General features: G+C 40.4%; 1 protein-coding gene and 1 pseudogene across 3 annotated transcripts; one reads left to right on the top strand and one right to left on the bottom strand.

The window, feature by feature from the left end:
• Positions 1-26,666: 26,666 nt before the first annotated feature.
• PCDH19 (protocadherin 19) lies at positions 26,667-136,316 on the bottom strand. Of its 3 annotated transcripts, XM_040999775.1 has the most exons (6): positions 132,997-136,316; positions 130,076-130,216; positions 129,038-129,365; positions 71,311-71,369; positions 62,671-62,843; positions 26,667-27,701 (listed from the first exon to the last, which is right to left on the bottom strand). In XM_040999775.1, the coding sequence occupies exons 1-6, from the start codon at positions 135,141-135,143 to the stop codon at positions 27,103-27,105; spliced, it is 3,447 nt and encodes a 1,148-aa protein (XP_040855709.1). In that variant the 5' UTR covers positions 135,144-136,316; the 3' UTR covers positions 26,667-27,102. The 3 variants fall into 3 exon arrangements, with proteins under 3 accessions (XP_040855709.1, XP_040855711.1, XP_040855712.1); XM_040999777.1 differs by lacking the exon at positions 130,076-130,216 and having other exon boundaries at positions 132,997-135,143; XM_040999778.1 differs by lacking the exon at positions 130,076-130,216 and having other exon boundaries at positions 62,671-62,840; positions 132,997-135,143.
• LOC121169560 lies at positions 52,144-52,243 on the top strand (annotated as a pseudogene).
• Positions 136,317-144,179: the final 7,863 nt, after the last annotated feature.

Raw genomic sequence — 144,179 nt, 5'->3', positions numbered from 1 at the left:
AAAATTCATGAGAAACATGATAAATACTCTTCATACATTTAGATTGTTTTGCACCAAAATAATGTTTCAATTACAATTTCCATGAACTTTCTGACATACTCTGCTTATTTTATCTAAATCATAGGATAATGGTGGTAACTAAATGAGAAAACTCATGTAAAGTAATCAAAGCAAGGGCTGCTCATAAGAGGCACTGGTAATGTTAACTGCTGTTTGTTTTTTTTTTTTTCTTTCAATGAACACCCTCATTCTCAACCTCTAACAAGAAAGTCAGGAGTTATCCTTCCACAAGATGTTCTTACTACACAGAGTTTTTTCCCATTCTGTGGATTAAGTCCTAAATACTTGCAAAAATAAATAAATAAACCTCTGTAGAAAAGAGTAAAGAGCCCAGGGCCAATTACAAAGTAGACCCAATACAAGGAAGGTTAGATCTATTTGTTCTGCTTAGGTTCAGGCATGTCAAAAATGAATGAAAAGAACCCTTTGAGGAAATCTGATGCTTTCTTCTTGAAAATGTTCATTGCATACACATGGGCATGCACAATGCCAAAATGCTTCAATATTCCACATTTTATGTCTAAATATTTTTGACCATCAACATATTATTGAAATGTCATATACAAGCTGGAAGGGAAAAAGAATTCGTCATCCAAATGATCAGAGTATTAGGATACATGATGACAAACACCTGACAAGCAAACCAAACACCATGGCATTCTTTCTTATAAAATTATCCTAATTATTAGGCTTATGTAAACTCACAGACATTATATTTCCAACCTATTCTAGGTTCTTAGCCCTATTCAATGAGGCGGGTTCATGATATTTATGCACCATTGATTGCATTGTTCTTTAGACTGAAATCTTCTCACTTTTAAGCAATCTCAGTAGTTTGCCTTGGCATTGTAAATTACCACATGTTGGTGAGTGTTCAAAAACATTAAGTGAGAGGAGGGGGTAATGCTGGTTAAGATGTCCTTAACCCATGTTAGAGCACGTGGATTCAACTCCCAACACTGCTCTCAATTGCAGCTTCCTGCTAACGTATGACCTGAGAGGCAACTGGTGCTGGCTTAAGTTGATGAGTCCCTACCACATACACGGGGGACCTGAACTGAGTCTCCAGCAACCTGGTGTTTTTGCAGCTGTATAAGAGCACTCATGCACAGTCCATCTCAAATAAATGAATTTATATACAAGCACATATATATATGAATGTGTGTACATTCTCTCATTTCACATGTGGAAAAGATGATCTGTTTTTATATATACTTCCCATGAAAACTAACATTCTTTACACAGAATCTGTGGACAATTTCAGTTTTGTGACTGTTGGATAACATGAAAAGTGTTTTGTACCCTCAGAAGAGTTTACACTTCCTTGGGGTACATCACATTATTGCCAGTGTCTTTAATTTTTATTGCTTAAAAGTAAGAGAAGCCTAAAAACCTCTTTTCCCCATATATACAAAAAGGAAAATGATAAAAAGTCTTTACTTACAGTAATGTTTTGATCTCTTCTGGTTATTGCTTATTTTTTCCACCACTTGTCTTCATCTTTTTTTATTGATGCTCAACCACAAGTCATAGCTCTCTGTTTATTATGGCTTATTCATAACTCTGAATGAAACATCATTTGATAAGCATGCATGAATCACTATCCTCTCTTATCTAAATCTGTCCCTTTACATATTTCTAGTGTCGATTAACCCATCAGTCATAGGTACTAAGCCAAACATATTAAATATATTGTCCTTTCCTGGTAGAGATAGGAATGATACTTCAGCACAAATTTTAAGAGCACATTTAGACTGTCATTTTCAAAATATGAGTATATTGTGTTAAGCTTAACCCTCTAAATGTGACTTCCTGTCTTTAAGATAGGCAAAGAAATAAGCTGTATTATTAAAAGGTTCTGCCTTTTCTACTTCTGGCCACAATAGCAAGTTAATTCAATGGAAAGTTAAGAACATACACTATTCCTTCAACACAATCCTGCTACAATGAGATTTTCTTTTAGATCTTTGAGCAATGTAACGCAATCTGGATTTCATTTTCTTAAGAGAATGACTGACAAAAAAAATGAGTAAAAGGAAGAAAGCAAGCTTACTAAAACCAGGAATCTAACGGCCTTTGTGAAAGAGAACCTTTAAAATGCTTTTCCTTTAAAATAAAATTGGACAAAGGCCAGACTGACTGTTGAGGGAACAATGCTGCCACAGTTAAAAGGCAGTAAGTTAATTGACCCAATTGGTTCTTTTCTAATTTGATAGCCATGACTTTCTCATTCAGTTCTTACTAATGTAGCTACAGACAAATGGACTGTGATCTTTCCATGTACACAGCAAAGTAAAACATGTAACTATCTAATCTGGGCCCTCTGAACAAAGACTGAAGTTGAAGTTGACACATGGGAAGGTCTTTTTATTCAGAAGACAATGTGTACTCACTTTGCACTTGCAGGTTCAAAACTATGAGAAAAGGAACTATCCAGGAAGCAATCTGGTGAGGTGACAAACTTCGGTCTCCAATGCTCTGTGAATTTCTAGTCCACGCCACTTCCATCTGCTCAAATTATAGCAGCCCCAGTTATGGCCCCCTCACTCAACATTGAGAACAGATGTTCTCTCTGGAAATAGGTTTCCCTTTAAAAAATGAAGCATCAGACTCCATTATCGTCTGCTCTCCTGTCATTTGCGTTGTTACATTTTTTGTGCCAACAGATTGTGAGGTACCAAACACTTTAAGTGAAGCTCTATAAAATTGTTAAACATCTAGTAATAAATATTAATGCTCAACTGTTACATGATAACCAAAGGTGTATATAAAGTTAGCTAACATTTGACAGTGAGTATCAAATAATGATACTCCAAAAAGATTTTTCTATTTATTTGAAAGGCAGAGTTACAAAGGAGGGAGACAGAGACACTGAGACAGACACAGAAATCTTTCATCTGCTAGTTTGCTCACCAAATGGCTACAGCAACCAAGGCTGAGTTAGGATTGAGTCAGGTAATGCATTCGGGACTCCTTTGTGGGCTTTAGTAATTGGGCCATCTTTCACTGCTTTTCCAAATGTGTTAGCATTAGAATTGCAGCAGCTGGGATTTGAATTGGTGCTCTATGGGATATCAACATCACAAGCGATGGCTTAACCTGCAGCACTACAACTCTGGCCCTTATTTGATATTCATTTTCACAAATGTGGTCAAGAGTGACTTCTTGGGGTCAGCCTTATGGTATAATGGGGACCACATATGAGACCCAGTTCCAGTCCTGGCCTATTTTCTATCCATATCCCTGCTAATTCACCTTGGAAAGCAGCTGAAGACAGCCCAAATCCTTGGATACATGCACTGATAAATCAGGAGACTCAGATGGGGCTCCTGGCTTCAGCCTGGCCCAGCCAAAAAGGTTACAGCCATTTTGGGTGTGAACTTGAGGATGGAGGATCCTTTTCTTCTTCCTCCATCTCTCCTTCAAATAAAATTTTAAACAAATGAGTAAATTCTTAATATTAAACATATCTATATAAAATACAGTTTTATGAGTAATTATATAGCACTTTCTAAAATAAAAATTCTAAAGTAAGAATGAATGTTATCAGGGATTTTAGAGTGTGTTATTTGGGCTGGTGATTGGGAACAGTGAAATTGAGTCAGTACTTTCACATCCATAGATACACACACACACACACACACACACACACACACACACACACGCACACAAGACACTGAAGAAGTAGTTTTCCTAATCCTTTTTCAATGTAGATTTTGTTACTCTTATTAGTCGCTAGAAAATTTTATTTTAATGATATGAACTCAAGTTATAAGCAGGTTAAGAAACTTGGTCAAATTCTCTCAAATGGAAACAAGGATAGAGTCAATTTGAACTACATTTTCATAAGTCTAAAATTTAGAAATAGGCACTTGGCAAAATAGTTAAGACACCAGTTTGGACACCTACAGCCGATACCAGAGTGCCTGAGCTCAAGTGCCTATTTTGTTCCCTGCTACTATCTCTTGCTGATACACTCCCTGGTAGGCAGCAGATGGTCATTCAAGTAGTTGAGTCCCTTCTAGCCATGTAGAAGACCTAGATTCTGCATTGGGTTCTCCATTCCTAACCGTGCCCTTGCCACAGATCAGGATGTTGCAAGCATTTGGGGAACAAATCAGCAGATGAGTAATCATGATCTCTCTCTCCCTCATACGAGAGAGAGAGAAAGAGACAGAATGAGAAAGAAAATATACTAAAGATGGCACATTTAGCCCTGTATATATGAAATCATATCATGAAAAATAAAAATAAGCACAGTACTTTCTAATCCAGGGACATAATAACATTTTTGAAATGTCTTCCAATGTAGCCTGTAGTACCAGCATGAAACTAATTGACTTTCTAGAGACATTAAACCAGAAGTACTTCAGAAAATAGGCAGGTAACTTCCAAATCACTCAGAGCAAATCATGTAATTCTTACAATATAAATATGCTACCAGAAATCAAGAATGATCAGTTTTAAGAGTAAGTGGAAAAGAGGGATGGCCAGAGGAAAGTTACAATATTGTTATTCTGTTAGAAGAGAATGTGTTCGCATATTTGGGTAAGGCATTTTGAACACTTGCTTGAAGAACAAACATCCACAAGCATTCGTTTCTTCATCCTGAGACTTGGGATGAAGGTAATAGTAACACATTAGAAAGATAAGTCACCCAGAACAAGTGGGGTTTATTCCAGGCATGCCAGAATGGCACAACGTCTGCAGATCAATAAAAATAACACATCACACTAACAAGTTGAATAATAAAACAATATGATTATCTCAATAGATGCAGAGAAAGGATTTGATAAAATACAACATCTTTTCATAATTAAAAAAAAAAAAACGTAAGCAGATTGTGCTGAGGAATGGTTCTTCTATACCCAATCAAGGCAGTATACAAAATGCCAATAGAAAGCATCATTTTGAATGAAGAAAACTTGGACCATTTTTACTAAGATATGGAACCAGACAAGGATTCCAACTTTCACCATTGCTATTCATATAGTTACAGAATTTTTATCCAGAGACATTAGACCAAAAAAGAAAGAAAGAACCAAAGAGATACAAACTGAAAAGGAGGAAATCAAACTATCCCTTTTTGCAGGTGATACGAGTTTATATATAAGAAAATCAAGATTCCACTAGAAGACTAATACAATTCATGTGGATGTTTGGTAATGTTCCAGGATACAAAATTGCCACATGAAAATAAATATTTTATATATACAGACAATGCCATGACTGAGAAAAAATTTATAATATCAGTCCCATCACTAGCTTCAAAAAGTTTTATATAACTTGGAATAAAATTAACGAAGGATGTGTGAGATCTCTACAATGAAAATTATAAAACATTAAGGAAAGAGATAGACACAAAAACAAGGAAAAATTTCTTCTCTGCAGTCGTGGATTGGTAGAATTAATGTCATCAAAATGTCCATACTACTGAAAGCCACTTAAAGATTCCATGAGAGGCAATCAAAATATCCAACACATCCTCATATAAAACAATGCTAAAATGCACATGGAAACATGAGACCCTGAATAGCTAAAGCAATCTTTTTTTTAAAAAAGACTTATTTATTTTTGTTGGAATGGCAGATTTACAGAGCGGAAAAATAGAGTAAGATTTTCTGCCCATTGGTTCATGCCTTAAGTGGCCACAACAGCCTGAACTGAGCAGTTTCAAAGCCAAGAGCCCGAGGCTTCTTCTGGGTCTCCCAGGTGGATGCAGAGTCCAAGGCTTTGGGCCATCTTCTGCTGCTTTTGCAGGTCACAAGCAGGGAGCTAGCTGCATAGGAAGTGGAGCAGCTGGGACACCAACTCGTGCTTGTAAGGGATCCCGGCATGTGCAAGGAGAGGATTAACCAATAGAGCTGTTGCACTAGGTTGCTAAAGCAATGCTAAAAAAAAAAAAACAAAACAAAACAAAAAAAAAACAAGAAAAACAAAGCTGGAAGCACCACAATGTAAGAGTTAAAGATGTGCTACAGAGAAATTGTCATCAAACCATCCTGGTATAGGTACAAAACAGAAATATAGATTGACGGAACAGAACAGAAATCCCAGAAACTAATCCATACATCTGCAGCCTACTAATTTTTGACAAGTGACCTAAAAACAATCCAGGGAGAAAGCACTGTCTCTTCAACAAATGGTTCTGGGAAAACAGGAACTACATGAGAAGATATACATACCAACATTCCTACCTTACATGTTATGCAAAAAATCAACTCACATTAAATCAAGAATCTAAATATCCAACATGATGCCATCACTTAACTAGAAGAAACATCAGGGAAACTGCAAAATATAGGTATACCCAAAGACTTCTTAAAATAGACCCCAGAATCACAGGCAATTAAAGCAAAAAATAGAAAAATAGGATTACATCAAACTAAGAGGCATCTGCACTGCAAAGGAAACCATCAACAAATTGAAGAGACAGCCAGCAGAAAGGAAACATATATTTGAAAATTATGTAATTGTTGAAGGATTAGTAACCATGCTTTATATATAAAGAGATCAATAAACTCAATGACAACAACAAAAATAATCTAGTCAAGAAATGGGCAAAGGACATGAACATACTATTTCCAAAGCATGAAATACAAATTGTCATCCTATGCATGAAAAATATGTTCTGATTCATTAGGCATCAATGATATTTCACTCCAACCCAATAAGAATGGTATCACCAAAAATAAAAAATAAAATAAATACTGATAAAGATGTAGGGGAAAGGTATCCCAAATCTCTATTAGTGGAAATGTAAACTAGTAAAACCATTTTGAAAGACAACATGGAAATTCCTCAGGGATCTGAAAATAGAGTTATCATATGATCCAGCCATCCCACTCATGGGAATTTATCCAAACAAAATAGAACATGCATATTAGAGATTCATTTGTACCCCCATATTGGTTGTAGTTCAGTTGACAAATGCTAAGATATGGAATCAATTCAGATGTCCATCAGCTGATTTCTGAATTTTGAAAATGGTATAAACCTACTATGGAATACTATTCAGCACCAAAAAAGAAAGCAAGCTTATATTTTGCAACAACATGGATACAACTGCAAAACATGCTTAGGACAATAAACCAGTCCCAAATAGATAAATATTACAAGATTTCTCTGATTTAGCAGCTAACATAGAATACACAAACGCATAAGAATAAAGTAACCACTTTGGGATGTGATTGTTGTTTGAGTCCATGTTTATACTCCAGTGAAAATGTGGTCTTGTGCTCCTTTTCTTCAAGGAATATTACAATTAATAACACATTAAGCCTATGAATATACAGCGAATTAAAATTATGCCTGTGCAAATACTGTCGAAGAGAGGGAAGGAAGGGAGGACTTTTTTGATGGAGGAACATAATGAAAAGGGAAATGTAATTATCTTCTTGGACCTGCACCTACAGAATGCATGAAATTTTCTTTAGACTAGTAAATAGATAACACATTTTTAAAAATTTAAAAATAGGGCCCGGCGCGGTGGCGCAGTGGTTAAGGTCCTCACCTTGCACACCCAGGATCCCATATGGGCACCGGTTCTAATCCCGGTGACCCCGCTTCCCATCCAGCTCCCTGCCTGTGGCCTGGGAAAGCAGTCGAGGACGGCCCAAAGCTTTGGGACCCTGCACCCGCATGTGGGAGACCCGGAAGAGGCTCCTGGCTTTGGAACGGCATAGCATGGGCCGTTGCGCTCACTTGGGGAGTGAATCATCAGACAGAAGATCTTCCTCTCTGTCTCTCCTCTCTGTATATCTGCCTTTCCAATAAAAATAAATAAATCTTTAAAAAAATATTTAAAAACAGAAAACATCTCATCATCATATTACATGGACCAAGTAAAAATATGCACAGGTACTTCAGAGACATTCTTGGGAAAATAGGATTAAAAGATAAATTTATATTTGTGAAAATACTTTTGAAACACTGCACGATTTTTCATAATATACATTTTTCATGAACTTCATAGAGACTCCTGACTCATATACATTTACCATTGATCATGTCTGGCACATGCTAAATGTTCAACAAATTGTAACTAATGCTATTCAAACCCTGTTTATCTATGATGTACAATCTCTAAGTCACCAGGTTTCCAATGAAACCAGTCTTAAATGTAAAGGCCAAATACAGCCAAACTGACTAGCATATATATTTTACCAAAATTCCTTTGGATTTCATCTCCTTTAAACCAGGACTGAGTTGCAACATTAAAAAAAAAAACAATAATAAAAAGTGTTCTTAGCCCCCAAGTGCACAGTGAGGCTGACCTGGTAGCTCAGACCCAGGGGCATAGCCACATCAACATTGTAAAGCTGGCCAGGTTGCTCAGCCACAGAGGAGAGGAAGCCTGGTGGGTGCTTGAACCGCCCAGCCAACCTTGCAGCTCTGGTGAGCTAAGATGGGCATAGGTGCTCCACACCACCAGGCTCCCCCTCTCCCAGGGCTGAGCTTCCTGGCCAGTCTCACTACAGTAGATTGTTCTGGGGACTTTGAAGTTGGTGAGTGCGGGGCCCTGAGGTCTCACATCCAGGCGAGGAAAGACTACAGAGAGAATACCGTCAAAAAGGCCACCGTATTTCAGCTAAACAAGGGGGCTGAGACCCAGTAGTTTGGAGGAAGGAATGAGAGGACCTTTAAGGGTCAGACTGAAGCACCTGTACACATGACCTGAGCTGGGGCAGTTAGCACCAACCAGCATTAAACACCAAGCACTGACACACACTAAAGCTAGCACTGGGGCCATAATTGGCAGGACGAGATCACAGTACCCATCAGTGAGAGGCTCACCCCTGTAGAACTGCAATCTCCACTGGCATGGACAATGTCTGTGGCTGGGAACAGGTCTAGTTGGGGAGCAAAGGGGATGCCCCGACTAGGTTGGGTTCACACTGGTGAGTGTGAGGGCCAGAACGGAGACAGTAGCCTGGGCTGGACATTGCTGCAGTCTCCTTCAGCATGGGTGTGGACTGAGATTGGAGAACACTAGACTGGGCTAGACTCCAACACCCATTGGTACTCGTGAGAGCCAGGGTGGGTGTAGAACAAGCTGGGCTAGGTCTCAGCTCCTGCTGAAACACATGAGAGCTGTGTTGGTGTGGACTAGGTGCAGATGGACTGTAACAGCCAACAGTAAGAACTAGAATGGTTGTGGGCCAATTGGACAAGACATTGCTTCTGCCAGGACAAGATGTGGGTTAAGTCAACTATAGCCAAGGTATAGCCACTGGTACACTTGAGGTCAGCCACTAGGAGGGGACCTGACAGAGGAGCTTGGGGGACTCCTTTGTCAGGATACATTCCCTGCAGTTGAGCACAAGAACCAAGGCAAGGAGCAGCCCTGTTGTGGGCTAAGGAGTTGAATAGTGCTCGTTAGCCTGGGCAGGAACAGGAATCTAGGCTAATTGGACTCATCTGTATCCAATATCCTGCTAAATGAGGATGTGAGGGGAAGAGTATATAAGGAGAGGTGAAGGAGTAATAAAAGGAGACTTCACAGAGACTTCCACTATCACTGGTCTCCTGTCGGTGCTTCATCCCCAAACCCTCTCTGTGTCCATGTTACTGGCTCTGCTGGCCGGAGCAAATGGCTTCAACATGGGGCTTGGCATGAGGGACAATCTGAGGGACCCCTGGATCTACAAAGGTAAGCTTGAAATTAAAAAATTTTTTGCAGGAGCATAAGTAAAGTCATCCCCAGACCCTCTCCCTTTTCTGTGGCATGAGGGACAATCTGAGGGACCCCTGGGACTCCACAGGCAAGCTTAGAATTAGGTATTTTGCAGGGGCATAACTAAAAGGTATCATGGGGCAAGAACTTGCTAAAGTGCCGGTGATTAAAGGAATCAAAGATCTGCTCCAGTTACAAAGCACCGACACTAAGCCTAAGACTGTGCAGAAGTTCGTTGAAACGGACTGCGAAATATTCCCATGGTTTGCTCTCATTGTAGCCACCTCTTTTCTCTGGTGCTTGGTAGAAACTGCTTTGCCATCCCCTCAAGCAGTGGTGCAACCCTGCCTTGAAAAATTGTCTGTTAGAAGGGGGAGAGAGCCCCAAGCCAGGGTAAAAAAAGGAAAAGGAACCCCAAACCAGACAAACTCTGGAGAAACTGCACGAAGGTTTGTGGTCCTCTTCTGAGGAGGAGGAGGAAAGAGAAGAGGATAGAAGTGAGTCTTGCGAGGATCCTCCACCCGTAGAGCATGTGCCCATAGAGCGTGTGCTGAGCAAAAATCTCTTTTGGACAGACATGGAGCCCTCTGCACTGCCTGTGCCATCGGTGCCATTAAATCTGGGCGCAGCTGTGGTAGATTTACAGGAGCAACTTCAGCATGTCTCCCTTCAGTTGAGGCAACATTAGCTACAGCCCCAGACAAAATACAACTTTTTTCTCCATTTAATTATTTGGAGTTTCACCTTTTTCAGAATTGTATCAAACCCCCCAAAATTTCCATAGCCCAGATGTTTTTAGCCATCTTTACAAAGGCATCCAAGAATTCAAAAGTTTCAAATTCTAGGGCTTCTCTTGATATTCTTATGAGGCCTCAAGAATGCCAATGGATTTATCTCCCATTTTGTGGAGACAGTTAATCAGGTAGCTTGAATTATATTAAGATTATTTGCAAATGGATGTGACACATCCCAGAGTTTGAGACACTAAAATATGTGCATGTTATTGTTGATACTCGCTCTGGATTTATTCTAGCTACTCCTCAGACAGGGGAACAAGTCAGGCATGCTCTGGCCCATTGCTATGAATGTTTTTCCATATTAGGAACTCCCAAAGTTAATAAAACTGATCATGCCCCCTGCTATACCAACAGTAAGTTTTGTGATTTTACTGCCTCCCACCATATACAACTAATTACAGGCAATCCTTATAATCCTCAAGGACAAGGTATTGTGGAACATGCCAACCGTATTATTAAGGATTGCTTTATTTAAACAAAAAAGGGGGAGTATTACATTCCCAGAGATCATTTGAACCTTGTATTATTTATCTTAAATTTTCTAACATTGGATGCTGAAGGACGGTCTGCTGCAGATCATCATCGGAATCCATCTCAGAAGCAGAAGGGTTACGTGATGTGAAAGGATCCCTTGACTGGTCAGTGGCAAGGCCCAGATCCTGTCCTCATAAGGGGGCAAGGATCAGGTTGTGTTTTCCCAGAAAATGGAAATGGCCCACAATGGATTCCTGAGAGGCTTGTCCGGCAAGCTCCTGCTGCTGAGCCTTGTGAAAGTTTGGGTACTGGCCATAGTGATGGCATTTGAGTCGGAAGATCGATGGGACAAGCAAGCGTATTAGGTCTTTATATAATATATAAGTAAGTTAGTATATTGTTAAGCACCCCCCTTTTATCTTCCTCCTATGAGCACCGAGGTCCTGATCTTTCCCACCTTTTCTAAGTGGCAGCTTTGTGGGGTATGGGCATGCACTGCATGTACCCCGTCCCCCACTTTTCCCTTATTAAGGGAGACAATTATTACTATGGAAACTATTAGTTCTATCACTCCTCTGATTTGAGGACTTGCTCACTTGAGTGAACCTTAGCTCCTTGAATTTTAAGCCCATGTCTGCCTGTTTTGTCCCCCCGTTTTTCTCTCTTATATACAGAAAACATTTCTGAAGTGAATTGCACCGAGGTCAATTGCACCCTAACAACATGTTGGAATGGCAATGGTGATACTGCTGTTGTCATGCAGCTGCCTGGAATCCTGCCTGTGCCTGTCAGGGCTAACGGAGAGGCCTATGTTGGCCTGATAGGCATAAAGATTTTGGCATAACAGCAACCATCGTAGCTAGCATTGCCCTGACGTCGGCAGCCACCACCACCACAGCAGTGACCCTAGGACACCCTACAGCTACTGCTGAGACCATGAACAAGCTTGCAGAACTGACTGCCTGAGCTATCGAACAACAGAACTGTATTGATGAACACATGCGAGTGGGCATGTTTACGTTGTAACAGTGGGTTGATTTGTTGGCAGAGGAGCAGCAGATGCTGTGGGATATGGTCAGGGTCTCTTGTTCCCCATCATCATATGTCTTTATGTATGTAACACCTGTGCAAGTGCAAAATGTTTCCCAAGCCCGGGAACTAATGTCTGCTCATTGCTACCAAGCTAAAGATACTGCTAGCCACGGAACAGGGTTACCAGCCTCACCAAGTAGGTTTGTGCAGCTGAAGCAGGCAACACATTGAATGGCAGCCAATGACAGGTAAGATGGACCAGGCACTGACAAACCTGAGACAGGAGTTCCGTCATGCTATAGAGATTCCTGATGACGGGTAAGGTTGATAACCTGAGAGTCCACCACCTAAGACAGGTGCATTCACGTCTGCTTTAAAACAAAAAAAAGGGGGGCCGGTTGAGGGCTAAGGAGTTGAATAGTGCTCGTTAGCCTGGGCAGGAACAGGAACTGGGCTTGTGACTAAAAACATCTAGGCTAATTGGACTCATCTGTATCCAATATCCTGCTAAATGAGGATGTGAGGGGAAGAGTATATAAGGAGAGGGGAAGGAGCAATAAAAGACTTCACAGAGACTTCCACTATCACTGGTCTCCTGTCGGTGCTTCATCCCCAAACCCTCTCTGTGTCCATGTTACTGGCTCTGCTGGCCAGAGCACAGCCCAGATGAGGCCAGGTCACAGTACCTGCCAATACACATGTAGTCTGGGGGCAGGCTAGGCTGAGCCAGTTCATAAGGTCCACTGGCAGATGTGAGAACCAGGATGAGTTGCAGTGTGGGACTGGTTGGGCCACAACATCATCCAGTTCACATTACAGATGCCAAAATGAGGTGAGTCATGCAAGTCTGATTACAGTGTGTGCCAGATCTGTGAGCCCTAGGGATTGGAGTCCAGCACAGCCTGGGTTGTCTGACCTGGGTACCTGGGTTCACCTCTGTGGTAGTTGCTGTGTCTGTGAGCCCTGGGGACAGAGGGTCTGGCAGGGCCCAGGTCATCTGGCCTAGGTCTAGGTGAATGCCCGATCCATGAGCTCCAGAAGCAGGGGGTCTGTGGGGACTGGGTCATGTGACTTTGGTCCTTGGACCCATCTGTAAGGTGGGTGTCAGGCCAATGAGCCCCGCAGATGGGGTTCCTGTAGGGCCCGAGTTACATGCCTGGGTCCTTGGGCCCGCCAGCATGTTGGGTGCCAGGTCCTTGAGCGCTGGTAGTGAGGCATCCAACAGAGCATTTAGCAGAGCTTCCAGAAGGGCCTGGGTAGCTTAGCCCAGGTCCTTGGCCTACCTGCACAGTGGATGCCAGGACCGTGTGTCCAGGGGCGGGATCCCGTTGGGGCCCCTTTGGGTGTCCTGGGGCAACAATGACACCAGGGTAGGTTGACTGGCTACCCAGGGGCATGCTTGTGGAGACTTGTTTTGTTGGTTTGCAGTGGTCTAGCAATGGCACAGATGAAGGCATGAAGTGTCCTTGGATCTCAGGTCCAGGATTAGTGGTCTCACTGTTGAGTTCATGTGTCAGAGCTGAGCCCCCTCAGTAGAAAAGATGGAGTAGTGGACAGCTGGGCCAGATGATATGGCAGGCTGCAGATGATATCTTATACCATAGCCAAGGGAGGATGACAAAACAAATTGGACAACTACCACAGCCAAATGATGACAGGAAATGTCTAGGTGAATGGAGACTCAAGTTCAACTGTGTCAACCAAAGAACATTGGAAGGGTTTCCTCAGTCTTGGATGGGCGAGACCAGCAGAGAAGAGGAATAGCACCCACCAAAACCAAAGGCAAATGTGAAGAACATCCCAGTAAATTAGCAACAGAAGACTAAATCAATGAATAACCCATTGCTAAAATGACAGGACCAAATTATCACCCATTCATATTAACCCTGAATGTAAATGGCTTTGACTCAACAATCAAATGTCATAGATTGGTAGATTGGATTGAAAAAAACAAAACCCATCTATTTGTTGCCTACAGAAGACATATCTCACCAACAAAGATCAGCAGAAATTATATCTCATGGATTTTGATTTTTTATTTTAATTTAGCCTCATATTTTCAAAACACTTTTTTAAATTAAATTCTTCACTGACTCATAGATCATACAGTAGCATCATTTTCTTCAAGAAGGTTCTTGATTTTCTTTTCATTTCTTCAATGACACATTAGTCAGTAGCATGTTATTTAGCTTCATGGCATTTTAATTTGTTTTTTTCTTCCTGTTGTTGATTTTGTATTGTAGCTTTTCATTTAACGGGATGTATAGTAACCGTGTAATTGAGACTATCATATCCAGATATGAGGATACAATGCAATATACATCTCTACTTACAGATCAAAGATGAACTCTCAATGAAACCGTTAACTCTATCTTGACAATAGAATGCTAGACTCATTACCATTGTCCATGCCTGCAATGATGGACATATGATTGCTTATGAAGAATTATGCTGTAGTAATAATATAGGGGAACTCAGTGGGGTTGGGGAGGGAACCTCAGGAAGGGTTAAGGGAAATCCCAGGACTTACGAAACTGTACCATAAAATAATAATTTAAAAAAAAACAGAAAAGTAACCATTATCAAAGTAGATGACTTTCCTCACAGATTTCAATGATGAAATATCACATGGCATTAGTGCTTTATCAAAAGAAAAGAGGGGGAAAGTTCATAGTTGTGGGAATACACTGAGCTGAATATTTGAGAAAACTTTGACTTTCCTCACAATTATCCATCATAAGGCAACCCTGTAACTTGTGTTGCAGGGAGGAGTCTTCCGCCAGCAGCTCAGGTTTTCCTGGAGAGAATTTTCCCAAATCTAAGATTCATTGTCTTCCAGCTCACATGAATGCAAGATGTTCTTCCATCTGCAAAAATGATTCATGGAGGTTGGTTTGGTTTGGTTTGGTTTGGTTTGGTTTGATTTTTACTACAGGGAGATAAAAATGCCCAAACTTCATGGGGATGGGTTGTGGCACAAATAAAGCCACGGCTTGCTACGATGGCAGTACCTCACAAGAGCACTAGTTTCAGGCCCAGCTGCTCCACTTCTCAGCCAGCTCCCTGCTAATGCACCTAGGAAAGCTATGGGATATGGCCCAATTACTTGGGGCTGCTGCCAACCACCTGGGAAATCTGGGAGATCTTCCAGCTCCAGGCTTCATCCTGTCTCAACCTCAGCCATTGCAACTATTTGTGGAGTGAAACCGCTGAAGAAAGATCTCTAACTCTTGCTTTTCAAATAGATAAATAGATATTTTTGTAAGGGAGAGAGATATCTGAATTTTAAAAGACAGCCTACTTCAAGGATGGCACTTCCTCTCTATGAAATATAGGGCCCAGGCATGTTGCTAAATATTAAAGCTGTGCAATGAGGATGCTACATTCTTTATACTAGGCTCTCAAATACTATGTAGGTTTGAAATTTTTCAGAATAAAGTTTAAAATCATGAGACCCAAAAATCTTTCTGATTCTACTTACTACTTTGCTTCCAATCCTCTATCATCAGGACAGAATTTTAAGTTGTCAGCTACCACCAGACAGTCTTGAACCCCTAAGGTACACAACACACAATTGATGATTAAAAAGCAGACAAGAGGATTTTGCCTACAATCCGCTCATGCAGGAAGTACTACTCCTGAAATGGATGGATCTGCTCTGATTCATTAATTACTTTTCTCAGGGCCAATTAGAATTTTCTTTTGCATCATTTAACTTAGAAAGGAACAAGTATCTCCTTAATACATACATATAAACAAGAACAAGTTCATTATTTCAAAATGGTACAAATTGAGTTATCTTTTAGGGAGATAAAGTGAAAGGTATAGTGTTGGTCCAAAATCTATGTAATCAGAAGCACCTGATGCCGAAAACACATTTTGATTTGCTGCCTTGCTCTCCCACATAGCTCTATTTTCACTTCTCACAGTTCTTCCTCCATTGCCTATTCTGTCTTACCCACCAGGACTTGGAACATCCCCAGCATGGCACAGCTGTTCTTCCTAGGACCCAGTCTTTATTTTCTGTGTATATTAGCATCAGTGTTTGTGGCTGCAATGAAACAGTCAAGGATGAACACAGACTAGATCAGTTTTCATCCACTTCACTGTCACCAGCCACATTCAAGTCACTATATCCTAAGCTTGTTGTACTAGCCAGCTTCTCTGCTAGTTCCTTCAGTCTGATACCACCAAAACAACAACCAAAAAACAAAGCAAACAAACAAAAAATCACCTGAGTCTCAGTCTCTTTTCTCTCTACCAAAACCTGAATTTCGAATTCAGTTACCTTAGGTCCTTACTCAAAATCTACCATTTTGATGAGTTATTCCTTGGCAACACTAATGTTAGTTTCAGTACCCCTTCAAATTTGTAATAGTTCCATTTCCTGTTTCATTGTTCTTCTATCCTTAGCATTTGTAACCCTCTGATGTAATATACATTGTATTCTATGTGTTCTACTCCTTTAGCTCACATACTGTTTCTCTCACTGAAATGTAAACTCCATGAAAGCAAAAATCATATCAGTTTTGTGCATTAGTATATCCTTAATCTCTCTTAGAATTCCTATCATATAGTTTCAATTAATACTCGTTGAATCTGCCAGCGATTAAGAAACTACAATTAGTTAGATACATTTATTTCCATGCATGTATATTTGTTATTGGTTGGTGGTACTATAGGTGTGGAGGATAGGATAGCAAATAGCACCATTTGGACATATTCCTGTAATTGGATTTCTATAAAATCTCTCATTTACCATGTTTTTCTCTCGTTCTTGCCCTTCACCTTCAATTGTTTAACAAGATCTGTTAAGTGTCCTTTTAAGAACCACTGCCATTAACATGAAGTTGATACTTCATGCTTAGTTTGTAACAGTAGTTATCCACTTCTCCCCTGTGTGTGATCCACAACACAATCCTCTCTGTAGAAAAGCCAGCACTCAACAAGCACTCAAAAATTATGCTTTCCTAAAGTGTCTATGGGCTACGGAGGGCTATGGAGGTAGAATTTTGACACATGAGACTCAGAGGGAGGGAAGGTAGACACAGCTAGCTGTGAGGGCTAGATACTAGAAGACAAAGTTGAGCTAAAGAGGCAAATAATTGAATCTCCTCAGGTATGATGCTAATCATCAAAATGAGAAGAGTCAGCAGGGGTAGGGGAAGAATGTAGAAAAAACTACACAGAAAGATTTAAGCTGCAATAGTCTCCATCGAAAATTTTCAACGTGCAATACTACATGAAAATGACAGACTAATTTGCTGCCATGAAACAAGGGGATCTCTGAGTTGTGTTGTCTGAAAAGATTTTTGGTAAAGTGGGCATAGATATTTAATTTAGCATAAATTCTGTTTTACTTGCTATATAGGTTTATATTTACTTATTTATATATACATACATGAGCACTATATATAACAGAGTACTTCAAAAACATGGAGGTATGGGTATTGTAGTGAAACACTTGAGGCAGCCTCTTGGGACATCTGCTTGCCATATCAATTGCCTTGTATCCGTGTACTGTCTCTGTGATTTAACAGGTCTGATATTTTAGCAAGATCCTCAGAACGTGATAAAGGGAGGCAAGGTGAAAGAAATTAGGAAATTATTTCAGTCATCCAGGCGAGGAATGCTGAGGCCTAGGCCGCTGTGTTGGTATTGGGAATGAAATGAGTTACGAAGATCTTTTGGAAAATTCTTGAGTATTGGTTTGACAATATAAAATAACTGTCTTGGTTGTAAACAGTATCCATATAATTTTCTGTGGAAGTAAAAGTGACAAAATGCTAGCACAGTGTTGGTAAAGCATCCGTGTGCTTGCCTTTGCCTGTAACCCAGATCAAACATCCATAACCCTAAGAGCTACATCCTCGGCTGAGAGAGTGTCAGGCCACTGAGGCAAAATGTGCAAGAACAATTCAACAACAGGCATTTTAAAACTTTGGCTGTTTTTATACTCTTTATATGGAGACCTTCTTTTTGGGAACTAGGCATTATCACTGAGTGTGTGTGTGTGTGTGTGTGTGTCTGGGACCACTCCTCTTCTTCCTTTAAAGTTTGCCTTACCTGACCTCAACTTCCTAGTTTAACTTCATGTCACTGTCCTTGCTGACTTAGTAAAGGATCTTTGGGGCCTAGACACTTCAGCTCCTCAAATCTACTTAAATCATGGGGCAAAAATGAAAACCAATTCCCCAGGCTCTAGTGACCCAGTACTCACTAGTTCATATTTTTCCACTCCCCATTATCTTTCCTTGTAGTTTTCTTGAGGCATGCCTCCCCGTCTACCACTACCACCCTGCTGTAGCTCTCAGAGTCCTTCATCCTCAAGCAAATTTCTGCATCTAATGAGGAACCTGGGACTGTTGTGAACATATATCTGTATTGACTCCAGCTGTGCTGACCTGTAACACACATGAATACATCCTTGACAGATTGCTTGAAATCCAGAGGGACAGATGAATATAGGGTTACCAGACCTTCATTTCAAGGGCTGTTGGCTGGCCAGAGTGCACAGACTCTAAAAAGAGCCACCGTGAGCCCATGCATGACTAATGCAACTTGAAAGGCAGGCACAGGGAATCGGAAGATGCCTAGGAGGCTGATCAAAAGCACCCTCGCTTGAAAATCCCAGAACGATAGCATTTCTTCAGGTCATGACATTGGGGTCTCAAAGATCACAGTTACAATGTCGATATGTTCTCCAAAACGGATAAATGCTTTAAGACATTAGCACGGACCTCTTAATATTCTAGATAAGAAGAATTTACACAATCAATAGCTAGTTCATCAACAACGCTTTTAAAGTAATAATTTCTAAGTATGCCATTAGGGGTTCGAAACCCAGCTCTACCACATAGTTGTGTGACCTGGGAAAATTCTCATAAGGTCTGTAAGCATCAGTTTTGGTGCATATACAAGGGAGATGTTATCACCTGCTACTCAAGGTTGCTGTAAGAATAAAATGGATTAAGTGTCTGATACATAGTAAATGCTTGAAGAATGTTTAGTCCATTAAATGCTAATAGGGGAAAAACCAGGAAGGGGAGGAATATGGTTAAACTTCACAAATAATTCAAAGTGGAAAAGGGCATGAGGGAGACCCAAGATAGGGGGACAGCCCTTGATGGGGCATGGCCATACTTGTATAATAAAGGAAAACTAAGATTTTGGAACCCAGACAAGTAGAGACATAAACATAAGGTGGAGGAGGGAAATACAGAGATTTGTTGGGACTACCAGCAAAGTTCCCTTGTTCCTTACCTCCAGGCAGAAATACAGGGCTTCCCAACAGTGCCAAGAAACCCCTGTGGTGCATCAATCACTGACAGGGTGATATATGGTTACAACCAATAAGCCACCAATTGCAAGTAACTGGGAGAGGATTGTCAGACCATTTTCCACCTGTTGTTTTAAAGGATTTGATTCCCTAGCCCATGTAAGTGTTCACACTCCAAAATCTTATATTAATGGTACTAAGAGGTTTGATTATGGTTTTTAGGAGGTGGGCCTAGTGGGAGGTCCTTAGATCACTGGGGCCAGGCCCTAGGCAGGTGGGGGTATATCCCTCAAAAGGTTTGATAATAACAATCTGAATTTGATCCAGCCATTCTTTCCTTGGTTTCTGATTTACCTTGTGATCCTTCCCCTGCCTGTAATTCACCACTGCCATCCAGCACTTTCATGAGAGGTCAAATCAGTGACTCTGCCTGATCTTTAAAAATAAATCTCCAAGAGTGTGAGCTACAATAAATTTCTTTCCTTCGTAAGTAGCTCCTTTTGATATTTTATTATGGGATTGAAAAGCTGACTAACACACCATGCAGCCATTAACTCCACATCAAAAGTGGAACAGGAATAAAGATGTTAGGCACAGACAAGTGAGTCATCCGGCAGCATTTGGGAATGTTAACACCTAAAACAATCTATTCCTATCCTAGAGAATTTTGTTTTGGGAGATAATGCCCCAACGTCTCTGTAAGACATATCCAAACCTCCAAACCCAAATAATGAAAGTGATCTGGAATGCTTCCAAGAGCAACTGTCATGTCCTATCTGAGAGTACCCTTAAGTATTCATTTACAGCATGGTTTCTTGACCCTAAATACAACATTGCATTGACACAAATGGTATATGTCAAAACCTGTTGTTACAAAAAAAAAAAAATAAAGAAGTGGATCATTTTAAGTTTGCTTCTGTTTTGTAGATATGAATAGATTCGAGGATATATCTTACAACTCTCTCACACTTAAGATTATTGTTTTGTCAATGACCTTGGATATGCCTGTGTTGAATATATGAATGCCCTTCATAGTGTCTGAATTGGTTTTTCTCTTGTTCATTGCTTGGAAGATTTTCTGTTTTTTAGAAAACATTTATTTATTTGAAAATTAGATACATATGCAGAGAGTGAGAGAGAGAGAATCTTTCATCACTGATTTGCTCGGCAAATGTCCGCAACTACAAGGGCTTTCCCAGGCCAAACCCAGGAGCCAGGAAATCCCTCATGGTCTTTCACATGGATGCCAGGAAGCCAAGTACTTGACCATCATCTGCTGTATCCCAAGTGCAATAAGCAGGAATCTGAATCAAAAGTTGAGAGAGGACTCAATCCCAGGTGCTCTAGTATGGGATGTGGGCATCCTTAAACTGATGTGCCAAAACACCCATCCCCATGGGAGGATCTTATTTTAAGGATATTTATTTTAAAGAGGAAATGTCATTCCCTTTTGAACCACTCACCAGAAAACAAATACTGATGGAAGGAGATCAAAGAAACTCCATCTCTTTGTGTTTTTCGTGTGGGATAACCCAGAAACACTCATGTGGTCTCCTTTGACCTGCTGGCCTACAGTTCACCTAGAAACATCTTTAAGTCTGTATGAACATCTGTACACACATCAGTGCATGTGACTTGGTGTGTCCCAGCATGCCTGTGCTTGCATTCTAATGCGGTCCCTGATAAACTACAGTACCAAACCACTGGCTTTCGCTGTGGCTTTAAGGCCAATTCTGGGTGATAAGATGCAATCTCAATTTAATTCAGGTGAGCACAGATAATAGGAAAGTGGAGATCTAAGGAGAGAGTGGATTTCCTTGAGATCATTTTTAATTGTCTGAAGAGAACAGGTCACACTGAAGCAATTTAGCCTTTAACACTATAGGTACTATTTGGAAACGATCTGCCATGCCCCGGGTTTTTCCTGGGCTCTGATTTTTCCCCTGTCAGTTACCGCTAGAATGAATACATACAGCCCAACTGCTAAGTACCAGAGAATAATGGCCTGGATAAAGAAAGCTTGTCAGAGCTTTCTCCACAGCTTTGTTATGTGCAAAGTCAGCCCCTCCTGTTGTTTCCCTTTCAAACCTAAAGGCATCAAAGGGGCAGCCAGGTCATCTTTGTTTTAAACTCTCTTTTCCCCTGCTGTCAGCCTCTACTATTTCTCACTTTAAAAAATTAATTCTTCAGGGATGTCCCACTGTGAAGTTGCCCCTGAAATGATTTATTTTAAAAGAATGGTTTCAGTATTCTTGTTTAAAGAACCACCTAGGAATGTCTTCACCATTCTTGATGTGAATGGGTCTCCCTCCTTAGGAAAAGATATTGACTGGGGTGGGAAGCAAGGGAGGCTGTCAGGAAATTACTGGAACCTGGCTGGAGGGAAAGGCTCCTTTCAGGAAGATGGGAATCCTGTAAAACATAAAAGGCAAAAGGAACCCTTATGGTCTGGACATCAGTGCCCATATCAAGGTCTGGCTACATCCGAGGTCTAAGAGTTCCTCCCGCTCTAGCCCCTGCCCATGCTCCCGAGGCAATCAACACTTGAAACAAATTTCACCAAACAATTGATAATTTTTCCATAATAGCCTTTAATACTAAAATGCATTAAATTTTTGAAGCAGAGAAAACACATTTAAGGGGGAAACAGAGAGCCACCAGGTAAAAGGAAACAATGTGGCAGGTAACACCATTTAAAACATAACTGTAATAATTTAATAAAGCTGCTTTATCATCTTCATAAAATAGACAGTGGTGATTCTTTTTTGTCTTTTTTCTTTTTACAATGATTCAATCACTGTGAAAATGTACATAACATACAGATCAGCATATACAACAATTTCATCTTCATAAAATCAGCAACAGAGACTGCTTAGTGAGACATACTGTACTTGCATCCCTCTAAATTTCCACCCTGGTTTGACAGGTAAACAGTAATAGTGTCATCAGGCTCATTCCCCTCACTAGAGGAGCGAAGGCGTAAGCCTTTTGCAACTAAATACCTTAGCATTCAAATAGCACAAGGAGGTATTTGCTGCGAAATTTCTAGCATGAGCTAGTCTGGCTCTTGGTCATTAAAGTCTGTATCCTAGCCTTCCTCAGCTGAACGCCAGCCAGTGCCATGAAATTATGCTTAACCAGTACCACGATGGTGTTAGCTGGTTTCTTTGCCAAAGTTGACAGCAACTTTCAGTTAGTAACAAGGTCATCTTTAATTGCCAACACAGCTGGAGCAACAGTCAGTATCATCAGTTTTCCCTAATGACCTACAATGCTTTCCAATCAAGATCAGGTGTTTGTGGGTTGTCCTTTACCAAGAGCATTTTACAATATATACGAATATATATATATATATACACACACACATATACATATATATATATATTCTCCAGACAAGGTGGTCGGTTTTCTTTGTTTTACAAAAGCAACATGATTCCTATTTGAACTTAATTCACTTTTGCACAACAAGTGACCCACAGGCCAATTACAGCCTCACAAGAAAACAAAGAGAGCTGCAACAACTTCATTAGGACAATGTGTTTTGCTCTGGAATATTTCATTATCAATATAAAGCCACCCAGTCCCGGCCCCACCCCCACGCATCCCCTTTGAATATTACTTTGTTACATACTTAAACTAAAGAACAACATCTCAATACACTTCAGTGTCAGCAGATACAATTTGACTCATGAAATGACAACCTTAAATGTAATTTTACCAGGAAGGCAAACACTAGGACTGTATACAATGGACTTCTTATGCTCATTTATGCCAGTTTTTCAAAGTCAGTAAAGGTCTTTTTACCCTGGGTAAAGAGTCAAGTGGACCAGGGTCAGAATGCCTTGGGGAGCATTCAACATCAAATGATCCCTGCAAAGTGGAATTCCAGCCAGAACTGCTATTATGTACAATAAGAATCCTTTTCCACCTTGGATGCTCAATTGAGCTATCATCTTCACCACTGCCTCTCCCCAAACTGTCTTGTGTCTTTGCTGCTTCCAGTGGACCACTTCTGTTTTGTTTTTTGGTGATGACAGCACTAGAGAAAAAGTCAACTGGATTCCCTTCAATCAGTCAAATGCTGAAGCAACATCATGGGGAAGATATACGGGGTGGTTTCACTTTTCAAAATTCTAAGTTGTATTCCCTTTAGCATTTTTAATCCGTGACCAATGATGTTACCATGTCAAGGAATTTTTTAAATGAGAACTTTGGATACAATTAGTTCTATCTAGGCAGTTTTACTCTGGAGCAGTTCTACTCAAAGTGTGGACCCAGAATCAGTTATATCAGTATCACTGAGGAAGTTTTCAATATGCAAAGATGCAGGCCCCAGCCCAGACCAACAGAATCAGAAATTCTAGGGGGCGGGGGGAGGGTGCAGATACAAAGCTGTGTTTTCACAACTGTAGGCATCTGAGGCAAACAGATTGCTAGGCCCTGTCCCAGGAGTTTCTGAGCCCCTTGGTCTTGGTGAGTACAGAGAATTAGCATCTCTGACTGGTTTCCAACTGATGTTGTTACTGTTGATACAGAGACAAACTTTGAGAACTACTGCTCTGGAGGAAATACAGGATCCCTTAGCCCATCTCCTATGTCAGCAATGAGATTGGCTATAAATTAGCCTGCTGGCTTCAAGAGGATCACAAAGATGATACATTTCATTCTGAACAGGTTCAAAAATTAGTCTGAATAGGGAAGAGGAAAAATTGGTTTCCATACAGCACAATTCTCTTCTTTCTATTCTTTGTTACATAGTATTCCAATATTGGAAAAAATACACATTCAACAGAAGCTGAACCTCTTATAACGCACGAAGAAGTCCACCTGCCCAGGGAATTGCTAAAGGAAGTTGTTGGTAAAGAGTGTCACCTTTCAACAGCAATTCCTCCTCAAAAGGGATATCGAAATAAAGGTAATGGAATTCCCTATGATGGGGGGCAGGAAACTGATCTCTCATATTTAAATGTGCAACTTAAGTAGGGAGGGAAAAGGGAGGATCTTAGGACCTCTGACTCTTGTAGCTTTTCATAAGACTTGTTACAAACAGAGGGGCAGAAACAAGAGCCAAAAGAAAATTTCGGGTCTTTGCACGGAACTTCTACTTCCAGGCACACTCTGCCTATAAAACCAGTTTACAAAGCCTTCCTCAGATACGCTTGTGCTTCTTGGAGGGCACATATGTCAAACAATTGAAGAAAAAGATTTTCTTAATGAGAAAACGTATCTGTACTTTCTCAGTAAAGAGTTTGGAAGCAAAAAAAAAAAAAAAAAAATTCCTGACTGCCCACTGAGATCAAAGCATTAGACAAGAGGAAAAAATGGATCTCGAGAGTCAAACTCAATTTCGAAAAAAGTAACTGAAGGAAATAAAGCCCAAGAGGGAAGCCAAATCAATGTCATTACTACTGTAACCATTTTAAACTTGGCTGGTAAGAGACATGGCAGCCAGTGGCCTCTCTGACTCAACAGCTGCCTAACATTTAAAGTTCCCACTTTCCACAATCTTTTCAGCTCCTTGTCTCCACTGAGCATAGTAAGAAGTACACCTGTAGAAAACTGTCAAATCTGACTTGAATGACCTTCAGTTGGTAGCTAACAACATACTATCAGGATGGATCAAGGTGAGGAACAGTTTAAAATCTAAAGGCAGCCATCATAAAGGGAAAGATTTTTAAGCTTTAATATGTTAAACACATAGTCACTTGCAGATAGAAATAAATACCTAATTCAAAGTCTTCTACCAAAACTAAATGGATTAGAGAAGTAAAAAAACATATGAGAATGAAATCAAGCAAAAATGAAGATTTCTAATTGTGTCAGTTGCAGAGGGCAAGTTCCAGCCACAACAATGCTTTTGCATGAGGTAGTATTCAGCACAGAATAAGAAATAAGGATGGATTTGTAGCTTTACTATAGGTTCTTTTTCAGAAATATTCTCCCCTAACTAACCCCATCCCTCCTGTCTCTCCCACCCACCCACCCCCACTCAAAACCTTTCCCCTTCCCATAAAAGAAAATTTTCCTAGTAATGTATAAAGCTAGGAACTCAATAAAAATAACCAAAAACCTTCAGAAGAACTAACTATTGACCTAAACATAAGAAAATAAATCCTCTTTCACATTCTGGTGCTCTAATTCCTAGGTCATGTTTTCTGGATATTGTTGAATTTCAAAAACTGAAACAACTGAGAACAGAACCACAAAACTTTGTTAGAAACAACTTGTTTATGACCAAGGCAGAGCAAAGGTAACATATTTGCTTAGTTTATTTTAAATACGAACTCTTAGGCTGGAAGAATACTATGTTGGCTAGTAAATATTAATAGACAAACAAATGGGGAAGTTAGAGGGATGTTAAAACAAATCAAAAAGAACGTGCAGTTTAATTAAAAAATGTTATAGTCCTAGCCTACAGCAAAGAGTTAGCTAAAACTAAAGAGTTTTTTTTTTTATTTTAAGAGTTTCCTGTTCACATTTTTAATCAAAAAAGTACTAGTCATAAAAAGACGAGTTCAAGTGTCTGAGTGTCTCCATTTAGAAGGCACAGGAATTGAATTTGTGATGCCGTTGCTCGTTATCTGTTACCTGTCTTTTCCTAAATGTACACTTTGTACTGCTTACTCTGTTGGTTATTTCTAAGACTGAGATACAGAGCAACCTGGAGTTCTCTCAATTCCAGCCCATGACGTGCTTTATGGTAAAATTCCAATCATGATTGGGAAACACTGAATCAGGAAGTATGTGTCTGAAGAGATGCTAATGTAGATCTCAAAATAGATCCAGTCATTTTGAGTTTTAGATGACTGGAGACAGGGAATTTCTATGCCCGGAAAATGATAGCTTCAGGAACAACTTTCCTGTTCAGGGGCTGAACATTACAAAAAAATGGATCTCATAAAAGTTTCACCACAGTATTTCTGACAACTGCAAATTAGATAGCAGCATATCCAAAAATGACTTTCTGCAATGATCTATCACGGACCTGGGCAAAAGACTGAAAGGCAGGAAAAATACTTTGCAAGGTGGTGAGCAATCACTCCATGGGTTAAAAAACATGAGTATTCTCCAAGTACTCAATCTATATGTGTGGTATTGCTCATTCATTTGCTGTCTCAGTTGCTTGCACTTAAATTTTTGTTTGAAGTTTTTTTTTTTTTTTAAGAAAAAACACCAACCTTTAAACGCCTTTTGCCATCACCACACACGTAGCAATTTGCAATATCAAATACAACAATAGCACAGCTAGCAAAAAGGTTCTTAAAGCAGGGGTGTCCACAGCAAAGTAGCGGCATTGGAAAGTACTGGAGCTTCAGAGACAACCTTTTAGGGGCTCAATTTCACATCACTGAATCAATGAATAGTACACAATAAATGACTGTTAACTTTTCTACACTACAAAAAAACAGTGGTGAGCTTACTAAAGTTGTCCAGAACTTTTATTTATTTTTTTTTCACTTTTTGTTTCTTTTAATGTGATCCTCCACAAACAATGGTAATTTATATTATAATTTTGACATAGAAAAATATATCAATTCAAACACTTAATACATAATACTTCTCACAATTTGTCTGTTTCCCCAACATCAAGGCCCCATGATCATTTGCTCCAATTGAACACCCCTACTGCCTGTTGAAACAAGAGGGATTGTCACAGAAAGTCTTTTATAAACAATTCATTTAGAGAATGCTCCGAATTACAGCCATTCAAGAACCAACCATTGCTGAGCAATTAACAAGAGCAGCTCCTGCTCTACTAGCCAGTCTTCTTGCCCAAGACTGATTTACAGAACGATATCCTTCAGACGCTTCACACCAGGTGACTCTTTATCACGACCCTCCTTCAGAATGGGGTTGACCTCATGTATGACTTTCTCACTGTCAGCTCCACGGGGCTCAGCTTCAGAGGGACGAGAGGGGCCATTGTTGGCATTGTTGACATACTGCTCCAGATCACGGGCCTGGGGAGCCAGAGCAATGGTGTAAGACACAGAAGGCTTAGTAGGCAGAGGGCTTTTGAGGTGGAGAGGGGAGGTGATGGGGCTAATTGCCTCACAACCATTGCCCGCCTCCCGGATAGCGCCGTTGACCTTGGGGCTGCAGATGGTCACATCAACAGTCCTCTTGCCTTTCACGGTGGGCCTCTCCTCAGTCGGGTGATCACTGACATCTTTCCCAAAGGTTGCAAAAGTCCGTTTGGTGGGGCCGCAGTCGTCATAAGCCTCAACGTCAGCAGCGGTAGCCTCGATGGACAGCGCGATGATGTTCCTCACATGCTCAGGGGACTTGGAGCGGGTTGGCATGGGGTTCCGGGGCATCCAGCACCGGTCAGAGTGGCCAAGAATTCGACATTCTTCTCTGCAATGAAATCCTTCATTCTGATCTGTTTAGAGAAAAAGAAAATGTCAATTCCATCAGCTTTTCCACAGGCCCTACTGGGAAATGGCACTTTCAGAGGGCCTTTTACTGCCATTTGGGACAAGATTTTTTTTAAAGCAGTAGCTATTCCCCTCTATACTCCTTTTCTTTAAAAAAAAAAAAAAGTTTCTGTTGCTGTTTTACCAAAATGAAAAATCTAAAGGGAAACAAGATATGATGAAATGAAGTGTATTTTTAAAAAGTTTATCTTGAGTATCAAGATGCTGAGCATCAGCATTTTTGTCAACAACTTCTGCTAAAAATCACCTGTGTTTGAAACGAGTCAGCAAAAGAGTGTAGGCAAGACAGGGAATACAATCATCAGTATATCTAAGACTTTTTTTTTAGCAACCACACTGTCAATCTCCCTTCCGCCCTACTTATTATTCATAAACAATGTTTAATTGAAGTTTACAATAGTATAATATTCTCTTTGAGAATCCAATCAAATAACTTCAATCATCACTCCCACCAGCCAATCTCACTGTGCCATTTGCATGACTTGATTTCCTATCAGAAAGCGTGCACTGAGGTATCATCCTTTCAACTGCTCCACAAGCTTCAACAGAATCCTTTGAACATATCACTTGCTTGTTGGACATTGCTGCATAGGACCCAATTAGCCAACCTTCCCTATTTTTTTTTTTATCTGCAGTTTTAATAGGGCCCTACTTTTTAAAATAAACAGTTCATGGGTTACATTAATGGTATCATAAATGGTCTCAGAAATTATAATTCACAATTATTGGATAGTACTTCTATTTCTAGGCCAGGTTCATTAAGAGTTACAGTTTTGATCTGGCTTGCATAGGACCTTTCCACACATCTTGAACCCAGAATTAAACTCCGAGTAACTTTCGCTTGTCCACTGGAAAATTGCTCATTTCAATGCTGGTTTATAGCTCTAGTTTTCTAGATTCATTTCTATTTATGTTATATTTTTGCATGTAGATGACTTAATGAGAATTTATTTAAAAAAAAAAAACCTAAGGGCAGGATTAGAGGAGTTAGGAGAACTAAGCACGATTGCAAATACAAAAAGGTGTGTGTGCGCATGTGTGTGTATGAGAGAGAGAGACAGACAGTTGGAAATACATTCTATTACTGCTTTTCTGCAGGAAAAGCTGTCCACAATTTAGGTTCTTGTCTGATACCAGGCTATAATATGTATAATACACCATCCTTGTATCATTGGTTTTGTTTAATTATCATAGTAGGATTTGTTTGCTTACTTCTTCATTGTTTTTAAACAGTAAATGGCATATCAAAGTAACATACCACTCTTGCTTCAATTACCAAAGATTTCTCTAGTAAAGGGATAGGTGGAGATGGGTCAGAAATAACAGTTGAATTGGTGATATACTTCTGCATTTGTAAAGGAGGCATTGGAATCTGCTAAATCTCAAGAACCTAATCCAAGCTAAGTCAGGATTTCAGCACAACTTTGGGCATAGTCCTTGACCTCATTTAACCCACTTGTAAAAGCCAACTAAAGATAAGATTCTTTCTGTGCACCTAGACACAATTCACAAATTTATCTTTAATATGGTCGTTTGCAGCCCCCTTTTGGTACTGAGGAATGGAGCACTCAGAGTTTTGCAAAGATGGAAACAAATAGCAACGGAATACCTTCACAAGAGTGCCTTCCTTAAAGACAGGACAATGTTGGGCCTAGCAGCATGGTCTAGCAGCTGAAGTCCTCGCCTTGAACGCGCCAGGATCCCATATGGGCGCTGGTTCTAATCCCGGCAGCTCCACTTCCCATCCAGCTCCCTGCTTGTGGCCTGGGAAAGCAGTCTAGGATGGCCCAAAGCCTTGGGACCCTGCACCCATGTGGGAGACCTGGCTTTGGATAGGCACAGCACCGGCCGTTGAGCTCATCAGACGGAAGATCTTCCTCTCTGTCTCTTCTCCTCTCTGTATATCTAACTTTGCAATAAAAGAAATAAATCTTAAAAAAAAAAGATAGGACAATGTTTCTGCAAATTCCAGCACACTTTTACATCAGGGGTCACCTCTACAAACTGAAGGGTTTGCCAAAGTCCTTTCTCTGCAAATTCTTATTGCTGCCAACTGATAGGAAATCATCATCCAACATGCATATGCTCCTGGGAGGTAGAAAACATTCACGTACAGAAAATGTTTGTATTAACTTGAGAAACACCCCATGTGGACTCAAACATTATCAGCAAAAGAGCTGATCCACCCTGAATCAGTTTCATTCCAACCTGGAAATTTCCCCAGAAGGACCCAAGATCCCCTTAGTATGACAGAATTCATAGTAAGATGTTTCTGCCTCACCATATCTTCCAGGGCCCATTTCATGGCTTTCCAAGTAATAGCACCAGATAATTATTTAAGACATATAGATTAGCGAGCTACTTAAGCAATTCATTTTTATGAATCAGAGTAAGAAATCAGCAAAAACTATTCTGAAGGCTGTGGTAATCCTTTCCTTTTTAAAATTTTTAACTTAAGGCATTTGGGCATAGAAGCCTTAGCCCTTCAACCTGGGACTATAGACATGCAACAAGCTCTGAAGCAAAAACCCTAGCCAATCTTTGAATCAACATTATGGGGCATTTGCTCATGATTCTAAAACAAGACAGTGGTGAACTATATTCAAGTATAATGTTGCCAGGGTGCTAAGCATAAAGTCCTTATTTCTTTCAGATTTTAGTATGATATGTTTTCTTGAGATTTTTGAGATGCAGCTTTTTCAGCAGAATTCAGTGACAGACTGCCATCCATGTGTCACTTTGAAGCCAAGTACAGGGTGCCTCAAAATGAACAACATGAAATCTGGATCCCCGGCAGACATGAAAGGAGACAGAGACTCCATGAAAAGGGACCTCTAGGATCTTATGAATCTAGGAAGAACGGAGCAAGGAAGTCTGTCTTCCCAGAAGCTTCCCTGAAATGACAGTAATCACCTTTTGATTTCCCATTGACTAAATAGAAAAAAATCATATATCACTGGGAAGAAGGGAACTCACTCAGTAGTTCTAGCCTAAGCCTAGTTCCTATCTGATGCTACCCTAGACCTCTATAACTAGGTTAATAAGAATTTTTCAGATTAATTATGTGAACTCATCATATCCATTCACTGTTCTTTATGCCAGTAAATACTGAAATCAAAGGTACTCATTTACTCAGAATGCCTCACCCCTAGCTTAGATATGGTACTTGTATTTCCTTAAATCCTCAAGTTGCAATTTATCATTGCTGGTTTCAAACAACATTTCATGTTATTTTTGTTGCTTAAGAGAATCTAACCTAGCTTTAAAGTACTTGTAGCCCTTTTCCATGTGGAATAAAGTACGATTAAAATAAGCATGGAGGAAGAACATCTCTGCCCAATTCACAGTAACCTCAAAGTTGTGGAGCAGATGAATTACACTTCAAAAATTGAAGCTTCACCTAAGTAAAAGAATGTATTACAAGTGAGAAAATTACAACACAAACACCCTTAATTCTAGCAATGAACACAGACCAGATTTTTTTTTAATCAATAAAAATTATAAAGGTCTGAGAAGGCTTCCGTGGATGCCATCAGCTAGTATAGCAGCAAGGATTAGAAGCAAGAAAGCAGAGAGGAACCATCTTGCAATTTACAGATGAACCTTTAAGAAGCTGGCTCCAGCTTAATCAGAGGTAGGCTAACAAGTAATTTTCTGCTAAGATCCCACTTATGAGATTCTTTGCGATTTGATGCTTTGCTTCATCTTTATCTAAAATTGTTCGCTTGAATTTAGGTGAAGGAAAATTGAATATTCTAAAAATCCACTCATAGTAGTAGAAACTCAAACACATTACTATCTAAAAATCAATCACGGCAGGCATCTTTAATTCAAACATATATATAATGGAGTTGAATAATACATTTGCCAGTTAGCCTTTCATCCTTCTAAAGTTCTCCCTAGAATTTACCAAACAAAAACACAACTGATAGAATGTATCAATTCAGAAGAAGGACACCAATCTCAATACCAGGGAATTCCTTAGTTAAAACACATCTTATTATTTTAGATTTTAAAATATACAGAAAAAAACTTATTTAATCTAGATAATAATAAGTATTTTCTCATCACAATTTGCCATTAGGGACTTTGGTGAGAGAATTCTGAAACCTTTGGCAAAAATAATGAAAATCCTAAATAAAAGCATTAGTCTTGTAAGGACAATGGAGGCATAAGTAGCAGCAATGACTAAGTCATGATGGATAAGAAAGTAATTCAAGTAGAAAAAGATCAGAATATATTATTTTGTGCAGATAACAGTAAACTTTGTGCAGTGTTTTCCACCCTCTTTGTAACTGAATGTCTGTGTTTTCAGATGTGGGGGGAAAAAAGACAATTTGTTCACACTAGAAAACGTTTATCCCCAGTCCCGACCAAAGTAACACAAGAAAATGACAGGACCCAGTGTGGTAGCCTAGCGGCTAAAGTCCTTGCCTTGCATCCTCTAGGATCCCATACAGATGCCAGTTTGTGTCCTGGATGCTTCACTTCCCATGCAGCTCCCTACTTGTGGCCTGGGAAAGCAGTCAAGGATGGCGTAAAGCCTTGGGACCCTGCACCTGTGTGGGAGACCCAGAAGAAGCTCCTGACTCTTGGCTTTGGGTTGGTTCAGCTCTGGCCATTGGGGTCACTTAAGTGGACAGAAAATCTTTCTCTCTGTCTCTCCTTCTCTCTGTAAATCTGACTTTTCAATATAAATAAACAAATAATCTTTAAAAAGAAAATGACAAAAACACCATCTCAGCCTTTGCTGAAACTTTCTACATCCTGGTGGAATAATGGAGCAAAAATGTTCTGTCAGGCTTGTATAGATATCCAGTCACAATGGATGTGTTTAATGATGCTGACAGTTATTTACTATAATTCAAAGTTTGGATGTATTGACTCAAAGGTCCAATTGACCACAGATAAAAATCCAACCACAAAAGAGTTCAAGGCTACAGTTACAAGAGCAATGCATTACCTCTTCAGAAATTGTTTGTAATCAATGAAGTACAAAGCAGAACTAAAAGTAAGTTGCAGCTCCTGAAAACTGAAGTAGTTGACTAGTTCTAAGTAGCCACAGTAACACAGCAGTAACACAGCCTACAAACTAGTGATGTGTATACAAAATAAGCTTCATGGATTGTGCTCTTATACATCTACTAACCTAAATCTGCCTCAATCCATGGACAGGATAACATATGACCAAAGCAGGACCAACTTTCATAAGCTTAATGGAAGGCATTGTGGCAAAAATCATTACAAAATTAAGTGCTATTACAATTGGTCACATGTACCTAATTAAGAAACCATGATTCATTTGTGCCCTCCTTTAAATTACCTAGCTCCTATTCATCTGAACTAGGAATAATTAATTACCTATCAAATCTCCTTTATCTATTTTTGCTAATTAAAAACAGAGCCCCACTTTTGCTAGTGATAGAAATGTGCTCAGCTAAATCTCCATTTCTTAGCTTCCACTGAGGACGAAAATTGCAATCTAAGATTGGGTCAGTGGCATAAAGGCAAGATGTCAAGAAAGCTCTATAGAAATGAAGAGCTGACTTAGCTAGGAGACCATTTTGTCATTCCTCCCTGCTGTAGCCCGTCTGCATAGACATATGACTGAAGCTGCATCATCTATTTTAATACTGTGAAGTAACCCTGAGGATGGAAACCATGTGTCCATGAGTAGCAGAATAGAAAAATATGAGGACTTTGGGATGTTGAAGATACAAAGCCATCTTATCAGATCTGAATTTCATGTATATAAGAAGGAAATTGAACCTCCCTCTTGTTTAGGCTATTAATTTAATTGGGGGGGGGATGGATGATCTGTTTTACCATCAGATGAACACAGCTCATGGCTGATACATCATTATCCCTGAAGTCTCAACTTATATTTCACTTCATTTCTCTGATCCCTTAGACTAAGATAGGTCTCATAGCCCCTACTTTTTATAGCAGCCACCACATTTGCAACTATTTGTTTACTGGCTTTCAAGCTTTAAATAAGAGACTGTATCTATCTTGCTTCATCACTTTCCCAACATACTAGCAAAATCAAGGGGCAAGCATTGTTGCATAGTGGGTTGAACTATTGTGTCTGACACTAACATCTCATGGGTGCCAGTTCAAGTCCCAGTTCCTCCACTTCCAATCCAGCTGCTTGCTAATTCACCTGAGAAAAACACTAGAAGATGGTTCAAATTATTTTGGCCCAAATACCCATATGGGAAGCATCTTAGAAGAAGCTCCTGGCTCTTGGCTTCAATCTGGCCCAGCTCTAGCCACTGTGGCCGTCTTGAGAGTGAGTCGGCAGAATGTCTTTGTCTCTTCTTCTCTCTTTGTAACCCTTATGAATAAATAAACAATCTTAAAAAAATAATACCAAGCAAAGCCAGCATGGGTCAGGTAGTCAATAACAGTTTAGTTTAATTGAATGAGAAAGGAACAGAAAGAATAAAGAATCTTGGTTGACATTCCAAATACTGTATCTCTAACACAACTCCTAAAAGTGGAAATGCTTATACTTTCCAGTGGAAACAATACACAAACCTACAGAGTAAATTAAGTAGCTTTACCACAGGCAATAAAGAAAATGCAGAATTTGAGAAAGAACTAAAGTCATAGCATCTTAGCCTCTGAGTGGTTTCCTGCACATTAGATACAAATATTAAAGAGATCCAGTATGCTTTGATGTCCAGTTGGAAATACATTTGCCGTGTACTTGGGAGTTTTCTATGCTAACACTATTTAACAGGGCCCATATTGGGACAAATTAGCACAGTAAGAAGAGTCTGTGAACTGAATGTGTTATTCAAATATTGAGCTTTGTTTCATGACATCAAATAAATTTAATTCATATAAAATATAAGCCAAACTTGTGACCTATGCTGAGACTTTGAGATCTACTGCAGATGCTGCCTTTTTCCAGAAAAAAAAAAACTAATTAAAATACACGCGACAAAACTAATGCTTTATTTAGTCTAATATGCTAGGGAATTACCAAAGGAAAGAATTATCCAAAAGAGACCTCTTAAAAGCATTTTAAGGCCTGTAATCAGGAGGAAGAAAATACATTCTGTTTGTATAGTTTCACAAGACGAGTAGCAAAGAGCTCAATGGAAAAGGAAGGGAGAAAGGTAGCTCTAAAAAACTACAGAAAGAGGGCCCAGCACAATAGCTTAGTGGCTAAATCCTTTGCCTTGCATCCAATAGGATCCCATTTGGGCACCAGTTCATGTCCTGGATGCTCCACTCTCAGCTTGTAACCTGGGAAAAAAGTTAAGGATAGCCCAAAGCTTTGGGGCCCTGCACCTGCATGGGAGACCAGGAAAAAGCTTCTAGCTTCCAGCTTTGGATTGGCTTAGCTCTGGCCATTGAGGCGACTTGGAGAATGAACCAGAGAATGGAAGATCTTTCTCTCTTGTATCTTTGCCTTTCCAATAAAATAAATAAAATAAGTCTTAAAAAAAAGAATGACAGAAAGAGAAGAACAGGAAGCACCATCTAAGTTTTACACATTCCATCTTGGTTTTGATCTGACTGACACTTTAAGAACAAGGCTTCTTTCTAGGGTGTTTTGGTACCATTCCAAAATTATCTGTAGGGCAACTAGCAAAAATTAAATAAAGGTTTAGTGATAACTTCCTGGATCCCTCTGAGGTTATAATGCTTGAGGGAATCTACACCTGCTTCCTCAAGTCAAATACTAGTAAAGGAAGATGGAGGTATATCTGTGCAATGTACAAGGGAACACCAGTAAGCCTGACAGATTTTTTAAATAAGATTTATTTTTATTTTTTATTGGAAAGTCAAATACACAAAGAGGAAGAGAGATAGAGAGGAAGATCTTCCATCTGATGGTTCACTCCCCAAGTGTCCAAAATGGCCAGAGCTGAGGCAATCTGAAGCCAAGAGCCAGGAGCCTTTTCTGGGTCTCCCACACAGGTACAAGGTCCCAAAGCTTTGGACTGTCCTCAATTGCTTTCCCAGGCTACAAGCAGGGAGCTGGCTGGGAAGTGGAGCTGCCGGGATTAGAACCGGTGCCTGTATGGGATCAAGGTGCATGCATTGCAAGGACTTAAGCCTCTAACTTATCACACCAGGGCCAGATTGATACATTTTTAGAGATTTGTGAACCAGTGACATCAAGCTGTTCTAATGTAATGAGAGACACATCACAAATCACATTACAAAGAACTATTTGTCTCTTCCTCAATCTCATCTTAACTTTCTTTTAGCATATCCCTTCAGTTTGGTTCCTCTCTAACACTGACTTTTTATTCTCCTATCTGCTAGCTTCCTGCTTGTAAGCAACCTTCCTACAGCATAAATGACCAACAGACAGTGGAAACAAAGGTAACATATCAGAATCGTAACTGGCATGTGAAATACCTATTGTTTGACGAATTCCCAAAAATGTTGTCCCTTATAACATTGAAGAAAAGTTAAGAAACGTTCTTTTTTTTTTTTCATTATAGCCGATAATAAATGCCTGATACAATTGAGACCATCAGGTTTTCTTCAGCTATACAGCCAATCCCTGGTAAAGGGGACAAGGACAGGATATTTTTGATGGGATAAGAAAGACTATAATGATCTGGAGGTATAGATGCCTCACAGCATAGAATAGCAATGCTAAGGATGTGATACAAGCTCAAAGTTCCTGAGGTTGGCAAAAGAATGCTGCCCAAAGAGAGAAGACATGCAGAGAAAAAAAACCAACTCTGATTAGCACAGCGTGATATTTTCAAGATGGTAGAACAAACAACAGAATTCTGTAAAGTTTAGTTCCAGCCAGAGAGAATGACAATGACTGAAAAGACTGATGAATCCCAACCTTGCACTAAGCTATTTGAAAGATCAGCATTAGTTAGCAAGTGTCACTCAATATTAAGCTTCTGTGATGCCAAATGGCACAGAGACCTCTCTTCTCATTCGCAGTCTGTGCACCTGCATTTCACTTACTCTCAGTATAACAAGAAAATAGATTAAAAAGATGCCCCTTTCAGAATTCAAAGCAATCGAATTATCTTCAATGGAATCTTTAGTGCTGAGCTGGTCGAAGAGACAAAGTTAAGACATATTGAAGTGTAAGTGCTTGAGAATTTAATATTTATGATAGATGATAGTGTGGCATGTACAGTCATACAATCTAAGTTGCAATTTGGACAATCACAATAGTTCCTGGAGTTTTCATTTTTATACTAGGGCTCAACTCAATTCAATCCATAAAGAAGAGATTTCAAGATGTGTAAGTATAAATCGTTTGTGCTGATGCATGGGGAGCAAGGAAATGAAGTAGAAGGCTGCCTGAAAAATTGAGACTAAAAAATAAGAGGTGCTGACAGTGAGTGAGATAAGCAGAGATTGACTAGACTGAAATCTTTGTATTTTGACTTCTACTTTGGAAAAAATTATCTGCCAAAGTGCTGGACTTCACCTAGGTGTTTAGGAGACATTTGAAAAAGTGTGTTTATAAGGAAAACAGGAAGTGACAGAGTCAATGGACTCGCCCCCACAAGGAGAAAAACTGGGGATACTGCAACTCTGAATTTAGAAGGTACAGTTTTTAAAAGTTGCACTCCGTGATACTCAGAATGAAGTTCCTTAGCCCATAAAGGGCATCTATAACACCTAGTCACTTCTCTGAAGAGTTCGAGTCAATTATTTGACTTTGTGTAGATTGAAAATAGTGAGAGCATTTCACACATTCTACAGATAGCTACACTGCTGGAAGATGGAGCCCTTAGATCACACAAGTAGTTCTGAACCTAAAGCTACTTCCAACTAGGCTTCATCCTTCCTTGAAAAATAAGGAAATTTGTTGCACATCACAAGCTATGAGAAAGCCATTTTTACCAAGGTAGAGGATTACTCAGTGTCTGATGGTACAAATAAGCAAGCTTGTTGGCCAAAGCAACAAGCCTCCCCTTTTAAAAATGAAAATTTAATGCCAGCGCGGTTAAAAAAAAAACATCACCTGGCAGCTGGCATTCCACTTAACTTTCTTCAGTCAAGTCCCAGGACATTCAGTTTCCTTCCTTCCTCCCCTCCTTCCTTCCTTCTTTTCTCTCTCCCTCCCTCCCTCCCTGCCTTCTTTCCTTCCTTCCTTTCAGTACAAGCAGTGCTGTGCATGAGTCAGTAAACAATGTTTCCATTGTAATTTGTAGATCTTTGAAACTTCTTCCTGCCAAAATGTTCATGGGACTGGGTGGGGAAGCTAAAGAAACAGCATTAGTAACTCTCCAATCACTTTTTCCACAGATGAAAACTAAAATATTCAGTAAAGCAATCACTATTGCAATGATTCAAAACAATAATGTTAATCAGCTGGGTCAGTCATCACTAGAAATGGCCATGAACCAAATATGAGTGTTAGGAGATTAATACCTATTAGCTACCTAGGATAGACTATTTGCTACCAATAGTAGCCTCACAGAAGTATCTAGCATTAGCTTGATGTTTCAGTGTAACTTCAGCAATCATCTGGACTACTGTAGCTGTGATGACACTGCTTCTGGGTACAGCAAACAGCACAATCATTTTTAAAAATTCAATTCAAATATCTTCCTGGAAGCTAATAAATTTTACAGCACTTTCAGTCCTCCCTCATTGCAACAAAGAAAAGCTTAGTTCCAGACAAATTAAAAGTAAATTGATTGCCTTAGGCGAATCTGTTCAAATATCTCTTTTCCATGTTAGAAACTTTTTTTTTTCCCTAAAACAGAGAAAGAGAGAGGCAGAGAGTGAGAATATGAATTTTGGGTGGAGGCACACAATGGATGATGTGGATAAACAATTTTGAAAAGGAAAAAAGCTAATATAGGAGAAAGATAAACCATAGCAACAGAGGGAGAAAAAGATACAACCCAAACTATTAAATCCTTGTTTGCAAAAGCAGGTAGAAATCAAACTTAAAATAAAATGCAAATGTGTCACCAGGGTGCAGGCCTAACATTTGTGCCAGAATTTATGAATAATAACTATGAATAATGAATACCAAACTTGAAGGGATCAAACATCACCTTCTATGTTTATGTGTCATCATCTATCTTTCATGGAAAATGCTCAGGGGTTTTTTTTCTTTTTTTGCTCTTTTCCTTAAAATTTATTTGAGTTATTCTTTTTCACAGTTGTCCACTTCATCATATCAGTAAGAGAAAGCAAGTTGTATGTTTTAGGCTGTCCCCTAAGAAGCAACACACAAAGTCAGAATACAGGCCAATTAATCTATGAAGAAATCTGATGATGTGAAGGCACCCTATGCTTATCTTAGTTCTCACATCAGGAATAAAACGTCTTTTATGTGTTAGCACATGGAGGCTGCAGTGTGCCCCCTAGCTCCAGCTTGTCCAACTCTTTTTTAAAAGGGAGAACGGATGTTTCATCTAAAGCATCAGGGAAATCTTAGCATCTATGTAAACTATGACTGTGAGTGCTTTATTCTGATTTCACTCAAAACTATACATAGAGTAGAAGCAAAATACTCTCTGGTCGAGATGGCCTAAGACACTCAGATATAGATCTAGAAAAATCTGTGAAGGAATTAATGTACAATAAACCCAGATGATATCCACAAAGTATCAACACACACACACACTCACACACACACACACTCATATTCTCTTTTTCTCTTTCTTGATGATATTCACTACCATCACCAGCCTTCATTACTCATTTCTATTCACAAGTTAAAACACTGGAAAAAATTAAAAGCTAGCCAAGTTGGTATATTTTAAATACTCTATGTTTAGATGTGTGTTTATACCCTTGAAATAATCCAGTTTTCCAAAACATTTCCTCTTCTGAACTTCATGTTTATTGCACTTATCATTCGTTGATTACAATGCCAATGTTTTAGAACTAGATTGTGAAATCTGTGGCTAATGAAGGAAGCTCATGCTGTGGCAAGAGAAGCCCTGAGGAGTCCAGCTCTGTGTATAGAAAACAAGACCGCCCTGGGAACAGAGAAATTCAAGCTTCATTCAAGCCTGTATGATTTCCATTCTCTGAGATTCCAACTTGGCAGTTACAAGAGAGTGTGTGCAAACTTGCTTAATATAAAATGTTGGGCTTTACAATAAAAATATTATAAGAGCAAGCTGAAATTATTAATTACAGAAAAAGCCTGCTTTGGCCCTGGAGCTTTCTTATCCCCTTAATTCCACTTTGCAATCTTTTTTATTTGCGCCTGTCAGTTAGTGAACAGCAAATAATCTGGTTTGTTATTAAAACTGCAGATAAAATAATCAGCTTCGGCAAAATATACACAATGCCTAGTTGAAGAGCTGAGGATAGTCATCTGCTCATTTTTAAAACATGGCACAACTCCTTTATCTCTCCTAATGGCCCTGGATTGTTTGATGGTGTGGGGTGTATGTGGCAGGGGAACGAGGGGGGCGAGACTAGGAAGTAGGAGAGAGTGGCAGAAGCAGAATTATATTTTAATATCTCTTGCTGGTGTTCAATGAGCTCTCTTTCGTTAATCACAAGCATATATGCACAATCCCAAAAGCCCCCTTGCACACACAAGCACATACACAATTACAAAATGCAAAATTATAATGCTGACGTAACTTACTAGATATGGTGCCTATAGGACACTAACAAACAAGGATATTGACAAATGGTTTTCTTTTCCTGGAGAATCTTTGTCCTCCTTCTTGTAAAGTTTATGCAAACAAAAAAGTTTATATTTTTAACCCCTGTAGTCCACTCCAATATGGGAGGTCAGCAGTATTTTAACAAAGTAGCCACTCAAGAGTAATAATTTTAGAGAGACAAGAGTGGGGAAATGAACTGTTTGAGATGAGTCTAATTCCTTGTGTGATGGCTAATAAAAAGAAACATCTGAACACAGTGCTTGAGAAGCATTTTTGCACTGTTCAACAGACTGAAAATAATAGTCTTTTTTCTGGTCTACATTAACATTAATAACAGCCTTCCCTTCTGGTCATGTGTGTTTACACAGGGAATCAAGATTGATACAACAGCTCATTCTGCACCACCTAACTAGACAGCGAACATCAAGATATTTTTTCCAGCAACACCTAATTTTTATAAATAAAACTAATCATTGTCCAAATGCTTCAGAAATTACGTGAAGCCTGCAAGAAAGCCAGAAAATTTTCAAGACAGCTCTGCAAAAAAGGTTGTGTGGGAAATAAAACACTTGCATCTCACTTTTAAGGATGCTCTTGAACTCTCCTGAGAGGAAATTTTCCATCTGTTTTATTTACTCTCTACTCACCGCACCCCACACATTGTCCAGGACAAAGAAATAGTAGATTGATTGTGCACCAGATAGAATCCACTGCAAACTGCAGGTTGTCAGCTCCCTCATTTTATTTCAGATGGAATTGCTTTTTACAAAATTTTAATGTATTCACAGACATTGCATAAAGGAAGGTTTCCCATTCGGTGAATCTTTTTTACTCTAGCCTATAAATAATAAGTGCTTTTACGAATGTATTACTATTTCTCCTCTCATTCCCTCTCTCTTGTCTCCATTCGATAATGCCCAGCTTATCTCCACCACAACCACAATATCTTCTCATCTTACCATTCTGGATAGACCTCATTGCTCAGCTTTGTAGCCTTTCTTCACCCTGGCATCTTTCTGCTTAGAAATTCACACCTCCAAGAAAGCTATGGGGAAAGTAATCAGAGACAAAAGCAGCAACCAAGACTCTGCCAGAAAACCCACAGACACAGAAAAGGCCTGTTCTCTGGAGGCATTTGGTACTTCCCACCAAAGAACCTTCAGAGTAAGCCTGACAGTTCCATGGAAGCCCCGCCTGTTATTAGAAACAGCTGCACCCCAAATTTCCTTAGCACCATGTGTTACCAGAACCTCCTTATAAGAACAAGAATATGAACCACACAACTACATAATCTCGACACCCCATAATACAGCTCACATTTCCTCATCATGAGAATAAATAGGTAACATGCACAGTAAAATGGTGAATGCTCCAATTCCCTCAAATTCTGAAAAGCTGCCATGAATTTAGTGACTATTCCCCTGCCACCACCACAATCACCACAAAAAAAAAGAAAGAAAAGAGCATTTAATAAAGCACTCAACTATTTGCTTATTTGAAACTCAGAGCCTAATGTATCACCGATCCTCTCCTGCCCTTCACGTCAAAATCATTGGGCCATCAGCCAAAGCCTGGAGAAGTAAGCTTCATCTCAATGAATTGGAATCTCTAATGTCAGATATAGTCAGCCTAACTAATGGGAACCACAGCTCGCCAAAATCTACAGCCTCCCTGTCTGTTCCACCCTCAAATATGCTTAGAAGTCCCATGGCAGAAGCCCAGCAGTTTACAGATCCTAATCAACAATCAATATCTTAACTGTAAGTGATGGTGGATGAAGTATATGCCAAATGTGTTGTTCCCTTTTCAGCTGCAAGAATCCCAGTGCTATTATGGTACCTTTAATGTTCATATCCAATGATTCAAACAAGTATCCACAAACTAAGTGTTATGGGATGCATTGCACATACCACAATTACAACATTTAGCAAAGTAGTAACTCTAGGCTCAAGTTCTGGGGTCACCATATAGAAGTATTCACAGGATTTCCCCTTACTGGTAAATATAACATAAGGCAGAGGTGCTCCCATGTTCCTACAAGTATTCTAGAAATATATGTCTGCCTCTTCTTGATCTCACGTCTATTGAACAAAGAAATGCATGTATATTCAACATAGTCTGGAACTCTCCAGTGAACTTTACCTCTGACATACCACTATTTCATCGATGATAACTTTTTTACTCCCCCCCAAACAAATGTTACTTTTTTTTATTCTTGAATACCCTCCACATAATTCAAAATTCAGTTCTCTATCAACCCACATTTTATTTTCAAATCAGAGATTGCCACCCTATAAAGGAATATTCCATTTCAGAGGCACTGCTTTTAAGCAAGTTTCTGGGGAAAATCACTTTTCAAAAGCCAGTTGTAACAGGAATGAATACCATTCACTGGGTCAATCCTAAATGCAATAAGAGCCCAGTGCATTCAAAGGGTAATGTTTTGTTTTCTTCCTTAATCAGAACAAAGCTGTCACATTCATATCCAGTGGGAAGTCAACTAACTTTGTGTTAACTATTAACAATTTGCCCTCAAGAATAACCTGGAAAATCCAAAGCACGGTACAAAACCAGCTATCTTTTCAGAAATACCATCCTTTTGCACAAGGCCCATTTCCTTTTTAATACGACAGAACAATTAGTAGGTTCCAGACATTTTTGGAAGGAGTAGAACCAACTTTGTCAATAATCGTGGCTGGGATAGGGACAAAGAAAATGGATGATCCATAATATTTACATATGTAATAGAGAAATCATATTTCCTTTTATGATAACAGTTACCATTTATTGGAAGTCTTTATCATTATTTAACTACTTGTTATTTAAACAAACCTCAAGAACACTGAATCCAGATACCAGGCAGAACAAATCAGTCATTTCCAATCAACGTAGTACTTCTCTGCCCTTTGCTTCCAGTGACCACAGAAACAAATAGAAAATAAATGCAGTTACAGTTGTAGCAGATATTTTATTGGATTTTTTGTTGTCATATTTAATATCTTGGGTTTTCTTATTTTGTCCAATATCTTCCCCTTTTTTCGTTTGCTAATGCCATAAATGCAATGTCTTTGAGAATATGATGTTAGAGTTTCCTAACGCTTTCCTGTCCTCCTCCCCTACAGATAAAAAGCAATAAAATGATATAATTCAGTCCAGCTGCCCCATCTTCACTTGCAATTCCAGGAGCTGAGCAAGCCAACCCCGCAGGGTGTGGACTGAAGTGGGTGGAAGAATGTGTGGCTGCAGCCCGGCCCTGGTGTGCCTCTCCCAAATTGTAATCCTCCCCCACTAGACAATACCTAACTTCTGCAATCATGTTTACACAGCTGCAACTGTGCAGACCTTGAAAATCATGCAAAGCTGACTGAGTAAGACTGTTCCTTGTTTTCTTCTTCTTTCTTGTTTAATTCTATTTACTGAAAGGAGAATAAATGGACGTATTGAATTCCCCATGTCGGGGTAACAGCTTCTGGGGAAGAGCAAATGTTCCCCTTCTGAACAAATGTCCATCACCATGATTGCGGCAGTTCACAGGTGTGAAGCTTTCTATCTGCTAGTAAGGAAACAGCAGCCAATAAAAGCTAGGTCCACAAGGAAAATCAGTCAGAATGGCAAATACAAACATCCACTCAAGAAAATAATTTAGTGTATCACAATATTTAAAAAAAAAAAAAAGAAAAACTACTTACAGTGAAGAGACAAGCATGGTCTGAGGCAAAGTTTCTAGCCACAGTGACTTACAAGTAAGTCTATCCTCCCTTCTTGGAACCCCCCCGGCCCGAGTCGTTCGTATTCCTGTTTCACAACATGAAAGTCAGTCCTCCTGGAGCCTCAGTGGCTTGGAAATTGGGGAAAAGACAGAACACAGGCTTGTTTCTAGGCAGTTGGCAACCGCTGTTCAGGACCTAAAGTCACGGGGATTGGTGAAGAAACGTTTGCATTGTGCCAACTCGAGTGTGCAGCAAAGCAAAGGCGAGCATGGCCGCTGCAGCACTGGGCCAAAAAAGGCAAGCTCCACTCCAGGAAGAGGCCTAAGCCATTTCTCCTGGAGCCATTCACAACTCCATCCATTTCTTACCAAAGGGAATCTTACCAGCTTGCAGCACATCTGAAGGAAATGCCTCTCAGTGAAATGTACATATGAAAAGGGACCACATCTCCTCCAGAAATACTGCAGCCAGGGGTCTAAGACCGGGGGCTCAGGAGGGAGACTGCCTTACAGTCCCTGCTCTAAGATGCAACAGTGCTGTCCTATATCCGGTGGAAGTTACTTAGTCTCAGTGTCTCGTGGTTTCTTGCTTCCCCTCTCCATCTGCTAAGATAAAACAAACAGTATTGATCTCACGGGATTGTTGGGATGATTAAAAGAGGAAATGTACACAAACCAAATTAAAGAGATTCTGGCAAAAGAAAGTATTCAATATATTTTAGATAATGTTATTCATCAATCAGCTCTAATTTTCTAGAATGTATCAAAGTCAGGCCTTATCATTAGATCATCTAGCCAGCTCCTAGTAATATAAAAGAAGATGTGAAAGACCTCATCTTAAAGATAAATCCCATAAGGGTGTGTTTGCACTGGTGACACAAATGTCACTATAGTTATTCTTTACTTAATTCGTCATTACATTAAGATGAAAACGCTATTTGGAACAGGAGAGCAGTTAGCTTAAGAAGTCCTTTGGAATAATTAGGATATTGGGTAAATAGAACATGGGACAGGCAAGCTTTCATGTGGAAACACGAGTATAAGGGCCATAGGGAGAGTATTGGATGTTCTTGCTCCCAAATGCAGGGGAAGATAGACCCAGTGGCATTGCATGCACAATTGCAGCAAGGCTTGGCCCTTGTGTGCACCTTCTAAAAAAGAAATATTCTTCCCTGTGTGCTTTCCTTCTCTCCTAGCCGCAAAGCTCATCCCGACTCTGTTGCAGTAGATCTCACCTTTTAAGGGATAGAAAACCACACACAGAGAGAATGCATTCGAAGTTTTAAAAATGGACCTCAGGATGGGAATATTGACAACATGCCTAATATACTAAGTATATTAAAATTAAACTGAATGAGACACTTGGGGCAGGGAAGCAAAGCTAGACTGCACCACACACATCTGGAAAGGCAATAGCAACCTGATGGTGTAGAAACCTTTGTTTTATCAACAGAGATTAATGCGAGAGCAGAGCTGGAATGGAGTGGGGATGCTGATTGAGCATGTTAAACCAAAGTGAAAGGTATAGTAAGAGGAAATCCCAACAATTAGCAGTGGAGGCAGAATTATAGAATTAACGGGCAGAGGGACAGATAAAGTCAAAGCGCCTAGAGGAAAAACAGCTAGCCCTTTCTTAAATGCAGGTACCCAGGACTAAAGTTGAAGATGAACAGGCAAAGGGGCTTTCTAGAAATTAAATTAGAGAATCTGTGTCAATTGAGGGCCATTCAATTCAGAGAGAAAATACATTTAAGGTCTTCTTATCCTCTGTTCCTTTATCACAACCATATCAGAGATACGTGGCTAGAATTTCAGAGACTTAACCACTCAAAAGGCTGGACAATGAACCACTAGAGATAATGATGCAAATGGAACTCTATTGATAAATCCTTTCTCACAACATGTGAATTAAGGCCCAAAATGACTAGAGGACCCCAATAGCAAATTGGAACCCTGGTCATGGGACTTGGTAGTTCTATCACACAGGAAATGGGCTAGTAGTCCTGAATTAATGGCCAGCTAAGAAATAAAAGAAAAGAGCTAATCATTCCATTTTTGAGAAAGACAGAGGCAGCTGCCAAGATATCAGAGCGGGAACAGCTGTGTTCTTCACTTCGGGAAAGACCTAATTAAGTTGAAAATTGCAAACTATTCAAAAATGGATGATTCAGTAAGGGAGACGGAGGATGAGAACATCAATTGGGTGTAAAAGGAAAAGAGGACCATTTCTACAAAAATACACACATGTGAAAGCAGAGTTAAGTTAAATATATGCAAACAAAAGCCAAAGAGGAGGGAAAAACTCAGTAGGTTTAACACACACTAGCTTCATCCATTTATCATCCTCATTTCTCTTGCCATGATGAAAGGCTTTTACAATCCAAAGCTCCATGACTAAGAGACAGATTTCCCACCCTGCCTTGGCCTTTAAAAATATAGAGAAAATTTCAGCCAAAATGCCTAACAGTTACTCAATAATCTTTTCATACTAAATGAACAGCAGGCATGAATATTAGCAATAATGACCCCACATAAATCATTCCACCAAAATTGATTTACAGATTTGAACACCAGAGCCAAAAAGAGAAAAGCAGGCTGCTTGAGTTTGCACGTGGAGTTAATGGCAGAACCAGGACTTGAATTCATATGCATGCATCAGAGCTTTTCTCCCCTTTTGGCTAGCAACAAAGCGATAAAAATAAAATAGAAAACACCGAAAATAACCATTGAAAAGTCAATCACAGTATCTTCTAAACTGTTTGCATATCATCATTGAGAAATGACCATCCCCTAAAATGCCTGTACATACATTATCACAACTAAGCCAATCTAGAACAACTGAGGCTCAACCAACTTTGCAGTCCAATATATTAAGAGCAGAACTAGCTGAAAAAAAAGCTTTTGATATTTATTTTAGTGAAAATCACCAATCCAAAACAGCTAAGATTAGAGGAAATGATGGGGGAGTGGGGAGCTAAGGACCTGGATTTCACTGGGTATTTTTTGAAAGATAAAGTTTTGAACACAAACATGAGAAATACATCAATAAGGTGAGACAGAAGGAAACTTTGGGAACACTCAAGCTGTGATTCAATTGGATTGTTGTGGTCAACGAAATTGCCATTGACAAAGATAACACAGCAGGCTGCCTCAAAGCGTAAAATGTAAGAAACTAAGTGACAGACCAGTATCTGTACAGATGTCACTGCTGCAGACACACCTGGTGCTATCAAACATGCCCCTAGGGTTAGTTAGGCACACCAGTTACTTCCTTTCATCTCATGGTAATGCTGTGACTCCTGATTTTTCTGTCTTCACTGCTATATTTTGCTGCAGTTTGCCTAAACATCATCCCTTCCAAACGGGACGAGGTAGCTCCTTCATAACAGAAATAAAAACTTCCAGTAGCCTTTTAGAGTTCAAATGGAAAAACAGAACATTGCCCTGGAGCCACATAAGGTATCCAGAAAACACAAACTCTTTTCTGAGCCATGCCCTGTCTCAGAGTAAATCATTCCACCTCCAGCATCGGTAAAATGAGGTGGATGAGAATTGCCCTGAGTATCAAACATTAATGGATAGCATCTGCTGTCTAGTAGTGCTCAGAGAAATGAATTGATCAACATTTGTTCATGGAGAACCTTCTCTATTTATAGTAGCACGCTATAAGCTGAGGGTAGAGGGAATAGTAAAGAAGGCAAAATATGAGATAAAAGGAGCCATAAGAAACTTTAATGAGGGAAGACTAAAGCACTAAAATTATTTCATTCAACAGCATTGAAAATATTTCTGTTTCTTATAAGAATATAATTATGTATAAGAAACTCTCCCTAGAAGGAAAGAGGGAAGAATGGACTGAGCTGAAAAGGAACAGGATTAGAGTGAGGACAAAATAATGACAGGGGGAGGGAGGGGAGATATAGGCAGATGAGGAAAGTGAAGGCAAAGCAAGGGAGAGTCTACAGTACAATTGAAAGTTTACAACTGGCATCATAGAAAAAAGGACACAGAATCTTGCATACAGTGTTAGAATTCAACAACAAACGCACCAGGGCTGGCATTATGCTACAGTGGGTTAAATCAACACTTGGGACACCAGCATTTCATATCAGAGGGCCTAGTTTACATGCCCACTATGCTACTTTTGATGCAGCTTCTAGCTAATGTTCTTCCTGGAAAGCAGCAGGTGATGGTTCAAGTACTCGAATCCCTGATGCTCACATGCAGGATCCAGACAGGGTTCCAAGATCCCCACTTCTGCCTGGATCAGCCTCAGCTGTTGTAGACATTTGAGAAGTGAATCAGATAAAATCTCTCAATCTCCTCTTTCTCTCTCTCTCTCTCATAAATAAACAGACATAAGGGAAAACAAAACACAGATGGCCTTTGAGATGTGTGACATGTAGCTAAGGAGGAGGAGTCTTCTTAAACTGTTAAACTGTTTAAGTGAAATGGAGACAATTATCAACCAAGAAAGGGAAGTGAACACCAAAGAGCATTGTACACTCAAGACTTACATGCGGGCCAACATTGTAGCGTAATGGATTAAGCTTCTGCCTATAACGGTGACATCACATATGGACACAGGCTCAATTTCCAGCAATGCTTCCTGGCAACCTTAATGATCCAGCTTCTTGCTAATGTGTCTGGGAAAGCAGTGGAAGATGACCCAAGAAAGTCATTGGACCTCTGCACCCACATAGGAGACTCAGAGGAAGCTCTTAGCTCCTGCCTTATGGCCCAGCCTAGCCCTCACCATTGTAGTCATCTGAAGAGTGAGCCAGCAGTCAGAAGCTCTCTATCAACAACCACCTCTGTGACTCTGCCTTTCAAATAAATATATATTTTTTAATTATTTAACTATTTTTTATGATACAGTTCCATAGGCTCAGGGCTTACTTGCTCCCTAATGCTAAAGTTAAAAGCTCCTCCCTTGATTTAAAAAAAAAAGTTTTAAGAATATTTTTATAGAAACACGTGTCCTAATATTTCCATTTTATTGTCAAGTCATGCTTTATGACACTGCCATTGAGTAGTTTCAAGGAAGTAATGCCAAAGGGAGGAAGTGAAGATGAAAGAGTCATTACTCCTCAAAGCAAGCGCACCATACCATTTGTTAACACAAGCTTGGCACTCATTACAGACCCACTGGCAAGTGGCTGTGTGCTCAGGAATCTGAAAATAGTGGGGCCAAAACCCAAAATCAGAACAAAAGAAGATGAGAAGTTGTAGGGCTTTAACAATGATAACTCTTTAATTTTACACTTTTTTTAAAAAAAAGATATAAAAACAAATCAATGTGATATATTACGTGAGGACACAAGGTTTTTGTTGTTGTTGTTGTTATTGTTGTTTTTAAGAGTGCCAGATAAAGGAGAGATCAGAACAAGCTAAGACAAGACACTCACAGAACTTAAATTTTGTCGAAGGCTGTGAATTGAGAAAGAGCAGCAGATAAGTGGGGCAGCAGGAGGAGAAACCAAGGAGAATGGGTCATCAGCATCATTTACCACCATATTATTTGAGCATCTACTATTGAATGTGTGCTACACTAAGCATTTCACTCACATTATCTCACATAATCCTTACACTCACTCCTACAGGGTAGGTGCTACCAGTAACCCTCATTCTGTAGAAGAAAAACATAAAATTGACCAGCGAAAATAGTTTGCTTATGTCACATAGTTATCTGTGAAATGTGGTAAGAACCCAAAGACCCTGACTCTCAGGGCAGTGTTCTTGCTGCTGAGCTTGATCATGCTCCGAGGAAAGCTCTCAGGTCAACAGACCAAACAGCAGGTGAGCATAGGAAAATCAAATACATATAATTAGGTATCTGATCCACAAGAATATTAAGAAAAAGTATAATAGGCATGCAAATATCACTTTTGTTATCAATCCTAGCCTCATTATTCATCATTCCATCTATAAATGCATGGCTTGAGATTTTGGGAGACTAATGATTTATGCAAAGATGTATGCTGAACAAATAACAGGGTGAAAACTACACGTTGCAATTCTCCCAAAGCCACATGGCATTAAGTTATTTTAGGGACTATAACAGTTTCAGCATTTCATATACGGCACAGGATTTCGGATTTTTGGAAGGCAAAAATCATGTACTTCCAGTTATATTTATCATGGAATGTTATGTTCAACCTATGAAGGATGGTTTGTTTTTAAAATGAATCTACCTTTTTCTAAAAATGTAGTGCCTGTCCCTATAAGGTGTGTGTGTGTGTGTGTGTGTGTGTGTGTGCACAAATGAAATATATTCCTATTTCCACACAGTTCTGTGTGTGGCATGTCACCCCTTCACCCCACCTTTCCATTTAGATATTGACAGACACAAATATGTTCTAAGCTCACTTACAAACCAAAAATGTTATGCCACAAACAGCTTAAAGACACAATTTTTTAAAATGTATTTTTCATTCATCAACTGTATGTGAGTGGAATTTATATAGAGATGATTTTTAGGGGTTTTGGTTCAACTTTTCTATGATTAGCAAATTCATTCAGCTACAAAAAGACACAGAAATCCAAAGGCACATAAATTCCCATTATCACTCAGATAACACTGTCCCTATGGACCTGCTGTGAGCTCATTCATATGGCAAGGAGATACGACCTCTCAGGTAGAAGCTGGGCATTTTTCAGTCCATTATTAGAAAGAAGGGAACAGAAGGGAATCTTTACAGGGTGATTTTTTAAAAGAAACGTAGAAATGAAAAATGCATCTCCTCATTTATTTTTTTAATGAAAGTCTGGGCATGAAGTGAGCAAAAAGTGGACCAAAAAAAAAAAAAAAAAAGAATAAAAACGATGTCTGCCACTGAAGAGAAGTGAGGCAAGAGGAGGGGAGCAGCAGAACATGATAGGGATCCTAGGGTTGGTTGTGCAGTTTTTGACATAGGGAAGGCAAAGTAGAGTCCAAGTCGTCAAAAAACAACTAGAAGTTTGCTTACCTCATACAAGGGATCAAGAATGTGTGCACACAGACCTCTCTTCAAGGTCTTTGCTGGACACCCTGTAATCTCAAAGCAGAGTCTGAGCTGACCCAGAAAAGTGATTTGAGAGTCAAGAGAGTTTTCCAGCACACAGACATCTCAAAGTGAGTGAACCTATTAACAATTACGCCATGTTCCTTTGAACATTGATAGTTCCAGACAAACTCACGTTATCCCTTGGCAGCTCTTTCTGGGCATTCTCTCCTCTGGCACTCTTAATGCTCAATAGCCTGGAAACCACCCTCTCTCCGCCCCCATCAGATGCCAAACTTAGAAACAATCTAATTGACAACTTAGTGTGAATTTGAATAAATGCATCTCCTCTTCCCATGGACTGCCTGAAGCCTGAACTATAACAGTAACATGAAACACTTTGCCCTTGGTCAGGGGAATCACAGACAGCAGCATACAATTGCGGAGTTTTGGTGAAGTCCTGAAATCATACAAAGTGGAAATTCCACTGACTCAGTCTCCACAACAGTGGAAGCTTATTCTGTGTTTGCAGCACATAGGATAATCCACAAAATATACTGAGCACCTTAATTAGAATTACCTCACAACAACCCTGACAGGTAATTTCTACAATTATTTCCACTTTGCAGATGAGAAAATAGAAGATCCAAAAGCGAACTTGATTGAGGTTAACAGTTAAGGTGGCAAAGAATAGCATGGAACTTAGGTTTGTTTCTTTCATATTCTGTACTCTTAACTACTGCAACCTGTAATTACCCGCAGACTTATGGCATCAATCTTAAAGAAAAGGAAGTAGGGTGAAAGTAGTTGTGTTGACTTGTTAGGACTGACTCATATTAATTGGAGTCTGAATGGATTGAATACTACCTAAAAGATTCCAAGGAGAATTAGAATTCTCAGGTTTATTTATAAGGATTAGCTAGACAGCTTGTATTAAAGGAAATCTGCATTACAGATACACACCCACTGTTGTCAAGTTTAGTTTCAACCACAGATACTTGTTTCTTCTTTCATTTCTCTTATCACTTCATTCTAATTTTCCAAGTCTTTCTCAATCAACGAAGACACTGACTTGGATCTCCAGTTTAAATGGCTATCATGCTTGCTTTGGCAGCACATATACTAAAATTGGAACGATACAGAGATTAGCATGGCCCCTGCGCAAGGATGACACACAAATTCGTGAAGCCTTCCATATTTAAAAAAAAAAATGGCTATCATTCCACTTGTTGATGTTTTTATTTTGGGGGAAGGGGTGGAGAATTCCATGCTTGTCTTCTTCTCTGTGTTCCTTTAACCGGTAAACAATGTAACATAACATGAACTCCCTATTATGATTTGGTGGACATTTTAGGACTTTGAAAGTCTATATTGATGGCCATGGAAACCTAACATATCAAAGGACTCCTAAGTAATTCTGTAAATAGAATGCTGGATTCTGTGCCTGCATTTCTGGAATAGGGATCCCAGATAATATTAGGCTTTTGGAAGATGCATCATTTTCTGTGTCAAATGAAACAATGTGTAGCTTAGCAAGTCCCACTTATGTAATACATAGCCAACTCCCCATCTAGATTCTTTCTTCTAGGATCATATAAATAATTCACTTTAGATCATTTTTATACAGAATAAATTAGAGGAAAATGAGGCAGGAACAGAAACTAGACAAATAAACAAAAGCACAAAATGACTACATAGCTCCAACATACTTGGAACACATCACAAATTGCTCTTTGTTCAATGATATGCTTACTGGATAGACTTCCAGGTGCGGAAAATATCTAAGAAGGTTGGGAGGGAAAAAGAGAGAAGCAAGGAATGCTGTTCTTCCACTTTTCATCCTGCAGTTGTAATAGCTTGAATGTTGGGGGAACCCGCGTGACAACATCATTTCAAGCTAAACAGCACTTCAACTAGATGTTTCCCCTCCCAAGAGTACAGCGTTCATTCCTTGTCTCATATAAATGCACAGAAAAGAAGTAAAATACATTCCTAATCCTCTCAGGCAATATGGGCAGGATTCAGGCTCAGGCAGAAGGTGGCCAGGCAGTGTGGCAGACAGGGATAGAGCCTGGGAATGTGAGTCTTGATATAGTCCACACAATGGTAGCGGGAACATCTGACACCTGCTCCAGTACCACCACAATCTGCAGAACATGATAAATTTTAAAAACCCACAGAAACAACTTTTTCTGGCATTTTAATTGCCAGAACATTACAGATTCATCATCAAATCTTTACAATGGCAAGCTAGTCATTGTCCTTCATGAGGGAAAACACCATACCCACACAAGCCTAAGGTGGGCTGTGTTTCTTTGAAAATTATGTTTTAAACCAAAGATCCTGAGTGAATATTTTTATGAGCCTCTAATCAGCGCCACAGAGGGAACACCAAAAGGTTAATAAGAGATGGTTAGTCTCTTATGGTGGTTTCCTGGTGCCAGTTCCAGCCACTTGGTCTGTTTGCAGACTCATTAACTACACACACTGATTATCAGCGGAATTCAGGTAGTGCTCACTTGCTGTGATTTCAGAAGGGTAGTACGATTTGATACATCTACCCTCCAGCAAATGAGAACCCAAAAGTAAGGTAATGTTTCTTACAGTTTTTTTTTTTTCTTGAAGCTCAGTGGACATTAATTATAAATCTGAAAGTGTTTGATGAAGTTCAGAGAGGCATAATGAAATATTTTAACATGACAGCTGCCATAAACAAAAGTCTGGCTTTATATCTTTAAAATCCACTTAATGCAAAGACCCTGTATATCTGATTTCTCATTTCTTCTAATAAGAACAATTATCCAGTGTAAGAAAAGTCACAGATGAACACTCAACTCCTAACATATGCAGTTTGAGAGGCACTGAGTCAAGAAAACGAATTTGCACTTTGGGCTTTACTCTGGCATTAATAATGTCTTTGCTTTTTTTGGTCAATCAGTTTTTCTTCCAGAAAAAAAAAAATGTCTTCCAGAAAAAAAATGTGGAACAGATATGCACTCGTATGCATCATGTTAGTGGAATAGAGTGACTTTTAGAATTAAAAAGACTAAGTCTTCTAGCTAATGATTATAATCACAAGATTTCCTCAATTTTAAAATAGTTCACATTTGCGTATAAGTGATAGTTCAGTCCCTGCATGCGATTGCTTTGGTTTATCAATAGCATACAATCTGATATTTTCACATTAGACACATTTTGCAATAACTTGATGTTTTAATTAAATTAAAGTCCAAATCATTCTTTTGGTTCACTTCCCAGATTAGAGCAACTGACAGTCTCATTAACGATTAAAAACAGCAGGTGGTGATACTGTGGAACAGTTTGACCAGTCTAAATATCTTGGAACATACATATTTTCTCTTTTCCCTCTTTTCTATGTGTTAAAACGGAATGATTCTATTGTTCACACAGGTTGGAAAACTCAATGCAGACTAAAAGAGGAAGGAAGAAAGAAAGATGTCAAACAGCTGTTACTATCCACGTCAAGGATGCAAGAGAAAGAATATTCAAGCTCTGAGGTGGAGAGAGCAGACACACAGAAATTGGACCATACATCTTTGGCACTGGATTTGAATTTGCAAACTCATGACTGGGAAGCTGCCTTGCTACCATGAACCAAAGCTACTAAGTTTCTCCACACTGTTAAAGCAGTGACATTTACAGATTTCTACTTAAGCAGTAACTAATGTTGTAAGTAATGCTTTTAATCAAACCAGATTGAAGTTGAGCTCCTGCATAACTCACAGTATAGGTACCAGAGGATGATTTAGAAATACCCTAAAGCTTAGCTGACTAGGTAGGGAGAGATAAACTTACTTCTAAAGGGTTCTAACTTCAGTCAAATTGAAAATCTTTCCATTAAACAAAGCCAGGAATCTAACAGGTCTCATTTGTCATAAAGCAGATACTAAAGTTAAAAAGAACAAAACTAATGTTAAGATTATACTCTATTATTTCATATTTACCGGCTTGTATGTTTGTTGTCCGAACTCTTGTGAAAGTTAACAGACTCGATTATTATACCTGATATTATCAGGGAGCTTCAAGGACAAAGTGTGTCTCATGACTCAACCTCAATGAGCTACTTCCTGGTTCAGTTCCTTTTAAAGCAGCCCTGCTATACAACATCATAAAAACACCTCCAACCAATCAACAAATCCTATCACCTACATTTTTTTAAGTGAAAATCATTCTTCACCATAAAACCCCAAATCCCACATACTCTTCTGACTTTCCCCCTGTGTATACATGTCTGATCCCAACAAATATGCTTTGAATTAACTCGGGAGCCTGATCTTTCACTGATGTGCTTTGAATCAACTCTAGAGGCTGATCTCTCATGATGATCTTTTTATTCCTTACTGTGAGGAACTGCTTTGTATTCTCTGAATGCCTGATTTATAGGGGTCCATTATTTGCAATTTCAGATGAGTCTGTTTTCCCTACACTCTTGCGCTTCAAAAGGCAATCACCACATACAAGCTACATGGAAAATCCCTGGTAAATGATTTGGCACAAGGAGATTGAGAGGCCAAAGGACATAGAAGGCTGAACATGCGAATGAAGAAGCCATCTTGAAGTGGGTCTTCAAACTCAGCTCCTACAAGAATGAGTTAAACTGCTTACTCAGTGCTTTCTTAAATTGAGCATATTGTAAGCATAATTAAATGATTCTTTCAAACAAACAAACAAGAGAAATGAAAGAAAGGCCTTATAATACCTAAGCCTAGACTGTGTGAAAATGTTTTAAAACATCCCCAGAAGAAGAACCTGTATACACAAACCAATAAACCTTTTCTGCTGGCCCTAAAGACCAGCACACATCCTTTTAGGTCAGAGTTTTACTGTGTGTAAGCCTGATAGGAAGAGAAATCATAACTATTTTCTTTAAAAAGCCAAAAATCACATTGTATAGAGGGCAAGTGTTGTGGCATAATGAGTTAAGTCAATTGGAACACCTGTGCCTCATACTGGAGTGGCTGGGTTCAAGTTCCAGCTCCACTTACAATTCCAACTTTCCGCACACCCTGGGGGCAACAGGGAACTGGGTCCCTACTGTTCACATAGGAGACCTAGACTGATTTCCTGACTCCTGGTTTTGGACAAGATCAGCTCTGGCTGTTGCCAACATCTGGGGCATGAATCAGCATGTAATGGACCTTTCTCTCTACCCTCCCATCTCTACCTTTCAAATAAGTAAATAGATTTTTTTAAGTCAAATTTCTAAAGTGTGTGTATCAGGTAAGCTTTCACCAGTTTCTTTTAATTTCCCTTAGAACTGACTAGAAATAACTGTCCATATTCATTGCATAATAAATGAAATAAAGGGATGATAAACAGAAAAATTCTATAAATATATTAATGCCATGTTTAGATTATTGTTTTCTCAACCTGATGGATTTATTTGTGGTTATTTGGCATCTTATCAAAAGACATGAATAATGTTAAGTAGAAAGTCCTAAAAATCATTGATCATGATCGGTGCACTTTTTGAGTTATGTAGAACAGATGGTATATTCTGGAACTATACAGCATCTTGACTTGCATCTCACTGTCTATCCTATTGGCGATGTCCCCACTTACCATGACTTACAGAACTTGCTTTGTCATGAAGCAACTGGAAGACATTCATCTACCAAACCACCCAAACAGCAGAGTTTCAAGCACACTATGGTGGAATCAGACCTCCCCTATTCCTTCCTGGGGACCCCATTATACCAAACTGTGCTTTTAAAGATGCATTTTGCTTTCCACTTCAAAAAACTTCAATTAATTTCCTCACTGATCCTATGTAGCCTATTCCATACTGGACCATTTGTGCTATTGGGCCATAAACTCCTAGAGAATGAAATTCTTAATTGTTCAGTGTGCTCCCTTTATATATTCATCCTACAATGCCTTCCAAGTGCTTATGAATGTAGAAATTCCTAGCTTCAACTAGTCGAGAAAGCCCCTGGCATTTATTCTCTTGATGAATAATGAATCCTTTACCACAGGTAATTATTAATAATAAATTTTAAAATGATATTGAGAATAGGCAACTAAAAGATCCAAGTGAATCAAGAAACACACACACACACATAGACTCATACAAATACAATAGCATTCTCATTTGGAAGCATTCAAACAGTCGGTATTATTCATGATGCCCTGCATGGAGACAGTGAACTGTTCTAAAACAATTCTTTCACCAAAGGGTCCATGCCAAAATAATTCTAGCAAACAACTGCTAATGGCATAGATGTTTCCATTAGTTAAGGACAGCTTTTTATTCCAGTGACTGTCTTGTCAATAGGCTGTAAATAATGCTTTGGAAGGAATCCAATTATCTAAGTGTGGCAATGTAGTTGAAATAAACAAATGTTCCACCTATCACCTCTCTTCCTACCTACCCAGAAACTGTTTAATGTTGACCAATGGGATATTGTTCAAACTAGGACATAAAGGAATATCTCTCCTGACATTCTCATTTGGAAAAAGATTTTAGGAGCTGGCGATGTTGTGCAGTGAGTTAAGCCACATTCCAGCATTTCATAATGGAATGCCAATTAAAGTCCCAGCTGCTCCAGTTTTTGATCCAGCATCCTGCTAATGATACTGGAAAAGCAGTAGAAGGAAGCCCAAAGATGATCCAAGTGCTTTGTTTCCTTCCACCAACATGGAAGATGTGGATGGAGTTCCTATTTCCTGGCTTTGGCCTGGCCAAGTCCTTGACATTGTGAACATCAAGAAGCCTGCAGATGAAAGCTCTCTGTCTCTCTTTTTCTCTCTCTCCCTGCCTCTCTTTCTCTGTGTGTGTGTTTCCCACTCTCCTCTGTCACTCTTCCTTTGAAAGAGATAAAGTTTTTTTCTTTTTTTTCCTGGTTTTTAAAAATATTTTTATTTTGAATTTCTGAATTATGTGGTACAATTTCATATAGACTGGGATTCTCCCCCAAACTTCCACACACCAACAGATGTTTCCCATTTTGCTACAATGGTGTAGTCCTTCGTAAGGAATCATAATTCCATCAGCATTACTCAATACCATGTCAATTAATTCCATAATGTTGTAAATTGCTGTTGATGTTATGTTGGGGCTTTTGATTGATCAGGATGATATTCTGCCAGCTCTAACTTCAGACCAGAGATGGTCTCCCCAAGAAACTGTTGAATTGATCTGAACAATAAGATGTTGGATTCTATGCATGGTACATGCTTGCAATGAAAGAATCATGACTGGATTTGAACTGTAATACTGCAACAAGGTGGAGGAACCCACCATGGAGGGAGGGCAAGGGGAGGGGTTGGGGGAATCCCAGGGCCTATGAAACTGTGTCACATAATGCAATGTAATTAATTAACAAAATATTAATTCTGAAAAAACAAACCATCATGTCCATTAGCATGGGAAATAAAGTTTATGAAACATTGTATAATGTGCTCAAAAAGCTTTTTTCTTAATAAAAAAAGATTTTAGTAACAGTTTTCAATGGTTTCTTTTGTTTTATTGGCACAATATAAGCAAAAGCGCTTTTTTGTCCCAAGTTCTATTATAACCTTAAAATTAGAAAGAATTATGCATTTCATCATTGAGCTGGCCTTGGTCACCTCAGTAAATGCCAGAAAGCAAAAGTAAAAAGATGATAACCTTCAGAGTCAATAACAGAAATGGTTGACACATTCAATTCCAAAAGTTAGAAACAAAGTGGGCTCTTAAACATGCTGCTGAATGAATGAGCGAATGATATATGTCTGTGCCTGGATTGTTCCTGACTGGCATTAGGATACTGTGCACCTGAGGCAGAAGATAGAAGCACATACATAAAAAGAGCATATACACATTCCTATGTTCAAGTAATTAAGCATTTCACTGAGTATATTTGCAAGAGGATAAACATATTTTTAAAAATTCTATAAGAGCAAAACTGGGGAAGAAATAACTACATGAATTGCAAAACAGTACATCTAGCCTCAAAGATGCTAATTCAGGTCCAGGGAGATCTAATCAACCTCTTTGTTGAAGTAAAGATAAAACTTTTTGACAGCAAATGCTATTCTGATAAAATGGAATTTTCAATTACTGCATGAACATCTGGTCCATGCTGCCATCCTGGAGCCCAGCAGCACACTGCTTTGCAATGTCACAAAATATTCTCCACTGAGAATGCCCTATTTTGCCAAGAGATTAATTGAAATAACTGTTTGGAAATTTAGTGAGGTGAGAGGTGAGTCAGGGGGACATGTTAGAGGATAAAGAAAAGAATGATCAGTCATTGACTCATAATTTCATTAAAAGGCTAGGGGAAATGAGATTATATATTGTTGGTTGAGTGTTAAAAGTGTAACTGCTTTGACATACCTGTGGTTGACACTGTACTACGCATAATATACAGTGTACAACATTTTCATGGCTAATTTGTAACAGCATTAGGCACAGATCAAATTTTTCAAATCCACATTTCATAGAGCAAACATGTTAAGTGCAATTCAGGTGATGAGAAGAGTAAATAAACAAGTGTAGCAAAATGCATAAGAATCTACATTTCTAGAAGGAAAGCAATCATTATATTGCATTCGGGTGCATTTGGATGTGAAAAGCAGATAAATGTTATTGCAAATATCTGTATATTGCCTCCATTTGGTATCAATTAGCACAGAAGGGAAACCAACTCAGCTTTATAGTAAACTCTAATTTGGGTGCATATTAGGGCAATTACAGTCATATTTTCAGTTGATTAATTTATAATCAATAATTAAAATAAGGAAAGAAATACTGGGTATGATTTAAGAGCAATTAGTTGGGTCAGGGACTAGTGTACACTAGTCCCATAAATTTCATTTTCCTATCAGGATTACATATTTAAGGAAGCATAATGGAATGGTCATGTCCTCCTAAACGGTCATTCAAAGGAGGAAAGAGGAACCAGAAGCCTATTAACCTTGGCATCACTCAATCTAGATAGGAGAGCAGAAAGCCCAGTGATATGCCAAATCATACACCAAATCCATGAGCTCTGATCACCCCATTGTTAATTACACATCTTAGAAATCATCCACAGAAATTAGATAAGGAAAAATTTAAAAACCTCACCAGACGGTGATAAGACTTCTCAAATCCAGACTACTGGTCAAGAGATTTGAGCGGTGCTCCCAATCTCAGCACCAAACCATCTCAGGAACCAAAAGCAGGTGGTAAAACCCCTGCACTTGTTCTCAACGCACTCTTCAGAGCCACTGAGAGACAGCACTAGAAAAAGTACAATATTCCAATAGGAATATTGTCTGGTGAACCATGACAATAAACCTAGGGGCAGACTGTTCTATATACATTTGGCCCAATTTTGGAGAGATTCTGGAAAGTACAAAACCCATATCAAGGTCAGAGTTAGCCTGACAAGTTCAAGATTAAGCATATATGGTAGCTTCACCAAGTGAGTGCCTTTTGATGAATGTTTCTTAGAATAAAATGAGATAAGCTTACTATCAGAGTACAGGTTTGATATAGTCGAGTGGTATAAATTTAACTGTTAGAACAGTTGTTGTCTTGTGAGCTGGAAGTAATCAACCCAAATGAAATAGTGACACAATGTGTATGGCAAGTCTGGAGTTGATTTGAGACACATAATTAAGTGTAACTACAGAAAGCATCAGAGGTAATGGGATATCACAAGGTAAAGCCTGAAGTGTAAGCAAGATCTAAATTCCCTTTGTACCTAAACTTCAATCACTCACTCAGGATGAAATTAATCAACCCAAGGATTGGTTCAAGGCTTAGTCGTTGCTGGAATAATGGGATAAAATGAAAATATATGCATTCCAATCAAATATTGTTAAACAAAATGTGAAGATGTTGCCACAATGCAACAGCAAAAAGTGTATTATGTGTGGAATCATGCAGAACTCGGTCACAGATTTGCCTTAAAATGCTGTCATTCTTATCCAATATGCATAGTACATATATGTACAAATATAAATAAATACACACAAGGATATATACATATTTCACAGTTGTGAGAACTACTCTCTTCTTAGAATAGGCTGATCCATCAGTATTGCTTTCCTAGAGAAATATGACAAACTTGAAGCAGATGTTGTTCAGGCCAGGCATAAAGTGAGAATCATTTATGACTATTTCATTTCCTGCAGTCATTTCAGTTTAGACAGCATCTAACTAAAACCCTCGCTAACATAAGGGAAAAAGTCTTAGAGACGCATGACTAGTAAATGATACGTGTCAGTGTGCATCCTGTAACACACTTCTAATCCTCTGAATTAAATTGCTTCTGTTTCAGCTATATAAATGTTTAATTTTTTTGTCCTTAGTCATAGTAAGGTTTCCCAGAAAGTATATTATCTCTGCAGATGTCACACTTCACCAATAAGGGAAGGCAGCAGTGCATAATTGGTAGTGACCTCTATATATTATAGACTTTGACAATCCACTCTGCTTGAGAGGTGGTGGATTAGACAATTTAATGGACTCTACAGTGACTAATTTTTTTTTCCATCAAAAACATTTCGTTTAGTGGATCATGCGTTTTTATCCTTTGGATTCATTTACCAAACCAAAACAAAAGCATTTAATGATGTTTACAGTGAAATGAAACAGCTGAAGACCAGCGCATAATCACCATATTTTGTTTTCTCTTCTTTATGTCTTTTAGCAGTAGGGCCTCCAGCTGAGCATGAGTCTAGCTTCTCTTAAGACATAGCCAAGCAGTCTGAAGCTTCGCTGAGCCTGAACACCAAGTTGAATTCATACTCCTTAATTGAAAAAGAAAGGTTGTTTGCAATATCATGGTTGCATCAGTAAAATATTGAAATCGACATTTGTACCCGAGTCCATCTGAACATTCTGCCTTAGTTGAATTCTGCAGTTTTCTGCACTGGTTTCTACTAGCATAGATTTAAATAGTGATTCTTGCTGAAGCATGTATGGCTGGGTTTACAAAAATAGGCTCTCCTCCACACTTGAGGATGCTGCTCCTGAGGGGCCACTTTGAGGTGCTCTGCCCATTAGTGAAATGTCTTACGTTGACTCAGCTGCCTTTCTTTCCCTAGTCTCCGCTATGACTAATGACATGATTTGTGTGACAGTTGTAGCGATTTCAAACAGTGGCCCTGTAAATAAAATGAGTGTTTCTTGCCTTAGCACACAATCTGTGGTCAAACAACCAAATCTCTCCAGATAAAGCCTGGCAGGAAAGTAACCCTTAGATTTCAATAGTGCTGCATTCTAGACAACTCAATTCATCAACTGAGTTCATATGCTAAAGCCAAAAGAGACATTTACTCCTGATGAGAAGGCATATGCTTGCTTCCTACGTACTTGGTGCAGTTATTATTGAAGAGTCTGCATGCAACGTGTATTTGCTGTCAGGTGTTAAAATGCTTTAACATGATACCATCCTAGGTGATCCACTCAGGGAGGGCAAAGAAGAATCTGACTAGGTGTCAGGATGTTTGAAAAGCCTGTAGGCAAAAAGATTTATATGATCTGAGGAGAAACCAGAGTGCAATGTAATTAATTAAAAAATGTTTAAATAAAACCTGTAGGCGCTGCTGAAGTGTGAGCTCAGCAGACATGTTGAAAAAGATACTTATTCTTTGGAATCCATTTTTGTGATTACATCCAATCAGCCCTTACCATGGTCAGGCATCTGAGATCCCATGGAAGTCACACTGGTATTCAGCACATCGTTGACAGCAGTATCACAATACAGGCTCCGCTGGACATCATGTTCACTGTCAGTCTGGTCACTCTCCTCATGTCCACTATCCTTCAGGCTGTTGCCCTCTAAGTCCTTGAAGGTTGAGCTGCTGGGTTGAAGAAAGAATAATAATTTACAACTGTAAGAGATCCGATTTAAAAAAAAGTCTGAGCCAGGATGATGTCAGCTCTGTGATGAGCCCAGCTAAGGCTGGATTGCCCAAAAGTGTAGAAATAAGGGGGGATGACATTTCTGTTTAAACATGATGGAATTTAACATTGCATAGAAAGTCTTACTACTGGATACTGATGTAGCTAATATTTTCATTCACTTATATACAATGCATCATTACAGACGCAGCAGAAGTACAAACCTAAAACAATCTCTAAAGAATTGCATCCTTTCAGAAGGATTTTCCAACTTTCCTTACAATCAAAGGAAAATTAGAACTAATGTTTACTGATGGATTACTATTCATAAGACACTGTTTGAAGTACTTAACATAATTAACTTTTTAAACCATCACAACTCTATAAGATAAAGGTGCTACTAATATTCATACTTAAAAATGAAAACACAAAGGTGCCTAGAATTTAAATAACTTGAGCAAGGTCATGCAGCTGGTTTCTACAAAACAGCAGACATAAGACAAAAGGCAGGTAGTTGATCTTCAGAGTTTGGAACCTTAACCACTACATATACTCCAAACATTGTATAACAAAACAAAACAAGAAGTGTCAGAAATCAGGGTAGTACCATTAAAATATAAAGGATTACCAAGACTGAAGAAACAGGTGAGTTTTAAGTCAGAAGGATAGATTGAAAAGAAAAGAAGGGAGGCAGGGACTGAGAAGAGGACAAACTTGAAAAATATGATGGTCACACATTGAAAATATGATGGTTAATTTGATGTGTCATTTTGGCAAGGCCACATGATGCCGCAACAGCAAATGGAACATCATTTTTGGGTATGTCTGTATGGGTATTTGCGGGAGATATTGGCATCTGAATCAATACACAAAGCAAAACATGTGCTCTCCCCTGCAAGGGTGTGCATCATTCCAATTCAAGGCCTAAACAGAACAAAAAGTAGAAGAATGTTGGAACTGCTCTCTGCATAACTGATTAAGGTAAGACATCAATCTTTTGACCTGTTATCTATATTATTAATTTTCTGGTTCTAAAGCCTTTAAACTACAGCAACAATGTTCCTAGTTCTCCAGCTTGTACAAGAGAGATCACAAGGTTTTTCAGCATCCAGAAACTTTTTTGATAATAAAGATGTGGCTATAGATACAGAGATAGCGATATATGTTGATACATTTATTGGTTCTGTTTCTCTGGAGAACCCCAACACATAAGATAAAATATGAGAACAAGAGAATGGGCACTAATAGAAGCGTGATTACAGTTACACTAAAAATATGTAAACCTGAGCCCAACATGCTAGCCTAGTGGCTAAATCCTCACCTTACATCCATCAGAATCTCATATGAGCATTGGTTTCTGTCCTGGCTGCTCTCCACTTCCCATCCAGCTCCCTGCTTACAGATTGGGAAAACAGCAGAAGATGGCCCAAAGCCTTAGGAATTTGAACCCACATGGGAGACCCAGAAGAAGTTCCTGGCTCCTAATTTCGGATCAGCTCAGCTCCTGGCCATTGCGACCACTTGGGGAGCGAAACAGTGGACAGAAAAGCTTTCTCTCTGTAAATCTTCCTTTCCAATAAAAATAAAATATCTTTTAAGAAGAGTATGTAAACTTTCAGTTCAAGAATTTGTGGATAATTTTTTTCTTGCATTTATTAAATCAATCCACCACATTATTATCTTACCTTCCGAGAACTCCACACCATTTCTTACAAAATAGAGAAAAACATATAGGGTACATCTATAGAGGACCTACCTGCTACTTCTAATACTTTGAATGTCCTGACTGAGTTTGCAGCTGTGCTTCACCATGGATCATAAATTATGTATCTGAAACACCTTGTGGGGGATGGTGCATCTATTCCCTTAGTCAGTGAGGAAGCCGCAAAGACATTCAAGAAAATATGTTGTTGTCTCAACAAGGGAGAGTGACACAATTGTGAATTAGGACGAGCTCCAACAGATCTACTGTGCCTCTGAAATGGGAGCCCTGTAGAGATGACAGCACAAACTCGCTTGATCTGCTCAATCTTCAACATTCACGGGGCTAGCTCTCTGAGACTTTGATAAGAACATTCTGTACATATAATGAAGAGCTATGCCATGGATACAATGGACACATTGTCATTCTCTGCACTTGGTCAAAACGAATCACAGCAGATTTTTAACATATGACAAACTTAGATAAAGAATGTTTGCTAACCTGAATGTAAAAAGGAAAAAGATCGAGAGGGCAGTAACTGGAAAGCCATAATTATAAGAAAATGAAGAGTAGGAGAGAGTGAAGCGTTGACCTGTTAGCTAATTATTTTCAGAAAGAATAACTCAGTATCAACTGAAGTAAAACTAAAATCTCTCAATAGGCCAGCTCACTCAGCTCCTTCAAATAATGTTGCACAAGTTACTTGACCCTATGAACTCAACCAGGACGCAATCCTATTAAAAAAATCATCCTATAGTTCTTCTATGGTCAAGAAGGCCAAATGCAAACACATGACTTAAAGCACTTCACCATTTCTAATTGTACAGCACAGATTCTGGGACTTTTTAACAAATTCTAATCCCACAGTTGAAATAAATGCATTTGTCCTGAAAAAGTTGGGCCCTACCTATAAGCATCCATAAATCTCATGATAGAGGAAATAATCTCCCTGGTTGGTGGTACAGGCTCTTCCATTTTCATAGGAAACATCAATTTTCTACCTGTATATCTAGTTTCTGATACATACAACTTTTTTAATCCATGACAGAAAAGTGTCACTTTTAGGCAGACAATTTAATTCTGAATTGACTTCATTCCCATTGCTACCAATATTTGCTTGATACACATGATAGTTAAGGGTTACAGTCTAAGCAATATATTTAAGCATCCTTACAGTAGGGCTTCCCAACCTTCACATTGTTGATTGTTTCAATGACATAATTATTTGTTGTGGCTGTCCTTGGTGTATTGTAAGATGTTTAGCAGCATCCTTGGCTTCTACACATTAGATACCAGTAATCATCCCCACCCAGGGGGTAACAATGACAAGCCTTCTGTGAGATACTGCCAAATAATGCTCAGTTGAACATAACTGCTCTAGGGTCTCTAAACTCTATTCCTGAAACAGACTATAATGGAGAAAGCACAGAATTTCGAGTTATTAGGACAAGTGATGACCTGTAACCCTGCTTCAGGTATCTTACCATGTTGCTAATATCTAATGTCTTTATGAGCCTCAATTTCCTTGTCTATGAAACTCATTTGCTAGAATTTCCTTCACAAGACCATTTTGTGGGTTCAATGGGGCACTACACTAGAAGTATCAAATACACATCAAAACTCAATAAATGGTCATGCTTTAATATTATTATTATTATGTATAGCAAAGCCTTCGCTGAATTACAATTAAATATTATGTCATGGTCTTCGGTAGGACTGACATAAGAAATTTAGATATAAATTACATATATTCTGTATCTTCTGTTAATAATAGACATTGCCCACTATGTTCATTTCTACTAAAATTAAAGAACAAGAAGAAATGACAAAAAAAAGTTGTCTTGTCAAATGTGTATCCTTCCTTTATTGGACAGCTATTCGACTTCATGTATTTACCAGTTTGTCTTGGTTACCCAAGACTTTCAAAGTGCACATGATGTTTAACTGAAGAGTTACTTGTCTGGATGCCACAGACATCTAGCTGGTTTCTCCTAATTGTTTCTGGAGATGAATTTTTAAATTGTGTTCATCAAATGCATATGCATATGTAAGCCCTAGAGCTTTTATATCTTAGGTATAAGGAATAGAAACAATGAAACAGTAAAGGATCAGAGCTGGCTGGTACCACAAGCACAGCACAAGTTATCAGAAGCAAAAGCAAGAGTTATGACACTCCACAACGCCAAGCCTGGAATAGCTAACTCATTTTAAAAATCAGTTTCCCCATCTGAGAAACTAACTGCCACTTACTCTGATCCTGTAAGGACATTTAGTGTTTTAATGAATAGATTTGTGGAAAGCATTTTAAGACCAATGAACAAGATGCTTCAAATTGTAAAATAGCCTGTAAATGGCCACTCACCCCAAACAAATAACAATGTATGCCAAGCATAAAAAATGCTTATTTCGCTTGCTTTATTACCTATGTGCTCCTGGGAGATGAAAAACTTGCGAAACAACTTTTGTGGGGCAATAAATCATAGGTACCCTATTTGTAATGATACTGTAAATACAAATGCTAATATCACTGAGCTTATGACAATTGAGGGACGGGTGTATTTGGAAGCATCTAGAACAGGGAAGCTCCGCACCCAACAGCTATTCAGAAAATGCATGATGAATAAACATGCACTTCTGAGCCATATCCGTCCTTAAAATATTGGAACTATTTTTCCAAAACAAAGAATTTGAAACTGGCCATATTATCCTATCAAGTGATACCACATAGGCAGGGGATGCCATCTCACAGTGAGAAACAGGAGCAAATAAGAGTAAAAAGATTATCGTAACTGTACAAGGAGATTTAAGAAGTTCATGAAAACAGACTTACCCGATAAGCTTTTTTTGGTGTAAGAAAATTTGGAAACCTGTCTAGTTTTTCTTTATAATATGCATCTTTTTTAGAATATGTAAAAATTTATAAGACCCCTTGTATTTAAAGAACACGGGAAGATCCTCTAGGAGTTAATGACCAACCTGTATCATAGTCCCCTTTGAAACTGATCAAAATGGGGATTCAGCAGGAGTGCAGCTAGAAACTCTGCATTTACCAAACCTCCCAGGGGATTCCAGTGCACATTCAAGTTCAGAAATCGCTGACTTAACGGGAAGTTTAGTGCTAATGATTTTAATGGAAAATGCTGATGTCTCATTCACCTTCCATTCATTCACTCTGGAACAGGGACGAAGCACTTACAATATACAACAAGGTACCATATGAGGTGCGACAAAACCCCAGGACACTTTCGGAGGAAAAGAAAAACACTATGTGTGTGGATGGTTGAGAAGACAATACTCATTTATCTTTTCACACCACTTCAGTGCCTTGTTCATTTCTACTATATTTTCTTTGAGTTACATTACAGCCTCATGCCCTGCTTGATATTGCTCCAAAAGCACCGCAGGAGTGTATATCAGACAGCAGTACAGAAGCAGGCATGAGTGACGAGAGCGCTGTAGCAGGGGTAAAGCACCACCACTGGTTTTCCTTGTTCTGAGAAGACAGCAAGCAAACAAGCATAGCAGGAAGGAAATTCCACCAGAAAAATTGCCAAACAGTTCTGGTGAGTTAATCTGGGACTCGCACCTGAACATCTTTGGGTATACCTACATGTTGCAGGTGATGGTCTGGAGGGAAAAAAAAAACACAGAAATATGAGGGTACTTAAGTTCATGGGAAGTCAGAATTAAAAGATTCGATTTTGGTGCAAGAAAGCCTCTCTTTTTTTGGAATTTTTTAGTGTTTTCACAAATACATTTTCCATGAACTTTTTGAAATAGGTTCATATAATCCTGGATTCCCCCATGCTGAAAATCGTTCAGCTCATGTCACATATCTTCTTCTTTCGTTCCATATCGACTCTTCACACTTCTGAATTTTAATTTACAGCTATGAGAACGTCTCTGCCCTCCAACTTTCTGTTGGCTTTGGCCAAGGAAGGCCACCAACAGTAGATCAGTGATTACAAAGAGAGTGATGTTAGAGTACTAACTCTACCTACTGCTTGCCTGCACAGTCTCCTCCTTAGGAGACTATAGTTCTCAACAGACCAGCAGTCACCGCAACTCTGAAGTCAATGCTCTCTACATACTCTCTCGCTTAGTCTTTTCAGAATGAAGTGCAGTCTCTTGGCCATTCTTAACGGCAGCATTTCATGTAGTTCACTAGCCTTGCCCAAGCCTCTGAAAATACTCCCTTTGCAAATAAATCTTCCTCGTGTCATTCTAATTTGAATGCACTGGCTGATTCTTGTACAAGTCCACGCTGCTGCAGGGAAGAGCTACAGGTGGACAGTGCCAGCTGCTGATCAACTACCTGAAGTAAGACAGATGTGAAAAAGGAAATGAGACCTGCATATAAACAATGTGGCCAAGAAAGCTAATCACTGAAGAATGCCAAAAAGAAGGATTCCAATAAATATCCCTAGAAGTGAATAGAAAAAAGAGCAAATGCATTGGAAAGCACATTCTCAAAGTTGGCCTGGGATTGGACTGTTAGTATAAAAAAACAGGGATTTGGTGGTAAAATTAAAACTAATAATCAGCTTTATAACTTACTTCCAGGAGCTTTTTCTATGAGTGTCAACCACATAAAAACCCCGTTTCAAACATCACTAAGAGCTACTTGAACACATTTTACATGGTTTTATCCCCTGGCGTTAGTCATCGCTCTTTTAAAATTCTCCTCACATTTTACAATTAAAATTGTTAGCCCCCATAAAAGCATATCACAAATAATTTTTCCCTATTGTTTTAGGTCCTGAGCTTTGTCCAAACTCAGCTGACCCCATCAATCCTAATGTCATCTCAGTTTTCCAAAACTTTTATAGTTTCATAAAGGGAATCTGAAAAAAAAAATTGTGTTCTTGAGCTTTTATCTGTTTTTTTCTTAATCAAGGTGATTCTGAGTAAAAACTACTATCTGTAATTTCCAGCAACATCAGCATACTTCTCCACCATGGGCCTGTTATGTCATGGCTGTATCCATTATATGCATATACATGTAGACAAACACATATGTAACATAATTAATGAAAATGAGAGGTTCTTGGTGAGTCCCAAAGCTGCTGTGGAGATACATGTATCCCAAAAGCTAAACATTTAAACAGAAGTTTCCAACTCATCAGTGTATTCTGCACATTAGATGTTGCGAGTTAACCTAGAGCATGAGGTTCCCAGGAGTCTTAGCTTTCTGCCAGAAGATGAAAATCTGGCTCATGCTATCAGTTTAACCTGGTCATGAAATTCCCAGGTACCCAAAGCTAGCTAGCCCAAGGGGCCTGCGAGGACAAGGCAAATCATTCTTTTTACCACAAACTTTAAAAAGAAGCTTTGAGACTAACGAGGCTAAAGCAGAAAATAAAGCAGGTTTCTGCCACAAGGCTAAGCAATACATAGAAAAGATTTTTAATCTTCCTAAAACAAATTAGTCATATAATTTTGAATTTGACCTTTGCTTTTTTCCATAAGCCAAGAAAATATTCTGAAAAGATTCTTCTCAACCCCTCAGAAAAATTCTAAACTATCCTGTGACTGGTGATAGAGAGCTATCCATTTTTTAGATGACTAACAATCATGACGAAGGTCACAAGCAATCCCAGACCAATACAGAATAATATAACACATTGTCAGTGTTTTACTGCTGCGTTGTGAATTAAATTAGATATGAATTACATTGCTTGTACAGCAAGCTAGTTTATTCCTTGAATCCTACTCTTCCGGTGATATAAATTTATGGGATTAGAGCTAGCAAAATAATAGAATTTCCAGGTTTTCTCCACTACAGCTCTTACATACTTTGCTTACCTCTCCCTTTACTCTTATTTCAGCAAACACACTCAGTATTCAATTTTAGCTGCAGAATAACCAGTGGCCCATTCAAAAGTTTCTTCACATGAAGCAATAATAAAGTCATCATCTGACTGGTCAGTATTGGGGTTTTATCACAAGAAATTTTCTTCTTTGCTAGTTCTTTCTCCCTAGAGATCCTCCTGAACCCCTTGTTTCTCTTCCATTTGGGTAACTTTAGTACTCACAGCACCAGATGGAATCTCCCATGTTGGAACTCAGCTCTGTAGTCCAATACACTGTGATTCTATTCATAACTAAATCATGATCAACTACTCATGCAAATATTAACTTTCAATTGATTTGCTTGAAATATTAGAATTAGCAAGTGTTGAATTAAGCAAATATCTTTTCTATTTCTGTCCTACCCATAAGCATTTTTTAAAAACAAAGGATTCATCTGCCGTTAAAAATCTCTTCAAATAATTTCAAACTCGTCAGAATAAAAACTATCACAAAACACACTGAAAATTCCTCATGAGAAAACATTTTTAGACTTCCCTCTCCCTGAAGTGGATAGGAACAGGAATTTTTATACCCACATGATTTTGAAAACTTTCTAATTTCTTTGAATGTTAAATTCTAATCCATAATGCAGAATTCTTTTGTACTATGATCCTACTTTGAGTTTAATTGTGCATGTATGTATTTTAATGAAAAAGAAGTATAACGAAATGTCCATAGTGATTACCACTGAGTGAAGGAAATAACAGAAACGTTAATTTTTGTGCTTTTCTGAATCTTCTCAATTTCTATGATAAGCAACAAGTCATTCAGCTTCAAATCAGAAACAACATAGTTTAAAATCTTTCAAGCTTGTTTTGTCCTTTATAACAAATCAAGCTCAGTTTTAGAAATAGGCAAATAAATCAACATACCTTTTGATTAAATGGGCGCGGCTGTTCACGTAGTTGGAGTCAAAAGAGTAGTTTTCAGTCTGCAATGAGAAAAAAAAAGATTTAAAAGATTACATAGATAACAGATCAAAAAAAAAATCAAAATGTCCCACATAAAAGAAAGTTTTTTTTTCTTTTGATTTGAAAGGAGAGAGAGATATTACTGTTCCACTAGTTCACTTCCCAGGTGCCCACAACTGCCAGGGTTAAACCCAGATCAAAGTCAGGAGCCAGGAACTTAATCCAATCCTCGGATGTAAGCGTCAGGAACTCATTTACTTAATCCATAACCACTGCATACCAAGATTTGCATTGGCAGGGAATTGGAGTCAGGAGCAAGACCAGGAATCCAACCCAGGCTCTACAATGAGGGATGCAGGCACCTTAAGTATTAGGCTAAATGCCCACTCCTAGTAATTATTGTGCATGAAACAATGAATAATGCAGAAACTAAAGCTATAGGAAGGCAGCAGCCCAATGAACCCCCTGCCTCCTTGGGGGCTCTGGGGTCTCCATGGAGACAGCTGTTCACCCCTTCATATTAGGAGAAGGTTGACACAAATAGTCTCTAAAATATGGCTGGCTACTGACCATGCAACCACTTACACAAAAGAGAAAACATGACACACAATCATTACTGAAACTCATTGCTTCTCATTCCCCAGTGGAAACAATTCTATGCCCATCAAATTGGCTGGAAGTTCAAAGGTAATTTTATTAGTAGTAGATAATTAACATGTTAAAATATTTATTCCAAAGATATGGAAATGCAGGCAAGGTAATCCCCCACTGTGGATTTAAACCACATCTCCCTTTGTTTTAAGACATTTGCTCAGCAATGGTTATGCAGGAAGGTCTTCGTTTTATCACAGATTTATAAAAGCAAGTAAGTATTATGCCTAAAACAGGGTGAAGGGCAGTCCACAGGGGGTGCCAAAGCCTTTCATGTGAAACATGAAGTTTGCAAGCAAACCCCTGTCTCAGCTCCTATCATTAAAACACCATCGTCTAATCTGGTTACAGTAGACTGCTGGAGCAACGGCTTTATAAAAGCAAATACATAATACCCGCCAGATGAAAGAGATGGGAAACTAACTTATGAGCACTCAGAGGTGAGGGGATTCAAAGAGGACAGCAAAGGGGGCAAAAGCCACAGAAGAGTAGACACTAAAGTAACTGCGAAGTGAACCTTACCCCCCAACGTTGAAGTACTACTCTTGTTAAACCACTGCATGAACTGAAAAACAGCCAAACCCACTTCCTCCACCCTTCTGCCCTTCCACCAAAAATCACCACCATTTCTATGGGGCTTTCGGCTATCACTGCACCTGAGAATGTTTAGAAAAAGAAAACTCAGTAGCTGCCCAGCAAACAAAAGGATGTGTTCCTTTTGGAAGACTACCTGTCAGATGTTTCCTGTTCTGGGCTTTTAGATGTAGCCCTTGTTTTAAAGAGCTCAGTTGTAAAAGAGGAGAAAATGAGACAGGTAATTGCAGATCCAGCTGTCACATGGACACCAACCGTGGGTAAAAGAACTGAAATGCCTAGAGCAATAGGAAGGTGGGAGTGGTGAAGAGGTTGGAGAAAGTAAGCACAAACAGCACAAAGGAAACTAAATCACAGCACTGTCCTGTACTTACTCAGCCATGTCCAGGCCTCCCCACAATCTCATGCTTGGAAAATAGTCTGTATGATAGCCACGCACACTGCTTTTATCTAGAAACTTACATCCTCGTTAATGTAAACTACAAATAATCCTTGGCACTATCCACACACATGGCTTGGGAGAGCAGAAATCCAATGCTCGGTTCAATTTTAACTCATTGCTAAGAAAATGAACGCTGATACGGAGAGGGGAGGAGGAAAAAGGATTGAGTGATGGAAGCTGGGTTGTAGCTAGACGGAAATAAGAAGTTCTGAGGTACTATTTCACAGTAGAGTGACTATAGTAATGCTAACATACAGCATATTTCTCTACTTAAAATAAGAGATGGGATTTTAGATGTTTTCACTGAAAAGCAATGTTAAATGCTTCAAAGGATAACTATATTTACCCTGAATGGACATTACATAGTGTCCATTAGAAATGCAGTAAAACAGGCCCAGCAGGATAGCATAATGGCTAAGGTCCTCGCCTTCAATGCGCCAGGATCCTATATGGGTGCCAGTTCTAATCCCGGCAGCTCCACTTCCCTGCCTGTGGCCTGGGAAAGCAGTCTAGGACGGCCCAAAGCCTTGGGACCCTGCACCTGCATGGGAGACCCAGAAAGAAGCTCCTGGATCCTGGCTTCAGATCAGTGCAGCACCGGCCATTGCAGCCATTGGGGAGTGAATCATCGGACGGAAATCTTCCTCTCTGTCTCTCCTCCTCTCTGTACAGAAATGCAGTAAAACATCACACTATACCTCCAAACTATGTATTATTTTATGCCTATTAAAATATCTTTAATTGTATAAAATAAAATTAATACTGATATTGTTATGAACATAATTATGAACATAATTACAGCAGGAGAAGGTCTCTGTTGGGAATGCAATCTAAGTATTTGCTGGAAGAAGTCATCCATTAATGTACCAACAAAAATTTTGTGGTTTAATTTGCAGTACCAACATAATAGATGAAAATAGTTTAAATGTGCTCTTCTATGGTATTCAATGCAATTTATAAAAAAGTGGAAATCCAAGGCCAGTGCCTGGCATCGCAGACTATTCCTTCACCCTTTGGCACCAGCATCTCAGATGGGCATGAATTCATGTCCTGGTTGTTCCACTTTCCATCCAGCTCCCTGCTTTTGGCCTGGGAAAGCAGCAGAGGATGGCCCAAAGCCTTAGGACACTGCACCCATGTGAGAGACCTCGAAGAAGCTCCTGGCTGCTGAGTTTGGATCAGCTCAGCTCCAGACATTGTGGCCATACGGGGAGTGGACCAGCGATGGAAGACCACTCTATATCTCCTTCCCTCTCTGTAAAATCTGCCTTTCAAATAATAATTTTAAAATCTTCTGTACCCCTGGGATAATACTATCCTATTAAAAGAGAATTGATTATGAGCTTGGCAGTTCAGTTTATGACTTGTGTAACCTTGGACAAATTGTTTGGTCTCTGCATGCCTCAGTTTTGTCATCTGTAAAACAGGGATAATAGTGAATTTAAGGAATACTTTTAATTCCATGTAGCATGATGCATGGTGGGAACAGTGGGGATCCTTTTCTCCTGTGTTTCACAGAACCTGAAACCCAAATTATGGCCTAGAATTTGACTGCATTCATGCATCAAAACAATAGAACATGTATGTTTCATCACAGTCTCCAAAATTAGAAAACTTTTTTTTTTCTACAAAAAAAGTAAACAGGCCTTGCTTTGTGGCATAGCAAGTAAAAGCTGCTACTTGCAACACCAGCATCCAATTATAAGCCCAGGTCCAAGCCCTGCCTGGCTGCTCCACTTCCTTCCCAGTTCCCTGTTAATGGCCTGGGAAAACAGTAGAAGATGGCCCAAGTCCTTGGGCCTTTGCACTGACATGGGAGCTCCAGAAGTTCTTGGACCTTAGCTTCAGATTGTTCCAGCTTGAGCCACCACAGTCATTCCGGGAGTAAATAAGGGGATAGAGGATCTCTGTGTGTCGATTTCTTTCTCACTGTAACTCTGCCTTTTAAACAAACACTATGAAAAAGTAAACTGATCATTTTTTAAAAAAAGTCTTGGCCTTCAAATATAAACATTCCATTCTCCAAATCATCAGCACACAGCATAATGGACAAACATCCCAAGCTGTATTCTAATGCAATTACAAGTCTCATTAGTGAGGCAGGTTCCTAGAACCAATTTTCCCAGAGTAGATGGAGCTATTCTGACTCACCCATTTTCTTTTGCCTTTGTAATCAGTCTCAGCTTGGTTATCAGGCAGCTTGGTTGCACTTACAGGAACAACCTATGCACTACAATCATTCTAATTGGATACAATACACTATTCTCAACTCATTAGTCCTACATCTTAAACAACCGAATTAACCAGTCATTGGTGCTCTATTATATGATAGATGTACGTGTATTGGCATCAAGTATTTTAACTCATTTGTTTTCCAAAATATGCACTTAAATTCACATTCTGTGTGACATAAGAGTAAATTTTTTTCTCATTTATGCTGGAATAAGGAATGAGACTCAGACTACCCCCAGAGAAGGAAATAATGTTTTCTTAGTAAATAGTTTACATGTGTTAAGCCAGTATTCCCCAATCTAAAATGCTTGTTAAAATCATCTCAGAAACTCCTGTAAAAAAAAAATACTGTCACCAAGGACACACTCCAAGAGATTCTGAGGTAATTGACCTGAAGTAGGGCCCAAGCATTGGCTTAAAATAAGAGTTTCCCAGATTTTAATGTACCTCCAGGGTAGTGAACAACTGTTGTGATCAATAACCTAGTCCGCTATACTGTATTCCTTTCTTTTTTAAAAAAAAAAAATGCATTTATTTATTTGAGTGTCAGGATTACAGAGACAAGGAGAAAGGAAGAAACAGAGACCTTCCATCTGATGGTTCACTCCCCAAATGCCCAAAATGGCCAGGGCTATTCCAGATTGAAGCCAGGAACCATAAGATTTATCTAAGTCTGCAACACAAGTGGCAGGGTCCAAGCTTGTGGTCCATCTCCTTCTGCTTTCCCAAGGCAATTAACAGGACGATGGACCAAAAGTAGAGAAGCTGAACTCAAACCAGCACCCATATGGGATAACAGCATTGCAGGCAGTATGGTGGCAATGTGCTGTTTTCTGATGCAAATTCCAGCTGTTTGGAAGGCATGTTTTAATGCAGACTTTAAAAAGAGAAAAGAAAATGGACCATCCAAGATAAAGACCCAAAGAAGGAATGTTGGTTTATAAAAAATAGCAGCTTTCTTTTTGCATGAATGTATTTGCTCCTGATTAGCCTTATTTTTTAAAAATATTAGTTATGTTGTGTTTGAAAAGCAGAATTACAGAGAAGGAGAGATACATAGAAAGAGAGACATCATCCATCCACTATACTCCCCAAATGGTCACATCAACCAAAACTGGATCAATCCAAAGCCAGAAGCCAGAACCTCTAGGTAGGGGTACGAGTCCCAATGACTTAAACCATCCTCCACTGCATAACCAAACTAGCAGTCAAGCGTTGGACTGGAAGTGGAGTAGCCAGGACTTGGACTAGTGCCCATATGGGATGCCAGTGCCCGGTTTAGGATTAACCTGCTATGCATGGTGCCAGTACCCTAGTTAACCTTTTTTAATCAAAATTTTCTTTATATTATTCCAACTTGGACTCTAAGTATTCTAAGTGGCCTTCTTAACATGAAACAATTGAGAGAGGAAATTTTCTCTGTCATATTAATTTCACTAGGAAATGTCCCAATCTCTAATCAGACAACCAGGCTAACACAGAAACATAGCAAAGAGACAAGAACATTTGTTTCTGGAAAAAAATGACATTAAAAAACAGGACTAGAGCAGATCATTATTTCCAGTCTCAGTGACAAATTGCCTTTTTTTTTCATCCTTTAATACAATTTCTTCCAAATAGTTTCTCTAATTAGAATGCTTTTTTCTAAGAATTGATTTAAAGTGGGCTTCTCGCTTGGCCTAAGTTTATAAAGCCATAATTTTCTAACATCTTCAGAGAATAGATAATTCTGAATAGTTCAGTTTTCCAGATAGTGTAAAGCTTTCCCCCTAAAGGACTAAAATTTTGATTTTAAACCCTAAGCATTCTTCTTTATTTCTAAAACTTATCATAAGGTTGCCCTTTTAATCTAGCAAAAAAATCAATCTTAGAGGAGTTGAGAGTGTAATGGTGGTTACCAGAGGCAGGGAATGGAAGCAAGGAGAGAAGGGTACAGAAAGCGTGACTAAGGTACTAAATTGTAGTTCATTAGAAATTTTGGGGTTTATTGCTCAATAGGGTGACTATAATTTATGCTAATATACTGTGTATTTTTCCATTTAAAAAAGACATAGAAGATACGACTTTAATTGCCTCACCATAAAGAAATGTTAAATGTTCAAGGACAAATATGTATTTAATCTGATTAGATATAAAATAATATACACATGTATCAGTCCATCACATGGTACCCCACCAATTTGCACAATTTTTGTGTGTAGGTTAAATTTTGAAATAAAGCATATCCCCTCATCTGTTGCTTAGAAGTACCCTTCTAAATAAAAATCATTGTAACATGCAAAGTTTTGCATGTATACTTAATGATCCCCAAAGCTCCTTGTCTTTTGTGCTCTCATCTTTAATTTTTAACATATGTCCTTGACCAGCTTGCTACCCAACACTCAGGCTTGTTACTTCTCAGAGCTCTGGGAGCTACTCTCCCACTTCATGTATAATGCCTGAAATCTGTCCTTAGAAACTATATAATCACATGTATAAGAATAGTCCAGAAAATAAGAGTTAGTAAGCTTTGCAAAGCTTTGCTTTATATCTTTGTCAAGCCAATGGCTTGGAATGTTATCTTACTATAGCTTTATAATGAAAGAGAGTAAGTTTGGAGAAGAAGGCTGAGAAGAAGGCTGAGAAGTTGCTGCCCCAAGAAAGAATTTGAAATGGTCTTGATACACGACGTTTTTTTTTTGTTTGTTTTGTTTTGGTTTGGTTTGTTTTTTTGTCATAGTCTGTGTACTTGTTTTTCACTCAGAAACCTTTCTTGTTTACTAGTTTCTGCTCGTAGCACCCTTTTGGATATTAGAAATTCCTAGTGAAACTCTTGGGTGGATGATGTTATTATGTCTCTATGTTAATAAGTCTGGCACATCAAAAGTCAAACACTTTTGCTTGGTCAGGCCCCCAAGGTACTAGAGAATGCCCTACTTTAATTGTCATTTTGCATTACTTTTACAGTTCACCGAATTGTGCCCTAGTCTCTGGAAGAGTGACTGCAGCTCTCTCAGCATCACATTTATCACCAGGAGAGACTTCAACCCTAAGGAGAAAGAAGCTCAATAAATGTGGATATCTAGGACTAGACTCCTTGCCCAGTGGCACAAATCCCCAGATCACTACACTGAGCTAAAAGAAAAAAAAAGTCACAGACTTGGGGATTAAAATAGATATTTCTCAAACTTTAAGGTTTTCATTTTTAAAAGAATGAACCTTAAGTCCCATCAAACTGGAAAAGCATTCAAACTGCAATTTGCTAATTTTCTTAATTTTTTAAACTCAAATCATTTTACCAACACTTATAGAAACAGTGGAATCCCAACTCAGATGCATAGCGAAGAAGTGTTGAAGTCCTGGTTCAAGAATTTTTTAACACATGACTTCCAACAATGATAATCGTGCCTATTGATCAATGGTGTAAAGATCCATAACCTTTTCCAAAAACAATTGCTGTTTTAGATATTGAAACATTCATGAAAGCATTTTTGAAAATGAACTGACAAATGTCTTTTCCCTACTTCCTATCCCCAACACATAAAAATGAAAATGTAAATTCTATGTAAAAATAATTTAGCCAACATGCCCCCAGCTATAATGTATATTCAAAGATTCATCCATGCAGACAGCAGTAGCTAAAGCAAGAATTAGTGAAGGTGGAACAAAAGGCACCATTTCCCGAATTTCCATCTTGAAAACTCATATTTACCCTAAACTGGAAATCCAGCTAAATAAGATTCCCCTAACTACACTTACTGTTGGCCAAATGCTCCCCACATACTCCAGCCTTAATTCTCCTACACAAACACTTAAAGTTGCACACCTGTGTATGTGCACACACAGTCTGACTGCAGAAAGCAATGTGGTACAGCATGGGAAACCAGAAATACCATCACATAATTGTCACCAATTCACTGATGATTTGGATAAATCATTTCATCTCACTTGAGACCTTAATTTACATACCTTTAAAATGAGAATAACCAAATGATCTCAATGTCCCCTTCAAGATCCTTGGCTTCTAAAACAAAGCAGTTCTTATTAACCAATTCAGTCATATCCATAAATGTGCCCAAAATCCTTACGGTGAGGGGAAAAAAATCTATGCTGCACTCTAAAGGAGCTCCCAAACTAATGCACCTCTTATCAGAAACTGCCAAGCTGTCAGCCATCCCAATGAATATCCACACAGACTGGCACATAGCTACCTAGAGATGCATGCATATACTTTTACACCAGAGGCTACTGGAGTGCAACGTGGAAGATTTCACAGGTATATCACAGAACTAAATAGTGCTCTATTGGCTTGAAGAGAATAAGCGGTTTACATAGATTTTGGCCCTTGTATTGGTTTATTATACATAACCTCCATCATAAATGTAGAAAACCTCTTTTACTTATGAAATATATTACCAAATTCTTGACATGCTTAGATGTAACTCATGTATGCCCATCCCTTTCACACCATTTAAACAGCCTTCATCATCTTGTGACACCGATCCCTCATCTCTGTTAGTCTTTTGCTCCAACTCATTCTGCAAAATGCCATTTGAAACATCTTCCTCACCCAGTGTTTTCATCACATCACTTCTTTTTTCAAAAGTTTACAATGGCTTTTTGCTGCAATTAGCTTTAAATCCAAATGAAATTCTTAACTAAGCAGTCATCCTATACCAGAATTTTACTTTACCATATCTAATTTTTCTCATTTCTAATGTTACTGATTACCCCATATTGCTTAGCAATTACTCGGTCCTCTTGTACACAGACTGTGCAGGTAAATATGCACTTTCTCAAAATCTATCGTTATTTCACATACAATATGTCAGTTCATTTCCAAAATAGACCAGGAGCTCTCTTTGAAGTCCTTATGTCATCTGTCAAAATCCCAGACATGTAGGTAGCAAGCATTCACATAATACATTAATGGATGACCAGAAAAGAATTAAGAATGAGGTAGCACATTAAGAATGGGCTGGTGTGGTGGCATATCAGACTAATCCCCTTCCTGGAAGCACCAGCACCACCTATGGGCACTGGTTCGTGTCCTGGCTGCTCCACTTCCAATCCAGCTTTCTGCTTATGGTCTGGGAAAGCAGTGCAAAATGGTCCAGAGCCTTGAGATCCTGCATCCACGTGGGAGACCCAGAAGAAGCTCCTGGCACCTGGCTTCAAATCAGCTAAGCTCTGGCTATTGGGCCATTTGGGGGTGAACTAGTGGATGGAAGACCTCTCTGTGTGTCACTCCTCTCTCTGTAAAAATCTGCCACTCAAATAAAAATAAATAAATCTTATAAAAAGGAATGGAATTACTTATTACTATTATGTCAGAGGGCCAAGTTGATCCTGTTTCTTCTGAAAGCACCCATTCTGCATACTGCCACCTCTACTACAATCCAATCTCTGTTATCATTCCTAACTACTGCCTTATAAATACGTAATAGTCTGGCTGTAACTGTCAAGGAAAAGAAAGCATTGTTGTGTGCTTTGTGCCCAGCTAACTGTATCAGTCCCGCCACATGTCTGGAAAAGGCAGTGGTACTACAGGATAGCATGATAAAGTTTCTGTGAAAAGGTAAGGGCTCACCAGAAAACAGACCTCTGAGTCATGCACTGACCCTGCGGTAGAGAGCTCCAGGGTACCAGTGGCTTTTAAGACAAGGCTAACAATGGGAAACATAGGTCATTTGGTTTGTTTACATCCAACAATTTACATTGAAATAGCTCCCCTTCAGTGGCCTTTCATCATCACTTCTGAAGTTTCATTGGCACCATTGACAGGGATAGACTACCTAGAGGTGGTAAAGATGACCTAAGTGCTTTGCTCCCAGTTGTATTTATTACTACAAAGGCCTCCTTGAGAAACCTAGCAGCTTTTAGCAGAAATCCATGCAAATCAAAAGCAAAAAACTTGGTAAAAGACCAGGCTAAACACCACACCATTAAAAAAAAAAAAAAGCAAAACTGGAAGCTTCCTCTGAATAAGGACCTTCAATGTTTTTCTGAGTTCTTCATGGGGCATAGTACACTTTGAAATACAATCTTCTTATTAAAAAAAGTTTTCTAGACTCAGTTAATGTGTATCATACACGCAGATGTAGGGACAACAAGCCCTCAGTGTGACTAAAAGTAGCTAAAGTAAGAGTAAATAAAACAAAGAATGTAGTCAAATCTTTCACAGAGTATAACTTGAGGACTCAATAGTTGCCAACCACATTTGCCGCAGGAACAAATCCTGGAGTCCAATCACCATCCCAAATATGTAACTATAACATATTAAAGCTATTCTGCAGGCATAAAGTGCCTTTCATCCCCAAATATCAAAGCCCTTTACAAGTAAGTGCCAACTGTTATTTTCCCCTAAACAGCCAAGAAAACAAACACACAGGTTAAGTGCTACAGCCATTTTAAGTACTGACTCAGCTAGGATGTGCCACAACAAGAACAACAAGAAATCCCCAGGGGCACTCTTCTTGGCATTATCTACTACTAAATTAGTAAGCAAGCACAAGATGGTAATATCTGGGAAGTAGCTAGCCTGCTGCACTCCTATTTTTCTGAGTGACTTTCTTGAGTATTTCCAATGAATGGGTGAAGAGAGTACAGTTCAACACTAAGACAAAGGAAACATCTGCTACATACTAAGTAGAGCTGGTTCCCCAGGTCTGGCTGTAGGACCCAGTAACATAACTCAAGAATCCAAGCATGAGTGACTTTGTTCTCTAGAACCTTGATGACCACTTCCATTGCCCTTTAGAGGCACCATCTATGATCTTTAGAAAGTGATTTAAGAAGGAGGAATGATGAGGAATAGGGTGGCTTCAATATCAGATGCTATAGTTTGGTAAAGCTGGTCCAACTGACAATAAGAAATCCATGTCAGAACAAGCACCCCACCCTCCAACACACACACACCCCTTGAGATCCACTGACCTGCAACATGAGTTCTCCGAGATCAAGCCTATCAGCAAGTCTGGCTAAGAGAAAATTCAGTACTCTTAGAACCCAAACCGGCCCATTCCCTTCTAGTAAATGCTGTTTTATCCGTGCCTCAAGTCTCTGCTGTTTAGCAGCTACAGAGCCTTGACTGCCTGCAGAGTGCAATTTCTATTGAGCGAACCTTGTCAGCTGAAAAGACTTTCAAAATATTTGGAGGGAAAGCAGCGGGTGGCTCTATGCCTGTGGGCCAAAATAACACCCCCCCCCCAAATTCAGTTCCAACCCCAATCCCATTATTTATATTATACATCACTTAAAACCCAGTTGCCTCCACAAGCTTATTTAAGAGCGAAGGACTAACAGCCTTTGGCGTATCATTCTAAATTCATTTCCCTTGTACCAGCTTGCTGCTCAAGCCTGTAATATGTGATCATGCTGACAAAAAAAAAAAATCGAGTAATATACCATTTTAGCAATAGTAAATGCATTAGCTTCTGATATTGATGTTTTCTAATTAGATGCCATACAATAGATCATTTTCTTGTTTGTGGTCAAATGAAAGAAACCCTCCATAGTTCTTTGTTTCGCATATTTTGATTAGTGCCATGGCAAACGGAGGGATGTTTCCACACGTTGGAATGAGGGGAGTCAAGGAAGTGATCACTCAGCATCCACTTATACTTACTGCCACAAAAAAAATACAAACATGGTATTTATTTATGACCTCTTGAGTACTAATTTCACATTTGACGAGGCACAGTAAACCTTTCTCACAGTCAGACTTCATGGTTGTTCAACACTGATAGCCTTCTAACGATGACTGGCCTAAACAAAGGGCACTGTTTCTGCTGAAATTGTTAGGCATTGAAGGAAACCCACCACATCTCCGGTTTCTAGCGACTTAGGGAGGCACTGCAGCAAATCGGTGTTGGAGGTAACAGAGAGCTTACATTTTAGCATCACTCTGTGAATCACAAATGAAAAGCAATAAGAGTATTCAAGGTAGTAATATAAATGTTTACTGATCCTCTAAAACCCCCTACCTGCCGTTCTCCCAATCCTTGCAGGATTTCTCATTTCATGCTTGGGGAGTAGGGGTATGAGGCTGGGGGGAGGCGGGAGAAGATGACATGATTTGAAAATAGATATTAATCTAAAGGCTACTAACTGATATAAGAGTGCTGGCAGCCAAGCACAAGAAAGCCATAATTACACCTCATGAAGTGGCTAATATTATCAGCAGCTTGAAATTGTCAGAATATTAGAAATCCGTAATGCACTTATGCAATGCACCAACAGAACAATTACCAAAGCACCTTGAATTTATATGGAACCTTTTTATCACAAAACTTCCAGAATGTTTAACAGGCTGGTATAAAAAGGGATCGTTTCCCCCCACAGCTGAAACACAATAGTCATTTTGCAGCAGAAGCAGTAAATACAGAGGATTGCAGGGAGAGAAGAATTACTAAAACTTCAAGAAGCCATAAAGGAGAGATGTATTTTTAGACGGGTGGAAAACAGACACCCAAGTTGGAAACTAGGGCTGACGATGGTTAACATTTTCTACAGAGCTCAGGGCATGGAACCGGAGAAACTGAAGAATTTTGATTCCTACGGAACCAGCAAGGCTCTATGAATGGCTGTAATAGAGCAGATGCCTTCTATTAATAAGAACGAGTGCTTGGAAATGGACACAGTACACAAAATCCTGCTATATCTTCTGCTCAAAGCCTTTTAACCAACATTAACTAGTTAATCCTCTTGCTACCATTATGAGCTAAATAAATATGATTAACTCCATTAACAGCACCACAGAAGAGGTTAAGAGGCTTGCCCTCCACTAGAAAGAAGCATCTAACATCGACAACCAGAATTCCAGACTTCTCGCACAGGGTCCTGCACTCACACTGCCAGGCCACACCTCATTAGGATTCAAGAAAATGCAATGAAATGGAAGCAATTAGGACTGGCTGGCTGCATGTACTATTGGGGAGAAAAAAAATACCCCAGCCTGCTTAAACATGACAGGTTCAAGGGCAGTGAACACAATCAGAGCAATTTCCTCCTGCAGGAAGATTAAGAAATAATGAGGGGGAACACCACACTCTCCCTCTACCCTCAGACCTGCAGCAACAAAATCCAGAATAATTCCAAACTTAACCGACAAAAACATAATTAACTCTGTGAGAGCCACAACAACCTGCTGTGTGAAAAAAGCATACCATTCCCCCTGTGTGGCTGGTATCTCCCTTCTTTTCTGCACACTGCTCCCAACACCTCAGCTTCCTGGCTGTCTCTGGGGTAGTTTTTCAAATAGGTTGAGAGACACTGCTCTTCATTGACTCTTCCATGTCCACATCCTGCTCTCAAACGGAAGCTGCTACACCCACTCTTCCTCTTTCTTAATTCTTGTGCCGACATAGTAACAATGAAACATTTTGTTTGGGGTCAAGTCAATACAAACAGTAGTGAGGAGTCATTTCTTAATATTCTCTCTCTCTCTCACACACACACACACTTTCTATGCTGGAAATAAGTCTATTTCTTTTTGCTTAGCTATTTTAAAATGCTTAAACCATAGGTCCAGCACATTGGCACAGTATGCTAATCCTCCATTTGCAACACCAACATCTCATGTGGATGCAGGTTCAGGTTCAATTCTCAGCAGCTCCAATTTTGATCCAGCTCCCAGGTAACAGCCTGGAAAAGCAGCAGAGCATGAGTCAAGTGTTTGGGCCCCTGCACCCACATGAGAGATCAAAGGAAGCTCCAAGCTCCTTACTTCAGATCAGCCCAGCCCAGGCCATTTGAAGCCATTTGAGGAGTCAGCCAGCAAATGGAAGCTCTCTATCTCTCTCTGTGACTCTTTTCTTGCTATAAATCTCCCTTTCAAATAAGAATAGCTAAATCTTGGGCCTAACGGCTAAAGTCCTCAGATGGAATCCCATATGGGTGCCAGTTCTAATCCCAGAGGCCCCACTTCAGATGAAGGCTCTTCCTCTCGGTCTCTCCTCCTCTCTGTATATCTGATTTAGCAATAAAAATAAGTAAATCTTTTTTTAAAAAGGAATAGCTAAATCTTCTTTTTTAAAGAAAAAAATGATTGTGGTCCATCGTACTGATAGGGACAAAAGGCATTCCAAAGTTTCCTCAGATGGTTACAAGATTAGAAAAGATCACAGACTATTAAAAAGAAAAATCCTGGAAAGCATTGAAAGCTAAGTTCTTATTACCTGTGTGATGTTGCAGATATAACAGGACCTCTATGCGCCTTGACTTTCTAATCTCTAAAATGGAAATAGTATCTGTCTTAGCTGTCTTACAGAGTCGTTATTAGGATAAAATAAAATGACATATGTACAAGGATTTTCTACAATTGTGAATCACTAGAAAATAGTGGCTTTTTATTATCACATCAAAATCTTGATTTCTGTGCCATACTTATTCCCCCTTCCAATAAATCTCCATTGATTACTGTAATTTGTCTTCTTTCTTAGAATCTTCCTCCTATATTATTTTACTTTATTCTCCCCCATCTGTCCTAACAAAAAAGGAGTAATACAGTGAGCATGCTTGCTGTTGTCATGGGAGATTATTAAGGAGAATAAAATGAGCTCAACTGCCTAAAATAAGTACTTTAGTTAAATTGTGTGTGTGTGTGTGTGAGAGAGAGAGAGAGAGAGAGATAAAGAAAGAGAATGAGAACTCAGTTTAAAGGGAGTCAAAATGACCTCACAACATGTGAAATTATGTAAAAAGCACGATTTGAGCCATTTTAAAAGCCTTTATAAACTAGTTTTCTTTCGCCCCATTTCCTTCCTTTGTTATGATTGAACTGTCACAGAATATCTTTTCTTACAAAAAAAAAAAAAAACTCATCTCAGGGTTAAGTAAAGCACATTAGCATGCATAATTCAGAGCTGTCAGCTGGAAAAGAGTCATTCTAAGGCTAGTGTAGTGTGTGGACAGAAAAACAAGGTTAGAGGACCTTGGAGCTTGGCTGTGGGTTCCCTTTAACATTCCTTAGAACTATACTGTCCAATAGCATAGACACCAGCCACAAGCGGCAACTGAAATTTAACTTAACAATAATCACACTAAAATCCTAGTTCCTTAAGCATCATTGTAGTCACATTATAAATGCCTGATAGCCACATGTTCCTAGTGTCCACCGTCCTAAAGAGCTCAAGCACACTTTGAATCCTGGTTGCTCCACTTGCCATGTAACTCCCTTCCTATGGCCTAGGAAAGCAGCAGAGGATGGCCCCAAGCCTTGAGCCCTGGATCCACATGGTAGATCCAGAAGCTCCTGAATCCTAGATCGTGGTTCCTGGTTCCAGATCAGTTCATCTCTGGCCATTGCAAGCATTTGGGGAATGAATCAGCAGACAAAAAATCTGTAAAACCTGCCTTTCAAATAAAAACACATATATTTTTTTAAAAAGGGTGCTGTACTGACTACATTTGTATTTGTTTGAATATTTATAAAAAAAAATTTAGACAGTAGGGGAGAATAGGTTGGGCTAAATACTAAATTTGTCTCTCCACCCTTCTAACTCTTTTATTCATCCAAAGTCTTGCCTACAAATCTAAATTAGAATCCATGTTTATTGCTATTATAATGCAAGAGTGCAATAAACATAATACTAAAATATGGTGTAATCTATACCTTCAAAGAGGGTATTTTACAATCCAGCACACTGAGAAACACATGTAGTGCTGTGTCTCAATGCCTCAATTTAAGAAATTATTTTCTCAATTAGCACCTTGTCATGGCATTTTTTTTCAGAGCTTCGGTCAATGCTCTCTTAACACCATAAGGGTCTTAAGAAGTACATAGCCAAGCTACTATTTTTCCTTTTTAATAGATTAAAAAACTGAGGTCTAGAAATCTTCTGAATCCTTGATCAATTAGTCAATCATTGGCAGAGTCAGGATAACTTCAGATGTCCGCTTCCAAAACCAGGGGACTTTCTCCCAGTCTAACTTTACAGGCAGTAGAAAACGGAAAGCCAAATGACTGATTTACTACTTTTGCTTTCAATCTATAGTCCCTGATGTGTTCTGTCCTTCATAAATTAAAAAATACATTCTTTTATGCAATATTAATTATTTCTTCTGATCATGATAGAACTTATAGTTGCTTTACTGCCAAATGTGGTCATTTGCAAAGGTTCTTGCAGTTGTTACTGTAACCTGACAATCACAGACTTGGAAAATCTGTCATTTCAACTCAAGACCATCAGATTCAAATACCCACTAACAGCATGAAAATTCAACATGCTTTAGAAATTATCTAGATATATTTATTTTTATTTGAAAAGCATATTTTATGGAAAGAGAAGGAGAAGCAGAGAAAGAGGTCTTCCATCTGCCGATTCATTTCCCAAGTGGCCACAATGGTCAGAGCTGAGCTGATCCAAACCCATAGCCATGAGCCTCTTCCTGGTCTCTGGTATAAGTGCAGGATCCCAGGGCTTTGAGCCATCCTCTGCAGCATTCCCAGGCAACAAACATGGAGCTGGAAGGGAAGTGGAGCATCCGGGACATGAACTAGCATTCATCTTGGATGCCGCAGGCAGAGGATTAGGCTGTTGAGTCACCATGCCACCCAGTAGAGATTACCTAATATTGAATCTGGCTGTGTGGTGTCTCTGTCTCCTGTCTCAAACACACACACACACACACACACCACACCACAAGCACTTCCATGTTTGAAAACAAGGCAATGGACACAGAGAACATTATGATCAGTCTAAAGCTATCTAGGCAGTCAATAGAAACCCAATCATGGGTTTGGAACTCATCTCTGCTGACACCCAGGCCATGGCCCATTCCTCCCAACCTGTTCAGTTTTTTCCTGTTATTTCTCCTAATAAATTCCTAGAAGAACAAAATCATGGTCAAAATCCCACAAAGTCAAATTCTTATGTGAGGAAACAACTGAGATTTAGGGCAAATGATGTTTGTAAATCGCTTCTTGTCAATATCCTATCATCCAGAAAAATAATTGTTCCTAGGGATACTGTAGAAAGAGGATATATGACCCACCCAGGGAAACAGACTGTCTCTAGCTGAGTGATCTGGAGAATGCTGAATGATAAAGCTCTGTGAAATATGGCCTCATTCTAGCAAATGACTTGCTTTGTTGCCACTTAAATTGCTCATCTATAATTGCTAGAGATAAACTGCAAGCAAAATACAGTATCTTCTATTAGTTTTGCCCACCAGGGATTGTTTGATCATAGTGAAATTATCCAAAAGGTAAATTTTCTCTCTGGCATGAGACCACAGAGGGGAACTGGAGTGATGGCAAGTATCGCTTCCCGCGAGGGAGCTTTTTTCTTCTCAAAATGGGAGCAACTAAACATAAGCCTCTGCCTGTACAACAAACAGCTACGTAGAAAGGGAGACTGCTCTGCCCACTTCCTGAAAGCAGCTGTCTTGGGCTTCCTGGCTTCATGATGCTGGAGTCACACCTTTGTGGTTCAGACTTCACACTTCATATTGGATGATCATTCAGATAGAGCTAGGCTGCTGTATCTATTTTTAAAATGGTTTTCTGGGCAAATTATGGTGTAAACATGATTACAATGGAAGTGTTTAAACTACTTAAGAGAATAAATTATTTTTAAGCACTTTAGAAGCAATTTGCAAACAATAAATATGTTAATTGCACATCATTCTTATTTATTCATTAAAACAGGTCCAAGGACTTCTACTTGGCAAAACTTCCTGGCAAGGGCTTGGTTAGTCTACGTCTTATTACTCTATGAACTTGAAAGTAATAAAATTGCATTTCTTTTCTATCTATAATTCCAACTGGCCTTTCCCCAAGTTCATCTCAATTAATCAGATTTGACTGTACTATATATGCAACGGCTGAGCAAAATGACAAAGCCATCAACCCTGAGTAGAAAGATACAAAAGTCACAGAAAATCCTGCACTACAGTTAAGCTCTTTTTTTTTTTTTTTTTTGCCCAAACTGTAGGCAACCAGTAGTTTAAAGGTGGGAGCAGGGGCAGGGAGTTTAGATGTGAGCAATGGGAGAGCAGAAGAAAAGGCAGAGATCATTCAGAGCCCCCTCCCCACTACTGAAAAGATTTGCCTCATGCTCCTTGGCTGCCCTTGACTGACTACTACAGAACAAATGGCAGCTAGTACAACTCAGGGCTGAAGTAATTTAATTCAGTTCAACAAGTACAGTTAGGATTATGTGCCAAGCCCCATAGTAGATGCTGGGGATATGGGCATGAATTCAATTCCACTCCCACCCTCGAGCTCACAGTTCTAGCACTGGGCTATTTAAGTGAAAAAACTGCTACAATGCCATATTCAAACTGCTCCCACAAGGGTATATGTCTCTTTGTGCTACTCTAATAACTGAAATACGGAAGTTCACAAAGAACGCAAACTGATTTCTCACAATGGTGGCTAGAAAGCCCAAGAACAAGGCTCCATAGATTGTGTCTGAAGAGGGTTACTCTCTGGCTCCAAGATGGTGCCTTGCTCTTGCAAGGTCCAGAAAAGGCAAGTACCGTGTTCTCACATGTTGGTAACAGAGGGACCCAAAGGGCTGACTAGTCCCCAAGCCCTTTTATAAGGATGCTGCTCCTAATTGGAATGGCAAAGCCTTTGTGATGTAATCATCTCCTCAAGGCCTCACCTCTTACTAGTATCACAATGAGCTGAAGGTTCTACAGCAGAACTTGGGAGAAACACATACACTCAGACCACAGCAAGTGGCATAAGTGTGACAACCCAGAGAAGACAGTAATGAAGAAGTCCCCTCTAGGTAACACATGCCTTCAGAGCTGCCTTGGAAGACATGGGATATGTAGAGAATGTAACTGGGGAAAACGTTTGGTTTGGTTTGGGGAAATAGCTTGCTTCTCTCTAGATTGATTTCTTGATTTTTTTGTAAGATGTGAATGAGAACCGGGGGAGAAAGAGAGACAGAGAGACAGAGAGAGAGAGAGAGCACCTAAGCCATGCTTAATAAAAATCAAGAAACTACCCTTCAGCCTCAAATCCAGCTGGATTGGGGTTGGTTCTTCTGCAAAGTTTGGAAGACAAGTTATACTGTGTACAAGGGCTAGAGAAATCAATGTCCGAAGGGGTAGCTAATTAAAGCACAGAGACTTATTTTTAAGCCAATAAAGGTTTTCTCCAGTAGTCAGAGGTTCATGACTTTCAAATTCTTTCTGCAGACTTTGCATAAGGATGAGTCCTGAGACAAGCCAGCCAGAGGTTGGATAACCTCTGAAAGGTTGCCCTTGGTCTCCTTGTCAGAGCTAAGACAGGAGGACGGAGCTCTTTCCTGCAGCAGCCTGTAGGTGGAGACTTTCACTTTCTTCCCCAGATAAGACCCACTCTCAGCCGAGATTACCATAAAACATGCAGATTATGTTGACAGTAGAAAGAGCACCTTGTTTCTCCTTTTATGGAGCTTAATGATGCAGTTTTTGTTGTTGTTGTTGTTGTTTGGTTTTTTTGTTTGTTTTCTTTTTTTGCTTGTTCTCTTCCTTTCTTAATGGACTGACACTGTGACTTTTCTCCAAAAGAAGCTGAAAAGTTATTGGGGCAGCCAATACCCTCTACTTCCCCCAAGTCTTTCCATTTTAGTGAGTTTACCTGTGTGCCAAAAGCTCATTGTACACCACTCGGTTACACCTGATCCCATTCAGCACTGCAAAGCAAAGATGTAGCAAGCAGGGAAAATCTTACCAGGTACTGAAGCACAATCTGCTTCCATACCTTCTCTTCCTGGATGGCAGGGCCCAGAGGACTCTAATTTTGCCCTTTAGGTCCACTACAGGCCTTAAGCCAACAATGTATACAATCGGTTGCTTTGCAACATCCACCCAGGCCTAGGTTGCTTGGCTCAGCATTACCAAAACAAACAAGAATCAGGCACAAGAAAACAGAATGAACAAACAACGGTCTAAAAGACTTCTCCCTGTGTGTTCCAAAAAAGAATCAGGACTCTATTGTACTGAGCCATTTCCTAAAATCTATATTCTGAAATTGTATTTTCAAAAATCAATCTATCTTCTATCATTTGGGATTATTACTGTGAAAATTTCTTTTGGAAAACAGCCATAGTATCAGGAATCCTCAAAAGTTCCCACTAAGTGTTCATCATCACAATGTTCCTAAGAGGAAAACAAGCCACGGTCCAGGTTTTTCCATAATTTTAATTCCTTCCTAAATCCCATTAAAAACACACAGCTACAGAGCAGCAAAAGATGTTACCTTACTCCATTTTGCACTGATACAATGGAATACCTTACCTAAAGCTCATTCTAGTCTTCCCATGTTCTGCTTAAAATAAGGAACCCAAGTTAAACAAAATTCTTCAGATGTAATCATTGCAGCAAATACCCAGTTGGGATAGTATCTCCCATAATCAGAAAATATGCTTCATTAGCAAGACCTAAGGTTACATTTGTTTCAGCAGACCATTTACCCTCAACTTATTTCTCTTCTAACTTACTACCCCTTCTCAAATACTCCTTTCCAGTACAACATCATCAGCTTGCATCCCACACAGGTATTGGGTTGGAATTTCCAAAGAACCACCTAATATGCAAATACAGCCACCGAAGGGAAAGTAGATGAAAAAGGAAAGTACCAGACCTGGCAAACACACACACACACACACACACACACACCCCTACTGGAAAGGAAATGGAACAAGTCAGCCGTGGGCTTAGACACACAGGCTCTTCAAAGAGTTTATAGCAAGGTACATTGTGTTTGAAAAAACAATTCAGATAATTTAAAACTTGGACCAGCTGATGTTTTGTTTCCATTTTTCCATGCACTTGTTAAGTTGCCCCCATAGAGAGGACAACAGGACTGCTAGATATTATAGTATGGAGAATATGGTAGCTATGCCTACTGTACTCTTTATGTGAAAAAAAAAACTTATTACTCTTGCTCACCGAAGTACCCCCACACAAAAGCAAAAATAAGCACAAATAACCAAACTATTGTTTACTTGAAAAATAAACTGAAAGAAAGGCATGAACTGAACGGTATTCCACAGCTACCCACTCAATTGGCCTTGGCTGAAAGTCACTTTCCCAGATGCAACCCTTTACACTTCCCACCCCAGACAACATCGTTGCACAATTAAGAATTTGGTAAATATAGGCAATTATTCTAAAGGTGCCAAAACTCTCATTTCAACTTGTTTCCCAGTTAATGTACCATAGCAGAGAATGAATTGCTATTACAAGGAACTAAAAATAAAAATGTTTCAGAGTCCATAATTGGCTTGTCTTGTTGGACTTTTTAGGGAGCCAAAGTATCAGTTCCAGGCTATTAGCCCTTGGTTTGCAGGAGAATAATATATTTCCTCATTAAAATACTTTGCTCTCTACAATTTAATAATTTAAAAAGATGCATTTTGTCCTACCATCTTTCATTTTGAGTGTGCTTTGAAGCTTTGGAGGCACAATGACAACACAAGAAAACAAGCAAATAGAACTGCGCTCTGAAAATAAGACATTATCTTCATTAATTCTTTTGCTCCTTCTAAGTCAGTTTCCAAGCAGCCCCAAAATATGCCACATCAAAAGGTCATTTACTGTGTTTTTTAAAAATATATAGCTCTGTGCGTGTGTGTGTGTATGGTTTGCATACATATTTAAAAATCATGTGCCAATAATTAACTAGGTTGGAGGCTGACAGGATTTGTATACAGTTATGACAAGCAGATATTTGAAATCACAAAATTCACTAGTCTCTAGATCGAACCTACACCAAGTAAGACTTGTTGCTTTATCATCAAATCATCATGGCTCTTCCTACTAGAATGCAGTGAGAACAAAATGGTCAGCAGTCTGTCTGCCGTCTTTATTGTGTCTGCTTGGTTGTTTGGCTTTTTGAGATTTATTTATTTGAAAGGCAAAGTAACAGAGACAGAAGGATGGGGAAGGGAAAGGAAGAAGGAGAAGGAGAGGGAAAGGGACAAAGAAAGAGATCTTCAATCTGCTGCTTCACTCCCCCCAAATACCTGTAACAGCCAAGACTGGGTCAGGCCAAAGTTAGGAACCTGAAATGTCATTTGCATCCCCCACATGAGTGACAGGGACCCAAGGCCTTGGATCATCAACCACTACCTTCCCAGGAGCACAAGCAGGGAACTGAATCTGAGATGGAGCAGCCAGAACGCCAACTGTTGCTCTAATATGGGATACCAGTGCTGCAGGCGCTGACGTAACTTGCTGCACCACAAGACAAACCCCTATCTGTGGTCCTCCATGTAGCAGAATTAGTAATGGACTGTGTACTGGCTTCCCTGTGTAATACATCTTAGTGCCTTGTAACTGCTTTACATCTCACTTACCATGACTGCAAGCCATTATCTGTGTAACCATTTTAAAAAGTCTATCCAAAACAATATTCTTGCCTCCAAAAGCAATGTCTACTTCTTTCTTATGGTACTGATGAGTCGACATCAGCCTAGCTGGGAAAGAAGGTCTTTGTATGAAGTAATAAGAAATAAAAAACAGATTAGTATTACCTGACCACCCTATTTCAATTTGCATATTTCTCCAATACTCACTATCCTCCAGCTCTGCCTTTGTTTTCTCTATAGCGCTTACCTTCTAAACTCATACATTTCATTTACTTACTTCATGCTCTCTATCCCCTTACCAGAATATTAACTGCATGTTAAGATATTTTTCTTTAGGGCCCGGCACAGTGGCGCAAGTGGTTAAAGTCCTCACCTTGCACGCCCGGGATCCCATATGGGCGCCACTTCTAATCCCGGCAGCCCCGCTTCCCTTCCAGCTCCTTGCCTGTCGAGGACAACCCAAAGCTTTGGGACCCTGCACCCGCGTGGGAGACCCGGAAGAGGCTCCTGGCTTCGGATGGGCATAGCATCAGCCGTTGCGCTCACTTGGGGAGTGAATCATCGGACGGAAGATCTTCCTCTCTGTCTCTCCTCTCTGTATATCCGCCTTTCCAATAAAAATAAAATCTTTAAAAAAAAAAGATATTTCTCTTTAAGTCACAGGAAGGTACATTTGCATGTGTTTTGATACATGAATTGCAAAGAATAAGTTTGAAGTGGGTGTTTACCTTAGCAGGTAGACACCTCATATTGCAGTGCCCATGTTCTAGCCTCCAGCTTCCTGCTAATGGAAATCCTGGAGAGCAGTAAAGATGGCTCAAATAATGAGTATCCTATCACATGAGAGACCAGGATTGAGCCCCTCAACTCGTGGTGTCCCAGGCCAGTCTTAGATATCATAGACATTTGGGGAGTGAACCAGCTCCCGGTAGACTCCCCCTGTGTGCATCTCTGTCTCAGTCTTGATTTTTCTGTCTTTCAAATAAATAAAAATTATGTTTAAAACTTAAAAGTTTTAAAAGGACCGTCAGCACCCCTTCATCATTCCTCCCATCCTTTCTCTATACTGCTATACTTTATTTGTCCCTGCTCAACAATGACAAGAAAACAGAAATGATCCATACATATGTATTGCAAAAATGTTTTGAATTCATCTCTGTTTAGTTCTCTGCTGTTCCTGGAACCCTGAAAATAGCTCTTGGCACAAAGTAATTATTCAGTAAATATTTGTCAAATAAATAAATGTTCTTTATTGGGCTAGGTAAGTAAGTACACAAAAATCCCTTAAATACTAACTGTACAATAGCATTGCACATTTTAAATTTAGTAACACTACATCATAGAAATTGGCTGAGAATAGCCCCTCTTCTCAGTTTTCAGTGTCCTAAAATGACAGTACACAGTCCTGACCTCTGGCTTACCAGGACAGAGTGGTGCAGCAGATCTAACCTCCTCCAGGTCTCAGGTATCCTGTGCAGCCTCTGAGTGCAACCAAGCCACTAAGACATTTTGACATCACCACACCTTTCTTCCCCAACAGGGCAACAGAAAAAAAGATAGATAAATAGATAGATAGATAGATAGATAGATAGATAGATAGATAGATTAAAGGAAGCTGAAGGAGCCATTTGCTGTCTTTTCCTGATCACAAGTCTCCATCAAAACCTAGAAGAAAGTGCTTTGGCCCACTCCAAAGGTATTAACCTAATGCCCTCTGCTAATAGCATTTTACTGGAATTGCCCCCAAATTTGAATTTTATGAGTCAGCCAGAATGCCAGCCCCCTGACCTGGAAGACTCAATTGCCAAAGAGACAGAGAAGAAATAGAGAATTGCTTCTCAGCCTTTTGGCTAAGATCAAGTGTAGAAGAAATAGAGAACCAGCATTTCCACTCCCTGGGAGTTTAGGGTATGAACAAAGCATCAGGAAGCTTTAGTAGATTTAGACACCTTTTGGGGGAATTTTTCCAGCTGGCATAGACAAAAGAACTCTCTGGCAGAGATTTGGGTTCAAGTCCCCATGATGTATGACTCAAGGAAAAGTACTCTGGGACTTTAGTTTCTTCACCTACAAATCTAGGACAATAATACTTCCAGCTCCATGAGCTGTTTGGGATTAAATTAGTTAACATCTGAAAAGCCTGAATCCCAAGAACTGATTAGATGATTAATTAGCATCCTTTCCCTATATTCTTGCTATAAAACAAAAACAAAGGGAAACTTATTTACCATTCAATATCATTACAAAAGGTCTCAAACTTTTTGTAGATAACGTTATCTTCTGAAAAGATGATCTCATTGAGGAAAACTGGCTTCATTTTTAATCTATTCCTCTCTCTTTCACTTTCTCTTATTTTTTGTGCACTGGAAGAAGAAAAACAACTTAATATGCTGAGATGAGAAGAAACTTAGACTTATTTATTTATTTATTTTAGGGAAGGGAAAGAGACAGCACTTCAGAGCTAGCTTCTTTTCCTTTCTTTGAAAAAAAGAGCAAAACCACCATCAGGCAATGTTAGATGGTCCCTAAGGCATTCAATAAAAAAAAGGCCTCCAACAAAATTAAAACTTGGAAAACCACACAGGGGCAGAAATTCGAGCAGGAAAAACTCACAACTTCCTTGTGAAAGAAAAATAAGAGAAGAAAAAGAATACAGTGAAAAGGCTGCAGAGCAAGGCAAGAAAGTTCTAGATGAGCAAAAAACAAAGCAGTGCTCTGACAAAAGTGGAAGCCAGAGGGATGGTCCCTTGGGAGCTCTCACAGGTGACTAAAAGGAAAGTAGAAGCCTCAGGGAACTGACTATTTAGCTCCTCTTCTCAAGTACATTTTTTTTTTTCAGTGTGGCTTGTGCTGGCTGACTCTAAAATGTCCAAAAGTAGGGGGAAGACCCGCAAAAATAAGGCTTCCTCTGGGGGAGCCACCTTTGCAGGGTAGATAGCTTTCAAGGACTTTAAAAGTAGTTTTCTTAGCAGGATTCAAACTTTCATAAAAACTTAACCTCCCCAGTTTGATACTGCTCAAGCAATACCTTGGGAACAGGGGGCCAAATAACAGTCATTAATTGCCCTAATTAACCCAATTCATAAAATATACTTGTACGGCTGTCATGACAACTGCCTTTACTAACTTGCCAAGAATAGCTTAGCTGTCCATTCAAATAAATCCCTGATAATTACCAGTCTAGTTTACAGGGCTTCTGTGATAATAATAATTAGTGCTACTGTGCAAAAAGGTCACACTAAACAATTTATGAATGATGCATTTTGCATGGTGATTACGTGAGTCACAAGCAATGTACAGAATGTTCACCATTGTGCTATTAATGTGAAGAAGGTGATTAGAGTTGAGGGAATGACTGAATCTACAATATTTATAGTTAAAAACAAACAAGTGTGGGAAGTGGAAACTTCTCTGCTAAATAAGGTATGTTCAAGGAACAGTAGGATGCACTTAAACTGCATGTCTGAATCTAGAATCTGTAAACTACGCTCACAGGTCTTAGATCCAAAAGAGGTTGAAATGTAAAATATCTGAGGTGTAAGAGGACATGCCCTGGGAAGTGTCTCTGTAGATACTGTATTATACAAAGAAGAAGCTCAAGAAAGGTTTGGGTACTATGTTAGCATAGTAATAGTACCCAAACGTTAGCATAGTACACAAACGTTCTGCTGCTTCAATTAAAATACCTAAGAGGAGCTCCTTAGGAAGTAAGCTCAACTCACTGGGCAGTCAAAATCCAAGATCTGAGATACCAGTGGTACAAGCGATGAGATACCACCTGGTAAGGTCGTAAGCTAGCAGCAAGATGATTGCATATAGAGCCAAGAAGCAGAAAGAGACCGGAAGTGCATTCTGCCTGTGTTACCAACTCTCTCAGAATTATCTTCTGAGGGCACATTCCAGTGGCCTAAAGACCTCTCACTAAGCCCACCTCTGACATCATAATTAGATCAAGTCTCCACCCTTAATCCATCAACTGTTAACATTATTCCAATAACAATTAGTAAAAGACTTTGAGGATTAGGTGCCTATGTGAGTGTGGGGAACCAAATCCTGTTGAAACCCTAACAGGAACAGCCTTAAAGAAAAATAGTCAGTACCCAGATGTGCACATTAAGTCATATACTTAATGTGTTTTCTCAAAAGAGAAAATATTCATGCTTTCTGGTGATGTCCATGGTCAGGCAACTAGGGCATTCAATGAAATCAATGCATTATTATTCTAATGCCTATACAGAATGGACTATCATTCTACACTTGGAATATTAACACTCATTTTAAAAATGAGTTCTGAATGCTGCTATCACTTTTCCACACTAGATTAGAAAATACAGAAATCATACACTGGGTTTTGAGTATATGATACATTTGATAAATCAGACAAAAACAAATTAAGCAGATTTCAAAAGACTTGGTCCTATCACCTCTTTTCACTTTACCTTCCTTTTGGTATGCTTCTTTCCAAAGATTTGTTTTTAATGACACATGATATTGGGTAAGGGAAAAAATAATTAAAGTCTGTGATTTTATTTAATTTCTATATCAAATAAATTTTGTTTGGGCCTGGCATGATTCCCTAGGGGCTAAAGTCCTCACGTTGCATGTGCCAGGATCCCATGTAGGCGCCCGCTAGAGTCCCAGCTGTTCCACTTCCCATCCAGCTCCCTGCTTGTGGCCTGGGAAAGCAGTCAAGGAAGGCCCAAAGCCTTAGGACCTTGCACCCACATGGGAAACCCAGAAGTTCCTGGCTCCTGGCTTTGGATCAGCTCAGCTCCAGCTGTTGCAGCCACTAAGAGAGTGAACCATCAGATGAAAGATATTTCACTCTGCCTCTCCTCCTCTCTAAATAAACAATATTTACTCCAATAAACAAAAATAAATAAATCTTTAAAAATAAAAATAATTTTGCTTATCAACTAGGTCTTTTTCTTTTTTTAAAGATTTATTTATTTTTATTGGAAAGGTGGATATACAGAAAGGAAGAGAGACAGAGAGGAAGATCTTCTGTCCGATGGTTCACTCCCCAAGTGGCCGCAACGGCTGGAACTGAGCCGACCTGAAGCTAGCAGCCAAAAGCCTGTTCCTGGTCTTCCACACAGGTGCAGGGTTCCAAGGCTTTGGGCTGTACTGGACTGCTTTCCCAGGCCACAAGCAGGGAGCTGGATGGGAAGCAGGACTGCCAGGATTAGAACCGGTGCCCACATGGGATCCTGGCACCTGCATGGTGAGGACCTTAATCACTATGCCACCGTGCCAGGCCCAACTAGGTCTTTTTCTAAACTGATTCTTTTGGAGTCATTTTTTTTTTTTAATTTCAAGCTTCAGCCTTTCCTATGAGTATTCTTCTTGTCAAATCAGAAATTTGGTATTATGATGCACTCTGGTTGAGTTGGCAGAAACAAGATACAAAACACATCCTTTTGTTGCCAGTGAACTTGGACTTTTTATGTCAGGCAAACGCGGAGATGGAAAGTTCATTTACAGTGAGCAGTTACTACAAGGATACTACAATGAAGTCCCTGGAATAACGCTTGGGATGTGGTAAGTGTTCAAGGAGTGAAAAGTTATATGAGGAAGCAATAGAACAATATTAACCATATTGTGAGATACAACACTGTGACTTGGTCTCCAAGCTGTGACTTGTGAGCATTATGATCACAACTGCTAATGCCTCTTCTATTTTCCGTTGCTTATGGGGAGCCATCACTAACTCCACTTTGTATTAGCTTCTGGGTTCCTTCCTTTTAGGAATGAATAAAAATGCACAATATTTCAGTGTCAAGAAGAAAAGTGAAGAGACCCTAGTCTGGACATAAAGCCAAGGCATATCAGACAGCAGTCCTGCAGTCAACATGTGAACCTTTATTTCCTAATCGGTATTTCTTTGAATTCTATATCTAATACTGTGCTAGGTCTATATGAAAGCATCACATTACGACAGTGTGATAAGAAATACAAGAGTTTTATCTCTGCCAATGACTGTAGGGGAGTACGCTAAATGTCTTTTATATCATTGTGCTTCTTCATGCTTTTTTAAATTATTATTATGGAACACTGTGGCGGCAATAATGACATTATAATGAACAAGATGTTTTCTAAGGTGCTTTAAATATAGGGAAAGAGCAAACTCAACACTTAGCTTTCATAAATATAATCCTTCATTTGCACCACTTGGCCCTCACCCTGCCTGCAGCACACTGCAAAGTCGTTAAGGGTGAGGATTATACAGGACTCATTTTTGTAAGTCCTTCCGTATCCAGCACAAGCTTGAGTGCACAGGCACTGGTTATCACACTGTGGAAGAAAACTGAATCAGGAAGCAGATGTGGCTCATGGAGTCACTGAAGTGTGAGGTCAGAGCGTGTGGAAGAGCTGTGCATCAGAGAATGTGCAAGAGAAGTGAATCTGCAGGTGTGTAATTAACAATCCAATGACTGCTGATGAGAAAGAGAATTCAATACTACGCAGCGCCAAATACAACTTAACAAGCAGGGACCTATGTAAGGGAATCTAATACTCTACACATTGTAGAGAGAAAAATCCTGCCAGGCAGTGAGGTGTAAGAGAATCTAATCTGCTGTGAATGGAAAGTAGCCAAATAGGGTTTGATGTGATTGGAAATCCAATGTACTGGAGTAGAAGGAAACCCAATATGGAATAGTAGTGAAGAGAGAATAAGCTTCAGTGATTAACCAGCCTGGTCACTGGAAGTTTCTTTTGTTCCAGCAAAACAAAACCAAGCCGGATAAGTATTCAGCCCAGGATTGCTAATCCATTGAGAACAGGCAGAAATGGCCCTGGCTATGCAAACACTTTTCTGAAGTTGTCCATTTAGACCAGAGACCAAGGAGTAGTCTGGGCCCAAATCCCAATCCTACTCCCATCACAGAGAGGCCATCCAAGAGACAGCAAGCTGGCAACATCGCTTGTTCCACCTGAAACAGTCACTGAGTTAAATGCCTTTGTGTTTGGAGTATTAGTGTTTTGCTGGCACAGGAATGAAGGACACTTCTATTGGTTTGCAAACTAACAAGCAGCCTGTCCATGTTGATCCATGACACAAGGGAAGCTTCTCAGAGCCCCAGAGGATAAAGCCAAAAAGCATTTTATCGGGAAATCATTCTGCTTTTTAAAATAGCCTGCTCTTCAATACAATTCTTTTCCCAGATCACTAATAGTAAGGAAACTTACATGAAAAATGGCCTTTAGGAACCATCGCTGTTATTTAGGGAAAGCTGTAAATGTGCTTGATGCTTTACAATATGCAGAATATGCTAAAGCAATCCATGCCTGTACCTCATGGGGAATGATCGTTATGAGTGAGACTCATTGGTTTTAAAGCACCCTGCACTTACATTAACATGCTAGCCAGCCTAATCACCACCAGGCAAGCAATTCTTTGTGGCACCCGAATCATTTGAGCAAACTGGAACAAAAGTAAGGCTAAGACATCAAAAGGAGATTGACACAAGGGGCAGATGAATGTGAAGTATGTGGACTTTTGTCAGAAGGCCGTACAGGGCTACATACTTCCTCATTCCCTGCAGCTGGAGCCTGGATGTCCTCTCTGATTAGACCATTGACACAAACAAGTCTCCCTTTGCATCAGCACTGCCATGCCAAGACATCTTTGGAGGAACTTAAACTCGGTCTCCTCCGCCTCTCGCACATCATCCACAGGACTGTCACAGACATATGCCATCGTTCTCTGCCACCAGTAATGCTGGAGGCAGATAAGCCACAGCTGGATCCTCTGACCTTGGGCAGAGTGAAGAGGGCACACAGTTAAGAAGAGACAGTCCTCTTTGGACTTCAGCAAAAGGCAAGTTCAATGAAGAAGTCCGACTGGGGAAGAATACGAATCTCCCCCTAGCCACATCATTATCATTATTAGGACATGTCAAGAAATGGGGTAGCAGCCATCAGGACAACAACAGCCTGGGGAAGCAAAGAGCCCAGCCTGTCTGGTATGCTGTTGGCAAAACAAGTCCTTCCCACATGAGTCACGTAGAGTACCAGCAATTCTCTCCTAAGATCTCTCTCTCTCTCTTCTTTCTTTCCCTTTATCTCTCCGCCCCCCTCACACACACACACACACACACACACACACACACACACGTACACACATGTGTTCCAGATCTTGGGTATACAATCCTTTGCACTTTTAAAAAATCTAGACAGTAGCTTTTGTTCATTATAAATAAGTAGAAAATGAATGTCTTGGATTTGAATATTAGAAAGAGAAAAGTCGAGGATACACCCCTGTTTCTGAGGAATGTAAAACCGAAGAGCTAAACAATGAGATTACTGCGTTCAAAAGAAGGATGAATTTTTAGTGCATCTGTGCGCCCTCTGCTGACAGTCAGACAGAAATTCACCGAAAATATAAATTGGTGTAGAAAAAGAGAAAAAGGAAGTTGAAAGTGCACATTCAAAATAGGGAAGGAAAAAAGTCTTTTTTCATTTGTTTGTTTGTTTGTCTAGTGCCTAGTGTCTGTTTGACTGGAGGGAAGATGAGAGGCGGAATCCTGAAGTGGTTAGGAGCAGCAGTGTAAGGGGGAAGGCCATGGAGCAGTGACTGGGAGAAGGAATTGGAGTCACCAACCATCCAGCTGATGTGCTTTCCTCACTTGGAAACAGTCTTTCCATGGCTGCTTGTTGGAAATGAACTTGCTGTTTGTGAAATTCATGGTAGAACACTGGATATCCACTACCACCCTCCTGCCTCTGCCTCTTTCCACTGGGCGGCCATGTGCTGGACTGACATCTTCAGCATTCAGATTCAGACCATCATAGATACCAGAGCACCAGAGTTAAGGCCCAGGAATCAATTCCAGTTCCAGAGCTCAGGAACCACCACAACACTTTCTCTCACCTTTCAGTCATGTCTCTGTGTCCGCACTTTTTTGTTTTATGACTCTTACTCATCCTTAAAGGATCAGTTCAGTTACTTCCCTAATCCCCTAGATCAGGAGGAATGTTTGTCTTTGAAGATAACATAAGCTTTTCTTCAATAGCACAATAATTTTACATTGGTGTATTTTCTCTTTCCAAACCATGAAAACAGAAGCTATGCAAATCTTACTGTTTAATCACTATCTAGCAAGAATAGAGTACAGGCCAGCACCATGGCAAAGTAAGTTAAGCCTTAGCCTGTGCTGCCAGCACCCCATATGAAAACCAGTCCCTGCTATTCCACTTCTAATCTAGCTCTCTGTTATTATGATCTGGGAATGTAGCAGAAAATGCCCCCATATTCTTGGGCATCCATGTGATAGACAAGGAAGATGCTTCTAGCTACCAGCTTTGGACCAATCCAGGTGTGGACACTGCAGCCATTTGGAGATTGAATTAGTGGATGGAAGATTCTCTCTCTCTCTCTCTCTCTGTGTCTCTGTCACTCTCTCTCTTTGTAACTGTCTTCCAAATAAAAAGAGAGAAAAAGAAAGAAAGAAAAAAGAAAAGAAAAACAGACCCCTTAAATAAAAAGAGACAGACACTGAATAAAAGAAGCTAATATATCCAAACCAAAGAAAACATTCAACAAAAGAATATGCTAATATTGACACAACCCTTAAGAAAGCATTTTGAAACACTTGCGCCAATGTCTTTGTTCTCTGCTTCTTACTCCTCCCAATCACCCAGATATACCTGTCTATTTCAGGGAATGCTACAGAAATCTTACACCCCAGCTCACTTTCTGCTTCATTCACCTTTAATTTTATTTTCATGTTCCAAATCAAAACCCTTTTCCCTGCTACATCTTACCACTGTAAGTGCTCATGCTATGTTTATTTAATTTTTCAAACCAAGAAATCGATAAAGCATTATATTGATAACATAATGTAGCTGTCTCCTCTGAACAAGCCATCAGCTGATACTGAGCCAATTAAGATTGAGCTCCATGTATTTGTATTTGGTTTAATAGTCACATATGATATTTACAACCTCCATTATTCAGCAATAAAAAGGTCCAAAATTATTTGATCTATCTCTGAACTTTCAGGTCTAAGCTGCCTTCTTTTTATGCCCACTTTAAAACATTATCTATAAAGGCATTTTAACAAACTACACTCCATGCACAATATATAAGATCTAAGGCTAAAGATAAATGTTATTATTTTAAAAGTTCTTTTCACGCTTATAAGTCAGTAAACACGTATTATCACCTGGCTTACAAACGTGTAACACAGATAAGGAAAAAACAGATGGTGTTAGTTTATTGGAATTTCACTTGACTTAAAGATGGATTAATAAGATCCATCACGGAAACATTTTTAAGTTCTCCCTATGGCATGCACTTACCAGCATAAAAGCCAACATAAGCTGACAAACTGAAACCCCAGTAATGGGTTATGATCACTGAAGATAGCAGGTTTTTTTTTTCTCTACAAAATGACAGGGAAATTAAATTTTTCATTGGGGGTTTATGCTTATTTTATTTGTTGTGAAGAGAGTTTTTCTCCCCTTTGGTTTTCACTTGCCCATCTCAGGGAATATTTTAGGCAGACCATCAAGGTTATGAGATAAAATGCATACAATGCATTTCTTTCTGCTACATCATTATCAATCACTGAATTATCTTGGGCCAAAACAAGAAAGAAATAAGAAAGTAGGGGATCTATTTGGTGTGGGGAATCACTTCTCAGATTATTTTAAAAGGAACTGTAACACCTGAAATGAATCATTAAGCAAGACTTGCATTTTGCACATTTCACAATAGTTAGGATGATGTAACATGGGCAATTACACACAAGCAACTAGAAAGTTGTCGTCCAAAATAGCTACAGCACAGCTGAGGTTTACTCTGGGTCTGTGGTTTATAGCAAAGCAACAACTTTCCCTGTGTACAAAAAAGTCACTACAAATTCAAAGGGAATCCTCAGCTGCATTTGGATATCATTTTAGTTATACATGCAGGGATCGCAACCCTATAAAGCCAAATAAAGGGGAAAAAATCAGGCAGTGCTTAAATAACAAGAAAGTGGTTGATACTCAATGCCTGACTCGGCAGGGAACAATAGCAAGTCATTTGAAAAAGCAAACTGGTATATAGGTGCTACATACAGCATGATTAGCACATAGTACCAACTAGCTACCTATTATTTTGTTGGCAATGATTCACTCACAATGAGACCTCGTCTGCCAGGGATCACATATTTCATTAAGGTTAAGTATTGTAATACAAACTGAGGATTTTGCACCAATCCCCTGACCAAGCCACCTGGCAACCCTCTACAGTCTTCCAGAGTATGAATTGGTCTCCAAGTGGTCAAATGGAATTGAAGTCCCTACCTTAAGCCACTATATTTCATGCAAAAAAATCAGAAAAGAGTAAAAAAAAATATATAGCTAGATAATAGACACCAGGATCTTGTTTCCTGGGTTGAAGGAAGGCATGTCTGCAAGAGAACACAGTCTTGAGAACATGAACTCAAAAGCACCTCATCATGGATTGGCTACTTAAAATTCATTTTTAAGTCACTTACATGAAAGAAGGAAGAAAAAGCAGTGGCCCTGAAACAGAGCTCAGGTCTGTGGAAGAAGCAGGTCACAGGAGAAGAAAGGCTTGGAAGAGTATTTATTAAAGTGCAGGTCACAACCCCAAGCCAGTGGTCCATGAAATTGCCATCTCCAGAGCTTCCTAGCTAATGGAGATGCCCAGCACATAGTCACGTGGAAGAGAGGTTGATAAATGCCAGATTAAGGCCTAAACTGATACCCACTTACTCTGGAAAGAAATTCCAAGTGGATAACATCAGAGAGGGGCATTTTACTCACTCTCGAGCACATGTAACGGTCACTGATTCTTGTAGGACCTCCTAAAACTTCACAGTTGAAGTAGAGATGGGTGTCATAGGAAAGGACAAGAAGAACCCTTGAAGAAGCCACTACTGCAAAGAGTAAACACTGTCATGTAATGGGTCTTCATGTCATGAAAAACAGAAAAATATGCTAGGGTAGAATTTATTTGCAATAGTAAAACAGAAGCTCTCCTTAATTTCATGATTGCATTATTTTGCCCTCTATAATACATTACTGGAATGATAAGAAAACGGTTACTTTCCTCAAGAGTGAGTGGTGCCAATGAAATATTGTCCTCAGAAAAAGGAGAAAAGGATGGCAAAAGTTACTAAACAGCTACTAAAGGCTTACTATGCATTAGGTGCTGGAAAATGCATGCTGAATTCTCTCAAGAATCTCAATTATAGTTATTTTGCAGTGGAGGAAATAGTAACAGAGAAAGGAAGTACCTTCCCTAAGGTCACTCAGCAACTGACTCCAGCTCCAAAAAACAAATATGCAATAAATTAAAATAACTATTCCATGAACACCCAAATGTCAAGCAAAAAGAATGGCTCGATACAAACTCAAGAGTTGCCCTCTGACCAGAAGTGATCCTCACCACAGACACATCATAATCAAGCTCTCCTAAGTTGAACATAAATAAAAGATACTTAAATATGCATATGAGAAAAGTCAATTAACTTACAGAAAAACCCCAAACTCATAGCTGACCTCTTAGAGGAAACACTACAGGCTAGAAGAGAATGGAATGATATTCCAGATCCTAAATGAAAAAAAAAAAAATGCCAGCCCAGAAAAACATACCCAGCAAAACTTCCCTTTGTATTTCAAACTGAAATGAAATACTTCCAAAGGAAATAAAAACAGAAAGATTTTGGCTCTACCAGACCTGCCCTATAAATGTTGCTTGAAGATGTGCTACAGAGAAAAAGAATATCACCTACCAAATCCAAAGGCAAATGTGAAGAACATCTCAATAAAACACCAAAACAAACCTAAATGAAATAATGAGAAACCCAATGCTAAAATAACAAGACCAAATCTTCTCCTGTCAATATCAACCCAGAATAGAAACAGCTTGAATGCATCAATCAAAAGATACAGCTTAACAGACTGGATCGAACACAGGGCCCATCTAACTGTTGCTTACAGGAGACACATCTCACCAACAAAAATACATGAAAACTGAAAGTTAAAGGATGGAAAAGGGTATTCTAGCTAATGGAAAGGAAAAACAAGCTGATGTAGCCATTCTAGTATCAGACAATATAGACTTCAACATGAAAAGTATTAAAAGAAATAAAGAAGCACACCACATAATGATCAATGGATTCATTCAGCAAGAAGAAATAAAATAAATGTACATGCACCAAATACCAGGCAATTAGCTACATAAAACAAATATTAATGAATTTAAAGGGTGAAATACAATCTAATACAATAATAGTGGGGGACCTTAACACCCCACTAATCTCAATGCACAAATTGACAAGACAAAACCTCAGCAGATGATAGAAATATAGACTTAATTGATATCTACAAAACCTTTTACCTTGCAAATACAGAATATACCTTTCTTTTTCCGAACAGTTCATAGAAACTTCTTTAGAATTAATCACATTATAGGCCACAAAGGAAGCATCAGCAAATTTTTTAAAGATTTATTTAATTTTAATCTGAAGTCAGATATAAAGAGGAGGAAAGACAGAGAGGAAGATCCTCCATCCGCTGATTCACTCCTCAAGTGACTGCAATGGCCAGAGCTGAGCTGATCCGAAATCAGAAGCCTGGAACCTCCTCTAGGTCTCCCACATGGGTACAGGGTCCTTTTGGCCCATCCTCGACTGCTTTCCTAGGCCACAAGCAGGAAGCTGGATAGGAAGCAGGACTGCCAGGATTAGAACTGACGCCCATTTGGGATCCCAGCATGTTCAGTGTGAGGACTTTAGCTGCTAGGCCACCGTGCCAGGCCCACATCAGCAAATTTTTTAAAAACTGAAATTGTACCATGCACCTTCTTAGACCATCATGGAGGGAACCTGGAGACCAACAAGTGAAAACGCCCCAGAAGATATGAAATACGTGGAAACTGAACAACATGCTGCTACATGAAAAATGGGCATAGAAAAAATCAAGAGGAAATTTTTAAATTGCTTGAAATAAATGAAAGCATCAAAACTTAGTATGTCAAAACTTAAATAGTCAAGGCAGGGTTAGGAGGAAAAATTTTGCATTTAGTGTCAAGAAACTAGAAAGGCACCAAGTAAACAGACTATCTGTATGTCTGAAGGATATAGAAAAACAAAGAAACTGTGGTACACCTACTCATTGGAATACTACTCAGTCATTTGAAAGAATGAAATTCTACCATTTGCACCAAAATGGTCCAAATGGAGACCATTATGTTCAATGAAATAAGCCAAGCCCAAAAGGACAAATATGACATGTTCTCTCTTATATAAGGTAATGGTTATACAAAGTACAAACCAAATAGATATGTAGGTAAACTTGTATATACCTATGTTCTCATAGATGTATAATGCGAACTAGCACACCAGAAAGTAAAGATAGCTTGCAGTATGCATCTCTATGCCTGAATAAAAGGAGGACTCCCAATGAAACTCTTCCGTATACCTTGAGTATGATATATAGTCTATGATACTATATATCTATGATACTAGATTTTTTCATCCATTGCCTATAGCTACAATTTCAAGATACATTTAAATAGCAGAATATTGGCCTTGTATCTACTGCTGAAGGATTATAGTATAATATTATTATGGGCGGAAATATTGTGTGTTGTGAGGAGGAGAGTGGGGAGGGAAGAAGAGGAGCTGGAGGGAGGAATCCCTATATCTACAAAACCAAATAATGAAAAATAATAAGAAAAACTAAAGTAAAAACTAATAAAAATCATTCCTACTTACTTTTACCAGATTTCCTCATTAAAATATATAATGGAAAAAGAACCCACTCAAATCACAAGGAAACTGTAAAATAACCAGAAATAACCTTAATAAGAAATGTAAAGGGAACTATATAAATGTACTGATGACACTAAAATAAAATGTGACTAAATGGAAAGATGTCACATTATGTTCCTAGATAAAAAGACTAAACATTATGCATATGTTAATTATTCAAAAATCATCAGTTCAATTCATTTCAGTAGAACTCTTAATATAACCATTTTGGAAGGATAGCATGATTCCAAAGTTCACCTGAGGAAATAAACCCAAATCTAAAACATTTTTAAATACAAAGAATAATTAGAAACTAACAAAAGCATCTATTACAAATTTGCTTTAAAGCAACAATAGTTACATATCTCAGTGTGGCATTGGTACAAGAGTAGACAAGCAGGATAATGCAAAAACGCATGAATAGTTCAGAAATGTACTTAGTCTATACAAAAGCTTAGTACATGACGGTTTTTCCCGATTCATTTATTTAGAAGGTAGAGAGAGAGCTCTTTCACCCACTGGTACACTCCTCAAATGCCCACAATAGCAAGGAGTATTCTACAATTCAACTGGATTCACCTACATGGGTGACTTAAACCCAAGCACTTAGGTCATCATGTGCTGCACACATCCCCCAAGCCCAAATACATTAGCAAGCAACTGGCAAGAAATTAAAGGACAGGAACCCAAGCCCAGGTACTGCAGAATGGGATATGGGTATCCCAAGTGCTGGCTTAACTTGCTACACCACAACACTTGCCCCAATATATGGTGTTTTTAAGAAGCATCAAACAGCAGCAAAGAATAAAATATAAAAAACAAATGGTCTAAAATCAACCAAGTGGTATAAAACCTCAAACTACATGCCAGAGTATCACTTATGAGTTTAAAAGTTCCATGAAAAAATGAATTTCTAAAGATACTGTAAGAAATGTCCTATATATGAACTCTGAATTGGGAGGCTGATAAATATTCCTATATAACGATTCCAAAAATAAGCACAAACAGAATTTAAAATGACACAACTAAATGAATAAAAGTCTTTGCAAGAAATTAAACAGGGAATCAGCTAGCATTGTGGTACAGGAGATTAAGCATCTACCTATGATGCTGTTTCCCATATCTGAATTCCGGTTCAAGTCACAGCAACTCCACTTCCAGTCCAGCTCCTCAGTAATATGTCTGAGAAAGCAACAGAAAAGGGCCTAAGTATTTGGGCCCCTGATATCCATGTAGGAGATCCATATGGAACTCCAGGCTCCTGCCTTCAGCCTGGGTCAATCCTGGCCACTACAGCCATTTGGGGAGTGATTATTTTCTAGTAACTCAGAAAAGTGTTACAGCAAAAATGTAGTAAAACAAATTGGCTTTTCTCAACTAAAACTTTAAAAATATTAAAACTAGAAAGGTGGGGCCATCACACTGATGAGGCAAGTGTCAGCGCTGGTATCGCATATGAGTTCCAATTCATGTCCTGGGTGTTGCACTTCCAATCCAGCTCTCTGCTTATGGGCTAGGAATACAGTGAAGGATGGTTGAAGGCCTTGGACCTCTTGCACCCACTTGTGAGGCCAAAAAGACAGGGCCTGGCTCCCAGGTTTAGATCTTTTTACCTCAGGCAATTTCAGCCATTTGGGGAGTGAACCAGCAAATTGAAAATCTCCCTCTCTGTCAAAAGAATCTGCTTTTCAAACAAAAATAAATAAATAAATCTTTTTAAAAAAAAAAAATAAAGGTAGCACTTTTTCTGATTGATTCAATGAAAATTTATGGATCATTTATTTGTGTCAGGCGTGGAAAAGAAAGTTAATGGTATTTGTCCCTGAGGGGTGGCACCATGAATGACTTACTACTTTTTAAAATATTTCTGTACTTCTCCCCTTTTTATAAATTGAATTTACTTAGGACTCAACCTACTCCCTGTCCCCATACCCCAAAATAAGCAACAATTTGTTTCTTTTTTTTTTAAGATTTATTTATTTATTGGAAAGTCAGATATACAGAGAGGAAGAGAGACAGAGAGGAAGATCTTCTGTCTGATGAATCACTCCCCAAGTGAGCTGCAACGGATGGTACTGCGCCGAACCAAAGCCAGGATCCAGGAACTTCCTCCGGGTATCCCACAGGAGTGCAGGGTCCCAAAGCTTTGGGCCATCCTCAACTGCTTTCCCAGGCCACAAGCAGGGAGCTGGATGGGAAGTGGAGCTGCCGGGATTAGAACCAGTGCCCATATGGGATCCTGGCGCGCTCAAGGCAAGGACTTTAGCCACTAGGCCACGGCCGCCAGGCCCAACAATTTGTTTCTTAACAATTGTCAATTTAAAGTCCAAAAAGTAGCTCATGGTCATAATACTTACAGCTGTGTTGCAAAGACAACTGATTGAGATTAGCATTTTTTGCAGGGGACTACCATGTAATTTGCATCCCTCTTGTGGCTCAATCATTCTCATGTTAGCACTATTAAAGGACAACATTTTAGCTTCATCATACAAGCAATTCTGTCCATGGGTCCTACGCAACAGTGGCCATGGGTGTCGAGGGCAGGGTGGGGTAGGGGTCTATTTCAATGTCTTTATGCCTGTACCAGGGTCTATAAACAAGTTCAGAATCACCCAGTGCATTCAGTAGGGTCTTTCTGGGAGCCACTCTCAAAATCCCATTGATTGGCAAGTGCAAATATAATTCAACAAACAAAACTACTTGCTTTCTATATTCTTACTATCTTTCACCGCTTTCTATTCATTTTAGTGGTGATATGAATTTACATAGTATTACATATTTTTTGCCTAGAACATTCTACTTTATCATATTAACTTCTTTCAAATCCTAGATTAAAAGCAATTAAATATTTAATTTTGTGGGAATTCTTTTCTAATCCAACCAGTCTCATCTTCAATCCAAAGGGAAAATGTGAAGCTTTTCTTAAATTGCTTCATAATCAAATTTCCAACATTCTGAATATATTTTAAATGAACACTTTCACATTAAGAAACTGGGAGAAAAGAATTTTACTCTAACTCAAATTTTAGCCCCTTCTTTCATGATCCCCTTACACACAGAAGCAACAAATACTCACTACTATCAAATGCTCCAAATTATAACATGAAGAAAAGCTGTTAATTCAAATTAAACTCAACTAATTAGTTGCACATATGCGGGCACTCTAAAAGTTCATGGAAACGGAATTAAGAGAAAAGTTTATTTTCGTGTGATTTTGAAATCTATGGCATGCATGAAAAATCTATATAATTTAAAAATGTGTATAGTTCAAATAGTTTGGGTACCAAAACAAGCTTATCTTTTGATTTCTACTTCCATAAACTTTTTGCAGTGCCCTCAAATGAAAAATACAGTCCTGCTGAAGGCCATAATCTGCATTTATCCAAGCAACAGAATTAGGCCACCAATGTTTTCCTGCAGCAGGAAAACAGTTCATGCACAGAGAGATACTGTACACGGGTTCTCATCTCTCAGCTATGGGGTGGAAGGTGACACATCTCTGTGGATTTTATTTTTCTATTACACTGTCCTATAAAAATTTTTCTATAATAATAACTTATGAACAAATATTTTTAACAATCTATCTACACAAAGTGAAATATTTTGCAGTTAAGTGACTATATTAGAAGCCTTAAAGAGAGATATTCCGAAGGACACTGATCTTTGTATTTATGCCATTCAATCCCAGCTGCTTGACTGAGAAACAGCCAATCAAATTTACCTTTTTTAAAAAAAACTGGAAAACATTCCACTTTATTGGAAATATAGTTAAATTGGAAACTTTCATCATTTCAGCAACCATCAACTCCTTAACTCCCCTTCCTTCCTAATTATTGCAGCAATCATACTCAAGCAGCATATATTCATCAGATCCGAGGAACAGGAACAGGAAACCAAATACTGGAAAACATTAAAAAAGGTCATCCTTTAAATTAAGCACATAGTACTGAAAAGGATACTAAAAATAATTTGCAACAGTAAAAACTTGAGCCTTTTTATAGTATTAATTAGTATTAAATAGTATTTCTTCAGTAAAATGTTACTATTTTAAAACTTCTTATCCCAAACACTAAATTTGTTAACCAGATGTCCAATATGGGTGAGAAGAGTTCACATAAGGCCAAAAGCAATGAAAGAGAAACAAATATTCTTCAGAACATTATTTCTCACTTTAAAAAGGCAAACTGTAAAGAAAAGGGTTGTTTCTAAATGTAAAACTTGATACTTCCTATCATCTGAGAAAAATGTTCAAAAAAAGATAAACAAGAAAGTGATCTGATTGAATAAATGAAAATAAGGATCTTATTTGGTTTGTTTACCTCAAAATTACCAATACATGCTACGTCACTTCTTTGGCATTTAATACTAAGGTCTTCAAAAACTTGAGGGAAAATGCGTAATATGAAATAACTGTTCACAAGTTTCAACATTTTGCACCAAAAATAATTTATATTTTAACTATTTTTCCACAAGATTTTTGAAGTATCCTTGTACTCACTCACTACATGGAATAGAGATCAACAGTTTTGAGTAACAGCTTTTCTGATCCCAAGTATGTAAACAAAAACTACATGTACAAATTATAGAAAATTATAAAAGTCTAATTAAAATTAAAATTTGCCTGATTTATTGAAATCTTAAATAACTGTGATTTGTTAATCTCATTCCAGTCTTTTTTTCTATGTACATAGAGTTTTAAACAATTGGAAGTAATCTACAAATGCTGTTCTACTATCTGAATTTTTTAATTTTTTTTAAAGACTTATTCATTTTTATTACAAAGTCAGATATACAGAGAGGAGCAGAGACAGAGAGGAAGATCCTCTGTCTAATGATTCACTCCCCAAGTGAGCACCAACGGCCGGTACTGCTCCGAACCAAAGCCGGGAACCAGTAACCTCTTCCAGGAATTTCTTTCCGGGTCTCCCACATGGGTGCAGGGTCCCAAGGCTTTGGGCTGTCCTCGACTGCTTTCCCAGGCCACAAACAGGGAGCTGGATGGGAAATGGAGCTGCCGGGATTAGAACCAGCGCCCATATGGGATCCTGGCGCATCCAAGGCAAGGACTTAAGCCACTAGGTGGCCGGGCCCTACTATCTGAATTTTTCAACTGATGTATGTTACACAATTAGCATTGTCCTGCATCCTTATACATTCTTCAAGGTATTATTTTAATTTTCTCATAGTATTCTAGCACATTAGGTATCATTCAGGTTGAATATACTTTATCTGAAATGCCTGGGACCAGAAGTGTTTCAGATTTTGAAGTTTTTCCTGTTTTTGAGTATCTGCATAGACACTACCAGTTGTCCATCCCTAATCTGAGTTTTGGAATCCAAAATGCTCTAGAACCCAAGTCACTTTTGGAGAATTTCAAACTTCAGACTTTTGGATTAGGGATGTTCAATCTGAAACATATCTTAGCTACTCTCATATCAATGCTATTGGGGATATTTAAAAGGTTATTTCTAGAAATTATACTGAGAGTAACACCCTTGCCTGTGAATTTCTCTTATAAAGATTTATTTACTTACTTGCTTGTTATTTGAAAGGCAGAGTTACAAAGAGAAAGGGGAAGACAGAGGAGAGATCTTCCATCTTCAGTGTGCGATAAGCCGAAGGCCAGGAGCCACATGCTTCCCACGTCTCCCAAATGGATACAAACACCCAACTACTTGGACCATCTGGTCCTGCTTTTCCAGGCACATTAGCAGGAAGCTGCATTGGAAGTGAAGCGGCCACAATAGGAACTGGCACCCATTTGAGATGCCAACATGTAAGGTGGCAACCTATCCCACCATAACACAACAGTTATACCTGTATATGAATTTCTAAACAGATATAAAATTACTTCTGTGAGATAGATGTCAGAAGCAAAAATACTTGTTAAATTAGGACTTTTCATATGTATCACCAAAAGGGCCCCCCAAAATTATATCAATTCCATCAATTTATTTCAGGTTAGTGTGTTAAACTCATATCTTTGCCACAACTGAGTATTTTTTAAATATTTGCTAATTTCATGACTAAATGATATCATCTCATATATCAAACTGTTGTCTACAATTCGCTGAAGGTAATGGATTTGGTAAGTATAAATTTGTAGAAAGGTTAGCTTCTATTTTATATACTCTCATACTGCTTGGCTATTTAACAATATATATTTTTTCATAATTTAAAATTAATAGTGGCATACATTAATATGCTCATGAGTACAGCTTCTTTGTCAATTACTTATTTGTATCTATTTTTTATATCATGGTGTTTGTCTTTTATTGATTTGTTAGAGCTCGTTGTATATAAAAGTATTGTTTAAATGTCCACTTGTCCATAATATCTTCCTTAACCTTCTTTTGACACTCCTCATTCCTGTCAGAGGATGTACATTTCATATTTTCTTAGATTTTTCCATATTACCACCTAACATTTTGTAGATTTTACTTATTATTTTTTCCTATAAATGAAAATGTAAACCCAATAAGGCCACAAACTTTGTTTTGTCCAGCTTGAATGGTGACTAGCATGTAGTGGTCACTCCAAATATTGGTTCCGTTAACGTATGAATTAACAAAACCAAGTTCTTCATAGCAGCAGAATCAAATGGTGCTTCACGGGGGTCCCACATTGGGGAAATGGGAGAAACTAATTAAAATGTAAAGTATACATAGTTTCAACTGTGAAAAGCAAGTTCTAGAGATCTAGAACTTGGTAAAGCATGGTGACTTTAGTTAACAGCACTCTACTGTATTTGTGAAATTTGTTAACAGAGACCTTAAATGTGTTCACCATTTGAAAGTTAGCAACCATATGAGGTGGGTATATGTTAATGAGGTGATGCTAATAATTCTTTAATGTATATATATAACAAAACATCAAGTTGTAGGATGAGCATGGTCATACATAGCAAGCTAATCATAAATCTGTAGCACCAGGATCCCATGAGGGCACTGGTTCTAGTCCCAGCTGCTCCACTTCCAATCAAGCTCCCCACTAATGGCCTGGGAAGGCAGCAGAGGAGGGCTCAAGCCCTTTGGCTCTTTCACCCATGTGGGTGACCCACAAGAGGCTCCTGGCTTCAAATCAGCTCAGTTCCAGCTGTTGTGGCCATTTTAGGGGGGAGTGAACTAAATGATGAAATATATATGTGTGTGTGTGTGTGTGCGTACACATATACATACATATATACCACCATATATCTCTCCTCTCTGTAACTGTTTTTGAAATAAAAATAATTCTTTAAAAAACACAAAACATCAAGTTGTACACCTTAAATATATGGTCATGAGAATGTTAATAGTGGGGTGCTTTGTGAGAAGTTTGAGAAATTCATTCATTGTGTAAACATCATAGAGTGCACTTAAGCAACTTAAGGCAGCTGTAGTGTCACAAAGTTTTATAACATTGTGTATTTGTTGTCATAGTTGCACTCCATCATCGACCAAAACCTCATTAAACATAAGCAATAAGTAATTGTTTGTCAATTACTCTCAGTAAAGCTGAAAAACAAAATAAATAAATACAGATTCTTTGCTATATAATACTTCCCCAGTTTATGGCTTCTTTTTAATTGAGCTTTTGGTATTTTTGGACTTACAGGTATTTCTAAATTTTATGTACTCAGAACTTACGGTATTTTTCTTTAAGCTCATTTCCACTTCTTCTATGCTTTTGAAGCCATTTCCAACTTCAAAATTAAATAGATATGTATTTTCTTCTAACAATATTATTATTTGAGCTTTTAATTCATTAGCTAATGTGCAATTTATTTTGGTAGGCAATAAAAAATAAGACCACATTTTCGCCAATCCCTTACCTGCTACAAGGCATCGTTTTCTGAATAAGCCTTGCATTCCCTCATTAATTTAAAACAAAGATTATTTAATCTCTCATGGTGTCTGCTGCATTACAATATAAGCTATGTGGTTGGCACAGTTTACAGTTTGTATGTCTTAGGGCCGAATATCAGTAAAGGATGATTCACAAATATTTGGTGGATAGATGGAAATTTTCAAGCCAAAATAATTTTTTAAAAAACTCTAAGTACTGCACACTTAAGGCCTTTCACTGAAGTCCACAGGCAAATCATCACGGAGGGCATTATAACTGCTCTGGAGCTGATTCATGAATCACAAAAGAAATGCACCTGATGCTGTGCAAAGGTATTTATGGAGAGTTGGTCCTAAAAATTACATTTCGGAAGTTTCACAAGGGTACCCCCACAGATATTCCCTTGCCCTTGTTATTGACAGTGTCCCCAGTCATTCTGAATGCAATCAGCCCTCCTCCAACAAGCACCAAGTTTAATAACTCTAGAATCAAACCTAGTTTAAAAGAAAATCTACCTCATTTTTGGCTCTCAAGCAAAACCCCAAGTGTCTCATATTTATTGATTCTGTTGGATTCAGTTAGCCTCCCATGGCCTGAAATTAAAAATAACAACAATACATTTTTTTTATTGAATTCTGGCTCTTTGCTGATAATCTATAGCAAACAGCAAAATGAGCAAAGCCATAGTGAACTGCCTCTTGTGCCAACAAATCCCACAAAGAGAATGACAATCACTGAAACACATTGTTAAGCATGAATAGTAGCTAAAATATTTATCTCTGTTGCAAGGTATTAAAATGAGAAAACTTTCAAAGTAGAAGCTTCAAGCAATTGCATTAGAAGTTGCATAATTTGGTTACACTGACCTTAGAATAGAATCAAAAACTGCTTATTTCCATAATGTTGGCCTTCAACTGTATAAAAGGTTAGATAATTTATCATGATACACAAAACAGCTCTCAAGAATATCTAACTTTAAAAGGAGAGCTCAGTGACTTCCAGTTCTGTGAATTTTTAGGTAGTGTGATAATCAACATAATGTAATGTTAAGTGAATTCATGTTCTCCTAAAAGGTTCAGTTTGCCAGGTAAGATGGGCGTAGTCCCTATTCATCCCAAAGATACAAGTACCACACTTATAGATGCAAGGTTAGCGTGCTCATTGCTGCCTTTGTGAATGAACTCACTTTGGACAGAAGTATATTTGAGTGGGCAAGCTACTGAATTTTGACATACATAATTAGAACTTTAATAATGCACACAATAAACTGTTCTCATTTAAAAATTTTAAGGTGGTTCCTTAAAGTTATATCATCTGCCATAGCTAATTCCCTTTCTCTCAATACCACCTGCAGAGCAACTATTGTCATCATAGGGATTAAAACTTCAATGCAATTTGCTATCTGAAGCCCTTAAAACTAATGCTGCATAAACCCACCCAATTTACCCTCAGAGGTAGAAGACAACTTAGCAATTCCCTGAAACAGTTTCCTCACACATCAATTCAGATCTGCTGCAGTTTAGTATTTGCTTGTATTCTTCCAAATTCTTGATGTTATGGATTCCAATCTCCTTAATAATAGCAGATTTCAGTGAACTAAAACTCCTCCTTTATGTTGAGTTTTAAATTCTGTTTCATCTGTTTTACTAGTGACCTCTTCGCCTAACCCACAACTGCAGAGTTCTAGACAGTTCTCTTTGATGATAGAGTGACACGGGGTCACTCACACATTAAAGAGAACTGTCATGGTGGGATTTGCTAGGCTCAAAGAGTGAGGAGAGCAAAGTGTCATAAGCATCAAACACATTTTTTGATCCCATATCTCCAAATTTGATACCACACAAAGCAACAAACCTTTGCAGTTCTGGATTTTTCTCCACCTTCCAAGATTGCTTCTTGAAGGTACATGCCCATCAGATATGCAAAGGTCGAGCCCCTGACTGTGATTGCAACAATACCCAATGCCATAGCATTTACATCTTACCTGTTTTATATGAGTTTGCACCCCCATGACACTACCTCATGTATATTTGTGCAAAGGCAATTTAACTGCCTCTCCATTTCAGACATTATGTTATTATACTTTTTACCATAACAAAGCATACTCCTTTTTTTCTTTTTAAAAGAATTATCAGTAGAAGCAAAATTAGAAAGGGTGAACTAGAGGTGTGAGAACACATATCTCATTTAGCAGCTTCACAAACAACAAAGAAAATTGATGTTTCATCTGTAATGTTTGAGATTTCTTTCTAAATAGCCATAACTATCACAAATTGTTTTTCAACGAAAAAAAAAATCAAGCAAAAACCCACTACAAAGAATTTTAATATCAGTACCATGGTGTTCTTTCACCATTACCACTGTTCGTCACTGGAAAATCTGTACTTGAGAACATAGAAATGCACTAATTAATGAATGGCTAGTATAGCAAGATCATAGTTAATGTCAATCATAAGAGTATGATGCACTCATGCTTTCACCATTTCCTTTATGCCTGGCTACATACAGGAAGAAATTCGTCTTCCAACAAGCCATTCACTATTACCTGAAGCCGAATGCTTCTACTTAGCCCTAAAATGTCATAGCCCTTGTCTCTCTCAAGCACGGTAAATCTCAAATAGAATGCTGATTGTTTTGCTTGAAAGTTAAGGCCAGTCACTCTGAATGCAATCTAACATGGTTTCCTATTCAAATTTCTCCTTTAGAAAAGACATGGGATAGGTGTTTGGCCTACCAGTTAAGATACCTGCATCTACTATCAGAATACCTTTGGTTCAATTCCTTGTTCCAGCTCCTGACTCTAAATTCATGCTAATACACATCCCAAGAGGCAGTGATGATGGCTCAAATTATAAGGTCCCTGACAGCCATATGGGATACCTGAATTGAACTTCCCCCAAATGCCTACTTCAGTTTCTGCACAACCCAGGGTATTTCAGGTACTGAGAATTGAACCACTAGATGGGAGCGTGCTCTCTCTCTCTCTCTCTCTCTCTCTCTCTCTCTCTCCTCCTCCTCCTCCTCCCTCCTCTCTTTCCTCAAATAAATTGATGCATAGGTTTTTAAATGTGACTGTATTATTTTCTAGTATATTACCTGCACACATAGGAAGTCCAAATATATTTTCCAAGCCAAGCAAGCTAAAGAAGAGAGGCTTGAAACAAAATTGTGCTCAAACAACAGAGAAAGAAAAATCAAACCTTAGAAAAAATTTACAAGCAATGGAACATGTTTACAATAAAGTATTCTTAAACTGGGTTTATGCCCAGCAGTGATTATTGTGATATTTTCTACTCACAAGTCTTGGTCTTCAGGCTTTATTAAATTGGAGTGTTCTGGGACAGTGCTTAGGCAACCACACCCTAGTGTGACTAGCCCTAGGAGCATTTTCCGGGGAGGACACCAACAGGGTGTCAACAAATACAGCCGAGGCTCTGAGGATTTAAAATCGTAGATACCAATCTAGCCTTTTAGGCTCCTTCACTGCAGAAGCAATGATGTGAGGGAGCAAAGCAAATAACATTTCTCTTCTCCCCCTTCTCTCTCTGTCTGTCTCTCTGTCTCTCTCTCTGTCTCTCTCTCTGTCTCTCTCTCTCTCTCTCTCTCACACACACACACACACACACCTAAAGAGGGCGCTGCCTTTTGAGTTGACCTTTCCTTGCTGCCAGCTACACAGGGAAGCCCAGGAAAGCCATTTTGTTCAGATGAGCAAGCTACACGATCTGAGGAGAGGTGCCCTTCATGCTCTGGAAATCAGATTTAAGAGCGAAAATAATCCAGAAAGCTGAGCCCGCTGAGGCCAGTGCTTGTGGCAGCGAGGGAGAGCAGCTTGCCACAGAACAGCGGCCAGATGGGGCCCAGTGGGAGAAGCTGAAAACTGGCCACCCTGGCACTCAGAGACTTAATGGAGCATCCGAGAAGACTCTGCATATCAAGGCAGTACTTTAGCATCTGACATTAAGAAGCCCTGGTGCTAGTCCATGCACGGGGAGCTCAAGGAGAACAGAAGCCTGACACCAAGCTTCTGGCCTGCTTCCGTCTCCACTGGCCTGCTCAAAACTCTCAAGGTAGCTGCTTCGAACACCCATCTGTCAATCTGTCTGGCACACTCTTGCTGTCGCTTTTGTTCTTAGCAAAAAGTAATTTTCTCCCTCTCCAAATGGTTGAATTTAAAGGCAAGTCTAAGACATCCTTTTCATTTTCCAGAGTAATTCCCAGGCTCCACCCCATCCAGGAAACCCAAATGAATTTGGGGACCTTTCAGAACCTGAATGGCAAAACAAGAACCACCTGTCTTTGTTTAGGGATGAGTCCAAGAGGCAAAAACAAAAAGCACCAACAGTTTTGCAATGTGCTTCTATTCCTTCAGCCAGAGGTTTGCCAAGAGAGGAAGAGAACTAGGATGGACAAGAGGGAGCTGTAACACCATCTTCCACTTTTTCAAACCTGGAGCAAATAGGAAATAATAACGTTTATTAAGTCTAGATTAACGTGTATATATGTCTGTCTTTTCTAGATCCCTTTAATAATCTCAAAGTTTTTTTTTTTTTTTTAAGGAAGTTAAATTCATCCAGGAAGGCTAACCAGTGGAAATTCGAGGTTTGGATAACATTCAAAGAATTAAGTGAAGCAGCCCACCTTTCAAAGGTTTCGGAAATCTTGTGGCTGTGAGGAACTTCACTCTAAGTAAACAAGAAACTGGAAGAGCCAGGCATAACAAAGGAAACCAGTTAGGGGTTGACAATTCACAGTGTAGAAGAACTCATTCCTTTAGGGGGAAAAAAAATCCACCATAGGGATTCCTCCAATGCAGCATGACACCACTGCATTTTACAAGGGGTCTAATTTACAAAACAAACACTTGCAGTGCAGCTTTTCAGGAACACAACTATCAAGGTATACCCACAGGTCCTCCTGCAGAACACAGCCAGGTTTTCAGCGATTGCTGGAAACTGCACCACAGGGCCTTCTGACAAGTAAGGGGCAGTCTGACACAGCTGGGAGACTTCCTGCCTGGGAAAGTCATTTGCCTTTTTAGTAACTGCTTTTTCCTGACTGCGGAATGGAAGCACAGATTCCTTCTGACCATTTCTTCCTGCAGTGCAGTGGAGTCGTGCAGCCTTAGCCCACATTTAAAAAAAAAAAAAATGTTGAATGGGAGGAAATGAGTCTTCTGCAAGGGAACCCAAGACCCTCAGCCAGAATAGCAGCTCCTCCTGGGACAGTAGCCCTTTCCTCATCATTTCCAGGAAAGGGAGAGGTGCAGAAGGGGGCAGGCGCCAGGAGCGCTCACTGCCTGGGGATACCCCCTGTAGGCTGAGGGACACCCTCTATGCAGGCCAGACTGAATCCACTCCCTTGGACATGACAACCAAGAAGGAAATGTAACCCGAAGAGCATTTCCTTCTGCAAACAACTTATTCTCCAGGACTTTCCCTTCCAGCCTCTCAATTGTTTGAAGCGAATGAGGCTTACATCAGAGGCCAACCAATCAAGAAAACAAGGCACCTCTCAGTAGAGGAAAATGGTGGCCCCAGAGTCAGCTTCCCACCTCTCACAAGCCCCGCTCTCTTGTACTCTTGTACACTGCACTTATTTCTCCACATCTAAGATCCAGCCAAGCTTGGCCTTCTCGAAGCTCTGGAAGCTGAGATACTCTCACAGAGGGGCAAACATCTGATACTCTGGACAGAAGCCTCAGAGCCACTGCAGCATCATAACTGAAAGACTCCAGCTTTGCTAAGAGGTGACTTCATCCTTTCTTAGTTTTCCAAATGCCAATAATCCCCTCAAACCCTAGCTTCTGCCTCTGGGCACAACATACACAAGTGACTGTAGGAGCCTGGCTGTGGCACAACAGGATAAGCTGCTGTTAGGGACAACCATATCAGAGTGCCTGGTTGAGGTCTAATCTACTAGGTGCTTCTCATCCAGTTTCTCAGTAATGCACCTGCAATGCAGCAGATGATGGTCCAGATGCTTGCACCCCTGCTACCTACAGAGGAGACAAAGGTAGAGGTCCAGTCTCCTGGATTCAGTCTGGCCCGGTCCTGGCCACTGAGGTCATTTGGAGAGTGAACCACCAGATAGAAGAGACTTCAGTCTCTGTCAGTCTGTTTCTCCTCCTGCCCCCCAGCCCATTTCTCAACCTTTGGGAACAAAAGAAAAGAAAAGAAAAGAAGGGATAAAAGAAAGAGAAAAAGAAAGAAACAGTTTTTAAAAGTTGCCGTGGCACTATGTCATATTGGATTAAATTGCTTGCCTGCTGTGTTGACGCTGGCCTCTAATATGAGCAGGAGTTAAGTCTAGCCCATTCCATGTCCCATTTAGCTCCCTGCTAATTTGGCTAGAAAAGCAGCAGAAGATGGCCCAAGTGCTTGGATCCCTACTACATAATTCCAGGTTCTTTTTTTTTTTTAAGATTTATTTATTTTATTACAAAGTCAGATATACAGAGAGGAGGAGAGACAGAGAGGAAGATCTTCTGTCCAATGATTCACTCCTCAAGTGAGCACAACGGCCAATGCTATGCTGATCTGAAGCCAGGATCCAGGAACTTCTTTTCAGGTCTCCCACATGGGTGCAGAGTCCCAAAGCCTTGGGCCGTCCTCAACTGCTTTCCCAAACCACAAGCAGGGAGCTGGATGAGAAGTGGAGCTGCCGGGATTAGAACCAGTGCCCATATGGGATCCCAGGGCGTTCAAGGCGAGGACTTTAGCCGCAAGGACTTAAGCCGCTAGGTCATGCCGCCAGGCCCAGAATTCCAGGTTCTTGGTTTCAGTCTGGCCCAGCCCTGGCCTTGCATTCATTTGTGGAATGAACCAGAAGATGGAAGATATCTCTCTCTGTCCTCTGTCATTCTGCCTTTCAAATGACTAAATCTTTAAAAATAAAATAGATTAAAAAAAAAAAAAAAACAGGTTGGAGAAGTATGCCTCTCCACCCACGTTTTAAGTCTGACCTAAGGTAATGAAAAAAAAAAAAAAAAAAACAGGCAATGATCTGGAACTCCAAAGAAGTGCCCCTATAATAAGAGCAATTCCAAAGCCTTAGAGCTCTCTCTGGAAAATGTCCTGCCTCCAGATCCCTAGGGAGAGAAATCTCAGGATCATTAGCAAGAGCTCTGGCTGAGCTCAACTTTAGTGAAGGTGTATGGGGAGAGAGATGATCTCTAAGGTAACCAGTTAATTGCCAATAAGGAATGATAATAATAAATTAGCAAATACTAATGTAAACTAACACAGTTCTGTGGCAGTTGCATGGAGACGACAGAGGAACAGTTTATTCTGGAACACATCTTGTAAGCTTTACCCGCTGGGAGCAGGCTGCCTCAGCTAGATGTTAAATGGCCAATAAGATGCAATGTAGACACTGAGGAGGCCCTAGCTAGTCTTCTGCAACAGGTAAAGGAGCCCTTTTTAATTTTAGGAAAACTGGGCTGTGCACATTTGCAAAGATTTGGGCTGCACGGGTTCTTTCTGTAGCCTGTGTTATATCTGAATGCAAGATCTCACTCTAATAAGGAAATTAATTTTGTTACACATACACCAAAGTGTTAGTTGGTTTATCTTAATGGGAGGTGATGCTTTGTGGCAGCTCCATGTTGTCCAAAGCAGCCTCGTTGTTTGTGTTAATTTTCTAGTGCTTTTTGAATCTGTTTTCTGATTGGTTTGTGAATGTGCTTGGCACAGAGTTTCACTCAAATCATTGCAAATTACTAATGTTAAAGCACACGTACACACAAATTAAGATGTCTTATATACAAAATAATATTATTTACAATCAAGGGATAGAAAATAGAACTCAAGACCAACAATGAAACTGAATCTAAAAATCCTTGTACAACTATGAGTAGAACTCTGGAAGCTCTTTCCTACTAGTATGCTCTTAGGACTGTCAGTTCAGAAGCAGTCAAAATCAGAAGACTAAAGCTTTAAAAAATGCTTCACAAAAGAGATCAGATATTTGAGTAATCTCAAGCCTTCTAAAATTGGGAGACCCTGACTTTCCATTCCCAATAAAAAAAAGTGTTGCATTTTCTTCTTCGAACAATGACCTGAATGCTTCGGACAAAAAACAAAATTCAAGAATGTTGATACACAAAGAGTAATACTTTCCAGCATCCGGAGGCACCAAGAGGTGTACCTCCACACCCGAAGAAAAAAATAAAAATTGTCATATTAAGGAGCTCTTAACAAGTTGGAATATTATTAGAAAAATCTTAGCAAACTGACAAACCTCCTTCTTCTCTACCATCCCTTCTTAATCTTCATTCTGCTCTCCCTCCATAATGGCTCTCTCTCTGACTCTCGTTCTCACTCTCTCACACACACATTTCCTCACATACAGTCAATGAACTAAATAAGGCAGAATGTGGACACAAATCTCATTTTCTAATCTGCAATATTTAAAGGATGCATGATACCACTAATGCCACTGAAGTCTTTAGTACACAGCAAAGACATTCATCAAATTTGTGTGCAAAACAAAATCCATGTAGCTGATCTCACAACAACACCAGAGGAACAGGTAGATAATGAAATGCCAGGGATCTTCAATAAGTTCATGGAAAATGAGTATGATGAAAAAAACAAGCATGAATTTCTATTTTACACTAATATAAATTTTTCTTTTCATTCCGTTTTATGAATTTCTTGAAGTATCTGTATAATTCTATTCAGGATTATTTCTGCAATACACAAGTTGAGTGCCAAATCTCTAAACGTTCTCTTTACCTTTTCTACCTACCTACTCAAAGTCATATTCCTTTTAGTTTCTAGAGTCACAGATGTTCATATGTGGCTAGGCTTGCACATAGATGCAGAAGCTACCCTCAATTGAGCAACAAACTTTGAGAGCTCAACAGTAGCTCTATGCATAAATGATGGGAGGGCTGACATAGAAGGAGTGGAGGATAATACTAAGTGGCCTATAGGGAAATAGGTTATTTCAAAATTACCTTGCATTGTTTACCAGTGAAATCATATGGGTTATCTGAGCCCCACAACTAAACTGTGAACTCTTTCAAGGCAAAAGTTATATCTTATAATCCCCATGGTTTCTGCTACACACAAGAGAACACAGTGGTTACTTCAAAATTATGCTTACTGAGTTGATCTAATGTCATGGAGATAAATTTCAAAGTACTATGCAATGGAAGTAGCAGTATTGACTCCATGAGTCTACAATGAAATTTCGAGTACACCTGTAACTGACTCTACAGCTGATGAAGGGATTAGGTTTGCTACCAAAGGTAGCCCAGTAGAGAAATCTAATGGGTAGTGACTTTTCGATCCCAGTATGGGAAGTCAGAAAGTAACACATGCTCAAGAAAGAGATGCTATCTTGAATTAAATTTACCTGTTTACTTGCCTGTCTCCCTGTAGGCTCCCTAGGGTCAAAGATCATGTGGCTTACTTTTGTATCCCCAGCAAGTATCTGGCAGGTTCTAATTGTACGATAAATGCTAGTGTTGAATTGATGAACAAATAAACCATGTTTTAATAAAATAATATAAAGAACGGTGTAAGTGAATTAGGATTTAATAGAGAAAATTCTATATACTGTTAGATCTATCATACCATAGCGCTTACCATTCTGTACTATAGTTACTTACTAAACATTGTTTCATCAAATTATTAATTAATGAGGAAAGTGTAAAGCAAATAAAGAAAATATGTCAGGACAGTAGAAATGTAGGAATGTAGATTGTGCACCGTAACCTACAGTGGTGTTTCTCACCACACTGCAAATCATATATTTACTTGCTTTTCTCCCTACTAGAATATACATCCCTGTCTTTTTCATCTAACTCCAGAGACTAGAGCAGGTCTTACAAACAGTAGGAACTCCACAAATATCAGTAAGAATGAGTGAGTTTTTTATTCTGCCTCCTACACAGATTTCACTGGACCTAAATATTAGACACGATCCACATTCAGGGGACTGTGGTGTGGTTGAAAAGAGCCAGTATTACTTTTCCCCTTTCAGGGCTTTGTGACAAATGCAAATAAACAGTCTGGCCCTTGCTTTGCTATGTGTGGGCCTCCCCTTTTCTTAAAAAAAATGTTTTTGCGGTTGAACTCTCCAGGAAAGCATACTGGAATTATACACGTAACCTCAGTCTCAATATGCGATTTGTTAAATAAGGAAAGTATCTTGATTTTGTGACATAAGCACAGAATGAGAATGGAGACTTTAAATGGCTTTTTTAAAATAACTTAAGCTATGCTTTATTTCATCCTACCCATAGGATACCCTCAGAAAGGAAACACAATCAAATAAACCATGCAGACATAACCATATATCTGACTCTGTTCTTAGCTACATATTTAGTAGACACCAAACCTCACTTTTCTCTAGTGCCTTCAATTAATTACAGAAACAATCACCAAGCCCTCAAAATTCAATCCTTTTTTTCCATCTCCACAAGTTATGTTACTGTCAGCACCTGAACCCACAATTTTAGCATCTTTTATCACTATTGCTGAAATGATCAATATGAACAGCTTGACCCCACCACATTATACATCTTGTCCATACAGAACCAGCCTAAATTCCTCTTTGGTTACAAGTGCCTAGGGAAACACAATCTACTTCAGGCCATTGCAATGGTGATTCTCCAATAGCATGATGAAGAAATCTACTATCTAATGGGTCTCTGTGAGTCATGTCCTTTCCATTACACAATCTTTTATTTTTCCTTGGAACATGATAAGTGATAAGTGTGCTAATTTTGTAGCTGAGGAAACAGAGATTCAGATTCCATAAGAAGAGATAACCCCAGATTCAAATCAGGGCCTATGAGATTCCACTCAACACCACCACCCCTCCTTCTTCAACATTCAACTATTGATTACCCACAAGGGGCATTCCAAATAGCCTATTACCTAGGCCCTAGTATTCACTACCTCTAAGAATTAAGGCTGAGGGGCAGGTGTTTGATACAGCAGATACTTGGGACACCTGAATCGCATTTTAGAGTGCTGGCTTTTGAGTTAATGCCTCTGATTCCCATCACAGCTTCCTGCTAATGAACACCCTGGGAGGTAGAAGACACTGGTTTTCAAGTACTTGGGTTCCTGGTCCTTCCCCTTCACTCCAGCTCCCTCCCCCTATGCACCTTCTACCACTACTACATGGAGGTCATGATTGAGCTGCAGGTTTTGAGTTTTGGCACAACACAGCCATGGCTGTTGCAGGCATTTGGGAGTTGTACCACGAATGGATGGACTCCTTCTCTTTCAAATAAAATTAAAATAAATAAAAATCTAAAAATAATTTAACTTGAGCCTACCCACAACACTGGACTTTCAATAAATCCTTACATACAGAATTTTGGAGGAGAAAATTGGTGTTTTTTTCACCAACAGAATATCATCAGTTGCTCATTAAAAGTCCTGCATTTTGGTTCCATAAATTCTAGTAAGAATTATTTTTCAGGAACGAGGAGACAATAGGATGCTGGACTTTCTGTCACTGTCCATGCCCACAATCATGGACATATGACCGTGTATGAAGAACTACACTTCAGTATTGATAAAGGGGAACTCGGTGGTGGGGGTGGGGGTAAGGGAAATCCCAGGGGCCTATGGAACTGTATCATAAAGTGATAATAATAATAATAACAATAATAAAGAAAAAACTAATCAATTAATCTAACAGGTGTTGAGATCACTTTGCCATCTGAAATTGAGACTAATCCTATGAAGTCATTTTTAAGTACACATGATATAGCTTGTGTGTATCAGGCTACATTACCATTGAGGCAGGGTCCTATCACAGAAATAGCATTCATCAGTGCTGGAGTATAAAACCCACAATCTAGTCCACCTTGTTTCAATGACCTGATCTGTAAGTCTCAATAAGTCTTTTAGCATTTTGGGATGTCTGTTTCATCATCTATGAAAGGGCAATCTGTCAAGAGACCTGATCATAAGGATCAAGCAAGACAATGTTTGTGATGGTGCTTCGGAAAAGTTGGAAGTGCCCTCCAAGTGTGAAATATTTCTTTTATAAATGATCTAAAAGACGGCATATGCCTCCCAGGGAACCAAACTGTGAACCAAATAGGAATTTAAGCAATTCAAAGAAAATTAAATAAACTTAATTGCTATTTATACTCTTCCCCCTCAGCCACCACCCACCAACATACATGTACCACCCAGCTACCATAACATGCATCAACAGCCAACAAACATCTGATCACACGGTGCTGTTAGAAACACCTGCACTTGAAAACATTCATTTCCAGTAAAGAGAAACTGAGCTAACTCCAATGCATAGCTAGATCCTAAAATTTTCATCATACATGACAGTTTCAAATTCTTCAACTGTCAAATGTTACCACCGGAACTGCAAAGAAATGACAAAGTGGCTTTTTAAAAATTTTGCTTGCATCCCTTAAAACAGCCTATCTGCATGCTCAACAAGAAGTTATAGAAAAATGGCGTGAGAAATAAAAAAGCAAAATGGGGGAGGGGGAAATAGGCCTCTAAGCAGCAGAGGTTTCATTCATTTTCATGACTGCTTGATGACTCCTGCTAAAGCAGTTCAGCTGCCATAGGGCTACCACGTGCTGTTTTTGCAACAGGTGAAATAAACTTGCAGTATGCCAAGACACCTAGCGAGGATTTCAAGGGCTTGGTCTCTTCAGACTCCCACTCTCAATATCCATTCTCATACAAAAGCCCAACCTCTGGACCTTTGCCCCCAAGAGACACTGGAAGGAAACCTGAGGATGCAAATTGAGCTTAGGCAGAGAAGTTCTCCCAACTCCTGAGGAGGGTGTGGCAGCAGAGCAGTCTAAGTAGCAGCTTAAGAAAGAAAGGGAAGTCTGGGAGAGTGTCAAAGAACCACTTAGCAGCACTCACCTCGGGCAGAGGCACGCCATTGATGATCAGGTCTGGCTGCTGGGGGCCCTGGCTGTTGAAAGAGTGATGGTAGATGTGGTTAGCGCTGGTATTGCGGGTATTCTGGTTCTCCACGTTCAGGAAAGTGCTCTCAGAGCGGCGGCAGCCCAGGGGCAGCGTCTGCTGGTGGTAGTCGAAATAGTTGAGGGAGGAGGTCAGGGAGGAACAACTGACAACGTTCATCTTGTCTGTTTCCTCCACATCCCGGGGTACCAGGCGGATGTCATTCTTACTGATTTTTTTCTTCTTGCTTGATTTCTTTTGATGCCCATAGGAGTACTCAGCGATTCTACATGACAGAAAAGGCAGCATGAATCGCTAACACCCTCCCAAACCATCCGCTGTTTAATAAAAACATTAAGCACCCCAGAGGGTTGCACCCCATCTCTGCTCCAGCTCCTTATTCTTGTGCATTACATCATCGCATTTCTCCCTGTGCTTTCTACGTGTGAAAACAAGCTGAGGGCCATAAACTTTTCATGTTAAACATAGCAACCTCCCACCCACCCGTCTCCCGAAAGTTTCCATACTTTAAATTGGGGGTTGGAATTGTTCATTGTAAGTGGTCAGTAAGCAGGTGTGTGTGTGTGGGGGGGAGGGGGAGCGGAAAGTTGAGCCTATGGGAGAGAAAGCATGAAAATGCTCAAATTTGGAGCTTCCTGGAACCCAGAGGAACTCCTGGATGAGACAAAAGGTACGTCTCAGCTTAACAGAAAATGAGACAGAGGAAAATTAGGGGGAAAAAAAAAACACGCCCCTGCCAGTTCCTTTAGGCATTTGCCATGTGGCAAGCACCCTTGATCAGCTTCCTCTGTGGCTGACCTGATCTGTGATGGACTGAGGTGGGAGATCTGCCCCTACCCCTTGACACTCCTTACAACTCTTTTCCACAGCCACCCCCTGCCCTAGCCCAGCTCCCTCCTGCTTCCACCCCACCCCTCCTCTCCAAAAGATTTCTGTTAGCCAGACCCAGAGGAATGAGGGGAAATGCCTTTTTACCTCTTTCCCCTTAGGCTCACTTTCTCCTCTGCCTTTTTGTCTTGCTCCTCGCTAATGGGAGAAACTGAGATGCAATGCAGACACTTGCTGTTTTGTCCTTTTATAAAACAGCCGAGGAGACAAGTGATGGTTAAACAATTACTGCAAAGGAATTTAAAGGTTAGTGTATTCAGCATCCTTCTCCATTCAGGTGTGCCTACAAGCAGCTGTGCTGCAACTGGAACATAAAGTGCTCAATGTAATTAACACTGACACAGACCCAGCAACGTGCACCAAAGACACCCAGCATTAAGAGACTTGTCAAAAGAAATACATTAAAACATAGCCAGATTCTCAGTCATTTTTTTTCTTTGCACATAACAATTCAGCTTATTGTTTGGAAATTCAATTTCTGGGCAATAATCAGCAAAAACAATAGGGCCAATAAATAATACAGGTTGATCTTTACAAGGGAAAGACTGTGCCTGTATGTATTGTCACTCGACAAAGCTAATTGTCTGAATACAAAAAGGGAGCCCAAATTCAAGCAGCAATTGTAGATCATCTCACAAGTCTCATAACTGAGTGTGCTTCAGGAGGAGCCTCTGCAGAAGCTGAGGACAAGAAACCTCTGCCTAATCACATGGAAAGACACGCTCCTGAACTTTAGGCTTCTGAAAAGTCTGAGCAGATAGGGAGATTGCCTATCAACAGAGGCAAATGCTCGCTCTGACCCCTGGATCTACCTAGAGCAAAATGAGTTTCCCTCACCCTTCCACTGCATGCCCAGGCAGTGATGCAAGTTGCTGCTTCTGGAGGTAGGGTGCAGATCAAATCCTAAAACCCTCAAGACTAGGGTTGGTTTTCTTTCCTAATCTGTTTACAGAATCAATGGGAAGTTCTAATCATTTTGTTTACCCATGATGGGTAAGTTTGGCAATGCCCTGTCCAATTATTCAGCTGAGGCATTCATTGCACAGCCTTCTCTGTATTGACCAATTATTTAATTAAACTGTACTTCATTAATCCCAAATCATCACAGGGAACAGAGCGCTTTACAAAATACACATTTGGGTGAAGTTGGAGAGCCCTGAGGTTTGCCTCCCCCTCTTTTTTTCCAATTCAAATGCTCTCCTCCCTCTCTAATGATCTCCCTGGCAAGCACTCAGAAAGAGCTCTCACTTCTAGTCATACATCATCAAGAGGTGGCAAAGCTTTCAATGTCTTTATTTCAGGCTGATTTCTTTTTCATCGAGGAAAGGGTCTTGTGCATTTACTTTATGCTGAGAAAATAGCTTAAAAGAGTCCCCTCTATCATTATCTCCATATAAATAAAATTTTATTGACCCCGCAGTTTTTCTTACAAAAATTGCCACTGGCAGTCACAGGTTTCAAAGGTAAGAGCAATATTAATTTCCATTTCTCCCATCTGAAATGACTTGGTTCTGAAGGAAAGAAAAGTCACGGCCATTTCACTAGTAACAGGATTAAAGCATTTATGAGGCATTGCAGCTGCTCTTTTATGGCACCTGATTGATATTCATGTGTGGTTAGCATTTGTCTACTAACTTGTGTAACGCAGAGAATAGTAAAAGGGAAACAATAATTGCATGGCTGTTACATATTCAGGGGCTCTGATTCACAGAAGTGTGCATTTCAGGCGGTGTCAAATACAAATTGGACCTCAGGAACATATTTTGACTGATTAGCATGCAAGCACAGATGGCACAAAAGACATGTTGGATATGTAGGTGTGTTGAAAGCACACACACACACACACACACACCTTGGTTGGAAATTAGCAGCATCATTCATTTTCAGCAAAGTAAAGAAATAACTTTTTATTTCAACCGTTTCGATAAGACACTGCTGGAAAAAAAATATGTATAGTATCCTATCCACTTATTTGGCCTACCCAGTTGTGTAACAAGGAAGGGCTTCACTAAGACTCTTCAATGTGCTGCTGCTTAAAAAACCTTTGAAAACAAACACTACCTGTCATTTGAGTTTCCACATTTCCCTTTTCTTTCACTTCATCAGCTCTCCCTTCATTCCCTGCTTCATCTCTTCCCCACCCCCCACCCCAACACACACATACACGCTTCAAGAGAAACACAATATCCCATAGTGACATCCACTGGTAGCAACAAAATTTTTTAATGCCACAGCACTCCCACATTACAGGAAAGCACCATCAACCCCAAAAGTGCTATTTTTACTAAAACATCTGGATGCAAAATTCTGTCCCTCATTGAGCTGTTTGGTCTTTACACACCAATCAACCAGATATTTGAAAACATACAGATGTCTGACAGAATGTCACTTTACAAAGCCAGATATTTGGACACTGGGTATCAAAAAACTCCAAGAAAAAACTAAAAACACTCATCACCTGCTTCCACACACATTCAGGTTCTCTTTCCTTCTTTCCTTCTACTCTATTTTCCATCTTAGGCTCCCAATTCCAGGCTCTTTCAGAGTTTATCAATGGGCCAACTGCCATCCCTCTCCCTCCTACCCCTCCTTTCAGTACCTGTTCCCAAAACACTGTGCACCTTGGAAATCAGGTTGAACTTGGTTTTGCTACAAATAGTACTTTCTCTCTCTCTCTCTCTCTCTCTCTCTCTCTCTCTCTCTCTCTCCTGCCATCACTTTGAGGAGACAGCTGTGCAAATTCCAAAATGATAATTGCTTTTCTGCTCATCATCATTATGTGACAGAATCCATTTGAACAGTAAATGATTGTCTTCCAGCAAATTGTCAGATCAAAAGAATTGATCAACTTGGACTGTCACAAACTTTTCACCCTCCAAAAAGAAGCGCCTGGGTATGCTGCATGCATTTAAGTAGGAAACAAAAAACACTGGGTTTTCACACAGAGACACAGATATACACAACTTACTCATCCAAGACAAAGAAGGAAAAAGAAAAGTTGGCTCTACCTGCAGTTGTAGGTCCGGATCTCTTTGTTGTCTCGCTTGCACTTGATTGCCACGAAGATCATAGTGACAAAGAGGATGCCAGCAATGGAGCCCAGGGCTATAATGAAAATCAGTGACAGGTTCACAGAGCCCATTGACTCTTGGGCATCCAGAGCAGGTGACAAGTAGATAAGGACTAGTGCAGAGGCAGACAGAGATGTCTTGCCATGGTCGTGGGCCACCACGATAAGCTCATAGGAAGCTTTGGAGTTCTCGTTGAAGGTGCGAGTGGTTCTGACTTCACCATTGATTTGGTCTATTTCAAAGAAGCCGCGGTCACCCTCAGTCATGTCATAGGTGACTCGGCCATTTTCGCCCTCGTCGTAGTCGTCTGCTTTGACAACTGTCACCAGGTAGCCTATGCCAGAGTTTCGCGGGATGTAGACCTCAGCAGTGCCATTGATCAGGGGCGGGGCTGTGATGACCGGGGTATTGTCATTGACGTCGAGGATGATGACCCGTACTGTGGCGTTGCTCTGAAGTGAGGGCAGGCCACCGTCTTTGGCCAGCACCTTGAATTCGAATGCCTTGGTCTGCTCGTGGTTAAAGGATCGCAGTGCATAGATATCACCCGAGTTGGGGTTAATGGAGACGTAGGTGAAGACAGGCATGTCCCGCACCTGCGACGGCACAATCTGGTAGGAGACACTGCCATTAAGACCCAGGTCAGGGTCTCGGGCTGACACAGAGAGCAGATAAGCGCCGGGCGTGTTGTTCTCCTGCACGATGACTTGGTAGTAGGGCTTGGAGAAGTGGGGATGGTTGTCATTCTCGTCAGTGATACGAACGGTAAAGGACTTGGCACTCTGCAGCATGGGCACGCCGCCGTCACGGGCCTGAATCGTGAGATTGTACTGATCATGTTGCTCGCGATCCAGCCGTCCGTCCACCAGGATAGTGGAGAAACTCTCGTATTCCTGCAGCCGAAAGGGCACATTGCCCAACAAACGGCACTGCACGCGTCCATTGAGGCCGGAGTCGCGATCAGACACCCGCACCAGGGCAATCACATAGCCCGGGGGGGCGCTCTCGCTCACCTCCACGAGCTCGCTGTTGACCGACAGCAGGTTGATGACTGGCGGGTTGTCATTGGTGTCCAGCACACTGACGGTGACTTTGCAGTGTGCTGGGATGGAGTTGGGCCCCAGGTCCTTGGCTTGCACGTCCAGTTCATACACGTGGCCTTCTTCATAGTCTAGGGCACCAGTGACGGTGACCAGACCGCTGTGTGGGTCAATCTGGAAAAGCTCGCGTGTGCGGTCGTTAACATAGCCATAGAAGGAGTACACTACCTGGCCGTTGGTGCCCTCGTCTGGGTCGCTAGCATTGAGGCGGATGACAGGTGTGTTCGGAGGCGAGTTCTCGGGCACACTCACCGCATAGGTGGACTCGCCGAACACAGGGTTGTTGTCATTGGAGTCGGTCACCTTGATGCTGAGGCCAACGGTGCCCAGGTGTGGCGGGTCGCCGCCGTCGAGGGCAGTGATGCGAAAGTTATAGTGCGACTGTGTCTCCCGGTCCAGGCTCTTCTCCACCACCAGTTCGGCAAAGCGGGAACCGTCGCCGCGCGTCTTGATTTCCAGGCCGAACAGCTCGTTAGGGGTGAGCTCATACGTCTGTACGCCAAAACTGCCTGAGTCTGGATCGTAGGCGCTGTCCAGCGGGATGCGCGTACCGGGGCTGGCTGCCTCCGAGATCTCCAACTCGATCTGTGCGGCTGGGAAGCTGGGGGCGTTGTCGTTCAAGTCCTTGATCTCCACCTTAATCACACAGATCTCCATTGAACTGGACATGACCTCGAGCGAGATGATACACTTAGGACTCTGGCGGCACAGCAGGTCTCGGTCGATCTTTTGCTTAGTGATCAGCAGGCCGGAGCTGGGGTTGATATCCACCAGGTGCGGAGCCGAGTTGGACACCACGCGGAAGGCCGAAGCCTGCCTGGGGTCCAACGCGAAGCCCGCCTCCCGCGCGTCCTTGGCCACGTTGGCTATCACTGTCCCAGCGCGCTGCTCCTCTTCCACCGAGTATTTGAGGTTAATGAGGGCAGCCGCCTGCGTCCACAAAACGGCCAACAGCAGCAACACCGGCAGCAGGAGCGACTCCATGGCTGCGCGGGGCTCTGCCTGGCCTCGCCTCTCCACACCCCTCCGAGGCCGACGCCGCCGGCGCTCCAGCTTCCCGCCGGCTCGGGCCGCCTGTTGCGCGCGCCCCGTGGCCCCGGAGGCCGCGGGAGGAGTCCCGCCCAGGGCGGCCCGGCGGCGCGGGGGAGACACCCGCACCGGCTCCAATGCTGAGGTTGCGGTGGACTTGGCGGGGGCTCGCGGGGGGCCCGGGGGCTCCGGGGGGCCGAGGGAGCGCCGCGCGGCCCCGAGCCCCCTCCCTCCAGCCCGGCTACTCAGTTTTCCCCTTTCGAAGTTAGCCGGGCGCAACTGGCCGCAGCAGCGCAGGGCTGCGGGTCGGGCGGCGTCTGCGCGGGCCAGACGGCGCTCGGCCGAGTCCCGACCGCACTTGAAGCGAAGACGGGGAGGGCGACCAGGGCGCAGCCTTTCAGGCACTGCCCGACCCGCCGCAGCGCACTGGCACCGGGGCTGGCGAGCGCGTTGTCTGTGCACCTGGCATGCGCAAGAACCACCCCCCAGCGCTCCCGGCTTACTGCGGAGAGAGGACCCGCCTGGAACGCGCCCTCCGGGACCCGGGGGGGCCACGCTGGCCTCTTCGTAGCCTCTAGGGGAGGAAAAAGGGGACGCAGGCGGGACTCTGAGTTGCTGGCAAGCGCCGCAGGCGCCTGGGGACCCGGCTGAGCTGTCCGGTGGTCCCAGGGACAGCCGAGGAAGGGGGGAGGGGAGGGAGGCTGCCGAGGCGAGAGCGCGCTCCTTTGCGCTGAGGATGGCTTTGGAGGGACGGGGAGGCGGGGGGGGGGGGTGAGGGAGAGCGGTTGTCCTGGACCCGAGGCGGGCGCAATTACCCCACAGAGTAATTGAGGGGCTACGGGCGTTTGCGTTTTGGTAATCAAAGTTATCAACGCAGCTAGAGCCTCCACATCAAGTTTGTGAAAAATGAAGAGATGTCAATTTGTACAGAAAATCGAAGTCCCAGTCTTTCCAACGGCCCGGGGGTGGGAGGGCGGGGAACAGGGAGGAGGGGAAGGGAAGCGACCACAGTACCGGCCAGGAGAGGCGTGGCTGCTGCCGCGGCTAACAGGGGCTTCTCCTCCTCCCTCGTTTTAGGCTGGGGTGTTGCTCCGAGGACCGCCGCAGCCGCCGCTGCTGGTGCCACGGGAGGAAGCCCTTCTAGCTCAGTCGCATATCGCTGGGGTCCGCCTTAGCAGCTGCCTCTTCTGTCGACGGTTTTGTCGCCGCCAAAGTTTACTTGCAGGAGCTTCTTCCTTCCATCCTCCCGGAGAGGCGCTGGCCGCGCTATTTGAGGCTCCCTCCTGGACGCTCGCGCACTGGGGAGGTCTGTCTCGCTGTTTCGGGCCGTGTGTGAACGTGTGAGAAAGAGTGAGCGTGTGCTGTGGGGAGTGTGCGTGTGGGGTAGGAGCAAGCAGGAGGCGATGGGTTTGGGGGCGGGAGGCTTCGGATCCCCTGATGAATCTGCTCAGTCGGAACGCCGCGGAGCACGCCAAGGGCCACCCCGCGCTAGGTTAGGGACGCGGTTGTTAGTGCCCCCCAGGCCAGCCAGGCATGGTGCGCGGGAGCTGTGCTGCCGTCTGCGCCCGCTCGTCCGTGTCCCCCCTGCGCCAGCCGCCGCCGCTACTGCTGCTGCTGCTGCTGCTCCTCCCGATGCCGCAAACTACTGGCCGCGGAGTCTAGAGAAAGCTGGAGGGAGCCGGAGCTGCCGAGCCCGGCTACGCCAGGCGCTGGCCAATCAGCGCGCAGCCCAGTGGGCTCCGGCATTGGGGCGGGGCCAAAGCCGGGAGGGAGGCGGCGCGGGGCGGGGCCAGGCGGAAACTTACACACCAGCGGGACCTGCTGGTACCCCGGCCCGCGGAGCCCGCGTTGGAGTTAGGGGAGGCCGGCCAGGCGGGGGCAAGAAAGCAGTGTGGCGCGGGGAGTGGGTGTGTTAGCGCTGCACCTGAGCCTCGGCAGGGACTGCGCGCTTCTCTTGTGTGCAGAGATTGCAGGAAAACATGAGGATGATTCTCTTGGCATGTTTATCTCACACACATCTTCAAATCATGTCTGGAATATAATATTATGTTCCCCTTTTCTCGCTCCTTTGTCTCTTCTCCCTGGTTTGGCTTGTTTCTCCTTCCCTTTTCGGGTAGGGGAAGAAAGAAAGAGAAAGAGAAAGCACCGCTCAAGTGGTCATCCATCCGGCTCTGGGTCGGTGCGTCTTCACTTCAGCCGACAGCCACGGCCGCCATCCTCTCGGACCATCACCCCCATTCCTCGTCCCCGGCCAGACGCCGCACTCCTCCCCACCACCACCACCACCGGCAGTAGCAAATCCAGGCGTCCGGCCAGGTTCGGTTCGCTCTTGTGTGTTGCTTATTTAATCACACTGGGATCTCGCACAAGAACAGAGCCGCTGAGGGGGGCTGGGCACCTTCCCTGCCCCTCACCCCACCCTGTAGCAGAATTTAGCTTCCTATAAATAAACTGTACGTTTAAGAACAGCTAGTGGAGCGGCCGCCGCCGCGCCACGCCACACCACGCCGCGCGGAGCCAGGAGAGCTCCAAGCCCGGCGGGAGCTGCGCGCCAGGCGCGCCGTCCGCGTAGGTCAGCGGCAGCTGGGAGCCGGCGCTGGTGTGCTGGGCGCCCCAGCCTTCCCGCGGGGCTTCTGTCCCGGGGGGCTGGCAGCTGCGCTTGGGCGGCCGACTGTGGCGGCAGCGGCAAGGGCCAATGCGGGGAAGTAGGAGGACAGCGTGGCCAGGGCCGCCTTAAGCTCACTCCGAGTTCGGGACCGAAGGCGCCTCGGGAACAGAGGGAGACTTGTCCCCTCCCCTCCCCAGGCTCTTAATTAAGGTCATTGGCAGAAAGAATAAAAAATACATAAATCGAGTCCCCTCGCTGAACAAGTTTTTTTTTTTCTTTCCCCATTATAGATTTGGGGGAGGGGGGTGAGGAGAACAGATTCTGCATTTGCAGTTCTTGGAAGAGTAAACCTGCCTTCAGAATGAGTCATCTCAGATATTTGGAAGTCTGGGGTGAGCGAACTCTTAATGGGCTCACTGCGATGGATGGATCCTAGTCCGGGAGTTCAAAATGAGCCTTTTGCCTTTTGAAAGAATATGGAACGACAAAAGAAATAAAGGAATTCGGACACATGATGGGTTTTGTCAAAACTGTCATCTTCTTAGAGTGAACAGCTTTGAAAATTTCTCTTTCCAGGAGACGCTTAGCAGCCTTTACGTTGGCGCTGGGAAGAGAAAGCTACAGAAAGGAATTGCTTCGCGAGTGCGGTGGCGAGCCCCTGGACCCACAGCGGAGGCCGCGGGAACAGTACCAGGAGCCGCTCACCGCGTGGCGGTCGCAGATTTCACTCCTTGGCATTAGAATGTAAATCAGCCCAGAACACCAGGGAGAAAATCAAGGCATCAGCAGAGTGTCATTGAATTCTGGTCAGGCAGAGCTGCCAGGGGACAGCCCAGTGATGACTTGAGGGAGCCCTGTGTCCCGCCCGGTTTTTTGCGGACACCACTGGAGAAATGGGCAAGTAGTGAAGAACGACAACATGGCAGGCAGCGCGAGCATCTCGCCGGCTCTGCGAAAAGCGTTCCATTTGATTTATCACAGTTATTTACCTTTGATGTCAGCGAGTGGGAATGAAGTGCATCTTGGGCTAATTAAAAAGGCCTAAGAAGGCATTTGAAATGGGCTTACTCTCTGATCACGGGATGTGAGTTGGGTGCTTGGCAGCTCTCTAAAATATTGCTTGGACTATTTAAACAGAACAATTAGCAGCATGCTAAAATGTTTGCATGCTATGCTTAGAAGCTTTTAGCTGTAAACTTTAAGGCGATCTGTTACCCTTTAAGTTAAAAAAGGATGATGCTGCTTCCTTGCGGCGAAGGCTGTCAGGAACCCGCTGATCAATAAAAGTAAACTGGCGCCTCCACGGCTTGATTGAGCGGGAGCAAAGAGTCTGAGAAGTAGTCTCGGCCATTAACAATCCCCCAGGTAACGAGAAATGGAAGAATTACTCAGGTAAAATGATTAACATTGCCGTGGCATCTGAAAAGATGCACACAACAAGATAAGAAGACTGCGCGGACTGCTCGCCTCGGGGAGTGCTAATAGAATGTCTATATTCTGCTGTCTTTTAAAGATAAATAGGAGAATTCAATTCATGTACAATGTCATTACCTTTGTAATTGCAATCACATTGCAAAGACATGTTCCGCATTTGCAAAGACAAACGCTCTTTGCCAAGACGCTGCCACCTGGCTCCCTGCTTCCTGCTCGCACACTTTAGGCGCCCCTTTCTTCTAGGCAGAGCACCCAAGTACATCCAGCTAGCAAACCATTTTAATAGACCCTAGAGGCTGAGGCAGGCAGGGGCGTTCACCTCTGCCTTCCTTTTTTCCCATTACCTCCCACCCCCAAGTTCAAAGTGACAGTTAGGCACACCCCCCCCACACACACTCACATACGTAAATCAGCTTTTCCATCCCCCAATCTATTTCTACGGCTGATCCTAACATCCTTTGCTCCCAGAATCTCTTGTTTTCTAGTAAGCACACTTGAGCATCATATTCCAACAATGCTATTCACTAAATGAGTGGCCCAACCACTTTCAAGCTCAGGAATTTATTAACTGGATAAAGCCATTCTGAATGTAGATAATGAAAACAAAAAGTTCCCTCCGTTTTCGCTTCCGTTTACTTCGATCCCGACGGGAGCCCCGCCTCTTCAGCCTCTTTGGAGACACAAGAGGGCCATCTAGTGACCGTCTTCAGTATTTTTTCCAACCACGGCTGCGAGACTCCAGGCCCTGAGTACTAACGATGGGGCTAAAGCCGCCTGCAGCCCTTCCTTAAACCACTCCTCGGGTCACTGCGGCCAGAATCAAAGTGGGTAAAAAGATTTTGGCTCTGTTCTTTAAGATTTCTGTCATGCCACTAAGACAATACTTAATGACGGTAGAGGAACACCACAGTGGCGAAATACATGTGCTTTTTCCAAAAAATTTTTATTTTTCATGTTACAGTTCCATAGGCTTGGGGATCTCCCCGCCCACCCTCACCATACCCTCCCCCCACTGTTTTCTCCCATATTATTAAAATAGTCAGCGACAGTCACCAAAACCCCCATACTTTTAGATCAAGCCGCTTGGTGAGGATAATTCTCACTGTTGCTCAGGACTGAAAAGGCAAGATCAAAGATTTGTATCCAGAAAGGTTAAAATTTATGGTATGAACTAAGATACCAGAATGTGAGAGTACAATGCTGGCAAGCTTAAGAGAGTTTTCTAAAACGTTTGTTTTAAGCTCCGGAGAGAATCTCCCCCTCCTTCTGCTTCCCCTCCTCTTCCCTCCGCCCTTGCCGCAGGAAAGCAGACCCTCTCTGGCTTAGCTTTTGTCAGGTCTCATGCACATCCCATTCCACCCAAACAATTTGAACAGCTGCCAGATGCGACTTAACAATTAGCCAAATTCAGTCAAACCTTGTCTGCCTACATATCTGATCTTACAACACCCGCAGTGGGGAGAGTCAGTGACGGAAAAGGAGGTAAAAAAAACAAAAAACTAGAAAGCATCGTTATTAACGTCATCATCTTACTGGATGTGCAAGACATCGCTAGGAGGCCAATACATTTTGCAAATGTGGAAGGGGAGTTGCAGAGCAGCTCAATGATTTGCCAAGATGACCTCATTACACAAAACTCAACCACTTCCCTTGTGAAATCAACAAGTGCTGGCTGTGTGCAGAGCATTGTGTTAGGGACTGAGCACTTTTTTTTTTTAAAAATGTTGGCCCTTGTGCGTGTGAAGATTAAAATTGAATTGGCTGATTTAATGATAGCATATAAATGTGTATCCTATAAATTTTCTTAGAGGAAAAACCAGGGTGGAGAATACCTTGTTGACAGCTTCCTGAAATTCTGCTCCCCTTCTGATCCAGTTTTGAGTTACTTCCCCCCGCCCTTCCCCTCGCTGTCCCAGGCAGTACAAGCAAACCCGTGGGGCAACAACAGTCTGGTATGTAGACCTTCTGACCAGGGGTGGAGTGTGGTTTCCACTCCCTGGATGCTGTTTCTGATCGCTCTGAAATACCAGGAAGATTAGGGAAGGGGCCAAGAAAAGTCTTTGAGGTCCCTTGTAATTTCCTCTCTCTTCCTCCCAAACCCTGCCCCCATTCCCACCCAGGGACAGAGGATAGCAATGACAGCAGGGAGCCTTAGCAAATAAACAAAGCAGAGAAAGTGTTTCTAAAGTGCTAAAATTGTTCTCCGTGGCCCTGAAACCTGTCTTTTCCAAGAAACACAAAGAAGTGGGAGACCGTGGAGGAAAAGAGACTGGGAAAGCTATGAATCACTGTGAGTCTGTCCACTTTGACCAGACCAGCATCTCTCCACAAGTTGTCCTACGCCCCTCCACACCATATCCCCTCTCTTTAGGATTGGTACTTCCCACAGGACCAAACCCCTGCTGTTGCCAAACTCTTAACTGTCCCTAAATAAACACACGTTGTGGGGACCATTTAATTAGCAAACACTAAATCAGCGGATACATTTCAATAAATGACACTGCTCCTTAACGCCTTCTGTACTACCCTGCAGCGATCACCTGTGACGCGTTGACAGCACCATTTGGGCTCTCAGCACTATTGCCTCTTTTCATGTGAATTCTCTCCAAGTAGACCCCAAACACCGCTTTCCGAAGTGCCACCTCATGCCAACTGTTATTTATCTCCCCCCCCCCGCCCCACTGCTGCTGCAAACAGAAAGCTCTCCCTTCAAAGGCCCTCTGATCAGATCATGCACAGTTTTCCTTCTGTTGCTTCTGTGGACGGCTAGAGCCACATTTCACAGCCCCAAGAAGTACTTCTTTCTTGACAATTTGAAAAATAAATAAATTTTTAAAAAGCCTCACTAAATTTGCAACCTCAAAAAAAAAAAACAATTGAAATTTGAGCCACAACATTCAAAACAGAGGGTAGTTGGAAATAAACAGATGGATGAAGGATGCCCTCTTTCAGTCAAATCATTTTTTGTTGATGTTGTTGTTGTTGTTTGCATTACTGTCCCTAACCTCCAATGCTTCCTCCTGATCCTAGGCCCCTTACGCCTTAGGGTACTCCCTCACATCCAAGTCCGAGGCCAGGGCTTGGCCTTTGGACTCTTAAGCCCAGACTTCCAGCCCAGTCTCTTCTGTTATTTCTTGAGTGGTTCAAGTGGGAACTGGAAAACAGACAGATGTATCACTGCAATGAGTGGTTGAAGGTACTGGAAGATGTGTGACAAAGGTGTTAGTCCTACAGGATGGGCCTTGAATATCAGTTTCCAAATTAAACAACGATAATAATCTATCTGATGGCCCAGAATCATATAAGACTAAATTCTGTATGAAGATGTCTACAAGGTTGAAGAAAACTAGCAAGTTGCTTTAAGATCTATATAGGCTGGAGCTGATGAGCCAACTTTCGGGGCTTTTCTAGGTCTCTTGAGCACAAGATGATTCCAGGGAGGTACCGCAGCTGTCATCTACCCTTTCGTCAAGAGTCTAGGTTGGGCAAAAATTTGCTCTTTATCCTCCAAGGTTTATCCCAGAACCCAAGAGAGGCCTTATGCAGCTGCCTAGGAGTTTCAGCTGCTCCACCAGATGATTTTTTTTCACTGAACTGGGCAACTTGGTAGTTGGCTAATGTCAAGTTAAGAAGGGAAGAAAACTAATAAACATGAAGAACCGCCAGTTTGACAGCTGCAGTTACATTACCTGGACTGGCAATGTAAGTACCAAAGGCATGTCACGTATGCCACTAACAGCACAATGCACAGTATCTGTTCAGGTTGACAAGCCCTGGGGCAGTGGAGAGTGAGCTGCAAAAGGGAGATCCCAGAAGGAGGCAGTGAGAACACCACAAAGGCGACAGATAGAGCAGAAGTGACAGAAAAATCATTTTAGCAGCAGAAAAGTTATGTACCTTTTTTGGATGAGAAAGAAACAATGGCCTGCCAGCTGGGGGAACAACCTGGCTCTAGGTCTAAGAGTTTGTATATTGGTGCACCCGGCTCAGAGGGGAAGCATATTAATTTTTGTTGCCTCCAGCTGGAGCAGGAATAACCATAGAGAATCAATGGCCTTTCTTCCAAAAGCTGGGAGTTGGGAGGGGTAGGGAGTGTCCTGTATCACAGGAGACACCAGCTGGGATGAGTTTGGCTGGTCTCTTTCAGCAAAGATCACAAAATGCAGCGACATCAGTACCAGGCAATATCCACTCGGAGATAGCAAGCCTGGCAGCAGTGATCGAATTAAGTATCGTGCCTAATGATGAGTTGGTAGGAGAACTAACAGTCTTAGAGGGGAATGGGCCCAGCTTGAAGTCCGTACAGCTCTGCATGTTCTCTGCCCTGGGAAATGGGGGGAACTTGAGAATGCCTCTCTGTCTGGCTGTGCAATTTCATTTGGGGGAACAGGCAATCAGTTCTGGAAGGCTGACCGAAAAGAGTGGACAGGATGAGAGCTCAAAATGAGATCCATCAATGACTTTGTTGCAGCCCCAGCCAAACAATCAAAAGCAAATAGTCAGCTTCTAAAATCAATGCTTCGTGAGATGATGAGGCAGCCAGTGGAGTTCGCATGGGGGTGTGGGTGGGAAGGAGGTTGGGGAGGGAGGGTAGAAAATTTCTCTCTTTCTAGCCACCCACCACAGCAAGCAGCTGCATTTCCTTGAAACGGCAGATTTGGTTCCTAGCAAAATCAGAACTGCATTCTCCTGGCAGAACAAAACAAAGGAGCAAGGGGCGAGACATTTTTGAAAACAGGAAGGCATTTTGGCAACAATCACAGAAGGGCTGGTAAGCCATTGTGCTCTTGGGATCCATCTGCTGAGCTCCAGAACATCCTCCCTGCACTCCACCCCCAGCCAGCTCTCAGATTGCATGCTCGGGGTCAAGAACAGGGTCAGTCAGGAAGAAATGCTAAAGTGGAAAAGACAGACTCAGCTCCAAGAAGAGACGTGAGAAAGACCCGGCC

The sequence above is a fragment of the Ochotona curzoniae genome, unplaced genomic scaffold (assembly GCF_017591425.1).
Source record: "Ochotona curzoniae isolate NIBS_2020 unplaced genomic scaffold, NIBS_Ocur_1.0 scaffold_1852, whole genome shotgun sequence".
Taxonomy (NCBI): domain Eukaryota; kingdom Metazoa; phylum Chordata; class Mammalia; order Lagomorpha; family Ochotonidae; genus Ochotona; species Ochotona curzoniae.
The sequence above is the reverse complement of the archived record's forward strand: the minus strand, read 5'-3'. Positions and strand labels throughout refer to the sequence as shown.

Bases quoted from the DNA above. Each gene is read 5' to 3' on its own strand.
- PCDH19 (XM_040999775.1), bottom strand. From the start codon at position 135,143: ATGGAGTCGCTCCTGCTGCCGGTGTTGCTGCTGTTGGCCGTTTTGTGG. The intron at 62,844-71,310 runs GTATGTTGATTT...TCTTCAACCCAG, and splicing joins CGCGCCCATTTAATCAAAAG to CAGCTCAACCTTCAAGGACT. The intron at 27,702-62,670 runs GTAAGGGCTGAT...TTCTCTAAACAG, and splicing joins ATCTCAGATGCCTGACCATG to ATCAGAATGAAGGATTTCAT.